Source organism: Pyxicephalus adspersus, chromosome 12 (genome assembly GCF_032062135.1).
Source record: "Pyxicephalus adspersus chromosome 12, UCB_Pads_2.0, whole genome shotgun sequence".
NCBI classification, from domain to species: Eukaryota; Metazoa; Chordata; class Amphibia; order Anura; family Pyxicephalidae; genus Pyxicephalus; species Pyxicephalus adspersus.
In genome coordinates this window covers 12,981,265-13,110,494 of record NC_092869.1, presented here as the reverse complement: position 1 = coordinate 13,110,494, position 129,230 = coordinate 12,981,265, and the positions used below count along the sequence as shown (strand labels likewise).

The window sequence follows — 129,230 nt, the reverse complement described above, 5'->3', positions numbered from 1 at the left end:
CGGAACCGACGCTGGATTAGCACAGCGGGACCAGGTAAGTGGGGATTTTAGTGTAGGCGAAAAAATACGGGCTTAACCAAAAGAGCAAAAATATTTAGTGCGAGAAATTACGGGCTTAGCGGTTAGGGGGTTAATAAACAGGATTTATATAGCGCCAACATATTATGCAGTGCTGTACATTAAATAGGGGTTGCAAATGACAAACAAATACAGACAGTGACACTGGAGAAGAGGACCCTGCCCCGAAGAGCTTACAATCTAGTAGGTGCGTGAATAACACACAATCAGAGGGGAGATATGTAGTGGTGGGAAATAGTGACGGTTTCAAAAGACAGAAGAAGATGGGTAGGCAAGTTTGAAAAAATGGGTTTTGAGTGGTCTTTTAAAAGAGCAGAAAGTAGGAGCAAGCCGAATAGGACAGGAAAGATCATTCCAGAGAGTTGGGCAGCTCTAGAAAAGTCTTGGAGCCGTGCATGTGATGAGGTTATGAATGAGGAAGTCAGTAGTAGGTCATCAGGGGAGCGGAGAGAGCGGCTGGGGGAGTATTTTTTTTACCAAGTCAGAAATGTAAGTGGGACAAGAACTGTGTTGGGATTTGAAGGCAAAGCACAGAGCTTGAATTTGATTTCAAGGTGAAATTGAAGCCAGTGTAGAGAACTGCAAAGAGATGCAGCAGAAGAGGAGAGGTGGGAAGGATGAAATCTAGCTGCAGCATTCATGATAGATTGTAGAAAAGAGAGTCGGGTTAGTGGAATACCAGAGAGGAGGATGTTACAGTAGTCCAGATGAGAGATGATAAGACCATGTACAAGGAGTTTGGTGGTCTCTGGGGACAGGCAGGGGCCGATTTTGGAGATGACCTGGAAATGTTCTGAATATGGGGTGTAAATAGGATGGCAAAATCAAAGGTGACACCAAGACAACGTGCCTGAGGGGAGGGACGAATAACAGTGTTGTTAACAGTTTGAAATATGTCGGGATATTTGGAATTTGAGGGGGGGGGATGATAATGAATTCTGCTTTATCCAGGTTGAGTTTCAGGAATGGGTCAGACATCCATGATGATTAGGCTGACAGGCAGCATGAGACCTTATCCAGGACTGAGGGTGACAAGTCAGGGGTGGACAGATAGATTTGAGTGTCATCAGCATACAGATGGTACTGTAAGCTGAAGTAGGATATGAGACTACCGAGAGAGGAGGTGTAAAAAGAAAAGAGAACCGGTCCTTCTGACCCTTGGGGAACACCAACAGGTAGGAGAGTGGGATTGGAGGAGTTACCATTGAAAAAAACCTGAAAGGAATGGTCAGACAGATAGGAAGCAAACCAAGAGAGAGCAGTGTCACTGATACCAATGGCGCGCATGATTTGTATTAGAAGGGTGATCAACAATGTCACAAGCAGAGGAAACATCAAGGGAAAAGTTGCCAGAGACTTGAGAGGGTCAAGGAAAGAGTTGGTGCTCAGGTAATCAGTAAGTCTTTTGTAGACAAAGCGTTCAAGAAATTTAGAGACATAGGAGAGAAGGGAGATAGGACGGTAGTTAGAGGGCAGGGAGGGGTCCAGTGAGGGTTTCTTAAGGATAGGGAGAATTACGGCATGTTTTAAAGCGCAGGGGTATATACCATTAGAAAGGGAGAGGTTGAATAGTTTGGTTAGGGAGGGGGTCAGGGTGGAGTAATGGGCACAGAGTAGATCAGAGGGAATAGGGTCAAGGGGAAAGGTAGTAGATGGAGATGATAAGAGAAGGGAAGAGACTTCGTCCACAGTAACAGGGCTGAGGGAGGCCAGTGATGATTTACAGGTGGACTGGATGGGTATGGTATGGCACAGACATCTGATTTCGTCTGATTTTGTCAATTTTATCTCCAAAGTAGGTGTCTATGTCTTGGACAGAGAAGGTTGTTGTGGGGGGAGTAGGTGTGGGGTTTAGGAGGGGGTCAATTGTTGAGAAGAGGTTGCGTGGGTTGGAAGCTTAAGAGGAAATTACAGTGGAGAAATAATTTTGCTTGGTGACAGTGAGCTCAGTGCTAAAGCTTTGTAGCTTGGCTTTGTAGTCCATGAAGTCACCGCTGAGGCCAGATTTTCTCCACTTGTACTCAGCTGCACGAACAGTCTTTTGTAGCTGTTTGGTGTGATTGTTTTGCCAGGGTCGGGGGTTGGCAGGGCTGAAGTAGCGAAAGGTGGCAGTGGCAACTTTATCCATAGCCAAGGAAAGAGAGTGGTTTAACATGGTGGCAGCTTCACCTGGGGAAGTGATGTTGGAGGGACTGGGGGTTAGGGAAGCAAGGCAGTTTGAAAATAGGTTGTGGTCAAGGTTATGGATATCTCTCTGCCATTGACCAGGTCTGAGCAAAGGGGGGCAGGAGTTCGCTAGGTTGAAGGTGATAAGGTTGTGATGAGAAAGGGGACAGAGAAAGGGGACATGGTGAGTTATCAAGGAGAGTGAGGTTGTCGAGTTTTGAAAATACTAGGTCTAAAGTGTGTCCGGTTATGTGTATGGGGCCATTGATGTTCTGTGTGAGTCCGAATGAGGAGGTAATGTAGAGCAGTTTGGCTGAAGAAGGATGGTTGGGCACTCAGCTGGAACTTAAGCTACGTACACACTTCCAATTATTATCGTGGGAAAACGAACGACGAACGTTCCTGCACGATATACACGAACGATCGTATAGCACCGATCCTGCACATAGAGGTAACGACACGATCGTTCGTAGATATTGTACACACAATAGATACGATCGTTTAAGCGATAGAGGAACTATGTGCACGACAGGAAAGTAAACGGACGTTCGTTCATCACGCATGCTCTGACCATGGACGATCAACGAACGACCGTACACACGAACGATGTTCAACGATCGTCGTCCAATCCGATCCGCCGGTCCGGTCGTTCGTTTCCAGCGACTTTCCTCGTTCGTCGGCGTCGTTGGTTACTTTTTTACGAACGATTTTTTGCCCAATCGATCGTTCGTCGTTCGATTGGAACGATAAAAATTGGAAGTGTGTACGCACCTTAAGGGATAGTGATCAGATAAATCTATGGGGAGATTAAAGTTGGTGCAATAAATTCATCTACAATGGGAGACGTGCCATATACAATCAGATGAGGGTTGCAGGGGAAAACAATTGTATACACAGGGCTGAGATTTTGCAGAATGGGAGACGTACCTGTAGAAGGAGAGATAAATGCAGATTAGTTGCAGGCAGATGAAGAAGGTGAATTCATCAGTGATGTTAGTAGACTGTGGGCACATTATAATTTCAAGGTAAATGGAAACATTTGACTGTCAAAAATCAACCCATTCATGTAGGCAAAACTTAAAGATTCTTACAGCCGGACTCTAGTTTTACCCTACTTTTTGCCAATCGTAATGAGTATTCTCCTGTGCTAAAATGGGTAGTCATTTTGTCCTGGATATCTGTTTAGTGTTTTATAAGGAACATTAGACATTTCAGTAGCTACTGAGCTTGTATAATTGGGGATGATAGACTATAGCCTCATCAGTCCTCTCCTCCACATCTGGCACTGTCTATTGTCCTCTTTCTACTATTGATGCTTACAATGACAGTCAATTGATTCCAATGCCATTTGAAGAAGTAGGAAAAGGTCTGTTCAGGAATGTCTGCCCTTAAAAAATTTTATGTTTCGATCCTCCAACAGGTCTTTGGTTAAACACCAATCGAGACGAGGATCCAATTGCCTAACAGCACAAATAATAATTTACACACAGGTAAGTATAGTTGCAGTAGTTTTATTTAGGCAAAGACAACTGGGTTGGGAAAGGCAGTGTAATCCTGGAGTTCATCTAAACCCTGGCACAGATTTTCTCTGTTTGCATCAGACTGGTTTTGCAATCCTTTACAGAATATGTTAATGTAAAACTCACTTGAAACAGGTCACGTGCAGCTTGGAAGGAAGTCAACTGTGAGATAATGAGTGAGATCATTTTAAATTATTCCAGAAGAGTCTAAAATTGACATCAAAGTGATGTCATCTACTTAAGCCTAAACTATATCCTTTGGATCCCTTCACCACAGGCCCAAGTAAGTTATTGGTTTCTAACCCTGTCAAAAATATCAATCTACTAAAAAAAGTAAATAAAAGATGTTACCTTTTACCTTTGAGAAGAGACGTTTAAATGGGGATATGATCACCCTGTATAAATATTTAAACGGTCCATATAGAGAACTCTCTTCCCCATTATTCACTTTGGGATCATTACAAAGAACAAGAGGGCACTCCTTGCATCTGGAGGAAACAAAGTTTAAGCTCCGGATAAGAAAGGGATTCTTCACTGTAAGGTCTGTGAAAATGTGGAATTGGCTCCCTCAGGAAGTAGTTTTAGCAACTGCTATAGATTGCTGTAGGAAAAAGCAGGATGTTTTTTTTCTAGAAGCACAGAATATAACTGGGTATTAAGGCTTTAAAGTAAAAATAACAGTGACTGTTGATCCAGGGAACATCTGATTGCCTCATAGAATCAGGAAGGAATTTTTTTTTCCTCTGTTGAAGCAAATTGTCCCAGGGTTTTTTTTTGCCTTCCTCTGGACCAACTATGTCTTATAGGGTTTTATATCTGGGATATGTTTATTTCCCTAGTGGTTGAACTTGATGGACTTATGTCTTTTTTCAACCTACTATGTAACGATGTAACAATTACACGTACCATAAAGAAGAGTGCTTAGAGAATGGACTTCCAAATTCTTCCATTCAATGGGGGGGGGGGGGATTTCAGACAAATACACAAGGTATCATGTCAGGATCCTTGTTGAGTAAAGAAGGTCTACCTTCAAAGTATTTTATGAATCTGAACCCCAAAACTTGCAACCTTATTGTATATTCTCCGTTAGAGCTACCAACAACAATGCATAATCAGCGCCCATCTTGCTGGGTACAAAATTAATGGGTTGTTAAGGTAGGGCTACAACTAAATAGTTCTGGTAGATCTAAATTATAATGTTTAGAGAATGAGCAGTTGGGTTTAATATTAATAAAAAACGGTATTTATAAAGCGCTAACATATTACGCAGCTCTGTACAATAAATAGGGTTTGCAAATGACAGACAGGTACAGACAGTGACATGGGAGGAGGAGAGGACCCTGCCCAGATGAGCTTACATTCTAAGAGTTGGGGGAAGCAGCATGCAATTTGGGTAAGTAGTGAGGGTTTAAGGGACAGAAAACAGATAGGCAAGTTTGAAAAGATGGGTTTTAAGAGCTCTTTATATGTGCAGAAAATATGAGCAAGCCAAATAGTATGTGGAAGTCTATTCCAAAGAAGCAGGGCAAAGAAGTCTTGAAGCAGTGCGCTTGATGAAGTCAGGAGAGAGTAGGTCATTGAAGGAGTGAAGAGAGCAACTAAGGGAGTATTTTTCTATCAGGTCAGAAAGGTAAGTGGGACAAGAACTGTGGAGGGATTTGAATGCAAAGCACAGGAGCTTGAATTTGATTCTGAGGTGAAGGTGAGGTGAGAGTCAGGTTAGTGGAATACTAGAAAGGAGGATGTTACAGTAGTCTAGGCAAGAGATGATAAGAGCGTGTACAAGGAGTTTGGTGGTCTCTGTGGACAGGTACGGGCAGATTTTGAGATTGTTTCGCAGGACCTAAAAAAATGTTCTGAATATGGGGGTAAATGAAGGGGTAGAATCAAAGAGGACGTCAAAACAACATGCCTGAGGGGAGGGACAAAAAACAGTGTTATTACCAGTCAAGAATATGCCGGGTGGATATTTAAAATTTGATGGGGGGGTGGGGGGGGGTGACAGTTCTGTTTTATCCAAGTTGAGTTTCAGCAGTATGAAACCTTATTCATGACCGAGGGAGACAAGTCAGGGGTGGACAGATAGATTTGAGTGTCATCAGCATACAAGTGGGTGCTGATAAGTTCCTGGCTTTGCCCAGAAAGAAGTATATAAAGTTATAAAATTACATATTTATTCAACATATTCCCCCCTGGGACTGATGCACTTGGTACAGCGTAGTTGCAAATAAAAGTCCTTTGGTTTGGCTGCAAACCAGCTCTCAGCAGCATCTTTGACGTCAGAAATGTCCTCAAAACGTTGCCCCTTCGGGTGTTTCTTCAAATTCGGGAACAGATATTAGTCCGAAGGGGCCAGGTCAGGTGAGTAGGGGGGATGGTGGACCAATTGGAAACCCAGGGTGTTCAATTTGGCAGCCACAACCTTGGATGTGTGCACAGGTGCATTGTGCTGAACAAAATGATCCCTTTGGTCAACTTTCCATGGCGTGTCATCTTAATTGCTTCTAGGAGGTTAGCATATTACTGTCCGGTGATACTGGAGCCCTGAGGTAGGCAGTCCATCAACAGAATACCGTCTTTGTCCCAGAAAACAAACGCTGTGACTTTTTTGGCTGATTCTAAACTTCTTCAGCTGCGGGGACCTGCTGTGGCGCCATTTCTTTGACTCTTCCTTCGTTTCAGGATCATAGATGTGGAGCAAGGTTTCATCCTAAGTCACTAACCTAGCCAAATAGTTCTGTGCAGCTTCACAATGGGCCAAAACGGCTTTGGATGCTTCAACTCGTTCCTTCTTCTGATCACTGTTCAAACATTACGGCACCTAATTCTTTGAAAGCTTACGCATGTCTAGGATAGTGATGATAACAAATTCAACACGCTCCCGTGGGATGTCAAGTATCTGGGCTATCTGGGCGGATATTCGCCGGTCCTCAATAATCAGCTCACGGACAGCATTGCATCGATCTTCACCGATGAAATGCCCAGTCTTGAAACAAGATATCCAGGTTTTGACAGTGCTGTAGAAAGGACACTTCTCCCCCAGTGTTTGTGACATCTCAGTGTGAATGTCCTTTGCTGACTTTCCCTAGAGAAACAAAAACTTCATGATGTCCCGTAACTCCAACGATGTGAAACTTGCTTGTGCTTCTGCCATCACAGCTTCTCACTAAAAGAAAAAACAGTTTTAGAATTTGCAAAGACCTAATACTTGCACAGTAACATACTAAGATATTAGGCTGTCAAATGCCCCAAAACTAAATTTTTTATTTCATCTGGAAGGGGCCAAAGCCAGGAACTTCTCAGCACCACCTCGTATAGATGGTACTGTAAACCAAAGAAGGCTATGAGACTACTGAGTGAGGCGGTGTACAGAGAGAAATGAGCGGGTCCAAGACATGACCCTTGGGGAACACCAACAGTGAGAGAGGAAGGAATTACCATTGAAAGAAACTTGAAAGGAGCGGTCAGACAGATAGGAAGCAAATCAAGAGAGAGCAGTGTAACTGATTCCAATAGAGTTCATGGTTTGGATTAGAAAGGGGGTGATCAACAGTGTCAAAACCAGAGGAAAGATCCTGGGGAAAGAGGAGGGAAAAGTTGCCGTGTGATTTAGCTCTGATGAAGCCATCGGTCACTTTAGTAAGGGCTGTTTCGGTGGAATGGTCAACTCAAAAGCAAGACTTAAAGATAATCGGTGAGTCTTTTATAGACAAGGCGCTTGGAAACATATAGGAGAAGGGGGATAGGACGGAGCTAAAAGGTAAGGAGGCATCTAGTGAGGATTTTTTTTTAGGATAGTGAAAATAATGGCATGTTTGAAAGCGGAGGGGTAGATACCAGTGACAAAGGAGAGGTTGAATAGTTCGGTTAGTGCAGGGACCAGAGTATGCACAAATAGAGGGACAATTTTATTGCTAATAGTTCCTACAAAGACCTTGGTATAGAAATGCTAACTTCTGTCTGATAGTCTGTTACTATACCTGCTTTTCTAAACTTCTGTTTTGTTGAACCCGCATTTTGTTTTTGTAATACACCTGTTTTTTTCTGCAGTTATAGCTGTTTACTGGAGTTCTCCACCTTTATACTCCTTTTTCTGCCGTTATACCTGCAGTTCTGGATTATTAGTCACTTTCCTGACATTTTAGATTATTATTTCAGTTTTCCTGTTATTTTGTCCTCATTTTTACGTTATCTTCATTCCTTGTATTTTTGGTTATTATTTTGTCTTTTATACCTGCTTTCCTGGAATTCTCATACCCGCTCACCTGGATTTCTCTGTCAATATATTTACTTTCCCAGGGTTCTCTATTATTCTACCCAGATTCCTGCAGTCCACACAGTTTGCAGCTATCTGTAGTACTCAGTAAAATAGAAACAAACACATTCCACACACTGTTCATTTCTGTTAGTATAATTTTATACATAATCTTTGTCAGCACAGCTGCATGTAGCTGAAGACAATCTACAATGTCACACACACCAGTCCCCTCATTCAGCCCGGAAGAAGAAGCCGCGCATGCGCAGTGGGCCCGGCATGTGTACCAAGCTTCGGTGATCCCTACTTCCGCAACATTCGGCTAGCGGCAGCAGGAGAAGGTATGTCAGTACAGCGGGTAGCGGTAATATGGCACAGGTGACAGGAGATATTGACAGTGTGAAGTCCGCCTCCTCTGCTCTCCTCACACGGTTGTGACTGCGGGGCGCTATGGCCTGCCAGGTGTCAGCAGCATCCTTCACGTGTCTCGGGAATGACCCTGTGGCGTGCCATGGCACATGGAGGTTATTGCTTGGGGATGGAGGTCATGGTTGGGCAATGAAGATCTAAAAACTGCAGTGTCATTGTTCCTCTATGCAGCTGACTTCATCTTGTGTTTCATTTTTATTGCATCAGTGCATTTACCAGAAAATGAAAGTGAATCTAAAAATCTTTAAATGAGCCCAGGCCCCTGGTATGGTAATGGATACAGGAATAGCCTGGGGTCTCTGCCAACTGATCTGTGAAAAGCTGCACTGCTCATGTTTTTTTAATCCCATGGGAGCAGGGTTCGGTAATCAGATTTTAGAGGTAATATAATGTCTCTGTTTTGCTGATCAGAAGCAAGATTCACCTGTACAGGGAAGGATTCACCTGTACAGGGCACCAGGCATCACATTTTCCAACACTTTAAAGTTGTGATCAGGCAAATGGCCACTTTAGAAATAGACTGCACAGCAGTGTGGATGATTGGCTAATGTCTCTACCTTTTATTATGGAGGGCCTATAGAGTAGGGAACGGGTCTGTGATCCCACCGAAGAAATGCATCCCTGTGCTTCCTGTATCAGGTGCATAACAGGTACCTCAGTGTAACAGTGTACCTGGCGTATTATGGGTGGCCTCTGAGCCAGATGCATTGCCAGGGGCCTTCCAGATACAAAAGATGAATAGACTCTGCTCCCGATGCAAGGTTGATTTTTTTTTTTTTTTTTTTTTTAAGTACAGAATATAAATGATTTGAAATGTGCTGGTATGTATGACTGCAACTTTGAAGACATGGGGAAGAATACGATTTTTATATTTTAAATCCCTATCAATATTCTTTAGATCGCTTAATTTTCTAGGTATTTTCACATGACCGTTAGCTAAAGTTAATACCTGTTAGAAGGGTGGACATCAGGGAGTACTAAAAAAAAACCTACTATACGTACATGTGTTGTATTGATCTAAGTGCTTGGTAGTCAGAATCCAAAATTGATGGGCCTGGTATGGGATGGTGGGAAACTTCAGCACCAGAATAGTGCTTTGAGGCAGAAGTTTTATGTTTGACCACTATGGTCTGTTTGCAGTTCGTTATGTAACAATGGACTTTTGAACTTGTGTTGAAACCATGCTATAATATGAACCTTGTGTGCTAAAAAATACAGTGTGTTGCAATGATAGATTTCATGTCTAAACTGGTAGTTACCCGACTGTCAGCTGATAGAAAGTGTGTTGTCCTTCGATGAATGAGGAGTTATTGCATGAGCTTATGCTTATGGGCCAGGTGTATTGTATGTCCACACATCAGACTGATAGGAATCATGATTATAGGGTGACAACAGCTCCTCCAGGTGCTCTTAATGGGCACTGTCTCTCTTTGACAGGAAGCCCTAAAGAATGCTGTTTCTGGCAGGATCAGCATGTGAAAATGATAAAGGACTCAATAGCAAAAAGGTGAACAGTGGGTGTAATAGAAGGGAAGCATCATTATATTATATCTCCTATTTGGGTTTATATGTCTGCAGCACAGTCCGTATTGTAGCATTATATCAGGTTTCCAGCAGAGGTCCCCTGTTGCACTGCAATAAACAATAACTGGTTGTAGCTGAAGAATAACCATCAGTATTTTATTATAGAATAGGATAGGCTTGGTGAACAAGAAATAAAATGTATCCTGCTGTAGTAATGAGGCACCTTCTAGCAAATAATCTTATACTGCAAATACTGCTTTTTTATATATGGTGTTTTGTACTACAATAATGATATGCATTATGTTGTTTTTTAGGAAGTTACTATGTATAAGCTTATTCTTGCATACCGAATCGGATTAGGATTGATTGCTGGTGTTACCACTGGAGTTGTCATTTACATTGTGTACCAGAAACACCGGAAGCAGAAAAAGAAAGTTTTGTCGAAGCAAAATGGATATCGTATGGCACATTCCAAAAATGATAATGTTGCTACGACATCTAATTCTTCTCCAGGTATCTTTAATTTTTATTGTCACGTTGCTTTGCATCACAGTTTAAAAAAATAAAAAAAAAAGTACCTAGATGAATATACTATGTGATCTGTCATTACTATTGTGTTTTGTGCTTCATTTTAGCATTATCAGGAAGGGAAGACGCTGTGGTTGTATCACATGGAGAACAGATAGAGGTGTTGAACCGCCTGGACTATGTTCTTGGCAGCATTGCAGAGGTGAAGCAGGAGATTGAATCTTTGCGGAACAGTCTTCATGGGCTAGTTGAAAATATTGTAGGAGAAGTTCGGTAAGTATTGTCATGATAGCAAGTATTGTCATACATGATAGTGGAGCAATGATATCCTTTGAGTAAGTAAAATAACAAGAGTGTTATGGATGCTCACTTAATTCTGTTCTGGGGTTCAATTCACTAGTATTGAAAAGCAGAACTTTATCTTTACCGTTAGTCTTACCTAGTCTTTTGTAATGAAATTGCTAACTGATTTCACTGAGCATTGTAAGACTATGTGCATTAGAAGTTCTAGCAAGTCTGTTTGTCTATTTCCTAGCTTTGGGGCATCCAGCATCAGCTAGCACTTTCTTCCCTAGCTTGACCGTTTCTGCAGGTTATACCTGGGCATGAGATATATGTGTCTGTATGTTTAAATATACAGTGAGGGAAAGAAGTATTTGATCCCCTGCTGATTTTGTACGTTTGCCCTCTGACAAAGAAATTTCCAGTCTATAATTGTAATAGTAGGTTTATTGTATCTGTGAGAGACAGAATAACACCAAAAGAACCCTCAAAAACGCAGTGCTCAAAAGTCAGCTTGATGTTACATACTTACATAGTTGGTTAGGTTGAAAAAAGACATAAATCCATCAAGTTCAACACTAGGGGAATAAACATGACTCTGTAAGACATAGTTGGTCCAGAGGAAGGCAAAAAAAACCCTGGTACAATTTGCTTCAACAGGGAAAAAAAATTCCTTCCTGATTTCATGAGGCAATTGGATGTTCCCTGGATCAACAGTTTATTTCCTCATAAAAAGAGAGTAAATTTGTTTGACAACTTCTGTCTTTCTTGAAGCCATGCTGACTATCACTTATATTAATATTTTCTAGCAGAAACTACTCTGTGTGGTTCTTTATCAAACTCTCTAGGACCTTTCCAGCTATGGACGATAAACTAACGGGTCTGTAGTTACCTGGTAATGACTTTGCTCCCTTTATGACAATAGGAACCACATTGGCCTTACGCCAATCCATCGGTACCTTGCCAGTGATTCTCTAAAAGTCCAAAAGAATCTCTAAAAATTAGAAATAATGGCTTTGAAATAACTGAGCTCAACTCTTTTAGGACACATGGATGTAATCCATCAGGTCCTGATGCTTTGTCAACCATACTTTTTCCCAGCTGTTTCTCAGTCATATCAATTCTGAGCCATTGTGACTCATTTAGGGCAGTGACATTGCAATTATAAATTTGGACTTAAGCTCTGCCATTTTCTTTTGTGTACAGAAGAGTTAAAAAAAAGTGTTTAAGTTCCCTAAAGAGGCCTACATGCTCACATCGGATCTTTTTGCAATTAATATATTTAAAAGAAAATTTGGGGGTTTGCCTTACTTTACTTTGCAATCTGTCCTTTATTTTGACGTTTTGCACATTTTTATGCATTGTAATGAGTGAAATAAGTATTTGATCCGCTATCAACCAGCAAGATTTCAGGCTCCCTGGTGTCTTCCCTGTATGCAGGTAACAAGATGAGATTAGGAGCACCCTCTGTAAGGGAGTGCTCCTAATCCAAGCTTGTTACAGTACCTGTATAAAAGACACCTGTCCACAGAAGCAATCAATCAGATTCCAAACTAGCCACCATAGCCAAGACCAAAGAGCTGTCCAAGGATGTCAGGGATGAGATTGTAGACCTACACAAGGCTGGACTGGACTACAAGACTGTCGCCAACCTGCTTGGTGAGAAGGTGACAACAGTTGGCTTGATATTTCGCAAGATCTCCCCTCGTGGAGTTGCAATGATCAGGAGAAGGGTGACAAAGCTACCCGGAACTACATAGGATGAACTTGTCATTGATCTCAGGGCAGCTGGGATCATAGTCGCCAATAAAACTATTGGTAACACACTGCGCTGTGAAGGCCTGAAATCTTGCAGTGCCCCCTGCTCAAGATAGCACATGTACAGGCCCGTCTGCAGTTTGGCAATGAACAATGAACTGAATGATCCAGAGGAGAACTGGGTGAAGTGTTGTGGTAGGACGAGACCAAAATTGAGCTCTTTGGCATCAACTCAACTCGCCATGTTTGGAGGAGGAGGAATGCTGCCTATGACCCCAAGAACACCATCCCTACCGTCAAACATGGAGGTGGACACATTACGCTTTGGGTGAGTTTTTCTGCTAAGGGCACAGAACACCTTCATTGCATCGAAGGGACAATGGACAAGGCCATGTACTGTCAAATCTTAAGCGAGCACCTCCTTCCCTCAGCCAGGGCATTTGAAATGGGTTGTGGATGGGTACTCCAGCATGACAATGACCCAAAACACACGGCCAAGGCAACAAACGAGTTGCTTAAGAAGAAGCACATGAAGGTCCTGGAGTGGCCTAGCCAGTCTCCAGACCTATATCTGGAGCACTGGGTTTTTGAGGGTTCTTTTTTTGGCATTCTGTCTCTCACAGCTACAATAAAGAGATATATGAGAGATATATAGATATAACCATGGCACCCTTGCATTTGTGTCAGAAAATGCACCAGTTCTCCAAGGAAATTGTTGCAAATTTTCATGTTTATTTCTTTTTTTGGCACTGGAAGAACACAAAAAAAAAGCAGAAGAAAAAGAACTGAGACATTCCACACAAAACATCAAAAATGACAAAGGCAAAATTTTTGGCACCAGATCAAAATTGTACTAAAAAATTGTATTTCAAACATGTGATGTTCCTTTAATTTGTAATTTAACTCACCTGTAACAATTAACAGGTGCCGGCAATATGGAAATACCCACTTGCAACCACGTAAATTGGAGAAATATTGACTCAATCTTGTTTTTCTTTGACAATTTTGGTTGTCTGTGCGTAACATGCATGGAGAAAACATAGAAGAGTAAAGATTTGTCTGAGGATTTGAGAACCAAAATTCTAGAAAAGCATTGACCGTCCCAAGGCTACAAGTCTTGTCTCAAAATCTTAATGTTCCTGTGTCCACTGTGCGCAACATTGTAAAGAAGTTTAAAGCCCATGACACTGTGGTGGAGAAATAAACCTCAATTAATTTCCAAGCAATGTCAAGTTGACCTGCATGCACAGGCTACAACAGTGTCAGTTCACACTACCCGTTGCCATCTAAATGAAAAGGGACACTATGGCAGGAGACGCAGAAGTACCCCACTGCTGACACAGAAACATAAACAAGACAGATTGGAGTTGGCTAAAACTCACTTCTGGAAGCCACAATCCTTCTGGGAGAATGTCCTCTGAACAGATGAGACAAAAATACAGTTTTTCTGTAACGCACATCATTCGCCTGTTACAGAAAACAAAAAGAAACCTTCAAAGTAAAGAACACAGTCCCTACAGTCAAACATGGAGGAGGACCAGTGATGTTTTGGAGTTGCTTTGCTGTTTCAGGCACCAGCAGTCTTGACTGTTTGCATGATATTAAAAAATCTGAAGACTGCCAAAGAATTCTGGGGTGCAATGTAGGCCTAGTATCAAAACGCTGGGTCATGGGTCTTACAGCAGGTCAGTGACCAAAAGCATACTTAAGCATCTAAAAATGGTTTAAGACAAAAGCGCTGGAGAGTTCTCAAGTGGCCAGAAATGAGTCCAGATCTAAATCCCATAGAGCACCTGCGGAGAGAATAAAAACAGCAGTTGGAAGAAGGAACCCTTCAAATCTTGGAACCCTTCAAATCTTGAGACCTGGAGCAGCTGGTAAAGGAAGAGTGGTCCAAAATTCCAGTAGAGAGTTGTAAAAGACTCATTGTTAGAGAAAGTGATTAACATCAGTTATTTCTTCCAAAAGGTGTGCTACCAAGTATTAAGTTGAGGGTGCCAATCATTTTTTCCTGGCTATTTTTGATGTTTTGTGTGGAGTCTCAGATTTTTGTTTCTTTTTTTGTGTTCTTCCAGTACCAACAAAAGAAAAAAAACATGACAATACCAAAGCATTTGAAATTACAATAATTTTCTAGGAGAAATGGTGCATTTTCTGACATAAGTGCAAGGGTGCCAATATTTTTAGCCATGTTTGTGTATATGAAGGTTTAGTAGGAGATGACTTTTAAGTGCATGACAAACATTAGATCCTAATTAGCTGCAGGTAAGCCTTTTTTTATTGTGTATATGTAAATATATATATATATATATATATATATATATATATATATATATATATATATATATATATATATATATATAGTTATAGTAACAGCTGGCCAACGAAGACCCAGAGTTTAATCCAGGATGATAGGTACATTTGGCCCAGATACAGGTTACATGCAGAGTATTTTTCTGTGTAATGAGACAGTGCTGAAGTACCAGGCTGAATGACCATGAGCTTCTTGGCCAGATGGGGGAGCTAAAGAGGCATGGGGATGTTAAAGTGTAATTGTCTCAGCTGAAACCCATCCTGGAAATTAGACTGTATATATAAACTCCCAGCTTGCTCTTTGCTGTGTCTCTGTTCTTGGCTTGTAAGCTGGGAGGAGGTCCAAGGTGAACTGAGTAAAAACACAGACTTTTTTGGAAAAGCTGTATGGTTGGGCCCTTAGAGTCCTGTGCAGCACTGAATTGGGCAGAATTGTTAGTAAAGGAATCTAACAGTTTGTTAGAGGCCAAGTGGCCAGGCTTTATTTTGCCTGTTTTTTTTTTTTGAAAATTAATATTAGTGAATAAAACCTTTGATGCACTGATAAACTGCTGGCCCTGTTTCCTGTTTGAAACCCCCTGTTGCTATGGGCGATCTCACATATGATGGAGGATGCGGGCAGCTTTATAAGCGGGTGTTTGGAAGGCCAGCATGGAGGAGATACTAAAACAGCTTGTTGTGGCAAATGCCAATCAACAGCAGGCCAATGCCAACCAACAGCAGGCCAATGCGGAGCAAAAACGTACTGACCAACAATTACTTTCCCACACATGAACTATGACACCAGCTGCTACAGGAGTCATCCACATATCTCATGAATATGTTTAAGGCTTCTTTGCAGACTTCTTGTATCATTACATCATCCACTCGGACATCCACAACCCATATTCGGAGGGCTTTGGAAAACTGTTGATGAGAAGCTATTGACACCACACACATCCATTGAAAAGAGAATGCCAGGACCTGAATATATGGGGTTTAAATAAAACATTCTTCCAAGCAGTTTGCGATTAGTGGCACCTAATCTGTAAAACATTTTTCTTATTTATTGTACTTGAAGTGGTAGAAAATATAAGCATGAAGCGTTTTTCCACATGCCACATGTAGTTTTGTTAACTTGGGTATGAAATCATAGTTTCAATTTTTTGTCATTTGTTCAGATAAATCGCCTTTATCAGTAGGTACTGTTTAAATATTCCTCTTCTGCCTTTTAAAAATTTCCACGGGTTATGCTTACTTTTTCATTTGACTCAACATCTGGCTTCTAGTGGTATGAAGCCAGTGAACTAAGCTAACCTGATGATTTGCTCATTCATTCGTCTAATTATTATCAGTTTCAAATGTTTGATAAATGTTAGTTAGTCACATGATGGATGCTTTGGGTGGCATAGTATTATAATTAAAGATAATAATAAACAACACACAGTTGGAAATTTAACTATGTAATGGAGAATGCAACTTTTTAGGGTAATGTACCGTATTTTTCGGACCATTAGACGCTCCGGACTATAAGACGCACCAGGTTTTCCGCACGGGAAAACAAGAAAAAAAAATTCATTTGATTTCCCCTGAGATCCAGCGTGCGGCACTTGTGCCCGCCCATGAAGGCGCGCCGATCGGCATCAGGTAAGTAAAAAAATATGCATTCGGACCATAAGACGCACCCTGATTTTCCCCCCACTTTAGGGGGAAAAAAAGTGCGTCTTATGGTCCGAAAAATACGGTAATTTTTTTTTTTTGATGTGGTACAAACATTGGAGTATTTAGGTAAAAGTATGTTTGTAGCTATGAAAATTATTTTTTTATTATTGTTTTTCTGTTTTGAGTTGTACTGAATTATTTGTAAAATACTTTATTCTTACAAGAATAAAATGTCTTGTAAACATTTGAGAGAAAAAGAAAAACACATCAGTGAAATCCAACTTTGTATTCCTCGTGCAGGTCCCACCTGGAGGAGAACCAGAAAACCGTTCGGCGACGAAGAGTCTTACTCCATAGAGAGAGGACAGATTCTACTGGTTCCAGTTCCATTTATTTTACATCTAGTTCTGGGGCTTTGCATACAGATGTGGAGAGTGAAGGAGGGTAAGTGCTACCCAAAAGCTATGTTAAAATTTATAGAATGGTATGCATGTGAGATGAATGTCAAATAGTGTATATCAGGTAAATTTATTTAATTTTTTTTTTTTTTTTTTTGGAAATAAAAAAGTGGAGAGGAGCTAGACCACCCCTGTTAAGGGTCTAATGCTGTCGGTGTCCCTGCTTAGGAGGTTCACCATTTATTTGTCCTGGTAATTGTCACTGAGACACAAAGTAAGGGAACTATTAAAAATGTCTTGTTACCATAGCAAAAATTGAGTTAAAATGATAGACAGCCAGAGAGTAGAACACTTCTTTAATTACAGGGAACTTTCGTTTGGGCATTTAGTGCCTGACAGAAAAAAAAGTTATGGCATTATTCTGTCCATTTATGTTTAGATAAAGTGGAACTCCAGAGTGGGGAAGGGTTAAGATTTTAGTCCTATTCTTTTTGCCATCTGTATCTTCATTAAGAGAATTTCTTGCTACTTCTTAGGCTAGGTACACATGTGCAATTGTTCTCTGAGCTGAATATTGGGCAAGAATCTTGCATGTGTACAGCGCTCGTCATCACGACCATCCTGCCGGATCTACAGACGATGGAAAGAGAGCGCAGCGCGATGCCGCTCCGTCGTTCTCCCCCTCCCCTCTCCATAGAGCAGAATGGTTCTGTATGTATAGCACTCATTCATGTATCGTGCAGTCGTTAGATCTTTCACAATCCTTTCCAACGACAATTATTGCACGTGTGTACATAGCCTTACTCTTTCATCTTGGAGATACAAAGGGCTTCTATTAGAGCATAGGCAAGACTGAATGGGGACACAAGGAAGTGTTTCTAGTATATTATTACACAGTATTTATATAGGTCCATCATATTACGCATCGCTGTACTCGTGTCACTGTCTCTCAAAGGGGCTCACAATCTAATGTCCCTACCATAGTCATATGTCACTAATGTAGTCTAAGGTCAATTTTGAGGGGAAGCAAATTAACCTTACTGCATGTTTTTGGGATGTGGGAGGAAACCCACGCATACACAGGGAGAACCTGCAAACTCCATACAGATAGTGTCCTGGCTGAGATTCAAACCTGGGACCTAGCGCTGCAAGGCAAGAGTGCTACCTCTGAGCCACTGTGCTGTATAGGCACAGTTCTAAATATTTTAGATACAGCAATGCTGTCTGTACAGATTTTTTTTAGCAATGACAGAATAAATCCCGGCTGTCGTGCCTCTACCCACACATTAGCCCAGAACATCTTGTTCCATAACCAGTCGTTTTGTGCATTTTGGAAATCTGCATGAAAAATCAAATGTGGAGTTGTGCCAGACATTGACCTTTCTCTTTGATCTGATGCCAACCCTGAAATCATGTTATGCAGCATGATATCTAAGTGGTTACAATCCATGTGTTGCCATATGGGTTCCACTACATTTCCTTATAGGACTCTTTGTGCATGAAGTTCTGATTTGTAGTTCACCTTATCTCCTTCCAACCTGCCAATTAGGCAGTGTTACTACAGCAGTACATCGATGAAGTAGTCCTGTTGCCTTGTTTTCCTAGAAGCGTTTTTAGTGTTGAACTGAGACATCGTGCAAGGCAATACAGCTGCAGAGATAGTGTAATTAAAAAGCGGGCACCATCTGGTACCACAGCTTCCAGAGGAGCCCTAAATCCCTGGAGGTTTAAGTGTGCATGCATCAACCTGAGAATAAAAATTCAAAGGCTTGTTGCTTCTCACCTTCTGCAACTTTTTTGTGTATAGTTTGGTCAACAGCTTTGTTGTCTAATGGGATTTTACACCTGAAGCTAGTTACTTAAAATGTTAGTTGCTTAAAGTGAACTTATGCTTTGACATTGCAGAGCAAAATAACCGGTTCTTTTCAGTGTGGACCAGGAGCTGCTTGTATTTGACCTCTGCTCCTCCTTCACTTTGTTACAATGGGGAGAGAATCGAGCCTTGAGTCTAATGTTATCTAAGTTGCAAAGTTGGAGTTTAAACTGGAATTTTTTTTCTGGTACTTTTTAATGATAGGTTGGGGGGAGGGAGAGACGTACCACAGGGTTTGGCATTAAAATGAGCCGGTGCTTTGATATGCATTGTTAAAGTTATAATAAAGAGAGTACAATGCAATTCTAGGGATTTATGTACCAGGACAACAAAAATAATATGATCCCTAGAAAAATCTAAAATTATTTTTAATTCTAACCCTAGGTGTAAAACAACACACAACAGATCCCACTGTCATTATTTACAAAATTAAAGGCAAATGGAGAACCATGTGTGAAAAATGCATGTAACTCCATATTACACATGTGTAAACCCCATGATTCAATAGCTAGTAGAAGCACCTTTAGCAACAATAACTTGACGTATTAAGTGTCTTTATGATCTTATCAGTCTTTCACATTGTTGCGGAATAATTTTGGCCTGCCGTTGTTTACAGCATTGCTTCAGTTCATGAAGGTTTGTGGGCATTCATTTATGCACAACTTTTTTTAAGGTTTCACCACACCACATTTTGATTTACTTGACATTTGGACTTTTCTTTTCCAGCCAGTTTGTTGTAGATTTGCTGGTGTGCTTGGGATCATTGTCCAGTGGCATGACCCAAATTCAGCCAAGCTTAGCTATGACAAAAATGACCTCACATCTGACTATTACCATTACCCCTCCATTGCTGTGCTTAATAGTTGGTATGAGGTGTTTGGGCTGATATGCAGTGCTTAATTTACACCAAATATAGTGTTGTGCATTACAGCCAAATACCACCACTTTGGTCACATCTGTTCAAAGGATATTGTTTCAGAAATCTTGAAATTGCTGCCATGTTCTTTTTGGAGAGGCATTTATTCGTTCTGGCATTCATTTCGGTATGAAGCTGTCTCACATTGGCACTGTGGTCCAATTTTGTTCAGCTATGCCAGCAAGATACTGCCAGGTATACAAGAAGTATTTTTCTTTGGGTGACAATAAATAGCAGGTACTGCCTGCAGTAGTATTCTCAATACAATGCTTAAGTAAATATTTGGCTGCTGAGGACACCCTAATGAATACTGATTGGTCACATCCTTCACTTCATAGCTAAAAAATGTCTGATAAATGATGCAGAGTCCCTGGATGCTTCCATGTGCATTGTCTGTGCTTTCTCCGGTAACATTGCAGATCGTTTGACCAACCACTTTGTGTCAAGCTTTAGGAAATTTCCTTCACATATGGAGGGATGTAGGTTCAAAACTTTGTTCTGTGTACTTTTTAGTTGAAAGAAAAGAAAGAAAGAAAAAGCAACTTTTGTGTAATAAATCGTATGGCACAAAACTTCAAACTTACATGTCAGAAGGACTTTTTGACCCATGTGATAACTGTAGGAATGTAAAAGTCAAAAAAGAGCACTTGACCTGGAGCTGTAAGCTATTTGCCTTTAAACTGAAAAAATCAATTTTCTGAATAGCATGAAAATTGTTATGGGCTGCTGAATGTCAACAAGACTGATGACTTGGAGTGTTTAATATGCAATCCAGGACTACTTTCAGTTTGTTCCTTCCAAATTCCTTTTTGACCTAACGTATTCTATTCCTATATGAGAATAAAATTTGGGACTGATTATGTTATTAAGAGGGACTTGCATATTGTATTTTTTAAGTGTTTATCAAGTCAAAAACATTTTGGCCACAAATCAAAGGATTCGAACATCTGTCAGGTTTTTACTGTTGTTCGAGGTCTGTAACAGAAATGTTCCCTTATTAACAAAACCTCGGCCGAATTTAAAATAAAAAAAAACTTTAAGTGGGCATACTGGTTTCCCCTGTTTCCACCCATCTATCCATCCATTCATCATCTGTGTATAAAAATATACAAGTTTTAGACAGAAGAGAAGATTGTTTAATAGTCATATTTTATAGGTCATTTTTGACATCCTCCTAGTAATGCCATAGATGAAAATTCACAGATAATACACCTTTCATTAAATTTTACATAATGCAGGTTTTGTATTTTTTTAAATTTATTTTGGACATGGTGGTCCTTTAGAGGTCCAACCTAGTGACAATTGTTTAAAAGAGTTTGACCAACTAAAGTTTTAATTATGTGAAGTGTCCCAATATGTTATTTTTTTTTTTTCTTACATCTTTTTTTTCTGTAACCATCCAGGGAATTCATCTAAGTGGTGAGAGGTCTCTCCTTTTTTAGAATATTCCTCCCCCTAGTGGCATTCTGCATGAAGCCTGACTGCAATGCAGCAATTTTCAATTATTCAAAGTTTCATTTAGCCCCTATAGTAATCAGTCAATTATTTCCCTTTTTTTCCCTTTAGTGTAAATGTATATTATTTTCTACCACTGTTTTATAGATTTCTGGTTATTGTTATCACAGAACATCTATAATATTATTCATATATAGAAATAAACTAAGTGAAATTAAATCCTAACCTCTACAAATAGTATTTCTGGGAATATTGCCAAACAAATATAGTTGGAAAGCATACATTGTGGTTTTATGGTCATCTGGGGTTTTTTTGCTGACCTCGCTAAGATTATTTACAGAAAGACAAAGGTGAAAGAAGAGAGAAGAAAAACAGTTAAGATAGTAATGAAGTAGGAAGACTAAAAAATATGTTGGCTCCAGAGAAAACTAGCGCAAACGTTTTCCTTGGCTGATGTTATGGCAGAGAGGTTAATTTTTCTTCTTGCCTGTTTTACAGGATGGTCCTCAAGGATCATTTTGACAGTTTAATTTTTTTTTTTTGAAGTTTAGCAAAAGCCAAAATCCTAAAGCACACATTGTTTTTAATTCCCAAATCCTAACTTGAATATGGTACAAGAAATGCTGCCGTTCAGCATTCTGTAGGCCAAATTGGCTGCTGGACAATGCAGCAAGTAAGCCATTCCAGATTGTGCTTTTTTTTGTCATTGCCTGGCACGCACTGAACTATTCAGACAATAAACTTGGAGACAAAGAGTGTGAGCAAGCATAAAGAATGCTGTGCCTCTATCTTGGTGGCTTTCAGACATTTGGACAAAATACTAATCCGTAAAGCATCTGCCTAGTAAAACATTATCATGAAAACAATCCATTTGAAGGCAATATTTTATATTTATCAATTAAGGTTGAAGCAGAAAAATATTGTTAAACATTAAATGTCTTAGTTTTTATAGAGCAAAAATTTAAAATTAAGGCATTTTTTCACTAGTAACAAACCATTGTTCTTCATGTATTGAGTACTAAGTCCTGATTTTGGTCATAGTCCCTAGTGGTAACAGCACACTAGTGAAAGTCCATCAAGCTGTACCATAACTATCTGGCATAGGTGTCTGGAGAATCAATCCATCAAGTGCTAACTGTATCCAGGGACTAATACCAATATTTTTTAGGAACTAATTTGTCAGTTTGTTTGCAAAAAATGGGTATAGTCCTTTTTTATTTATATACTTTTCAAAATCTTGTAAGCACAGTCTGTAGGAGTTTGTAAAATACATACCAAAGAAATAGATAGTTTCTGCAAATGCTGATCTGTCAGACATTAGAAATAGGGATCAGATATCCTTCGAAGTTGAAAGCTATTGGCACTTTCGTACACACACACGATAAAGAAAAGGGACATGTGTCTGAATAAACACAAATCATTAATTTCACAAATAAATTGAGTTGGGTTGCCTGACTCCAGTCTGAGAGCCAAGATCCACACACATTTTTAGTACTTTTTTTACCAGACCGCAGTAAGTTTAGTAAGGTGTGGTATACAATGAGTCAGAAAATGACTCTCTTTATTTGAAATCCTGGCCTATATGTGAGCCCCCAAGGACTGGATTGGGATAGTCCTAGTCTAGGAGGTGGGGACCAGACTGACAAGATTTTGCAGCCATGCCAGGTCCTAAAGGAATCTTGATATGCATGCATACACAGGGAGAACCTGCAAACTCCATGCAGATAGTGTCCTGGCTGGGATTCGAACCTAAGACCTAGCACTGCAAAGGCAAGAGTGCTAACCCCTGAGCCACCGTGCTGCCTTAAACAACTATAACATTTGTACACCAGCCGATAGTTGAACAAGTGTTTATCATAAATATATTTTCAATAACAATTTTTTTAGACAGCACAAATATTGTAAATCATCAACAAAAAACAGCTATCATTTTGTTCTCCAGGTTCTCTGCTTTGTGAATCAATACATAATATTTGGGGTGTATAGGTTTTTTTAAGCCCACAGTGAGTCACCATTTTACAAGAAAGCTATAGCATATAATTGTAAAGGAATAACTATTCTTATATATCAGGAATAATAGCATTAGTAAATATCTGTAGGCTAATCTCTATGAAGCAAAGGGGTTTAAGGGAAATCTGTCACTTTGACAAGATAAAGTACAGATTTTCCTTTTCATAAAAAGAGGCTCAGCTTTGTCACGCTGCCCTGGTACTTTATTTTATCCCTGGTCCTTCTGGTTATAAAAGAGCATGTGGCCTTTTCCAAGGAAGGAATGGGTGAGCACTTGCCATTTTAAAACCCTATTACACGAGGAACAAGGTAACCCTCTGTAAGCTTTAAAAAAATTCAACATGAAGCTTACACAAGTTTGCCATCGGGACTTGAATGAATGTATTGAACCACTTGGATGGATCCCTTAAACTCACATCCAAATTCCTGTCATGAAAATTTGGATGTATATTGCTTCCTCTTTTGTGAGTTTCCAAAGAAAATCAGCAAGCAGAAAGATTGTGGAAAATGGCATTGCAACGGCAAGATAAAAATCCTATAGATGTGTTCAAAAAATGCCAGTGTTTGTAAAGAAAAGCAGGCCTGCGGCGTAAATGATACAAAATCACTTTGCATATTCATACACAATTTTGGATGTTTTTGTATCTGCTGTTCCCAGTTTGAGTATTGTGCCAGTTATAATCCTGATGCCATAATGCAATTAGTTGCTGTTGTGTGATACTGAGTGTTTGTTTTAAATGTTCTCATACTTGGCAAGGAAATTGCATTCTGTTCAGTTTTGATTTATGCTGACTTTTTATGCATGTCTCCTGTTTGTATCTATCACAGAGATGTAGTAATCACTATGGCCTGCATCTTGTTATCTGGACTCCAGAGGGTTTTTTATGTGTCCAAAAATGTTTTCTTTTTCCTGCTTTTATAGTTACACTACAGCAAATGCCGAATCTGATTACGACCGTGAAAGCAGCAGAGCGAGTGAGGAAGAGGAGGAAGATGAAGTGAGCTGTGTAACTGTGAGAACAATGCGGAGAGATTCAGTGGACCTTGTAACAGATGATGAAGCAACAGTATTGGCCACTGACCTTGTAGATGGAGAGTTAATGTTGTTGCTGCAGAGAGCTGACCAGTTGCATAGTGGTGATGCTGAGCAGAAGCGGGAAGGATTCCAATTGCTTTGCAGTAATAAATTACTGGTATATATCTTGTTTTTCTCACATTTGTACAGTCATAATAAAGCTGTTAAGTTCAGCCCTGAAAAAACAAACCTAAAGTCATGTTTATGTTAAAGACTTTTGTTACTTATCACCCTGATAATGCGTCTATATTTATAAATGCATGCTGTTTTCTTAATTTTCAAACAAATCAATTTACACTTCAGTGTTCTCTCCAGAATCTTTTTAGCTGGGTGGTCAAAAGTGGGTGTGACAAATTTAGTGTTCCCTATTGTTTGAGCCATAGTTATCCAGCAATCGCCATAACTGTGCCCACTTTTTACCACCCCCTATACTTTGTTCAAACTTTGTAATGCTCACCCCCTTAATATGTCCAATTTTTCAATCCTAATAGTAATATGCCAAAAGTGTCCAGTGCCTCTATATTATGACCCAAATTTTCTGTAACCACCCAAAAACAGAGAGTGGTGTGCCTAGCTAAAAAGGACCGGGGAGGACACTGCACTCATAAGAAGAAAAGTCATGGAGTATAAGAGTAAACTGAGAGTGAAAGGGTTATGACCATTTTATTCTGCAGAAATCAGAAGGATAACTGATTGGAACCATGACAACCTTGTTTGCAACAATTAAGACAAGGATTGGTCTTAAATCTATGTTCTAGAAGATTTGACAGATGTTATAAAAATATTTACCATTTACCATTAGAAAGGTTTATCAGTATGGTAACTTGACCAACAACAACCTCTTATAAGGTTCGATGTTTCAGTGTTTTTACTCAACTTTCAAGATTCAAGCAACTTTTAACCAAAGTTTACACAATTTGATATCTGATTCTTATATAAAAATGTGTGAACCTTGGGTAAAGTAGGTGTGGATCTTGAGTGAAAAAATTAATAAATAGACCCAATGTATTCCTCCAAACTTTTTTTTTTGCAACTCCTAGCTACAGATTGTGTTATGTTTAATAGTTTGCTTAGGAACTTTTAACAATATGTTTGTTCGTCTTTATATCCAACAGTATGGAGAACATCAAGATTTTCTCTGGAGACTAGCACGGTCCTGCAGTGATATGAATGAGCTTACTGATGATTTAACAGAGAAGAAATCATATGCCTTAGAAGGTGGGTTACAGATTTTGGCAGGTTTGTGTTTGGCAGGTCTGGACCTCCTGACAAAGATTTTATTATTTTCTACTGAACTAAACTCCTTTTAATGGTATGCTCTTTTATAGCAGACCTTGCTCAATATATATAAACTGACCCTCTGTCTATGCCTAGTGTCAGTGATCCTGTCTCCTTTGCAAAAAAAAAAAAAAACACATCTTTTAAACTAAATATGTAGATGTCAGATGGTATGTTTACTATCAAGTGCTGTAGCTCTCCCTACCATCTCCTGGTTTTTTTTTTTTTTTTAGATTCTTTTTCTTGCACTTTTTTTTTTAAGGTGAAGGGTTACTTTGAAGTCTAAAGCAGTCTGTCAGCAGCAGCCCAGTATGCCCCCCACTGAGTTACAGCTACAGGTCGTCAATCGCCAAAGCTTATGGTCCTTTGCTCAGATTAAAAGGAAAGAGTCAAGCCATGCTTTGTTTTAATGTTAAGTCTTTTCTGTAATTAAATAGCATAGTGTAATGCTTGGATTATTTCCCTAACCTAATACTTTTGTGAGAGGAAATAACCCGTTTTATAGATGAAATACGTTTCCATACACACTGTGTCAGTTTCTAATAGATAGATATCTGGCTCTGTCTGCAGGAAAAGAAGAAGCTGAAGCTGCACTTCAGAAAGAAGGCCAAAGTGCTGAGTGCCACAAATGGTAAGTGTGTTATTGTGGGGGAGAACATTAATTGTCCTGTTCATCCTTCAGCTCTTCACAGACATAACACAGCACTGCAAACAGGAATAGCAAAGTTCTGCCCACACAGATTTTTATTTTCCTTTTTCCTAAAATCTTTAAGATAGGGGTTTTTACTTTAAGTCATATTCTTTGTAGTGTGTCTTAAAGATCATATGTCTTTGTCACTACACAAATCCTATGCTTCCACTTAGTTGTTGGCACAGGTGCCTAAAAATGAATTTAAGAAAGGTTTTCTGTGATGCATGTGGTAGTGACATGACAAGGAACTTGATATGTGTCTATTCATTCTTTATTCTATATGGATAATAATGGATGCTTGGTGAGCTTTAATAAGTCAGGCCCAATGTACTATGTACAACCTTGTCTATGCTATGTATATCTGTGTGGGCCCTGAAAAAGCTACACATTTTCTGACCGGTGATGGTAGTACACCTTCAATCTTCAGAAGGTTGCCTACCTTAGGATACAAAGCCTTTATTACGACAGTTGCAGCATTTGAAATTGAGGGAGTTTATCAGTGTGCATACAAAAACTGTGCCCATCTCTGGAAAGTCTGTCCTCATAGATAAAAAATACTTACATCATTGTTATACATAATATCCCAAATCTAATTTCATTATCTAGTTTTTACAATGAAAATGTTCTTTTCCAGAGCATCAGATAATTTGTTTGATCTGTTCTGCTCATACAGAAATTGGTATACTTCACTTTTATGCATTTACAGATTGATATGTATCACTTTTATACATACATATACTTTGCTTTAAGTAAATGTGATATAGGACTAAATTAATATTGCCATTAAAAGCATTCCAGAACCACTATAGAGAACCTTTGCAGAAGGGTTCAGATGTACTCACACAGATCTGTTGTTCCAGGAAGAACTCACAGCTGCAATGTTTTCATTCTTGTAATAGAGCCACAAAACAGAAGACTGCTAATGTAGAGCAGATGTGATCACCCAACTACTGAATGCAGACTGAGCTTGTATCAGATAAGAGCCAAATGTGTACAATGCCTTTGAGAAGTGGCATATATTTTGGCTTCTGGTTTTAAGGTTGAACTTTTTAAGTATTTTTGGAGAACATTACTAACTCATGTAACTGATAGCTTCCTTGGTATTTAGGGTTACTAAAGCCGACATATCATGTACAATGTACACTTTTAAATGTAAACCTAATATTTATAATTTTTAGGCAGGATTTACACTTTGTGGTATTCTGCATTTTTAGTGATGTTTAAGTGCATAATCCTGATAGAATTTTGTTGAGCACAACACACAGTAACAGGCTGCATTACAATATATAGTACATTCTTTTTTTTTTTCTACCTTAGGTGGCCCTATTTTTAAACACACCTCGGGTTAGATAGTTTATAGTCATAACATTGAATAATCATTACAAGTGAATACTCCAATCCTTTAGATAAGCAGTTGGATTCACACTAACCCGGCGTTATCCAGCTTCCCAAAACTCAGGATTACTTTGATTGTCACTCCTCTCACCTATACATGTCTGTGTCATCTAATAAAATGCCACTGATTTGGTTAGATGAGTAAGCATTAAATCAGTAAACATTAAAAAAAATCAGAAACCCTCTTACATGGAATATACAAGGACTCTTCTGGTTAAGAGTTTTTTTTATTTATTTAATTTACAAACCTATGTTTTGGATTAATTCTAGTGCCAGTCTTAAGAGAATTTCCACAAAAATGATATCTGCCAGTGACAGAATAGTTCATATTAAATGTTAACACTGTGACAGCGGTTCAGTTGCACAAATTATATGAAGATCAATCACATTGTATTTCTCCATATTAAGTCCCCCTGGGCTTCTGAATGTTTTGCAAAATTCCCAAAATACAACACTTGTGTAGTGATGTGTTTGTAACTATAAGCAAAGTATGAGTGGGATCTGTATATTTCCTCTTCTAGATTGTTGCTATACTCTAGAAGATGTAAATGTTGTTGTGGATGCAGCCCAGTAATTCTGGTAAAAAAAAAAGGGTGCAGCACCACCCCCTTAATGAATTGAAGTGCAGAGCCTCCCGGGATATCTACGTCATGCATTCTGGGAGGCTCTTGGCTGCTCCTTCCGCGCATGCCTCAGCATTTCGTGCATGCGCAAAAAGAGCCCTTTCATCAAAAGGGAAAAAAATGCAGATATCACACATGCGCAGTGAGATCAGCAAGTTTTTTCCCAATCTACATCACCCGAACTCGCTCCTGCATTGGGTGACATAGGAAGAAGAACCTGTAAGAACAGGAGAAGATGGTGGCACCTGGCGCGCCAGGACAACGCGGGACCCTATGGAAGAAACCTCCTGATGGATCGACTAGCCTGCAGGGTTGAAAGTAGGTTGGATTTTTTTTTTTTTTCTTTTGGGTTAATTTCCTCTGTAAGAACAAAGCTACGGTCCCTATCTCGTATGTAACCTGGGGACTACCTTAATATTTAACTGTAGCCTAATGCACAATACCTAATATTTTTCCTCTCTTTTTATAGCCTTGCTAAAAAACATCTTTTTTGAAATTAAAGTGTATGTTCAGCTAAAGTTCCCTCCTTACTTTTTGTCCAGGTGACAATGATTTTACCAGACAAAAGTCTGATAACTCTCAAGCAACACCACAGAAGTAGAAAAAGGGCAAGAACCATAGCTTTTTATTAATGTCTTTATATGTTAATTTATTTTGCAGATATGAAGATTAGGCTGTAGAAAGACTGGGGCAGCTTTAAAGCTCTTCATTGTTGACACATTTCTTGCTCTCAGGTTTCGCTTTTATTGAATCATTCAGGACTCGGCCATTAGTGTTTGGGAGCCTGCTGCTAAGCAGAAATGTCTAATTTTCCCCTTAGTCTTTGCTAATTTTACCATACTAGTGAATGACAAATTCATGCTTGTTAGCTAGTATTTTAATGTTCTTCAGCATATGTTATCATTGTTAGTGACAAAGAGTAAGTTTCTTCATCTTATTAACTTGGCTCCTAAATATTATTGTGAAAAGATTCATTAGGTATGCAGACACATCTTGGTTTGTAGCATATGTAATTTTAATCTGTGGGATGTTCCAAACTATAATGTATATAAAATGAGGAGTTTTATGCGTTGTTTGGTTGTTGCATTCAGTTACACTAGCCTGAAGTTCTAATGATTGAGAGGAGTCTGCTGTAAATATAGTTTTACCAAACAGCATCTCATGAAGGTTACATCAGTGTTCTTAGAGATTGTTCCTTGGGCTGTTATTAGATTATCTCCAACATTCAAATAGGCATGCCTGCATCATTCTTACAGCAGCAAGTTAAACAAAGGCCTCCTGTGTCCTAGTTAAAGTGTCGGTGATCCATCACCTGTCACCTCTAAACAGATGTTGAGAGTTTTTGGGATCCCATATAAATTCAGTTAATACCACCTGCCCAACAGCACACACTTTATTACTAGCTTCTCAGCGGTGTTTTATGGTTACAAGGTCTGCATCTTATGTTAATATAAAGTAATGCAGAGAGCCCTGTAACTTTACAATGTAAGAAATGGTAGTCACCTTCCATCAGGCCGATGTTGTAGAAGCCAGCGCAAAGCGCTGATAAAGAGAAAAATAAATGTGCCAGTCTTGTTGTAAATGCACATATATTTATTTTTTTACATTTTAGGCAAGCACATGAGGAGTCCATTAATAGTTTGTATTCCTCTAAGCTTTTAGTTCGGCTTTGACTCTACCACACCACCATTTTGACTGCTTGCTCAGACTTTCTTCTTCATCTTATAGCTATTTCTTTTACAGCAATGACACAATGCCATACTGTGGGGCAGGGAATAGTGGTTATTGCCACAATAGGGGCTGGAGTTGCATGCTGCTGCCAACTCAGAAATGATTTGCTGAATGCAAACTGCGTGTATGGCCAACTTTAACGCAGGGAATACAGACCTCCAGCTTTGTCTGTGCATTGTACATATGTTAAGCAGAACTTCATGGAAATAGTTTGATCATCATAGATTCCCTTAAGATTGCTTCCTTAGTTTTTATTTATGCATAGCTTTTTCATTAGTTTGTGCACTGCTGACAGCATCATTGCGTGCGCACTTTATAGATAGTGTATGTTTGCATGTCGGCAGAAGACCGGATACTCTCAGGAGTTCTGTGCAGGTTAAAGGTAGAATACTTGTTCGGTTGGGCAGTTTAAATTATTTCCTATCTGTGTCAAACCTTCCAGAGGCTTGTTTGTATAATGACTGTGACACCATCACATGGAAATCAACGGAGGGGAATGCATTACTTCAAGATCGTTATGCACTTAGATGTTGCAATGAAATGTTTTTACAGTTGGAATAATTTAAAGTAACAGTATTGTCTGTGCTGCTTGGAAATAAACACCAGTAAAAGAAACCACACACAGTTCAAAGAGCATATTTTTCATTTTGCTATTAGGTTGCCTCACGTGCAGAGTGTCTTGGCTTGTTTAATAACATTTGCATTAATACTAAAATGTTCACTAGGGATTCATTCAAGTAAAGTATTGCACAAAACAGTTAAAGCTGAAGTTTATTTTGCTTATGTCCCCCCCCCCCCTTTTGTTTGCCAGGCTTCCCCCCTCCCGTCCACCACCCACCCAAGTGCGCGCACACACACACCCCACCAACACGTTAATGATTATACTTCTTAAATCTAATTACATCATCACTTGGACTTTGGGCTTCTCCATGCAATGTAGGTAGAATATGGCTGGTAGGAAAGGCTGGTTGGGTGTAATACATAGCTTCCTGGAAACAAAAAGCTTTTGTAATGTCTGAATATGATGTTGATTAGTGAGAACTGAAATCTAGTGAATGAAAAAGGGGACTGGGCAGTTATGCTGGAGAGGAAAGGCCTCGATGTTGCTGCACTACTCCATCTAGGAAATCAGGGCAGACTCTGCCTGACTTGCCTCAACTTCCAATGTATATTGTGGTAATTGAACAATTACATTAGGCAATTTCTGGGAGCCCAAAGTGTATAGGATAGGGGGAGACTGGACTTCATCTTTAAAGAACAGTTCTACCACTGAATAAAGTGTATCTAACCTAACCAACTTTCATAGATTCCTACTTACTGACACCTAAGGGGTCCCCATGTTGGAAGTTGTTTATATCTGCCCATAAAGTAATTTTGCATGCCTTGTACAGCCATATAGCAGTCTATATTGCAATATATTTAAGTGGGAAATAAAGAGTTCTAGGTGCGTTGTCAACCATTTAAAATAAATGGATAATTTTAATGCAACACACGCAAAATGGCAAAACGCACAGGTGTGAAACTTGGAGCAGTTTAGATTAGTGAACACAGAACTGCATTAATGTAATCCTCCTATGCCTGCCTATAGCCCTGGTGCCTAATCAGAAGGCCAAGGGGTAAAAGCATGGATTTGTAAAGGGGCTATAATAGCATTGATCTCTAGTAGTCTGCTAGCTTCCAGTCTATAACTGTCTCCAGAAGCCTATCTCAATCGTCGAATAATTCTTTTGGCATGTTCACAGTGTCTGACCACTTCCTGTACAATGTCTACAGTCTGACCACCTCCTGTACCATGTCTACAACTTTTCGTAGCATTACTTTTATAAACTGTGCGTGTAGTGAGCTCAGTACTAGACCAAAGTTCCAGCTTTTCCCCTTAGGAAAAGTATTTGTCTGTGCTGATGTTGTGGAGTTTCCCCTCGCATTTTGTTTCATAAATCAATGTTAGCAAAGCAGGAAGTGAAGGTAAATCTCTAGTGGACTTTTGGGTAGAAGTAAAAATCCATTGTAGTTCTAACTATTGTATATGTATGGCCATAGACTTTAGGGCTTCTTGACACCACCTGCCTTGAGTTGTGCAACACAAATGTACAAAAGAAGTATTTTCTGCATGCCTTCTTTATGCCAAAGCACGCATCAAGGAAAAAACGTAAAATCATTTACTTAGAATGTCATCAGTGCAGTGCATCTGTCCATGTTTTTCTACAGGAAAAGGATGTAAAGCAGAACTAAAATATTTGTAAACGTTCCTGTCTGATCACCATTTTTTATTTTTTTTTTTTTTTTTTAATTTACTAGTCCTCTCTCTGTCGCAGGCACCACCATCTTCACCTGGTCCTCTTCCTGGTTCTGTATCTTCCAGCACCTTGATTGGCCTGTCAGAATGATGTAACTCCTGTGCATGTGCTCTGCAGTAAATTCTATTTTGACAGCCAGGGAAATGCTGGGGTACCCAGCATCGTATGCTGACCTGTCCCTGCAATAAAAAAAACCCTGCCTGCTCTCCATTTTTAAAAAATTAATTCCACTTAAGGTGACAACAGTCTGACAAAAATATACTAGAAATTGCATGGAAAACACTGGACAATGCAGTGCAGAGCAGGAAAAACCACATGTCAACACACGTTTTCTATGCATTTTGTTGAGAAAGCATCCTTAGGTTTAACATTCCCTTTGTTGTTTGCCTGCTTATTAATGGATCAATTTGTTATTGCATCTTGAGATAATCTTGATTTTCTAGGGTGTGCAGTTCCTGGTTTATACTAAACTACCTAAGTATTCTAAACCATGCTAAACAAAATTAGAACTTAAGCCTTTTCTTTAAAATATTGTAGAATTTCAGCAGCCATTTTCCCTATAGTCTTTCATCAGATATGAAAGTAATATGTTCAGGATTTTAGGCAGGCAATATAAAGATAAGATCAGAAATCTATATGAGGCATATGATTGCCATTCTGGAGATTTGGTTGTTTAGTTTTGTTGGGTTGTTTAAGGGTTTAGATCTGAACCAGTAAATCTAATGTATGGATATAGCAAACCTTGCTGAAGTCCATAGGTGTTTCGCGCATCGTTTTTTCCCCCATCACATAAGGTGCTAATTCAGTATATTACGTTTGTTTTATGCAACTTATCTGGTGATCATTTGAGCAGTGCAAATCTGTTAGAATATTGTGCCTTTTTGACAGGTAGCACATTTTCAAATATAATTAAAACGGCATGTTTTTTTTTGTTTTACTATGTGTTGGAGCTGAAAATTTTAGTATTGGTTTGCAAATTTCTTTTCTTGTGTATCCTCATGCCCCATGGAGAGAGGAAATATATATTGTATGTTATCTGTTTTTGCATTTTTGTTTCTCTCCCATCATGGTGAAACCAGTCTATTTTTTCAGCTGCCTGGGAAGGCCGTGGGAAATGTATGTATTATCTTTACTTGTGGGCTCTGTGCATCCTTCCAATGTCTGCAGAAAAACCACATTCAGAACACAGGGGGAGGCACAGCAGTCCCGACACAGCAGGTTTTCAGTGTCAAAAAAAGAAAGACAAATAGTATAAGCCGTACTGAAATATGGGGCTCATCAAGAAAAATACATCTTTATTTAGCTAAATGGGTGGTTGTATTAGGTTTCCTTTCTCTAGCCCCCTTCCTATCCCCAGCGTTTGGCAATCCCCAGTGGACTGTACAGAGTACACACATCTGCAGATCTTGGCACTTTCATATGGACCTCTCTATGGGGAAAGCAATGCAGTGTTTATTGCATTGAATTTCTTATACTATATATTTGAACTTTTTACTATTTTAATATCAACAATTTGGTATTGATTTCAAATAATATATACATGTACATATAATATATATACATGTTTATTTACTTAAAATATATAAATATTCTTGGAAATTATGTGCAATGTAAGTTTAATACTGATGTTAAAACAATTTTCATATATATATATATATATATATATATATATATATATATATATATATATATATATATATATTGAGAATTTGTGTAATGAAAGTAGATACTGTTTGCCCTTATAGGATAACCTCACATGTAAATAATTGCAGTTGTCAATAACATTGGAATTCTAAGCAAGCAGCTAAATTCACATTTGAGAAAAATGTGTGTGAATTTTTACTTGCCAAAGAATTTGTGATTCTGTTCAGCATGTCTTTTTATTTACATCTGCAACCCAGCTTTATCAGGAAGATGTTGAAATATTGTCGTATTTTGGTTGGTGGAAGTTTTGTGATTATGGAAGTTTGTTTTTATAGTTGTATATTTACATTAAGTATTTTTTTTTCTTTTCAAGGTTTGCCATCCTTTGTGGGCAACTATCAGAGCATGAAGGCATTCAGAAGCGCATTCAAATTGGATATATTTTTAAGGTATTGGAAACAAGCTGATATAAACTTTGTGGTGAGGATTGCTTGATGTTGAAAGAAAACATTATACTGGGCACTGCTAAATCCATTATATTGGACAAGTATTTCTGTAATAACAAGTATGATTGGCTGAATAATGTTTTAGCAATTTTACTTTTTATGTCAAGAGCAATGTTTCAATAATCTAATTTGATCATGCTTATCTTTTTCAGGAGCACATTGAAAAAGCAATCTCTCTGCAGCCTAATGACTCACAATGCTATTATCTCCTTGGCCGTTGGTGCTATCAGGTATATGTATAACTCTATGGATTAACAAAAGTGTTATTTTAAAAGTTACAGTTCAGAGGAAATGCAGCCACACAATCTAAGTATCATCATAGTTTACCACGGAAAGTAAGGAAGAATATTACCTGCTTACAGGGTTTTTAAATTTTTATATAAAAATTAACATCTTTATGTAAAATATATTTATTCCTGTTTTACATGAAGTACTTATTGCATAATATGTCACGGCTATAAAAGCAATTCACATCGCTGTTTGCCCCAGAGCTTACATTTTCCCATACCTATAGACACTGTAAGGCCATTAACATCAGGATGAGATATGCTGCTAGGATGTGCTGGATGGTTCCTGAAAACTAAAGACTAATCCTTGCAAACACAAGATGCACCTTAATAATGTTCTAGTAGAAATTGATCCCAGAAGCCTATGGCTACTAATGGGCATTCAACATCACCTCAATAAAACTTGCACCTCACTACTTTTGTAACTTGTTTGTTTTTTCATCTCTGGGATTATGTTAAATTGCAATAGATTTTCCAATTTATATTCCTATTGCAGTCACATTTTTTCCAGCTATTCTTCACTCGAGAATAGCTATTGTATCTCGATAAACTTCCATAATATTCAGGATTCTTCAGCAGTCCCTATTACACAAATAAACTGTTTGCATAGCTTTGAATCAGCCAAAAGTTAAGTCTATTCTCAGATGCATTTTTACTTTTATATTATCTAAATGATTTTGTTTGTCTTTGTGTTTTTTATTTTATTTTTCCAATTTCTATATTAGGAAGACCTTGTTGTTTTTCTATTTTATTGTTCTGTATGGTTGCCAGTGTACACATGTTCGCAATGTACCCTATTTATAACCATTTTTGTACACTATAAAAATGAATGTTTTACTGGCTAAAAATGGCCCACCTTTCACTTGATACTGGTAAAACATTTAAAAGCACTTTGTGTAGAAAGTTAGACATTATTTGAACCAGCTACAGAATGTTTCTGCTTTTGCCTAGATTTCCATAATCAGCATACTATATTTTATAAAATCTCTATTAAAAATGTGCAATGGTTTTTCTGCTTTTTATCACATTGTCTGCCCCAAGCCATGCTACTGATACCTTGTTATTGTTACTATAGACAAGCCCTATAATCACATATGATGCCCTGGTTTGGAGCATTACCAATGATCATTGGTCTGTGTCAGAACTCTTTTTATGATTACATGTGCCCCTGGCAGTTGGAGTTGATTTTATCATGCAGGAACATTTTCAACTTTGGAGAAAGCAAGCTGACTTAGTCTTTTTTGCTTCTTTGTAAATATGAAAGAGTTTTGTTTTCTGCTGTCAGCCCCAGGAATTTGGTATTTAAAGTCTAAAGCCAAATGTTGTCCTTCTTTGGTTTAATTAGAATACTGTGACCTTGTGTACATAGGCTTATGTTGCTAGAAGATCTCTTCTTCACACATGTATTGCCTACTTTGCCTTGAAGTAAATGTGACCACACCTATGTGGTTCTAAATGCAAATGGGCATATTTTGGATTTCAATCAGTTTTGTTTATTAACTATGGTACCCAGCAAAAATGTAGAAAAAATGGACTGCATTCTGCATCTTTTTACATTTTGATCAGAAGGATAACCACCCCACCCCAACTGATGCCACAGCACTTTTCTCTCTCCCTAAGGCTAACTAATGTGCCTAACCCCAAACTGGTTGTAGGAGTTTGGCTATCTGAGGTTTGTCAATGGCATCTGACCCAGTTGGCATCATATTTACCTAATTATTGCAATGTTAAATGTTAAACAAATGGACAGTGCCAAATCCTAAACAAATGGGCAGTGCTGGTGGTCCACATCATGACGGGGCAATGGAAGTGGTTGGAAAAGTTGAATACTCAAGCCTGCTTAGCTCTTCCTTCTCTGGAAGTTCTCTTAAAGATTGGATGCCTATTTGCAGAAAATATCAAAATAACTGTTCTGTAATAGATTATCTACTTATTTATAGAAACCTAAGTTTGCTGGATCATTTTTTTTGCTATTATGTTTTAAGTTTAAGCTACATAGGCAGTGGGGATAATATCCGTTATCAGTTGTACTCATGGTTAGTAATATTATTGTTTTTATTAATAATAGCAAAAGCAAATTGATTAATTTTTTGGATTTTACATACTTTGTCGTCGTCTTGCTGATGCTCATTTATTATGCAGTCTACTCAGCATACAGACTTGTGAAAAATGATCCTGTCAGGTTGCATATGCCTGTTTCTGTTAAATATTCTGCTTTTTTAATGTGTGTCTCATTGCTTTGGTCCTCTGATATTTTGGAAAAGAAATCTGGGATATCTTTTTTTTTTTTTTTTTTTTTGTATTGTGAGTTACTATGAATTTCTTTCCCAGTTACGGTGAATCCCAACATTCATTGTTCTGAAAAAATATATATTTTGTTAGTTATACTTGAATGTTTCAACCTTGTCTGGTTTATATAGGTCTCTAATCTTGGATGGTTGGAGAGGAAAACTGCTTCTGCCTTGTATGAAACACCACCAAGTGCTACCATTGATGAAGCTCTTCAAAATTTCTTGAAGGTGAGAGAGGATGCTTTACTATGTACAGTTACAGCACATACCATCTTTTTATCTTCAAAGAGGATTTGTATGCAAATGTTACTTAAAGCTGAACTCTGGTCAAATCTAAAAATCCTTCATAGTAAAAGAAACCCCTAGCCTTAGCGAAACCTGTAAAGATTCTTTCAGACAGTGCAACTTTTAAAGCATAAATTTCTAGTAAGGTGTGCTGCACAAGTATTTTCTTGCTACATAATGAAAGTTATAAGAGCAGTTGCTGGTAAACTTTCTCCTTGAGCTGAGAGATCAGCCTCGTCACCAAGTGGTGGTGGAGGTGGTGTTCCTTGGGCAGGAAAACTTTTACGTGTATCTTGAAGTTGGTACTAAATTCAACAAACAAGGTAAAAACAGCAACCACTAATTGGAGTGTTCATATAGCTTAGTATAATGGACCCCAGGTGGCAGAGGTGCCTTGACATGGCAGTGCTGCTTTGCTAATGTTTTGAAAGAGAAAAAAGCAAATTGTTAAAACCGTTTAGAGTCCATTTGCAGACTAGCTAGTAACCATGCTGTATAATTCTGTGTAAAACCAAAATCACTTACCACTACTGCACTACTACAAATCTTTTTACATGAACAGGAGATGGCAGCCTCTAAAGCTATACAGGCACCTGGGGTTAATTAAAAAAAAAAAGTACAGGCTATTTATTTACTTGGCAAAAGGAATATTCAATGACCTTGGTAAATAACACAATGCTTTGTCCACTTCATTCAACCAAGTATGTCTAAGCAAAAATCCTGTACCCCCTCTCCTCCGTCTAAACTTGGATAGGGAAAGCAAGATGTAAATTAAGATAATGGGGAAGCTAAGAACATAAAGGCCATAATAAGGAAATCAATCAATCTGGATGTAAGAGGCATATTTGTGTAATGAATAAAAAAAAACTCCCAAAGCACATATGCACCAAAGGAGGGAGGGAGGTGAGTGAAGTCTGACAGCTACCCCATTTCCCAAACTTTTGTGTAGGTCCCACAGTTGTATTTCCTTTCTGTGAAATACTAAAACTAATTACTTTAAATACAGGCTGATTGCACTAAAGGTGTAAATGTGAGAAATTGAATTATGTACAACCTTTTAAGGAAGGAGAAGGGTGGGGAGCATGACTGAAACCTTTAATTATATTAAGGGAGGGAGTGCAGTTCAGAAGGGCAGAATTTTCAGTATTAAACTTTGGGGAATATAATCTTAAACTAGCAGTAGGAAACTTTGAAACTAGCTTTAAGATGTACATTTTTACATCAAAAGTATTAGTTGCTTCCAGCAGAGGTGTAGTGGTCAGTGAATGGTAAATGTAAACATGCTTGGAATAAACACGTCTGTACTTAAATTAGTATTAACAAAGCCACATTAAAAGTAAACTACTTAGAGAGAGAAAAAAAAGATTAGGCTTTTTTTGTTGTTGTTGATGTAGCACTATCAATGTAAAAAAGCATATATTTTGAAAGAAAGTACATTAATCACGGACCAAAATGTAATCTGACAGGATAGAATCGTTCTAAATAAAAAGATTTTAAGGGTAGAATAAGTGGAAAAAAGCATCTGAATCTCGGCTTATTTTAAAATAAAATAAAAAATCTTGTAATAATTATTTTTTATAATTTGCATTGCCATTGTTTCTTTACATTTTCCTTTTTTTTATACAGGCTGAGGAGCTGTCCCCGGGATTTTCCAAAGCTTTAAGGGTCTATATTGCAAAGGTAATTGTTATACAGAATGTCACTGTACTCTTGCTATGCGTTATATACACTTTCTAATGCAGCCTTCTTCATATAAAATATGAGCATAGAATAAATGTATAAACACAGAATTCTTAACTGTAAGGTTTTACCCCTTCTGTACGATTTAGAAATGGGAGCATCTTGCATGTCTGTAGCCAGTTTCTTTGTAAAACTTGTATGAATACTCATTAATATTTATATTTGAATTGTATCCTAGCTTATTCATTCAATGTAAATGTAACATTCCTTAGACCCCTAAACTTTTTCATATGCATACTACTGGGACTTGTTTTAGAAGATCAGGATGTTTCCCATTCAAGGAATGGGCAAATATTTTCTAATTCTTCTTTAAATTAGAGGTATGTTTAACATGGACCAGAGTATTAGCCTGCTGTTTCCAGATGGAATTCATTACCCTTTTTTAACTGGTTGAAGATTCTTTTAAATATTTTAAACAAGTTTGTAGAGCATAACCGGGAAGTGATTGAGGAATGGGCTGTGTGCCAGGGAAAGGTGCATTAGGGGTGAGTAACTTATATTAACAAGTGCTATATCAGCCTGACACAATGACTCTAGTGTGCTGTTTTGCTAAATGAGCTTTTAACAATTCTCACTTCACTCCTCTGGTATAATGAGGTGAAATATGGCTTTGAAACTAGATACCAGTCACATCTGCAGTGCTACCTCTTACCAGGTTTGTTGTTAAAATACACATACTTGCATGATTGCATGTACAATGAGAAATACTGGGTCATTTTTAATATGAATTATTCTAATAATAATATTAAATACACACTATGAATAGTGTTACTGGTTAAACACAGAAGAATCATGTTTTAATTCAACAGACCTTTATTATAAACTTGACTATTCTGGATTTTTTTTTCTTAAAGTGTGTTTCCAATTTTTTACAAACTTTGACCTAGCATTAGCTGACAATCTTTTTTTTTTTTTTTTTTTTTTTTCTTCTTCTAACAAATCCCTTAACGGTCTCTACTCAATTTAAGGGCAGGCCTTAAGGACTAACAGGAGGTATCCAAATATTTATTACACCTAGATAAATCAAAAACCTTTAATATAAATCCCCAGCACCTTCCCCCTATTATTGACATCTTTGCCCTTTAAATCTGTCAGAATCCATCGGGTATTTGGGATTCGCCTAGCTGCAGATCCAGACAAATTGTGCACTTTAAGTTGCTTACCATTCCTGACACAAGAGCTAGAGCTGATTTAAAGCAAAGGAGTTCAGGAAATTTCTTCTGGTTTGTAAAGTGTAGCATACTGAAAATAATTATAATGTTCCATCTGTTATATCTGATTCAGACGCTTCCGATTGCAATTCCTACTGAAATTAAGAGCCGTGTTAACATCCTTCAGATGGCTGGGTTCCCCAGCAGGACTATGGTTTACATTGCTCTCGAAACCTAAAAATTAAGAAGGGATTGCTATCCCAGACCCTCTGTTGTCTCATGCATCACTTGATTTCACACGCTTAGTAGATTGATGTAGATGTACTAGATATTAACAGTGGGCTGCCATGGAAAATGCCATTACGACATTCCCTCTATCAGGGCATCCATGGACACAAAGGGACATCATCAGCCTTTATTTAGTCATCCAACGATAGACCCAACACTGAAAATACTCCAGTTATCCACAGAAATACTCACTTTCACCGCAAGCTCTTTCAATAACCTTGATTATTGGTAATAAAACCCTTCACCCTTGCCTTTGCAGCACTAGGTCCCAGGTTCGAATCTCGGCCAGGACACTATCTGCATGGAGTTTGCAGGTTCTCTATGTCTGCGTGGGTTTCCTCCGGGTACTCCGGTTTCCTCCCACATCCCAAAACCATGCAGTAAGGTTAATTGGCTTCCCCTCAAAAAAAATTGACCTTAGACTACATTAATGACATATGACTATGGTAGGGACATTAGATTGTTAGCCCCTTTGAGGGACAGTTAGTGACACGACTATCGGCTTTGTACAGCGCTGTGTAATATGTTGGCGCTAGATAAATACTGTGTAATAATAATAATGCCAGGTCAGATAGATTGCACTGTAATTTTTTTCTCATACAATTTCTATAAGATCAAAAAAAAATGTCTTACTAGATGGTAAAGGACATTGTTGCTCTTGCAGAAATTTGTAAGGAGGAAGAGGGCTCCTTAATACATATTTTTTGGTCATGTAATAAGCTGAGGGAATTTTGGACCCAGGTTTGTCATTTTATTCACAAACTGACACTGACTTAGTGGACTTGAAGTCCATGTGGTGTTTTTTTTTTTTTTTTTTTTTTTTTTTTTAATAATTTTTATTGAAGAATTTTTTAGACATTACAGAAAAAAGAAGACAAAATAGAAAAAGTACAAAGACAAATTAGGTAAATATAGCAATACAATATATCCAATATCTTATGAATAACACAGAGACATTACAGTTAAGAAAGGGAAAGGAAGCTAACTAAACACAATGGGCAATAAAATTGTAATATACAGCATTGCAGAATACATAGATCTAAATAAATTTTGGACTATTTTGATGAATGGTGGGTAGAAATTTTTCCCATACATTCCAATTTGAATGAAACCTGTGGGCTTGGAAATTACTATATGCTAAGGCACGTTCATAATAATAATTTGAGTGTATTTTCAGTACTACCTCAGAAACATTAGGAGTTGTTGAGTGATTCCATTTTGTAACTACTGCACTTCTAGCAGCGATAAGAACGTGAGTAACTATGGTACGATAACAGAGTGGGAATTTCTCCAGTCCCAAGTTCAAGAGAGCTAATGCCACGTTTGGCTTTGTGAAAAATCCTGTGACTCTCGAAATTAGGACAAAGATAGAATTCCAAAAACTACGGATATTCCTACATTCCCAAAACATATGTAAATAAGTACCTAAGTCCCCACATTGCCTCCAACACAATGGAGAATAGTCTGGTACAAATTTTGCTAATCTAAATGGTGTTCTGTACCATCTATATAAAATTTTCTGGTAGTTATCCCAGTGTGATGTACATTTAGAGGCTTTATAGCTATAACTAATTGCAGTTTTCCATTGAGAAAGAGTAAACGTAATCTTTAAGTCCTGTTCCCAGGTGGTAAAAGTATGGGTTTTACTCCAAGTGTTTTTATTTTGGAAAAAATTATAATACACTGAAATACCTCCTTTGGTGCGTGTAAGCCTCTGCGCTCTATGCCACAATATCGCAGGGACCAGAAACTCTTCTTCCGGAAGAGAACTCAGGAAATGATTTATTTGATACATCTTAAAAATATCTAGGAAGGAATGAAACCGTGGTAGATCGGATATATAATGAAATCCTAACTTATGCCAAGATTGGGTATTGAGATTTGGAATTAGGAGTTCAAAATAGTGTATAGGCACTGGAATTTTAATGCTATGTATATTATCACACTTTTTATTTTTGAGTTTCTTCCAGATAAATATCATAGCCTCTATTGGTGGTAAACACAGCTTAATCTCCACCTGGGAGGGTGAGTTAGCTAGTAGAAAGGCCAGAAAGTTACCAGTTGGTATCAACCTTCTTTCTATGTCTAACCATCTTTTATTTATACCGGGCCTTAAAGATTCTTCCAGATGGTCCATTAAAGAAGCCAAGTAATAATCCATCATATTGGGAACCCCCATGCCTCCCACTCTCTTTGCTCTAAACATAGGTAATTGCGGTATCCGTGGTCTTTTATCACACCATATAAATTGCCTTAATGCCTTTTGTAGTGACAATATTATTGAGTTAGGTAGAACCACTGGGATGGTTCTAAAAAAATATAGAATTTTAGGTAGTACTGTCATCTTAAATGCCGCTATTCGTCCTGACCAAGATAATTCGACTTTAGATAGGTTGATTATATCTTTCTTTACTATTTCTATCAAATATGAAAAGTTCGCCTTAATTAAAGAGGACAGTGGTGAAGTTAGTTGGATCCCCAAATATTCAACACTAGATGTTGCCCATTTAAACGGGAATTGCTTCTGTAATCGTTTTTGTAAGCAAGGGGAGATATTCACTGGTAAAACAGTACATTTTGCATCATTAATTTTATAATAGCTCACTGAACCAAAGTCTACAATTGTTTGCAACACAGCCGAAAGCGAACCCTGTGGGTTTGTTAATGAAAGTATTACGTCATCCGCAAATATTCCTATAACATGTGAGGAGTCACCAACCTGTATTCCATGTATATTGCCATTATCTCTTATAGATTGCGCAAATGGTTCCATAATTAGATCAAATAATGTTGGTGATAAAGGGCAACCCTGGCGTGTTCCATTGGATATATTAAAAGGATCAGACATCATATTGGAAAGAAATACTTGAGCTGAGGGGTGCCTATATAATGCCATAATTGCAGAGAGGATAGGTCCCTCCAATCCAAATTTTTGTAATACTGCACGTAAAAAGCTCCATTGCACTCTATCGAACGCTTTCTCAGCGTCCAATGTGAGAAATATTGCGGGTTTCCCAAATTTTTCTGCAATGGTTAGCAGATTAATCATGCGTCGAGTTGCTTCTGACGCCTGCCTACCCGATACAAATCCTACTTGATCACTATGTACCAATAGGGGAAGAAATTCCTGAATTCTCACTGCAATTAATTTGGCAAAGATTTTAAGATCTGTGTTTAGTAATGAGATAGGCCTAAAATTTTGTGGAAGAGTAGGAGTTTTCCCCTCTTTTGGGATTGTAATTATAATGGCTTTAAGCATTTCCTCAGGAAGGTAGCCATCGGAAATAGCCTGATTAAAGAGCAAAACTAGGCGAGAAACAAGAATCTCTTTAAAGGATTTGTAATACTCGGCTGTAAAGCCATCAATCCCCGGAGACTTATGACCGGGAAGCCCCTTAATAATTCTTTCAATTTCTAGTGGAGAAATCGGCTTATTCAAAATATCCCTTTGTTCATCCGAAAGCTTAGGTAATTTAACTGATTGCAAGAACTTGTCTATCAAACTCTGCGAAGGATGGGTCAACTGATTGTCATCCTTAAGATTGTAAAGTTCTTGGTAATAATCTTTGAATGCGTTAGCCATATCTAATGGATTGAACAGTTGCGCATTCGATTTATGATGGTATAAAAAGGGTAGTGAATATTTTGTACGTTTACCTTTAATTTTAGAGGCTAATAGTTTACTAGCTCTGTTACCTTGAGCGTAGTAAGTAGTTTTAACACTTCTAAAGATTTTTTCCTGTCTCTCAATTAGTAACAAACAAAGATTTTGCCTATAAGTGAACAATTGTCGGGATACTTGGTCGCTAACTTTGGATTTATGAATTGTTTCTAATTCACTAATTTTCCCAAGTAGCTCATCTATAGCCTGTCTTCTCTTTCTCCTTACGAGGGCAGAGAGATGTATTAAAATTCCTCTCATATAGGCCTTATGGGCACACCACAATGTAGATGGCGTAATCTCTGGGGAATCATTCAGATCAAAATATTCCCGTAAGTTTTTAGAAATCTTAGATCTAATAGAATCACGTGCAAACAATGATGCATCGTTTCTCCAAAGATATGAAAACGAGGAAGCATTGTTCGCAGTCAAACCCATAGACACAGGTGCATGATCTGACCATGTTATATTATGAATTGAAGAAAATGATACTTGCTGCAATGTCCATTTGTCCACAAGAAACAAATCTATTCTTGAGTACGATTGATGAGGAGCTGAAAAAAAAGTAAAGTCCTTCTCTGCTGAATGGAGACATCGCCAAACATCAAAGAGCTCTTCCTTTTTCAACAAGGCCTTCAACGTCGGTCTTGTATATTTCTTGGTATTAGAGGTATCCAAAGAACTATCTGGTACGCAATTAAAGTCTCCACAAATAATAAGTGATCCTTTTCGAACTTTCTTCACCTTTTTGAGGACATGAGTTAAAAAATTAACTGAGCGAACATTTGGAGCATATAGAGCAACCAAAGTTCTAATAATATTATCAAATTTAGCCACCAAAATGATGTATCTTCCTTCTGTATCGATGACTTTCTGAATCAAGGAGAAGGGTAACTCCGCTTTTATTGCAATTGTAACACCTTTTTTTTTGCTCAGGGGAGATGTAGCGTGGAACATATGTGGAAATTCCTTGTGAGAGAAGTTAGGCATATTCTCTCTTTTAAAATGAGTTTCCTGTATACAAAGAATATTGGATCCTTGCTTTTTAACTTCATCCCAGACAGCTCTTCTTTTATAAGGACTGTTAAGACCTTTAACGTTGATAGAGAGGATATTGAGTCCCATCATCCAGATCTATTGTCTCCCAAGAGACAGATTTTACCTATTGTTGGCCGCATGCTGCATTGAAAAAAATTACTCATCATGTCCACGCAATACAGGACATACATAATATCGCCATTGTGACAAATAGAGAAGTGAACAAAACCAGAAACAGTTCCAAAGAAAAGAACTTGAACTAGGAAGTAAAAAAGAAGGGCCTTGAATGGCCCATAAGGCAGTAACACACAGCCCATCTAAAAGGCACTTGGGGAGCATGAGACGTGGCTTCTTGCACTGGATTACTTTTGGTCATGCTGTTTTCCTGTATTGAGAAAGTAGATTAAGCTGATTTCCATTCAGGAGATATGCGACCCGGGTTTGGGCTTGGTTTAGATTTATGCGATTGAGCAGATGGATGGAGGCCCCAGCTATCCAGTAAGTCACATCCTTGCTGGGGGTTCTTCACTGTAAAGGAGGATCCATTACGAAAAATAATGAGTTTGACTGGAAAGCCCCATTTATATTGAATTCGGTTATCCCTTAATATCTGGGTAACTGACAAAAATGTCTTTCTCGCTAATACTGTGGCTTGGGAAATATCCGAGAAAAGGGATATATTAGAATAGGGATCTGGAAGTTTAGGCTCTTGTCTTGCTTTGGCCATGATTTGTTCTTTGATGTGGAAGAAATGAATTCTCGCCAACACATCTCTAGCTACTTTCTCAGGTAGGTGCGGAGGTTTCGGAAGTCTATGAGCTCTATCTATCAGGATCTCAAAAGGAGCTGCTCCTGGTATCAGCACTGAGATAAGTTGAGAGAGGTAGTTGCTTAATTCCGCTGGAAGTATAGATTCTGGAATGCCTCTAAACTTAATATTATTTCTCCTTGAGTGGTCTTCCATATTAGCAAGCTTCAGTTGTACTTGTTGCAATATATCCTGTGTGTCGGTAAGTGAGTCCACTAGATCGTTATGAGCTCCAGCGTATTCTCCCATCTTATGTTCAATATGGTCCACTCTGTCACCTATCTTATGTACATCCGTTTTAACTTGGTGCACTAGAGTAATAAAATCTTGGTGTAATGAGCTTCGGAGCGATATCAGCATCTCCTTAAGTGTAGTGTCTGAGACTGGGCCATCAGATGTAGGGAAAGTCCCTATAGGGTCAGGAATTTCAGTTTCTTCTGAAATAGGAAATATAGTAGGGCTTACCCCATTCACTCCGTCCTCTAGATGTGTCAGCTTCAGTCTAGATTTGGCTGGGCTTGCTTGTGAAGATGAAGATTGAGAGGTGTTCTCTGAGTCCCCCTCGATTCTTTTTGTTGCATCTCCTGAGGCCTGAGTTCCTAATCCGTTTGCCTTTTTACTGTGTCTCGAGGCCCGCCTACCCGCGCCATCTTGGACATGCTGGTCAGATGCAGTGAAGAACTCCGTTAATTTCCGCGGAGTATAGCCAGTTTTCCTCTTACCCATCGTTGTGTGGTAATCCCTGGGTCGCTCAACAGGAAGGAGGAGAGGAGAAAACAGCCGGTAATAGTCGCAATTTATTCCGGTGCTTAGCCACGCTACAGAGCCTCAGGCTAAAGCGACCATCCGCTTCCGCTTCCGGCCACGCCCCCCCATGTGGTGTTTTAAAAAAAAAAAAAAAAAAAAATTAAGAAGAAAATTTTCTACTTTGGATTGTTCACTCTGATTCACTATAGCGTGGTATCTATGTTCAGTTGCCTTACTTTTCATTTGTGTTGTGGATGGAGAACATTTTAAAATGTGTGTAAATGATTGTTTATGGTTAATTTTACTTGTTTTTCTCTCTAAATAAGGATTTAAAAACAACAACTTGATATTGTAAAACCTTATGCTAGACCTTGAAAAAAGTGTAAAACCGTATACAAGGCGGTGAACAAAGGTGGAAAACAGTATGCAATGTGGTTAACGAGGTGAAAAAGTCCCTGGGCTTTTGGGCTTTCATGGGAAGCTAAGTATTTCTGAAGGCATAGACTTGCATGATGAAACAGTAATACATTTGGTTTTTACCATGCTATTTCCACAGTATATTAATGTAAACCAAGCATGACAGAAAAATGGCAATTAGCAGTTCTGCCTTTAAGGAATATGCTTCACGCCTCCTTTTAGACAGTTAGATTCACCTCTCTGTCCTGTTGACCACAGTCATTGAACCAGAAAATAAACGGAAATCAAATACTGAACAATTGTTCCAGTGATTACTTTCTAAGATGAAAAGTACTCTCATTTAGAAAGATTTCATTTCGATTCTTAAGATGAATCTCCCCAGCACTACACAGTCAGCAAAACAAAGAGGTTTCAACCCTTCCCATCTTTATTCTGTAAGTTATTTAAAAGTATTTAGTTGGTTGGGATAATAGCTTGGCAATTTATTTTAAATTCTACTAAAGCATCTGAAATTTAATTTAGTTGGCTCACATAATTTTAAATAGACTGTTAACTCACCTTTGAATTTTTAGTGTTACATGGATTTGGGTGATCTCAGCATGGCCAACCACTGGACAAAGCTGGCAGCAGAACTTCAAAACGTAACAAAAGAAGTATGTATATTTCGTTTTTTGCATTTTTGTGGACTGCTAAATTTGTGTGTTACTGTGACTTACTAGTCAGTATACATTCAACAGAATGTATGCGTTTAACAAACCTGAAAAAGGCATGTGGGTTTTTTAATATTGTTTTGTTACCAAGATAATTCTACAAGGTGCATAAATGGTTGCTACTGTCTATATGTCACAATGATGCAATCTTTTTGTCATGGAAAACCTAGCATGGCTGGAAGGGTGGGGGGTGTATGAGAGCTGAGTGGAAATGTGGCCATGGTTCATTTAATTTGTCCATGGCTCAGTGGTTAAATAAATATGATGTAATCATAGTGAATATGGACTGGGGTGGCGTAGAGGTTCCCAACTACCAGAAGACCTCCCAATGTGCAAGCCAGATATTTATTAACAATATATTGATCAAATTTGATATTGATCAGCAATTCTTTTCATTTAAGAAAAGGCACTACATTTATGTTTATGGTATCGAGTTACTTAAAAAAAGTACACTATAACAGTGAACAACAATATTGAAAAATAGGTTTACATACGGATAGTAAGCACACATAAATGCAGAGAAATTAAGGAATTATAAGTAATGTATGGTTTTAAGCACAGGAATATACTTGTGTGTCTAAAAGACTGAACATCCAAACACAAGTGAAATAACTTGGGGCTATCTATGTCAAATTGGAACAACCTTCTCTGAACAGGGCTACACTATCTGTCTTCCACCTATATTACCCTATTAAAATCTCTACTCTGGTATTGTGACAACAATTCACAACCTCAACCATGTAATTGGAAGTTTTAACACCTAGCCAAACTTCCTGACACCAATGATGTGATTGTGCTAATAGAATAGGGTGGTTCAGAAAATCTCACACCTCTCAATCTTTGATACTACTATGCTACTACAACTGATGAAGCAGCTTGGATAGGCTATCAAAAGTATTCAACGTTACTTATTCACATTAGAATGGACGTATTTTGTATGACTAGATAGAAATAAAAAATATTTCCGGATTGATTTGCTTAAAAGTATTTTTTTTCATCTTGTCATCATGTGGGAATTTTTACATAAATTGGTATTTATTTTTTGTTTTATATCAGGATAAAGAAAGTGCATCCATCCTGGAGGATCTGACGACGTCACTCAATACAGAATACAATTCTTTTACTACCTCAACATAATCATGTATACCTCTTTCTTATTTACATTGTTTGGGTCCATTTGTCATGTGCTGGTTATTCTTAGGGCTAATAGTACACCAGTATGAAATAGAATTTTAGATTTGAAATCGTATGCTCTTCTTTAGGAGATTGACTTTTCACTAAGAGATTACTTTTTGTTATTCAAGATGCAGGGATGCATCACAAGTTCTCAGCAGAAATTTTGGTGGTGTATGCTATCCTTAATTATTTAATTCCCCTTAGCTACATGTGAGAGATCTTTTCCTTAAAGGGTAATGAAATCATGTATACCTAAAAAAAAAAAGTGTGAGTGTATTTGAGGAACTGAGATGATTTAGATATATCCATTTGCCTTGAAGCCCAACTCCAGAATTTATTTTTCTTTTTTGAAGAGACTGTGAAGAACTTATAAGATCCCTATAAGTTGTTTTTCTGTACCCATTTGCCCTAATAAGGGCATGGTGACAAGGGAAAGGAAAGGTAGCTATTGGAAATCTCTTCTATTAAAATACAACCGCAAAAACACTACAAAAAGTTCTATCCGTCCTCTTTCTAGGTAAAACAAACTGTGGTTATGCTTTAAAGCATACCTAAACCCTGAATTCAGGTTCAGCTGCCCAACCCTCACCCAGTACTTTTTTTCCACTTTAACAACAACAACATTCCTGATGTGCATACCTTTTGGCGAGATCATGATCCAAAACGTAATGCAGGCCAGCCAATGTTTTTGGTCCCTTCCTGATCACAGCTGTGGTGGTGAAATGAAATCCATGTGAGGCAGAAGCATTGATCTGCAAGGGATGAGGGGACTGTGAACATAGGGTTTAGACCCATTTTAAATGTTTGTAATGGGACTTATTGTACTGCTATTGGCTTGTGATTTGACCAGCTGCATGCATCAGTGTTGTTCTAAATGTGAAAAATAAGCTACCATATTTACACGTCTGTTTTAACATGTTTTAATTATTGAACACATACAAACTTTATAATTTTAATAACCAGTCCTTGACACATTTTCTGAAAGTATTTTTGTTTTGTAAATAAAAATCGTTTTAGAGAATATATATATTTAAATTGATGGATTATTTTTGCATGACATATGATGTGTTTTTTGTTGCCTGAAGATCTTTTAACATCTTTTGATTTTTAACTACCCAATAGTAATACTAATCATAGTAACAAATACTTAAGAACTAGTTATTTAAATGTACATTTATTTTTCATGATTTGTTGTCAAAATCTCTTTTTTGAATAACAGAGCAACAGTAAATATATATATTCTTTTTTCAAGAAAGCTGGTATTTAACTTGCCCAGAAGTTTGGAATATCCCAGTAAACTGAAATGTGCTTAAGTCTTAACACACTGGCTGACAGGAAGTCTAAATTTACTTGTGCATTGGGGTCCCCCTCTGCATTGCATGAATTAATTACTCATTCTGCTAGCAGAGCAGGAATAGATACAAATACATACATTATTATTTGCTCAAGTTCTCCCTACACTACTTCAAGGGCAGTCACAACTTTCTGCAGCACCAGCAGTCCTGCATTGTATAGGAGGATGGCAAGGGCCCAGTTACAACCTGGAATGCTAAAAAAGACGTAGAATGCCATCTGCCAGGGGTGTAAGGATTTAGGTATTTGTACTTACTTTTTTTAGCCACTATAACAAGCATTTATCCCTGCAGTGTGGTACTTTTAAAAGCAAACTGGAGTTGGAATTTAAATAAAATGATCTTCCCTCGAGGTTGTGCTTAATTTAGTTGTGACAGAGTCAGTGTAAAGGGATTTTGTCCTGACAGAATAAAATGAGCTGCCTTTTTCCTATTAAGGGTGCTAGTTTAGTTGTCATTCTAATGCTTTAGCTTTAATATTACCGGAGTGCCTCAACTGGCACAAAATATGAGGATAGTAATTCTGACAATTTCCGATATTTATTTACAGGATTACATCAGCTACAGCCGGGCATCTAGTATTTGCAGTTGGAGGCCAGTATTGGTTATCCCCAAGAAATAACACTATAATGCAGAAGTGTAATAAAAATGTAAAAATCTAGTGCCTTAAACTGTGCCTGTAAAGCATATCCATGGAGTATACATGGGGGGCTTTATGCCACTTTTCCTAGTCACTTTGGCCTAATAAGTAAAATTGTTTAAAAGGTTGGCATAGTGGCAGATGGTTTTAACTATTGTACCCTTACTGGGAAGGAGTATCAGAAGCTGACAACCACATGGTAAAAAAGTACAGGTACCAGCATGCAAAGTTTTCACCTTTTCATGTAGGACACTTAAAGTGGAACTAAACTGGTTGGTGGGTAGTGATCTTCTGCCATAAATCAGTAAGTATGCACAGCATATTTGCTGATTAGGGCCCATACTTACCTGTGTGGTCAGTCTCCCTGCAGCGATGACAGGTCCTAGTATGCATTAGTGCTTCCTAGGAACGTGCCACCCTCACCTCCGGCTCCACAATGGACTTCCATGAAGACGGTGATCCTCTTCAGTCATTGGATGATGTAACCCCTGCATATGTGCAGGAGTTACATTATCGCCAGTGGCTGGCTTTGTGTGCGAGACAAACTTCTAAATGTGCATTTACAGCTTAAACAAAAAGCCCCTAGAAGCCAGGGAGTTGGAACCACTATAAATATAGAATCTAATGTAATTCTGTTAGAGCAATCCCAACTGATGTTTGATGTATCAATCAATTGATTAGCAGTTGCTATTTTTGCCTGGTCACGGCCACTCCATCTACTTCCTATTACTGTTCAGATCCGTGTATAGCCAGGATTACAGTGGAAAAGTGTACTGCAAATGTCAACAGCCCATTGGGAGTTCACTAATTGTTCTGAGATAGAGAAATATAGGCAAATATCTCTCCAAGAGTAACGATGGGGATGTCATAAGAGGAGAATGATATACCACACATAGGCTTTGCAACCATTAACCAATAGAAACAAGATTTTGCTTGGTTCTCTAGCTACTAATTCTCTTTGTCTGTTTCTGGCTATTGTAAGATTCTCTATGAGGCCTTTTTTTAAAAAGCTGCTGCTGAATTATTAATATTATTTTGTGTTTCTATAGCGCCAACATGTTACACAGTGCTTTACAAAGTCCATAGTGATATCACACTAATAAGAATTAAACTTTAAAACACAATTGTAGTTAGTGGATCCTAATCCAAAACTGCTTTAGAACTTTGGCTTATAACCATTTAATCAAACAGATAGGTATAGTACTCCCATATACTTTCTAGCTGTTTTGCAATTTAAACATCTATTTGTGAAAAAAGAAAATTCTCTGTTTTCATCATGGTATTGTACAGAATATGATTGCAGCTCTGTTTCCTAAACATAAGCCAAGCTTACAGGTCTGGATTCTTGTTCATTTGCACCCTATTTGTGTAAATCACTGCATTCATTCAGTTTAGTATTTAAGTCCTATTCATCATAGCTTATTGTTAACTTAATAAATTGCAAAGAGTAATATTTTGCAAAATGCAGTAACCTGCCGCGTTCAGTCACACATTGCACTGATCTGTCAAATCATATACAGAAATCTGAATGATCCAGGTTTTTGCAAATTATTACTCTTTTTATCAGCCATAGCATAATCCATGCATATGATTTGACCAGGAACAAGCAGAGTTTTAACCTAAATAAATACAAAATTGTAATTTATTTTTTTAATTGTGTTACTAATATATTCTAGCAAAGGTGCAGAAAACGAACATACTGTGATTATTTTCTGTATTTAAACGTGAGTAATAAAATATTTTAAGTCTTGTGATTTCTTTGTTCACTGTACTAAGTTTGAAATTTTTTTAAAAAAACATAACATGACTTTCTATAGAAAACAAGATTTTGAATTGTGCATATAAAAATGTAATGTACAAACTAGATAAATATGTAGGCTGCAACAATCACATGTTCAAACTCTTGCCTTCTATTTTCAGGATAAAGGTACTAGCTTTTAGTACTATTTTAAATTGAAACTTCCTATTGCCACCTAATTTAAATTTAGAAATACTATCAATTACTATGTGCTTCACATGAAAGACTTTGTGACCACTGGTAGGAAAGGAATGAATTTCTGATCTAATTTTTAGCTTTCTGTGTAGTCCATACCTAATATATATAAATATTGATATAATAATCTGTGTTTGTGGTTTCACACTTGTACTGAACTGTAAAGAATTCCCAAATAATTTGTATTTATGTCAAGTATAGTGTTAAGATAGTAACAAATATTAGGTGCTGTCCACACTTGCCCCTAAGCTAATGGTCAAAATAATAAGTAGATAATTCCCATTGTGGAATCTGGTCTCAGACGTACACAACTAAATGTAAATAAAAGAAGCATATTTTGATTTTGAGGAATGTAAATTGGTAATGAACTTTGGTATGACTAATGCCCCACAGGTGAATAAATATTATCAGAACATAATTTACCTCCTGTCTGTTAAATTTACAACCACTTACATTGTTGTAGGTTTAAGCATTTATACATGCACGCCAAATACACATTAATAAGGAAAATTCACTGTGTGTTAGCCATGTCATAATTTAAAACATATTTTAAAACCTTCTAGACACTGGCTGAAAAAATATGTTTTAGGCACCTGGCATAGCTTAGACTAGTAAAAATTAAACACACGCATTAAAGGGATTTCTCTACGGTGATTTGTAAGAACAAAGAACATAGAGGTAGGCTCGGTATGAGGTGTTGAACATTATTCAATATTGGATTGTTCTACCTTTTGTAAACAGCATCAACATAAATGGAACATTTGGGTTAATTTACTAAATAGGTTTACAATCTTAACTCAAAAAATTATGTACATATTTACAAGAATAATCCAATCATGTTAGAGGCATTTGAAGTACTCAGTGAACAAGAATTTGCTTTTCATATGATTGGATTATTGTAGTGAATATTTACACAATTGTTGAATGAAGTCAATTTCTTTAGTAAACCAGTCTCAGTGTAATTCAATTTTATTCATCCTCTTCTGAATAAGATAAGGGAATGCTATATACTGTTATAAAAAAAAAGTACAGCCATTAAAATTGTTACTTTTTAAACTAAAACTTTAGATTTTAGTTTAAACAGTGCCTAGGGATTAGGGTGACATACTTAACTGAAATACAAGGAAAACTGGCCGTTCAATTGTGTACAGAAACAACAGATGAATTGGTTAATTGTAGAGAAAGTACACCCAGTGCCTCCATTGCTTCCTTAAACAACTAAAGCTACGTACACACGTCAGATTTTTATCGCCCGATAATCGGCATCGGCCAATTATCGGGCGAAAATCTGCCGTGTGTACAGTCGGTGTCGTCCATCGTCCGGACGACCGACCTGCCGGATCCACGGACGATGGACGACAGCCGATCCTAATGAAAGGGAAGGGGAGAGCGCGCAGCAGGGTGCCGCTCCGTCGCTCTCCCCCTCCCCTCTCCATAGAGCATGAACGGTGCTGTATGTACAGCACCGTTCATGCATCGTGCACTCCCTTGTCGTTGGAAAGGATCGTGAAAGATCCTTTCCAACGACAAAAATTGGAAGTGTGTACGCAGCTTTACTACAGTTTTAGTAACTGGCATAACTGCTCACCACTCTCTGATATTGACTTTGATATTTACATTTTTGACCACTCCTTAATGCACAATTCCATTAATTGTAAGATGTTTAGGAGTTTCTTTTATGTCCTGCCTATCTCAAATTGCTCTTCAAAATTATTTATTGGGATTCAAATGGGCTCTTTAAATGGGCCAGTCTGTATCCTCTTTCTTGATTGTGAGCCATTTTTTTTTGGGTGGATTTACTAGTGTGTTTATGATTATAATTGTCTTTTTGTCTTAAGATTTATTTCTGCTTCAACTTTTGGACATATGGCTTTATCTTCAGTTAGTTCTGTGCAAAACTCTTAGTTGAATCTGTGACTGAAAGTTGCGATTGACATTATTCCAGAAGGTCTGGTCTTGCTTATTTGTTGAATAGCAAAATTTATTTTTGCTATAATGCTCTTCCTTGGAATACCTCCCATACAAATTGAAATAGTGCAATCTCATTCTGAATAGAGATGCACATACTTATTCACAAACTATTGCAAGAGTAATTTTTTGGGTTCTTGGAAACTTCTCTCAACATGGAGTAGTCGTTTAATTTGGCTAAATTTACTTGACCAGTCAAACCTGGGCAAATTAGCTTTTTTTTATTATTTATTTATTTTTATTTTTTTATATTAGCAACCAATAAAAACAGACATTTACAGAATTCAAACTGGTAAATACAAAAAACATGAGGGAGCTTACAGTTTTGTAGAAATATTCATATCCAATAACTTTTATATGCACACAATAAAACTCCCATTGGAACCGTAAGTGATCTTCTATCAAGTTTCATTGATTACTGATTTTATATTCAGAAATAGAGAAAAAGAGAGGGCAAAAAGGGAGAAAGAGAAGAATAAAAAAAAGGGGAGTGGAGGGGCTGGTAAGGGACAGAAAAGGAAAAGGGGGCGGGGGGGGCTTGATGAGCAGTGGAGGTGCCATAGTGTCACGGTAGAGGGCGGAGCAGCCGCAAATAATCTGCAGTGGCCTTGAATTCATCCCAATAATACCAGGTACGTATTGGTCTGCTTGTGGAGTCACCTGTACTCAAGCTCCTCCATATATTGAATAGCAAATTAGCTTTAATTTAATTTGTATACTAGATTTCGATTTCCTTTACAAAGAACTGGTTAGTTTAAAATATTTTGGCTTTTTTTTTTTCAAACTCCTTGCCAGACTTCCACAACCTTTTTTCTAAGGGCATAAGAGAGCTCCTGTAATCTTTTCATTAAAACTAGCAAACCAAACACCATACCCTATATATCTGAGGTTTAAATAAGACAGGCTGCACCTGCATCCTTGTTATTGAGGTTCTAATCATTGGCACCTACTCTGAAACATCTTGTTCTAATGTTATGCTTTGTGGCGAATAGGTGTGCCTACTTTTTGTACTTGACCAATCTGCATTAGTCAATTTGCTTGAGGATAACATGTCTTTTGTGTGTCATTTCTGTGTCATTTGTTCAAGTATATTATCTTTATCAGGAGGTATCACCTGCGTGTAACACAGCTAAAGGCACAGATGTGGACACCAGCATTTGGAGACACAAGCAAAATGTAGGGATGTGAGAGCTTGAAAACTAAATATGCTGAATTGAAACACCATGTAAAAACCAACTTAAAGTAGGGTGCAATCCAAAGACCATTTAAATACGAAAAAATAAAACATAAAAGGGGTCAGAAAACAGTATTATGTAATAAGTTTTATTTTTATAATTAACCTGAAAGTTTTTCTGAATCTCCTAAATGAAATTATTAGTTACAAATAAATGTCTTGTCTTTTACTAAAAGTGTCTTAATTCACTAAAAGGTAAAGTACAAAAGTTTGAAAGTGAAAAATATCTCAACTTCACATTTATCTGCCAATATAAAATTTTTATGCTAACTAGGCTGTGTTCACTTGCATGCTCATGTGCCAGAAAGCATGTAAAATCAATAAGAAAATGTTGAAAGATAGTGGCTCTTTATGGCAGAAAATAAGTCTAGCATGACATAAAACCTTTTATTTCAATTACTAAAACATATACTTCTTAGAAACATAATTGGTAAAAAAAGCCATGGCAATGTTTAACCATGACTTTAAAAAATACTCTCACTAAAAATTCCAAGATGTTGGTCAGTACTGTACTTATGGTCTCTCCCGACGCGTTTTGCCCTAAACAGGCTTCCTCAGGATTGCTGAGACCCTAGAAATTACATTATTGATAATATAGTATAGAATTTCCACAGTATTCTTACAATTTTGACAATTTTAAAATAAGCAGATTCGTCTAAATAGTCTTGACTTACTTGGTATATTGACCTCACGTGAAGAAGGTGGAAGAGTACATTAAATAGGGGGAACTGACTCGATTGGAGATTCTACAATTTCTACAATTTAAATAATCCAGTTTTAGTAGATGGAGGTATCTAGAAATATATTAAAAAAAACGTGAGGTTCTTTTATATATATTTTTTTGTAGCATCACAGAATATATCTTATTTATGTAATATACATTTAATCCACAAAATGGCGTACCTATGATTTAAATATGTACACCGGCTGTATAATGTACTTATATTTATTTATTGGAAAACAGAAATCATTTACTACCCATCCAGAAGTTGTTCTTCCTACATTTTCTTAAATTGCTTTATGGATTTTTATTGTTACTAAACAGGATTTATATAGCACCAACATATTATGCAGAGCTGTACATTAAATAGGGGTTTGCAAATGACAGATATGTACAGACAGTAAAAAACAATCTTATTGTTGAACTGAAAAGCTCTCTGTAAACGGAACATTCTTGCTGTAATAGGACAAGAGACATTCAATGTTGCTTTTGTCAAAAAAAAGATTTCATAATGTGGTTATCAATTTTCTACTAGTATCATAGCTATTGTGACTTAACACAGCTTTTCATGTTTTAGAGTCTGATTAGTTTTATTTAGTTTTTGACAGCTTGGAGAATGATTAGAATTAGTTTTTTTCGCTATCTGGGGCTCTTATAAACAGATTTTCTTTTACTTCCTGTCTTACTGACATTTTACCAGAAAGGAAGTGAAGCTAAAACTGCAACTGGGACATGGACAGAAAAAAATGTTCTAGGGGTTCTAGCTTTCCTCTACTGCTATTTAAAGCTATTTTTATATCTGTGTTGCAGTTGGAGTGTTTCCCTTATTTCCTGTCTGTAAAAAGGGTTAGTTTAACAAGAAGTGAAGGAAATATATTTAATACAACCCCGGATAGCAATAAAAACCTCACAGCTCTAATTCTTCGGCACTCTATCCAAAATTAGAAAAAAATTTGACTTAACATACTCTGGATATTAGTCTGGGATATTGTTCACATATAACACTTATTTTTAATGTTGTTTTTCTATTTTGCCATCTCTTTCATGTCTTCAAAAGGAAATGTTTTTTAAAAAAGTCACATGAATAAACATACATGTACATTTAATTTTCCTTTTATTGATCTAGGCCAGGGGTCGGCAACCTGCGGCTCTTTGGATGTGAAGCTGCGGCTCTTTAGTTCAGTCCGTCCGAAGCTATTCTATCTCTCAGCCACTATCTATCTCTCAGCCTGGCTTTTCACCGAACCCCTCCCCCGTGACACGCGTCCTCACTGTCTTCAGTCCGTCAGAAGCTCTCGAGTGTCACGGGGGAGGGGTGCAGTGAAAAGCCAGGCTGAGAGATAGATAGTGGCTGAGAGATAGAATAGGTGCCTAAAGCTACGTACACACTTCCAATTATTATCGTTGGAAAACGAACGACGAACGATCCTGCACGATATCTACGAACGATCGTATAGCACCGATCCTGCACATAGAGATAACGACACGATCGTTCGTAGATATTGTACACACAATAGATACGATCGTTTGAGCGATAGAGGAACTATGTGCACAACAGGAAAGTGAACGAGCGTTCGTTCATTACGCATGCTCAGCCCATGGACGATCAACGAACGACCGTACACACGAACGATGTTCAACGATCGTCGCCCAATCCGATCCGCCGGTCCGGTCGTTCGTTTCCAACAACTTTCGTCGGTGTCGTTGGTTACTTTTTTACGAACGATTTTTTGCCCAATCGATCGTTCGTCGTTCGATTGGAACGATAAAAATTGGAAGTGTGTACGCACCTTAAAGGTATCTATATTTCTACAATAAAATACAAAAGTGGGCAGTTTAGCAACAATGCATGGAAAATCAAAATGTTTGTACCTGTTTCACATTACAGAATTCTGAGGAAAATGAAATGTCATCTAATGTTATCCAAACTTTCTAAAACCATGCAAAGCCATCGCTCCCATTGAATTTGTTTGCTCAATTGTTTGTTATTGAAGTACAAGTTAGTGTTGTAAGTAAATGTTTAATTGTTTTAATTTTTTACTTAAATAATAAGTAATTATCTAATAATGCCATATATATTTTCTAATTTGTTGTGAAAAACACTACTTATATATGAATAAATAGATATTTTTTCTTATGAATAAATAGATTAGTTTTTTTTTATCAAAAAACTTTATTTATGCGAGTACTATTTATTGTTGGCAAGAAAAAATTTTGTGGCTCTTTAAAAACTTTTAAATTTTGTAAATTGTAATTTTTGACTCTTCCGACTCAAAAGGTTGCAGACCCCTGATCTAGGCCAAATGACTTTCTATAATGTCTGCATACAGTACAAGAAACAAAATCTGAGTATCTCTGAACAAGTCCATTCCAGTATAGATGCATTATAGACTTTGTTTAACTGTGTGAATTGTGCAACATCCATATAGCAATAAGTTTCTTTCTCCATTAAAAAATAAGTGTTCTGGTAGTCCTCCAGAAGTGGAATATCGAGAAATCACTAAGTTGAACTTGTATGACACAAATGTATGAACACTAAGACTGCAGGAATGGAGACATAATCCTGCCCCTGTACAAAGCATTGGTCAGACCACATCTGGAATACGCACTCCAGTTTTGGGCACCAGTTCACAAAAAGGACATTGTGGAATTGGAGAGAGTGTAGAGAAGGGCAACTAAACTAATAAAAGGAAAAGAGGAGCTCAGCTATGAGGAGAGATTATCTAACTGAATCTATTCTCCCTTGAGAATATTCACCTCACCTTAAATATTCATCAGGTAAACGCTCTCCATACATCCCCTGAAGAATCCTATCAGCAAAACGTGTTGAGACACAAGATTTTTTTTTATTATTACCTGGTTAGGGATTAATATGTTTAGCTGACTGTTCCAATATCCCATGACAATTTAATGGGAAAGATCACACATATATTATATACGCATATAAATTGTTATTTTCTATCAAACTTGCTTACAATATAATTTTTAGTTGCCGGAAAAAAAAACATTTCCTCTAAATTTGATTTAACAGTATATGCTTAAAAAAGGGGGGATGGCAGTACCTAACAACTACGAGACAAAGGATTAGAACTATCCCTTAATCACATACACATGTATCACATTACATTTAGTTTATATTTACAAAAATCATCCCACTACTCAAAAAAGTCAAACATTTCTTACAAAAGCAACATTTCCCAAGGATATAATAAGTAGTTTAGGGAAAGAAGAAAATAAATCACTAATAGTTATGTGAAAGCATTAATAAAATACAAACATTTTATTTCTATTGTCAAACATATATGTAGCAAAACAAATTTAAGATACAATCATCCACTTAAGTATACAACTGTTCCCCAGTGGACTATATTTATCTCAACATATCTGGTGTATATCATCTTTTAACTATTTTATAACGCATTTCGTGGAACATAGTGCTTCATACCATAGGTTCAAACCAGATATGCTACATACTGCATACAAAAATAAAATATTGTCAAAAAATCTTGATACTTATGTAACAGTCCATCTTTAACTTACTAGTGTAATTCACTGTATATTGTAGCATGACTTACCAAACAACAATAAAATGCTACATACTGCAGCTACTCATTTGTCCGCTAATACTTTCATCATTATCAGTTTTACAAAACTGTATTTAAAAGTTGTGTTGGATCAAATGACGATCTAAAGTGATGTTGACATCTTAAACATAGTGAAATTGGCAATCGGGTATTAAAGATTTACTGCTTTATTGAATTTTGGATATATTAGCCGAGTCTTGTATGGGAATATGTCTTTTGATTAGTGATTTGATTAATGGCATTACAAAAAGCCAATGCATTTCAGGGGTACAGCACTGGATTCCCTTCCTGAGGGCCATTTAATAGTAAACTATTGTAATCTGGAGTGCACAAACTCTTGCAGAAGCATAGATACCCTTTTAGTTGCTGGTTTGTCATCCTAGCTGTTTTATTTGCTGTGTCTCTATCGGCTTAGAGCTGCTAAAAATGTTTCTATTGCTCTGCATGTCTTTCTTTCCTGATGACAACCTCCCCTCCAATATCTTTTAACTTTGTGTCACAGGTAAGGGAAAATCTCCCCAGTGGTGTCCTGAAAATATGTGTTTTGCACTCTTGCACCCGAAATTGAAAAAAAATTATATTTTGGCTAGTCAGACTGTAACATCAAAAAGGGGAAGAGGGAATTTCCTCTTTCATGAATCAAGTTGTGATATCACATGTAATAACAGTAATTCACATGACTCATTTCACATATGGGATGTATCACCACAGTATGAAGATTCGGGGCCAATACGGATAAAACAGCACTTGTCTTTTTTAAGTCTGCCTGAAACAACAGTTACCATTGATAAACCCCAATTGCTCCAGCTTACATTTATGTCCACCTTCTTTCATCTTCATAGTACAAATACGTCTCACATTTAGTGCTAGTCAACGTCTTTCATCTTAACCTTAAGCTAAAAGTGCAGACAAAATTTTTTTCTTTTATTTTGGGTAAAAAGATGGCATCTCAATGCACCATGTATCATGGAAGCAAGCAAAAGACTGCCACATTACAGAACACATACCATGCATGGTAGCTTATTAATAATATTACATATATTACTGTTACTAAATAACAATAATCATAATCAAATTAATGTGTATCCCACTTTTCTGGCTCTATTACATATGTCATATCCTAAAACAGTGGTTCCCAACCTTTTGGAGCTTGCAGACCAGTAAATGCAGGGACACCGGACTGTGCATGCACGGAGAGCTGTAGGTCACTCAGGGAAAGAAACTTCCCCCGGAGTGACGTCATGACACAACTGTCCAGAGACAACACTCGCCCACTGTCCTGAGTACAGGAGACATGGTCCGTGGTTCCGACCAGTGCACCCCCCCCCCCCCCAAGCAGGGTCCTTCTCCTACCCCTGCTGGGGGGTGCACCGGCCTTCTCCAAATTCTTGGTACAAATAAGTGGTAAGGGAGTGTTTACCACCAACATGTAATCTGCTGTACATAGTAATGTTTATTCTCTACATACATGACCATGATAAGTTCTCTGCTGAAAGTGTAGGAATCCTATGTTTTGGGGATGAAATATATATGTATTTCATCTAGGAATAATAATTAGGGGAATGTGCATATATTGCAGAGATATGCTGCATATATATTCTTTATTATTTTACCCTGAGATAGAAAGGTCAGATGTCACTCCCTAGGCACTATGAGCCATAATAAATGGTGGAAGAACTAAGTCATTTGAAGTTGTCCATGCCAATGCTGTATTGATCAGGCCAAGCACAGTAGTACTGGCTATGTACCCCCTGATGGTGGTCTTGCCTCTAAAATTCATTTACTGCTATACAGGGCTCCAAAAGACAGACTTTATACTATAATATACCATAATATACTATAATAGTAATAATGACTTCATCAGACAGAAAGTGATGGAAATATGCTTGCAGGGTATGTATGCCTAGGATTGTATTGCTTATCTCTATCAGCGCTTAAGGCAGTTAAGATGGGATTGCACTATAGCCCCATTGGCTTGTAATCTTGGATCATTAACATTAATTGGCTTGTAATCTTGGATCATTAACAATAATGATTGTTTGACTCCTAAACCATTGGTGTGGCACATCTACTTCTTGGACACCTCCGTGACTCTTCTGAAGGAAGCTATTGAAGGCCTATGTATGTTATCAGAGCTCTGCATTATGGAGCCTACACCACACAACACTTTGTAATTGCCTTTGGATTCAGTACTGTTTACTTGATCATTAGGTGTACCATCTCTTGTCTTCTCCTCTCCAATCAATTTTCTTTGCTTTCACTCTCAGATGTTTCCCCTCCATTTCCGAGAGAGAACTGATAACTCTCCAAATGTTTAAACATAACTTTATAAGTTTAGGCAAGCATATCATCTGACTTGAAATATTCTCACCAATCATTTATGCAGCCCTGTTTTTTCATTTATGCCATCATATTTTGCTTATCTTATCTTGTATGGAGTTTGCATATTCTCCCTGTGTTTACATGGGTTTCCTCCAGGTATTCTGGTTTTCCCCTCCAATTGGCCTTAGACTGTATTAAAGACATATGACTATGGTAGGGACATTAGATTGGAGCTCGTATGAGGGACAGCCAATCACACAACTATGGTGCTGCATAATATTTTGGATCTATATAAATTCAAGATAATGATAATAATAAAACACCTTTCTTGAGATAGGCTGGTGGTTGTCACTCAATTGGCTATTAGGTTGACCACCTGATCTGACCCACAACATGTATGCAGATCAAGAGGGATAAAAAAAATTAGAAGCCATTATTTGCATGCCTATTAATATTATTGGCTCAAAGTAGTAACAAAAGATAGCAAGCACAACTTCCAGGCAACTGGCATTTGTAGAATGAAAAGTCAACAAAAGCAGCTCCAATTTTTTCCCATGAAAGGTTTCCATTAGCCTCTAAATTGTTTGAATAAATATTTTGTGTTGCTGTGGCAGTTGATGGACTGAACAATCTTCATGACTTGCTATAAAATAAAAGTAAAAAAGCACATTAAGTTCTGTAAAAACTAGAACCAAACAACTGGGATTATGCATAAAAAATGCACTAGGAGCGAACTGATGTGTACACAGGACTGTCCTGCAACTAAATGACAGAATTTTACCTATGGTACATGAAATTTGGTTAATGATCTCACCTGAAAATCATGGAGAATTTAGTGGCAGAAGAGTGTCGTACAGAACAGTACAATACAGATCACCATGACTGATGTGGATTACATCACTGGACGTTGTAACTGATGCCAGAATTACTCCTGGGGACATTAGTATGTAGTGATGTGAATAATAAGTATGTGTTTTATTTAATTCAAGAACTTTTAATTTTGAGCTGTTTCTTTACTTTTAACTTGTTGCGTAAAAAAAAGGTACAAATGGACCTCGTTACCCTGGGAAGGGAAACATATCTGCTCATCCAAATTCCACTATAGGTGTTTGTTATTCTGGTATTACCCTCACTTTCATTTGATATTGATGGGGAAAAGACACTTTTCCCTCAACAATGGGTAAGTGTACAGCACAAAGTGTCCCCTAATACTGAAAGATGGTCTGGTACAGGAAGGAGGTCAAATGATTGGTGGTCCGTGAGAAAATTTTGGTGGTCTGTGACCAGGAGAAGGACCCTGTTGGGTGGGAGGGGCGCACTGGCTAGCGCTGCGGACCATGTACCCTGTACGGGTTGTTTCTCTGGATACAACCCGCCCAATCTCCCATCCCAGGCTCAGGGCCCTGGGCTGCCTGTGTTTATTAGGCTCAGACTTGCGATGGGAAAGTGAGTGGGTTCTGGCATCATGACATCACTCTGGGGGAAATTTCTCCCCCTTTGAGTGACACGCGGCTCCCCACGCATGCAGGGTCCAAGCCCGTAAGTTTGGTGGTGTGTAGGTCCAAAAGGTTGGCCACTACTGATCTATACATCATACAGTATACTTAGCAATTCCCAGATAGATCATTCTGATAAAATGTTTTGCAGTGTTGGGCTTGTGGTACCTATTTCACACAAAGAATTTCCAATCAATGCTTCTTACAAAGTAAAACAAAAAAAAAAATCTGCTGGCTGACAATTATAGACTGTATTGGGTCATTTTATCTGATCAACTGTAGTAAATTTATTTAGTTGCATGAAAAAATGCAGTTTCCTGGATTTCTCTGTGAATAGTTCTGAAAAGAGATCTGATATTCAATTTAATCACAATTCTAGACAAACATATTAGATAATCTGTCGAAATGATAACACACACACACAACTGTACTCATTCTTGCCTTTGCTAAACACAATGTTTAAATATTTCAGGATACAGAATGGATGTACAGCTTTGTATTTATTCATTGTTAAACTATAGCAATAACTTCCACCAAATGATTCCTATAGTCACTAATGAAACACACTTTGTTTTTTGTTTTTTTTTTGAAAATCTCAAACCTAAACGTTAAATAAAATATTTGATCTTACATGCATTAACAGTTCTTTTGCCACAGTATTTCAACTAGATTAGGGTCTAAGCTCTTTAAGATGATTCATTTTGCCATGTTTGCCAAAATGTCTCTTAAATATTGATAAACTATAATTATACCTAGTCACTTGCCTTACTGCTTTTTTGCACCTATGTAACACCCAAATTAGATAATGTGAAGAAAGTTGTTGTTTTGTTGAACAGCTGGCATTGTACAAGATACAAATACAGGTTAACAGTTTTGGTGGGTGATTTGTTAATCAAGGTACTGATGGTATTCTATACACAATAAAAAGAATGTAATTAACAGACACAATTCAAAACTCCCCTGGAACATCTGGGTAGACAGATGCAAATGAACAACTTCAAAATGGTGCTCTTGTATTATTCAACAGTGCTCATAACTATTAGGCAATGGTAGAGTTGTAGGTTTTACGTTCAACCTATTACATGAATTAATAACAATATACAGATTTATATTTTTCCCACTAAAAAGTTACCCTTCTTTATGAGGCTGGTTGGCTTTTTTATTGACTCATAAGAGGCATGGCCAGAAAATCTAAATCTATCATCAGTATTTGTCAAAATATTAGGTTTCCATTGATATATATCTGATAACTATGGATAGATACTCCTACAATATATTTCATCAGATCATACTACTAAAGCTGCGTACACACATCAGATTTTTATCGGCCAGATATCGGGCGAAAATCTGGCGTGTGTACAGTCGGCGGCGTCCATCGTCCGAACGACCATCCTGGCGGATCCACGGACGATGAACGACGACCGATCCTAATGAAAGGGAAGGGGGAGAGCGCGCAGCAGGGTGCCGCTCCGTCGCTCCCCCCCTCCCCTCTCCATAGAGCAGAACGGTGCTGTATGTACAGCACTCGTTCATGCATCGTGTAGTCCTTTGTCGTTGGAAAGGATCTTGAAAAATCCTTTCCAACGACAAAAATTGCACGTGTGTACGCAGCTTAAGACTGGATTTAATAAAAAGCAATACTTTTTTTCTATACCAATCAAGTTGTGTTTTCTATACCCATTTTGTAAAGGTAAATGTAAACTATATATCCTCATACATATAGCCAGAGGTTAAATATGAATGAAACTTTGGTCAACACAACTTAAAAAAATAAATATTTTGGTGTTAATGCAGAACTGCTGTTTAGCTGTTTTGGGAGGACATATCCTAATAAAATATAACATATTTTAAAGATTTTTTTGGAGATAGGCGAAGTCCAAATACTAGTTATTAATTCTCTTAATATAATATAACTTCTCTTCACATAATAAATTGTATAAATAATAGACCAAATGAAAACAATTAGAAGAAGCTTTATTAGGATTTATATACATTTTAACAATTTGCTGACAGTCACCTTATTCAGTTTATTTCTTTGTAGTTCAATATAATTATTCCATGTAAATAAAATGTATGTTTGTTATTTGTTTGTAAATAAATGTACATTTACAATTTATTTGTAGAATTTGAATGTATGTAAATTACACTTGAATCCTGCAATATCATAAAGATGTGTACATATTGCCTAAAAATCAGTCATATTTCTTTTGTACATAATGAATTGATTTATTTTAAATATAGTCAACCAAAATGTTAATGCTACACATTCTCCACCACCTATAAGTGATAAATCAAACAGAAAATCTGACATTCACCAAAACATTTGCTGCAGATTTATGTTTGTGGTACATGTGTTTTTAATGACAGCGAATAGTTCACTACTAGTGATGTTTGGTGAAAGTCACATCCACTTCTTGAAATTAGTTGGAATGAGTGTATATTAATAACAGTTTGCCTGTGAACAACCAGGTATTAGGAAATGTGCAAAAGACAATATATATATATATATATATTTAAAATGTAATTGATAAAGCAGATCTAATGGTTAACAACTTTTGAATCCCCCATTATTATAGCCAGACCCGACAATGTAATTCAACTTCATTAACTTCATTTATCAACCATCTTTCACCCTACTTGTTTAAATTCCCCCTAATTTACAAATGTCATTATCAATCAAAAGGTGAACACAAGAACCAATCTAAGTATTAGAAGTAGAACAATGAAGATACAACTATATGGTCCAGATTCTACAAGAGTCGGGTGATGTGTTACTGCTATAATGAAGCCAAACATGGCTTATACTAACTTTTCCTGAATTTATTTCCAATAAATATATAGCCAAAGTATGTATACCAGAAGTTAGTGTATGGAGCTAACTCGCAATCATAAATTGTGTTTGATGGGGAGAGAAATAAAGATTCTTCAATCTCCTATAAGAATGCACAAAGACAGCGAATCTTACAAAAACTTACATTGCAAGAATGTAATATTATCATTATTGTATCCTTTCCTGGTAAATGATACATAATAATAATTTTAATGCAAATTATACTTTAAGTAAATATATCAATTAAACTGATATTCAGAAGCAATATATAACAATGTGCATAACCTCTGTAAATCCAATTACCAAGTTTTCTTGCAGTATCTGCTAAAACCGATTATTATTATTATCAGTTTTCAAATACATGTTATCAGAAAAATGACCATATGAAAGGTAAATACATGATGCTTGATGCCTGGCATAATACGATTTATAATTACACTAATTTACTGTTATCACTCTTAGACTTACCCTAACACATGCATAAATAGTGATATAAAGGGTTAATAAATTATGCAGAGATCCTGGTTTGGCAGAAGGATAAATGTCTAGGCAGATGGATTGGCAGTATTATAGATGGGCTATGATATATGAGAAGAGACATGTAGCTATAGTGCAGGAATATGACATACAAGTGATACATAATGCAGTGAACTTCCAGGGATTTATATAACAATGTAAAATACTTCTGTAAATATTGCTACAATGGAGAACATTTGCTAAATGTATCTTTTAACGCTGATTACTGTTTTTACTCTTAGAAATCAAGGTACTGTAAATGGCAGTATATGAATATTAAATGCATTGCTTATTGCTTCTTATAACACTGAATTAGTTAATTACTTTTAGACTTTATCCTAATACATATGTAATCTGGGTGGGTGGTAGTATAAAGGGTTAATGGATTATTGTATGATCCTGATTTGTGGAAGGATACATTTCTTTCCTAGGCAGGTGAATTGGCATATATGAATATACTGGATGCAGATATATATATATATATATATATATATATGTATGTATATGCTATAGCAGGGCATGTGCAGCTATGAATGGGTAGCGCTGCCTGCAGGTAATGAGGCGGCTCATTGACTCCCAGGGCTCCGCCTGCTGCTCACACTGAAGCGCCTCCATAAGCAGAGCAGTGCTGGCTGAGTGCACAAGGAATTTCAAAGTCCCTACAAACATCAGTAAGTGCTCTTAATCTCTAATCACTCAATTTTAAATACAAGGAACCTGGGTCATTCTCATGGAAATACAGGTCTAAGAGTGCCATGCCAGCTATTTCTGCAGAAGGAGAAGCTGCCAGTCAGTAAGGACTTGTGTTCTAGTAGGGATGTGAGTCTTGGGTCACAATTCTGGTCATATTGCATTAGTTTAATACAAAGTGCAAGCTCTGACTTTACCTAGCTACATACACCACAATCATTAGCATGGCTTTGGAGACTGTGGAGAAGCTGGCAGAGACACTTTCCTAGAAGCTGATGAAAAAGAAGAAAGTGCAGAGTAACTACAAAACTTCACACTGCAGAGACTTCTCTTGTTTTATTCCCACGGGGTCTCACATTCACTGTAAATGGAAGAGGCTTCAGAGACAAGCCATTGATACAGTCCATGGTCAGTTGTTCTTTGGGGTTTGATTGGAAGGAGCACTGATGCAGCATGATAGTGGTGAAAAGAAACATCTGCAGCATGGAAAGTTGATCTCCAATACATCTCCTCCTCCCCACTGAGAAGATCATCACCCCAGAGGTAAGGTCTTTGTCCACCTGTCCATGTTCATCTAAGAATCTCTCAGGGTCAAAAATGTGGGGATTGTTCCATGTGGTCTTATCATGGTTTACTGACCATTGGTTGACAAACACCACTGTGTTTTTGGGGATGTAGAAGCCATCAATGGTGACATTGCTGGTGGTGGAGTGTGGGATGGTAATTGGCACGAAGCTACTGAAGCGCAAAGTTTCATAGATGAAGGCTTGGACATAAGGCAGTTGGGTTTTGTCCCCTGAAGTAGGGAGCCTGTCTTGATCCACCACTCTGTCAATCTCATCTTGTAGCTTCTGCTGGATGTGGGGGTATTTGATGAGGAGGAGTATAATCCATGTCAGAGCAGTAGAATTGGTGTCCTGACCTGCACCCAGAAGATCTGTCACAGTCCCTTCTACATAGTCTTTGCTGAGACCAGCTCCTGGGCTATGATCTATGAGACCTATAAAGGCATCACTCATGTCCCTGGTGATCTCAGGGTTGTAAGTTTCCCTATGCTGCGAAACCTTACTTTTGACAAAGTCAAAGAACTCTCTGTTTAAATCTTTGAAGCTCTGGTAGAGGCTCCGCACAGGGTTTGGGAAAGCTTGTAGCCAGGGCATGATGTCTACCAGACTACCAGCACCAACCGTTTGCCCAAATTTGTCATTTCTTCCAACCAAGGCTTTGAACTCTTGGTCATCATGACTATACCGTTTCCCAAAGCACAAAGCACATATAATATTGGCAATAGCTACAGTGCATTCATGGTATGGATAAAAATACTGACCTCCAGAACTAAGACGCAAGAACACCTGAATAAGGTCTTGTACTTCTGAGATCACATGTTGTTCAAATTGCTTAGTGGTTTCTGTATTGATGGTGGAGAAAGCTCTCAGGGTTGAATGAGCAATTCTTTTGTGAGCCTTCCATATGTCACTGTAGCCACCAAAAGCCATGCTCTTTCCTCCAGATATAATTTTAAAAGATGTGAAATTGGGTCTCCCTGCAAATGCAGAACTGTGCTTCACCAGGGCTTCTCTGATGGTGGAGTCTCCATTAAGGACCACAATGTCAAGACTCCCCAGTCTAATCTTAAATACATTTCCATATTTTTGAGCCATTTTACAGAAAGTAAGGTGAGGCAATTGTCCCAACTGCATGGCATTTCCCACAAAAGGCCAAGGGAATGGTCCAGGAGGGCCCTTTTTCTGCCTGTGGCTTTTTACCCACATACAGGCTTCTACACAGACTAGAAAGACAAATGAAAACATCAGGGCAGGTTGCACACTGCTCTTCCATCCTTCCCACGGTCCTTCTCTTCCTAAGGCGTCCATTGGAGCTATCTGGAAGATTTCCGTTTCAAATACAATCAGTAATAGAAGTATTAATGTTTCCTTTAGCTCAAATCTTGTAGCTGTTGTGATGCTTGGCTAATTAGTTCAGTGGCTGTTTTTCTTGGAATTTAGCTGCTCCTTGTAGACTACCAACTTTTTCAACTACTCATTACATTTTAACCCTGTATCTAGCTGCTGCTTGTTAAAGTGCAGGGTGTCTGTCTTTTACTTATAGTAAATAGCTGTGAAGGGGGCAGAGCTTCTCCCTCCCATTCTAGAGGTCCCAACATCTTATCCCAGCCTCAGACAACACTTGTCACGTGCTTTCATTCTGCAGGAACCCCCAGTCAATTCATCATAGAACAGTGGTCAATGAAAAATGTCCCAGCTCAAAAAAATCAACATTCTATAATTTCACCTACAGTAATGAACCTGAAACATATAAACCATTCCGTGTGTTCCAGTTTGTAGACACCAACATGTTAAGTATTTACAATATGTAATTTAGTTTTCATTATAATTAATATACACAAGCAATACATTTTCTTTAATTAAAAATACATTAACAAGGATTTACATCAAGAATGTTTGTAAACAGATACTACTACTTCCTCCTATAATAATTATTAAATTACTTGATGATGAAATGGTGCAAAGAGCATTAATGTGGTGTACTTTAATACATCACAGCAATCAATATGAGGAAGACCACATGAGAAAGGATGAATGTTGATTTGCTGGATGTTGTGTAGTTGTGTTGTTGCTTTACTGCAAGCTGTACTTTCCTGTCTTATTGAATGTCATTTTTATTTATTAACATTAAAAAAAATTATTTATGAACTTTTTTTATTTATGAACTTGCTGTTTTTATATTGATGATCAGAAGAATCAAATGGCATATCTTACATTTAGCAGTGCCCAGTGCTGAAATAACACAATTACAGCCAATTCAAAAGGCTCTATTTATCAAACTTTTTCTCAAACTTTCCCTGATGTGATTTTTTTTCAGATCCATGTGTTTTAATAGCAGTAATTGATTTCCACCAGAAAATGTTGAGGGAATGTTAGATCCCCTGTTTTATAATTAGATCCCAAAGTGTGAGTGAATCTGTCAAAATTACAGTTAAATTGGAGATGTTGCCCAAAGCCACCACTGAGAATTCCAGTACAAACTTGGTTGGTTGCTGTGAGCAACAGCTCCACTTATGCTTCCATTTGCATACATGCCTAATCTCTCTTTTCATGGTAATTCTGTGAACAAAAGTAATCATGCAAAAAAGAGCTGAGAATGACAGAACACTCCATGCTCAATGATGATGATGACCTGGCACAAAGTAATACAAAATCACCACCAGCTCGGGTACATCTGTGACCTCTATGATACAACAGCTGGGGCTGAGATATAATAGCAGTTTTCATGTACTGATACATGCCAGTATGTAAAATATATTAGGATGGTACAGCAATTATAGAATATGGATGGAACCTGATGAGACTGTCTCAGGATTTGCGAGCATTCTGGCACCCTTACAGTGCTACTAGAAAATAGAGAAAACTACCCAATAGCATAATAAACATAACAACCTACTTTATCTGTACTCATTTATAACCACTTGTGTGAAGAAGTTAAATTACACCAGGCGTGCCCACACTTTCTTGGCTTGTGAGCTACTTTTAAAACGACCAAGTCAAAATGATCTACTAACTAAAAAAAGTTGGACCTAATAACTCCTGTGCGCGGTAGAGTTTATTTTAAAAGACAGGGCGCCGCGATCTACTTGCGTTGCCTTTGTGATCTACCGGTAGATCGCGATCCACCTGTTGGGCACCCCTGAATTACACCATTGCATTACTGTATAAAACTAAACAATTAAACAAAACCTGTGTATAATGGTATATCAATGTGATTAGCATGTGAAACAATAACATCTTCAAGATGCATAATGCTCACTAATATATGATTAATCTCATCTGTTCGAATACATTGTTACTGTTAAAGATTTGAAATAGATTTGCAGGGGCATTTTTTTATTCCAATACAAGTAGTGGTATGTAATTTTGTGATTTCCGCCTATTGCAAACTTTTTAATAAACCATCACAGCAGCCCATTTGTTGGTTTTACCTTTTCACCTTACTATTTGTGCTTGTTCCTGCAGTGGCAAGGAAGAGTCTGTGGGTACAAATGAGGCTTTTGTATGAAATGCCTTGAAAAAGAAAACAAGGAAGAAAAAGCCCAGAGACCTCAAAAAAGCCACTAATTAGCACAACGAGCTCTGCGTGCCTTCTGATAATACCAGACCTGTTCAGGGTAAGTTCTCCAGTTAGAATAACAAAGCTGCAGATTTCCGTTTGCTTCTAACACCAGACTTCTCACTCTTGCTTTGTGTGCCAGGGAGCTGCTAATTAGCAGAAAGACATCTTCCTGATTGAGAAACATAATCACTGTGTTGGGGATGGGGCTCACAATGGAAGTGCTTCTGAAGGAATTAAACATGATTAATCTTTTCCTGCAGAACTGAATGCTTGATCTCATCTGTCTGTACAGCTGGACTCCACTTGCTTTTAATTTACAGAACTACTTAGAAAAAGGTATATTGGTAGTGGGAAGTGCAGGTTTGCATGTGTATAGAGAAAGTCTTCCTGCATACACACGTGCAATTATTGTCGTTGGAGAGTATCTTTCACAATCCTTTCCAACGACTAAGGATTGCACGATGCATGAACGAGTGTTGTACATACAGCACCATTCTGCTCTATGGAGAGGGGGAGAACGACAGCGGCACTTTGCTGCACACTCTCCCCCTTCACTTAGGATCATTCGTCGTCCATTGTCCGTGGATCTGCCAGGACGGCCGTACGGATGATGGACGATGAGCCCTGTACACACGTCAGATTCTCGTACGATATCAGCCCTGAGCAGATTATCGGTGAGAACCATTGGACGTGTGTACGTAGCTTTATACTAAGCCTGTGACAATGCACTTGTGACCTTCAATGCTTCCTTGTTAAAAGTTAATTTCTGTTTCCTTATCACAATATCACTATTCAGTGAAAGAATTGGATTTCATTGTACTGTGTGCAGCACATGTAAACCTGTGGAATTCTTACCACCAAAAGGGGTGTCAGTATGTCAGATGCTACTATTCAGTGAACAACCCGCGCTATAACTCTCTGTGAATTACAGAACATATCCTCCTCCCTTCTCAGCACCATCCTAGTAGGCACTCGACTCTTCTCTGCAAGGTAAAGGGAGGTTACATTTTCATTTATTTCATCTAATTGCTTTTGTATTTTTGTATTTTAGTATTAAGCAGTGTTTATATTATTTTATACAGCCCAATCAATGTATAATATGCCAATAACAACAGGTTTTTTTTTAATGGGAACGGATTAATCATTTTCCCTTTATTTCTTATGGGGAAATTTGTTTGGTATAAGTCCTGTTTGGTTCAAGTCCAAGGATCTGGAACGAATTAAGGACTTATACCTAGGTACCACTGTACTTCTCTTTGAAAAGGCTGTAGAGTCAAAAGTAATTATTGTGTACCTGGCATACTAATCGACAGCCCTTCAGTGCATTGTGGAAACATGTCCAATAACTCAAAGCATGACAATATACATGACATGTGTTGGTACACTGAGTTTCCATTCATTCCTAATAGAATCCAAATGCACCTTACCAGTGTTATGCTGTGCAACCCTCTGGTATGCATTGTGTGAACTTTCAATAGCACATTATGCATTCAATTTCTGAGATGCCCTTTTTATAACCAATGCATCTCACCACAAGACACAGGCGGTCGTGCATGCACTTTACTGCACAGTGTATTTCAATAAATGGCATTTGTTGCCATTTGTGCATATGTGTTGCCTTACATGTTGTAAGATCATGTTAATCGGCATGTTTTCGGCACTTTGCCACAATACCAAAAATGTAAATGAGCCCATATACACTCACCAGCAACGTTATTAGGTATATCTTCCAATATCCAGTTTGGACCCATTTTTATTGGCATAACTGTCATAATTGGCATCTTGGCATAATTCTTAAGGCAGAGATTCAACATGATCCTGGAAACAATTCTAAGGGACCACATCCATGATACAAATGCTTTCATGTTGTTGATACCAGATTCTGACCCTACCATCTGAATGTTTTGCAGAAATCAAGGCTCTTCAGACCAAGCAACATTTTTCCGGTTTTCTCTTGTCCAAATTTTGGAGAGCCCTTGTGATTTGAAGCCTCAGGTACATGTTCCTAGCTGAAAAGAGTGGCACTTCGTGTTGTCTCCAGCTGTTGTAGTCCATCAATTCAATGTGCTGTGTTTTCACAGACAATCTAATCTAATCTAATCTAAATCTAATCTAAATACTTTGGTTGTAATTTGAGTTACTGTTGCTTTTCTATCATCACAGACCATTCTCTTCTGATCTCAACAAGGTATTTTCACCCAGAAAAATTATGTTCACCAGGTGTTTTTCCTTTTTGGACAATTCTCTGTAAACCATAGAGGTGAGCAGTTTCTGAAACACCCAGACCACCCTACCGGACATCAGCAACCATGCCATGTTCAAATTCACCTAAATCACCTTTAATCCCTATTCTGATTCTCGGTTTAAACTTCAACAGGTAATCTTGGCAACATCTACACTGAGTTTCTGATTTGCGTAAACAAGCAGTTGAAAGATGTAACCAATAAGGTGGCCGGTAAGTATAGTTGGACCTTTATATCTGTAACTGTGGGCTGTCAAAAGCATAGACCTACAGAGTGTTCAACACAGTGAAATCGGGTGGATCACACACAATACAGAACAGGAAAATCATTTATTACTCTCACTGTGAAAATGTGGAAGTAGTTTCAGCAACTACTATAGATTGCTTTAAGAAAAAGCTGGATGCTTTTCTAGAAGCACAGAATATAACTGGTTATTAAGGTAAAGATAGCAGTGACCATTGATTCAGGGAACATCCGAGTGCCTCATGGAATCAGGAAGGAATTTTTTTTCCCCTGTTGAAGCAAATTGTACCCGGGTTTTTTTTGCCTTTCTCTGTTCCAACTACAGAGGGTACATAGGGTTTTATATCTGGGATATGTTTATTTCCCTAGTGTTTGAACTTGAAGGACTTGTGTCTTTTTTCAACCTGACCTACTATGTAACTATGTAATTTACCTCCCTAGCTATAATCCTGAGTGTGGCTCTTCTTCCCCTGGGCGTATCTGAATCCTCGGCGTGTGAACATTGGGGACGCGAGGCCAGGGGAAACAAATGCCAGCCTGGCATCTGCGTGCGAGCATGTGGCTGGGGGTGGGACTTGTCAGCTGGGAGGCGGGACCAGGCTGGAAATTTAAAATACTAAGTATTTTTAAATGTACCGCTTTTACATTTAAAAATACCTAATATTCATACAACCAGGGAGGTTAAAAAAAACAAATAAAAGCACAGATATTGTCCTATCATAACATATCCTCACATATCCTACAACTATCTCTTTTCATATTGGGTATGGAGAATAGCCGGTGGGATATTTGGGCTGAGCTTTGTTTTTGCTTTTTAACCTTGTGATTGTAATAGCTTGCTTTGGAATTTGTGCTGTCTACACCCTAATATCATGTTGAACAATCTACAGGTCAATGCTTCTGAGAGGCCTTATAGGTAGGAGAAGCATTGATGTCAGGACCCACTGTCTAGACATGTTACTGAACTAATAGAGGACAGGACAGAAGATCAGTGGGTAAGGAAATTTCAGGAAGACAGTGAAAGACATGGCGCGGAGAGAGCATACACCTGGGTGGTTACTGGGGTCACTGCAAAATAAGGCTTTGTAGTTACCTTACATCTATTGCTGACGGAGGTTGGTATAACTTTTTCTTGCTTTGTGGATTACCCTTGCAGTTCAGCACATTCTCATGTTTCCTGTATTTAGGAAGCTTGATGTGGTACAGAGGTACCTTGATGGCGTAAGTGTATGGGTTAATTACTTTTCAATACATGCAGTAGATCACACTAGTGGCAGTGGTTATTATATGTATTTTTAAGGATAACACTTTTTTAAAATTATTATTGGATTTGAATGCAAGAAACTACTTATTATATAAATTATATATGAGTGTGCATGAATCCAATTTTCTGTTGCAGTATCTAGTGCTCAACAAGCACTGGCTCATTTTTCTTCACAATTTTCTTATTATTTTTTTTATTTGTTTTTATTAGTGGCCATTTTCATTATCACTAACTGTCCCTCAAAGGGGCTCACAATTTATTGGCCCGCACGATCTAAGGAGATTTAACCTAGCTGCCTATTGTTGGCTTCTTGAAATTATTATGTTTTTTTTATTGAAAATATACATTCATTTTTTCACTTTGCTCTTAAAACTGATGCTATAAAATCAAATCTCAAACACTGAAATAAAAATAGCTAAAAAGGGAGGGTATAAAGGAATTATTAAAAACAAGAGCATTTGGGATACCTAAGGGTTAAAGGGCTATTATATATATTTTTATATTTATGCAACATGATATTTAAAAATAGATGTGATGTCAGTACATCATGGAGAGAGTTGCCCTTTTCTATGTATTCTATGTGCTGGTTTCTATCACAATGACTGTGGAGCCCTGTTAATTACTCAAAAAGACCCACACAATTTGGGTGTGATCTGCAAGAATGAATTGTTAGTTTAAGAGCTTGATTCTCTACAATGCAGGAAAAGCACAGTGTGATGACTGTCATCCCAACCAAGTCTGCAATTTATCTGCAGTATATATAACAGTACTTGTAACTAACTTTTGCACATTTTTTGCATAGGAGTCATTTTGATATCATTCTTGCTATTGGGTTGCTTGGACTTCTAATTTTAGGTACAATATATTATTATGTTATTATTGTTTTTTCGTATGTTCTATTATTATCATTCTATTATTTTAGGGAATTGTTTCTCAACCAGGGTTCCTCCAGAGGATGCTAGGGGTTTCTTGAGCAATTTGCACCTTTCAGGTAAGTTTAGGTGACACCAATGATATTTTTGGTTATCTATAAGGGTGACCTTCCTCTCAATCGGCTAGCAATATAAGAGGCATTTTTTCTACTGACCAACTGACTCTAATGTACTGTAAATTGTAGATTAAGTAAGAAGACCCAAAGACCAGAAAGGTGTAATGCGCCTGGGCACACAAACCACTACCGACTCCAGATATCCTTGAATAAGGTTTATTCAGAATGGTACAGCACAGCAAGGGTTAAGTCCAATCAAGCAAGGTACAGAAGGATAAGGCAAAGCAGGTCAGTAACAATCCGAGGTCAGGGCAGGCAGCAGACAGAATGGTCAATAACAATCCGAGGTCAGGGCTGGCAGAGTTCAATCAGAGTTAGGTTCAGACCGGGTCACTGAGGAGATGACAAGCAGAAGTTTTAAACACACAAAGACACACCCAAGCACACTGTGGTAACAGAGGCTATAGCGGGCAATGGGGTGATGGACAGGCTCTCCTTAAATAGCCAGGATGACCAATCACCTTGCGCCACCTGGCACTGTCTGATGGGAGACTGAGTAAATCCCCTGCAGCTGATTGGCCGCAGGGAATTCAAACTAACTATGTCCCGCCCTGGGGTGAAGCAGCCGAGTGCCACGCCCTCGGGGGGTACAAGAGGGACGCATGGTAACACGCGCACCTCTTCCCACAGTACCCCTAGGACGTGCACTACTTTGCACTTGCACAGTGCTGGGAGCAGGAACCACATTCAAAGGGATGCAAGGGCTGCTGCCTGGCTGATCAGTAATTAGTCCAGGGCGGATCCCTCCGCCTGCAGAGACAGACAAGCTGTGAGCAGAGGAGCAGCCTTGGTTATGCTGCTTGCTACTGAGGGGTCTCCCTCTGTGGCTGGGAACCCCAGGGACACCGCAGGCTCGCAGGGCGGTTAAGTTCCTTACAAAAGGTATTTAAAGGGTTTCCCCATGTTAAACATGCAGGGAAAGGTTGTTCTAGGGTATATAGTATTATTCTCTTTGCGCTGAAACAGTTATGTATTCGAAATTGTAATTCACTGTGGTAAAGTCCTGTGTTGGGCGATTTTTTGCAACTCAAAAATATTCATTTCATGTGAAGTAAAAAGAATTTTTATTTTGTTTCAAGGGTACAAACCATTAAATACACAATGGAAATACATACCTACATACATAATTTTACCTATGTTTACTGACAAAATCATTATGCTTGCCCTTTTTTGTGGCCTTTTTATCAAACAACACAGCCAAGTTGTCTCTTTTACTTCCCCTGAGTGTTGCTTGGCAGGTAGATACAGGAAGCTTATAAGAAGTGAGATTCAGGTATCCATATTAGTTTTATTTAAAAACATACATATTATTGGTTTATTATATAAGCAACAGTATTACCGTGACATGTTTATATATATATATATATATATATATATATATATATATATATATATATATAAATATGCTTAGATTTTAGTTTCTTTATACAGTGGTGAAACTGCAATTTTGTTTACTAACCCCTGGTTTCCAAGAAAATACTAAATACATACAAATACAAAACCACCACCAGATACCTCAAATTGTCATTAAAAGAAGAATATTAGTTTATACTCGGGTACAACCTAGTGCCATGCCCTGGAACTGCATTTGTCTCTGGATTGACAGATCCGAGCTGTCAAAGACAAGCTGTTAAAGCCGTAACGCGTTTTAACATGACAGGACACAGCACCATCTACTGGTTGCCCACACACATGCAAAAAGGATAATTCAAGGGCAAGAGACTTATTATTACCAACTCAAAAGAACAAATTATTTTAACCTGTTAAAAAAGGGGTGCCCCAGGGATTTCATTCTTTTTTTAATCCTAAATTGTAAGCTCTTTAGCAGGGTCCCCTCCTCCTGTGTCACTGCCTTAAAGATTAACATAATTTCTGATGCTCAACACTGAATAAACTTGGACTTTAATTATTGATTCATTTTTTTTATTTTCATTTATATCTGAGTGTTTTGTAGAGATGCTTAGAACAGTAAAATTTTGATTTGGATCCAGTCTAGTCGCATTGGTTGTGAAATCTGACTAGATTCAGAATTATAATTTTTTTTGTAATGAGCTGTGCTATACTTGTCAATGTGCTTATTGAGTACCATAAAAATAGGTGTTAGATAGACTGTTTGGAATTCAATAACATTTTCAAAACTATACTACCATGTGTATATATCAGTTCATAGAGCAACACGCAGTTTGTGACTCTCAGGTCAGTTTAACTCACACCAATGATCTTTTTAGCTATCTGTAAGCTTTCCCACTGGTCAACAATGTAAGAGACATTCTTTCTACTGACTACCACACTAATGTACTGTGAGTTGTGGATATAGTGAATATAGCAGGGGTTCCCCAAGACCTGAAACTTATTTAAAGGGTTCCCCTATGTTAAAAAGTAACTGGTGGTTGCTGTGCTAGCTGGGTGGTGAAGGCTAAGTAACTGTGGATGGTTGGGCACACATGGGATTTGTAGGGGGTAACTGTATGTTTGTTTTTATTCAACATTTTAACTTCATTACAGATGTTTTCTAAAGAAGCAGACAGTGATTTGTGAATTCATTCAAAACAAAAAATCCTTCCCTACCCCAATTTTTAGAAAACACTGAAAACTGCTAAAAAAGATGTAATTAAAATTGGTTTAACCACATGTACGTATCATGTATACTATCATATTATCCAAGGCTTTTATGATGTGTTTTAAACTCTGAGAATTCAAAGTAACATGCTGAGTTGCAATAAATCTTACATGCAGATGCATGAGAATATAGTCAATCTCCCTGTCACACTTACCACTTCCTCACTAAAGCGCAGACGCCGGTCTCCTGCGCATGCTGGTACTTCTGATGCTGGGCGTGCCTCTGTTTCCAAGCTTTATCAATTCCGTCCAATCTGCTGGCCAATCAGAAAATAGTCTCTTGACCAGCCCTGGCTATTTAGCTAGCTCACACACTGCACTCAGTGTTCGTGCAACGTGCCTCCATTGTACCGAGCCTCTAGTTCTGTGAGCTAGTTCCTGTTTACCTGTGGCTTAATTCAGTATTTCTTATGTCCAGCTCCTGCGTAAACCCCTCGTTGTTTGTTGTTTCCCAGCAATTTCCCCAGTGCTATTCCAGTGTTCCTGTCTGTCTGTGAATATTCCGGTGTCACCTGTACCTCCTGTTGCCCTGTTGCTTCCAGTGTCTCCTGTGTTCTCTGCCCACAGTGGCCTTTGTGTCACTGGTGTCTGTCTCCTGGATGCCTGGCAATGGACCCCTGGCTTCTGACCTGACCTCTCTTGTTTGCTGCCTTCCTCGATCCTGGCCTTTCTCGAATATCCTTCTGCTTTGTGATTTGATATCATGTTTTGCCCACCTTGGTGTGCCCAAGGACCACAACCTGGCGGTAACGCAACACCCTCACCATCAGAGGCTCTGAAGAAAACCTGGGGATTGCTTAGACTTTGCACCTTGGCCCTTCTCAGGGCTCACACCACCTCTGTGCAAGCCATGGCACCCCCTAGTGGTCATGTCTCTATGAGCATGACAGTCCCTATTCATTTGTACAGCACTGTGTATTATGTTGGCGCTATATAAATACTGTTTAATAAAAAATATTAATATTAGTGAAGAAAATTTAAAGTGTGCCTTAACAGCCCCAAAATTTGATGATACCTAGATAGAATACACCTTTGTAAGTGTCCACATACATTTTTCCTATGTCTAACATAGACAGAAAGATGGGCTATAATGAAACAATAATTTTAGTAGGGAGTGCTTTCATATTTTTTTTTGTTTGCGTTTTAGTCCTCAACCTTCAAGATGTAAGAGCTAGGTGAAGAGACAAGCGCAAAAAAACATGAATTATTTATGTTTTTTTTGGGATTGCAGCAGCACCAGAACACGGCAGAATCAGAAATGATATCAACTTTTGAGTTAAGGCCATACCTTAATTTAGAAGTTGATATCATTCTGCATGTTTTTTTTGCACTTGTCTTTCAGGCAGCTAAAATTTAAAATAGTATAAAATAGATTGATTTATTATAATTTTTTGTGTGTTTCAGGTGTCCTGAATACCCACACCTACTATGTGGAAATGGAGAAGCAGAAGATCTGTTTCATCCCCAGGCTGGAGCCCTAAAAAGAGGCCACATTCTCCCATACCATCCTCATGACTCACAAACCTTTTCAGAAAAGTTTTCTTCTATTTTTTGTCTCATAGTGTCTGTTTCAATGCACATTCCCAACCAAGTCTGCCATGACATCAGTCAAAGATTAAAAAAAAGTCCAACATGACAATCACATCATATTACAACTTTTTAATATAGGTGACTCTAAGCAGTAAATACAATGGCCTTTTGGACTAACTACAATATTACATTGTTACCTTGTGTTAGCCACCCTACACATACAGTACATAGTGTATTTTTTTTTATGATTGCCATGGTTTAGCACGACTTATTTTGTTGTCATGTATAGACACTGTTAGGCATTTTTTTAATTTTCATAAACATACATTCTGACACTACTGTGACAATGAGTGAAAAGCCATACATATATAAAATGACATATTTTGTATATCTTTTTAATACAAGCAGTTGAAATGAAAACATGTGCTGTTTGCCTCCGCTGACTGTTATCAGATAGCATTGTTCCTAGCAAACTATGTGGACTACTAAACACTTTATAATAAATAGAGATAAGCATGAGAAGAGTTCCATACTTATTGTTGTGTCGCTAGAACAAAAATGGGGGACAGTCTCCACACAAACCTCATTTAAAACCTGGCAGAGGACCTCAATCTTCACTGTTTTAGACATGACAGTTTGAACCGAAGAGTTTTTTTTTTAAATCACCTAAACCAGGGGTGTCCAAACTTTTTGCAAAGAGGGCCAGATTTGGTGAAGTGAAAATGTGTGGGGGCCGACCATTCAGCCTGACATTCTAAATTATCAACATTAAAAGCAAATGAACTATTTTATGAAATTTTTGTTGCAAATGGCATACTTTTCATTTCTACTCACAGAACACAAATAATTATCTATAAAAGTTTTTTGTCAAAATTGCTCTGCCAAAATAGATGTATAGGTTCTCTTATTGCAGCCTGACATTTCTTATGGGGTCTGGTCAAATGTGCACTGGCAAGCTTGGCCACTCTTCTCATGCCAAACACCATAATAGTTTCCTTGTGTTTTACTATATATATATATATGATTATGTTGCTAAGTAACTAACAGCTGTAAAATTCAACAATACCAGTAACATTTTTTTAAATACATTTTTTTTAATAAATATTAAAAACAAGCAATAATACAGCAAGACGTGCAAACCACATGTCCACACGTTTTGTGGATCTGGTCCACTTCTTCAGGAGGGGAAATTTCTCATGATTTTGAATGTAAGTAATAAAATTGTATATGTTTTATTTTTTGGGATTTTGTTATTATGTGATTGAATGTTTATTCATTGTATGCTATATTGAAATTATATATATATGTTTTTACCCATTGAAATAAATATCCTCCTGATGAAGTGGACCAGATCCACGAAACGCATGGAGGATGATTCACACACATGTGGTTTGCATGTTTTGCTGTATTATCACTTGTTTTTATTATTTATATTAAAACATTTCAATGTTACTGATATTGTTGAATTGTACAACTGTTAGTTACTCTGCAACATAATCTTGTGTATATATATATATATATATATATATATATACTGCCTTTAAAGTCCCTCATTTTTCCTTTTTCTACTTTTTCTTTATTTTGGGATGTGGCAGGTGTAATTTTAGTCAGACATAATTTTACACTTCTACCTGATCTGCAGCAGATCCCTTTGTACAACTATAAATGAACATGGGGGGGGCGTGGTCGTACGGAGCCCAGTGTCAATGCAGGCTCCGTACAGAGCATGTACTCAGGGTTAGGGTAGGTGTGGTCTACGCAGGTCCCGCACAGCACACAGCCACTACAACATAAGGATTCCCTGTGTGCACACACATGGCCGAATATTATTGATTGGATGACAGAGGCTGCGGGCCAGTGAAAACCTGAACACGGGCCGCTATTGGCCCGCAGGCCAGACTTTGGACATGCCTGACCTAAACCATTTAAATTATAGAGCTTATTAATCAATTGTGTCTCATAGATGTTCCTCATTTGACTTACCCACTAAACACAATGTCATAGCCAACATCTTTACTGGGATCTGGAGATTAACAAATAATTAATAAACTACAAACAGTTTATTTTTTTCTGAATTTCATTATGCAATCATAACCAATATTGAGCATTCAATTCAGAATATTTATAATTGAAAAGTTGCAAAATGGTGGCAGTGAGATAATTAATGTCCATGCAAACTCCGCTTTACCCATTAGAGTTACATACACCATTCATTGGCAAAGTGTATTTTTTCCTATATAGAAGTGAACCTCCTCTTAGAGCTTCAACATTACATTACATAAAATCACACTTTTATGATATCCTTTTAGCTAAAGTGTTAAATTATGTAAAACTTGCAAGGGAGTTTTTCATGTATACAGGAATCTGTATTTTACCATCAGCACACAAAGTACAAGTGGTAAAACTCTTAAAAGCTTTAGAGAGATTATATTTTGCACAAGAACTTGTAAAATACTGAACAATGTATATTTAAAACTTTTTTACTGTGTTAGGAATTATGTAATTACTTAATTGTATTTTTACTTTTAAAATACTTTTTGAATAAACATAGCTCAGGTATCAAAGTTAAATAGTAGGTAAGGTTGAAAAAAGACATAAATTGCTGAGTTATATATCGGAGTTGTTTGTTATAGAACTTCAATAAAAATTAAATGTTTAAAAAAAAGATATAAGACATAAGTCCATCAAGTTCAACCACTAGGGAAATAAAGATATCCCAGATATAAAACCCTATAGACATAATTGGTTCAGAGGAAGGCAAAAAAAAAAAAACCCTGGTACAATTTGCTTTAAAAGGTGGAAAAAATTCCTTCCGGATTCCATGAGGCAATTAGATGTACCCTGGATCAACAGTCACTGTTATTTTTACTTTAAAGTCTTAATACCCAGAGTATATTCTGTGCTTCTAGAAAAACATCCAGCTTTTCTTAAAGAAATCTATAGTAGATGCTGAAACTAGTTCCTGAGGGAGCTGAAATGGTACTTTTATTCCCAAACTCTATATAATTTATAAAGATGTTAAACAGTAAAGGTCCCAACACTGAACCCTCATTAGAATAGATTTGCGGGCATATGCAAAATCTTTTTTGTAGAAAATAGAGAGTTAATTTTCTTTGGTTTGGTATGGAAATATTTTTGTGAATCTTCATGGAAATTTGGCCAACATTTGTGAACTCCAGCCTTTCTCAACCTTTTTTAACATGGGGGAACCCTTGAAATAACTCTCATGCCTTCAGGGAACTCCTGCTATAATTACTACATTCACAGCTTGTAATATATTAGAATGATAGTCAGTAGGAAGATTGTCTCCTACATTGCTGGACAGTGAAAAGAATGTCACCCTTACAGATAACTAAAAGGATAGTTGGTGTCAGTTAAATTGACCTTAGAGGCATAAACTGCTCATTGCAGTCCTAACAACCTCTGGAGGAACCCTAGTTGTGAAACACGGGTCTACAAAGGAGTGGATGTTAATTTTCAATTCAGGCCATATGAAGCACTAATAAGCAAGTATAAGATATGAGAATACATACAGTGTCTAAAACACTGCTAAAAAACAACAAAAATGAAAAAACACTATTGCTTCCTATATAAAATTGTCAAATCTCTCTAATACATTAAAAATGTGGCTTGTTTTTATAGGATGATTGCTTATAAAACAGGCCCTGCATTATAAAAGGGACCTGTGATACAAATTATGTATTTCTGATGGTGAATCTGTAGACTTTTAGGCCATATGTTTACAATTCACAGGAGAAATGGTGGAGAAATGCAGGCCAACATCAGCGCATGCTATATATAATCAAAAATTCTAACAAAACGAATTCAACTATTCTAAACTAAAAGTAAATAAGAAAAGAAGTAAACTCCAGATAAAATGTGTGTGCACACAAATTGTTTTTTCTTCCTTACTATCTACAGCATTTCTATTTTTACCCCATTTCAATATATTATTTGCTTGTTTATGAGCTGTGTCTGCAGTTTATTTCTGAGGTCTTTTTATTGAAGCTTGTTACAAGTATGCTATAAATCCTCAACATGCAAAAGAGCAGTGGTCAGCCTTATAAAAAGTTGCTACATTTTTTTATTAAAAATATGTGATCTATCAACACTGATACCATAGATAGAACCTAACTGTATGCCAATGGGCACTATGCCACTATTACAGACACCAATTTATTTTTCAGAGAAGAGTCAGTTGTCAGGCTTTTCTGGCAAAATTGCAGTTGTGTTTCCAATGTTACCCTCATACAATACATCTCCTATTTCAGAACCTTTTTTAATAATGATAATAATGATAAATTTAATAAACCTTGTAAACTGTTAAAAACTATTCTGTCTGTTCCTTCTAGGCTCTCCACCATTGTCCCAGTGACAATGGTGGAGACCCCTTCAGCAGATGAGGGTGTCACCCACTTCCGCAGATGCAGCTGATGCCAGGCTCTGTGAATGACCCTGGGCTCCCTGTGAGGCTGGTAATTATTTATTGTGGTGATGATACTTGGTTGTGAGGAAGAGACGGATGGTGATGATACTGGGTTGTGAGAGGTTGATAATGGAGATACAGAGGAGGGAGTGGATGGAGATAATGCTGGGCTTTGAAGATGATAATGATGATGGTACTGGGCTGTGATGATACTATGCAGGAGTCTGATATGGCAGTTGGATGTGGTGTCCTGGTTAGTATTTTGTGATGCTGGCTTAATCTGTAGTTACCATCTATGACATCAGCACCAACCAATCACAGAAGACAACACACTGACTTTTTGATTGGATAGAAAGCCTTGGTGGGGAGCTTGAGTAGTGAGGGAGGACTGCTTCTATATATGTATTGAATGTTTTCTTTTTCACGGATACAAGATGTAACAGTGCCAGCGGCATTGGTGGGACTGACATTCCAGTGCAGGTAAGAGAGAATAGATACTATATAATATTAGTTCTGATGTTAGATTTTAGGTCCACTTTGTTATTTTATCTCCTTGAGCCCTTAATAATCCACCATATAAATCTGGTGTGTTTTACGAACCCCAGAAGGAAGGGCTATGTAATGAGTTTGATCAATAGGTGTATTGAGTAATAGCAGTTTTCCAGAATATTTAACTCTATCTCAAATCCTTAAAGGCTGGGAAACAATTTGGTTGATAATATCTCTGTAGAACCAGGGGTGTGGGGGTCTAGAAAATGTTGTCTGTTGCTGCATTGGCAATTTATTTAAACTAAATCACAGTAGGGTTTAGCTTGACATGCATAGGCTCAAAGAGGACTTTTTTTGAATGTCTAGGTCTGGGGCTGCCTCAGATGTACTGTAATTGTACTGTACTGTAAAAAGTGTATTATGTGGAGGGGTACATGAACTGGGAGGGATGTAAATAGTAACAACAGTTTGAGGGGTGGTATCAGCTTAGGGCCAGTGATTCTTACAATAAAATTTAATTTTTACCAGCTTTTCAAAATACTTAAAAACCAATATAATTTATAGCAATATAAACTACATGCTCCTCATATTTTGCTACATTTTGATTATAAAGTGTTCATATTTGCTAGAAAGTTTTCCTGGTCCTTGGAGATGTGCTTCCAAAATAGTTAGAAACCTAATTTAGCCAAGAAAGAGGGAGTCCTCCAAAAGACTCCTCAGATTAGGATTAAGATCTCTGAAATGGTTACTGGAGAGTTAATTGCATACACAATGCTGGAAGAAGAGCTGGACAAAGTGGACTAGAACATGCAACACTTCCAAAGTGGACAGATACATTGCTGTGAAATATGGGAATAAAATCATGCTTTTGGATCATTGAAGACTGAAGATGTAGAAAACCATGGGTGGATGCATCCTATGCACCTTTAAAAAAATAAATATTGTTTTTGACGGAACCCCTTTTTATTAGACTGTACATTTTTAATTTCATTATGTGTGAGATTTTTTTTTTTGCTGGCTGGCTTAAAACCATTGCCCTGCCATTGCATCATTCTCTGTTGTTAGTGTGTAACATATTAGCCCTGATTTATTAAAGTTCTCCAAGGCTGGAGAGAATACATTTTCAACAGTGAAGCTGGGTGATCCAGCAAATCTGGAACGGATCTGGTTCAGGATTGAAAACATTTGCTAAGAAAAGCTTGAATTTTAGGAAATCCCTTACAGGTTTGATGGATTACCCAACTTCACTGACGAAAGTGTATTCTCTCCAGCCTTGGAGAACTTTAATAAATCAGGGCCATTGGATCAGCTAGCTATTTGCTTTTTTGGAAGCAACTGGAATTCTTCCACTTTCCCTCAAAGGTGATGACTGGGATTCTGCTTTGTTGCTATATCTATAAAAGGAGGAGAAAGGATAAATAGTTGCCTCCAGGTGAGCATATATTTCATAGCTGGGAACTAGTAGTATGGTATCCATATGTATTTCCAAATGTATACAACAAACTAAATAAATTAATTGTTAATTGTCCCTAAATGATTGATGAACCTCCACTAATGCAGAGACTAGTGTGATTATTACTACAGCAAAAAAAAACATGTAGTGGTGTATAAGTTTCAAGTGCAAACTACAATAACAGCATAAAACATAGTGCTTGCCATTTCTATAGTTCTTATCTCCTTCACAGCTATTCTGGTGTCATGGATATTGGAGAAATCAAATTTAGGATTTTAAGTGTGGGTAATATTAAAACAAATTGTTTTTTTAATACCAACTGGGTTGCTAAACTTATGTAGCTGTTGGGCCATTCCAAGACACCAATATAGCACTGCTTTGGACTCCTATTGTGTGCTGCTTCCCCACCTTTTAGATTGTAAGCTCTTCTGGTTCTCTCCTCCTCCTGTGTCAGTATCTGTGTCTGTCTGTTATTTGGACCCCTATTTATTGTACAGCGCTGCGTAATATGTTGGCGCTATATAAATACTGTTTATTCATAATAATAATAATAAAAATCATAAGGTATCAAAAAGTCCAATGGCACATGGGGACTATAACATGAAACAATTTTTACCACCTGAAAGCAGTTTAGAGTCACAGTTCAACAGGTTTATTTTGTCACACAAGTCAGCAACTACCGGTAAGAGTACTTTATGAATCAAGCTGCAATATTATAATAAATCCCATAATTGACCATGGAATAGCTGAAAGACATAAAAACAGAAGATAAAAGAAAATAATTGTTCCACAGTGTACTTGTTTTTAAGAAAAATGGCTACAATACTTTAATGAAACATGCTTCATACATTCTTTAAAAAATGTATTTAACATATAACATTTGTTTTTAATGATTACTGACCTATTTCCTACTATAATTCTATTCTATTTTATGTTCTTGACAATGTAACATTAGAGCGATTTTACTTTCCAAAGCAGGAATGTTTAAATGCATTTACAGTATACTGTGGTGCTTTAGTCCAGTTGTTGGTCAAAAACACAGGGGTATCCAAATTTGGTATTGCTGTGATTGCCATATGTATTGCACTACATTAAAATAATAAACCCATTATAATAATATAGAAGCAGAACTTATCTGACAGTGAGCCAATTTCCACTAGAGTGTTGTGATACTGCACACATTTACATACAAAATCATGTTCATTATTTCAGAGCGCAGCAACGCATATAACATGTGCCAGCGTACTGGGTTACATTCATCTTTCAGTGCACTGCACTTCTTAAAATCCAGCAGCACATTTTATATGATATCCCGTTATTTGGAACCACATAATATATACTGTATAGTCTCACCAGCTACTTTTTAGGAACACCTTACTAATACTTGTTTTTTTACTTCAAAACTGCTGTGATTCTTTGTTCTGGAAACTTTCCTCAGGGATTTAGTCCATATTGACATGATAGAATCACTGCTGCAGATTTGTTGGCTGCATATCCACAATGCATATCTCTCATTCCACAACATCACAAAGATGCATTATTGGATTGAGATCTGATGAATGCAGTGAACTCATTGTCATGTTCAATGACAAGGATGGGCATAGTTGAGGGGAGGGTTTTAGATAAGTATAAGGAGTTTCCAGTGTTACACACAAACATTGGATTGGGCAGTACTACTTGTAATGAAAAAAAATAATAATTTGATACAAAAGAAAAAAACAAAACAAAAAAAACCCACAGGCGGTTAATATGCAAGTTAGGGTCGATAGGTTTAGAAAGGTCAGTCTGTAAATGGATAGAGAACTGGCCTAAAGATCGCATCCAGAGAGTAGTGATTAATGATTCATACTCTGAATGGTCTAAGGTTATTAGTGGTGTACCCCAGGGTTCAGTGTTGGGACCTTTACAGTTTAACATATTTATAAATTATATAGAGTTTGGGATTAAAAGTACCATTTCTGTGTTTGCAGATGACACCAAACTATGTAATGGAATTAGGTCCATACAGGATGAATATAATCTACAAGCAGACCTGAATGTACTGTTTGATTGGACAGCCAAGTGGCAAATGACATTTAATATGGATAAATGTAAAGTTATGCGTTTGGGGGCAAATAACATGCATGCTTCATACTGTCTAGGGGGAATACATTTGGGGGAGTAGAAAAGGATCTGGGGGTTCTGGTAGATCATGGACTTAATAACAGCATGCAATGCCAAGCAACAATAACTAAAGCTAGTTCTTTCTTGTATTAAGAGTAATATACTGCAAAGATGGAGACATAATCCTGCCAATGTACAAAGCATTGGTCAGACCACATGGGGATATGATCACCCTGTATAAATATATAAATGGTCCATATAGAGAACTCTCTTCCCCATTATTCACTTTGAGATCATTACAAAGAACAAGAGGGCACTCTTTGCGTCTGGAGGAAAATAAGTTTAAGCTCCGGATAAGGAAGGGATTCTTCACTGTAAGGTCTGTGAAAATGTAGATTTGGCTCCCTCAGGAAGTAGTTTTAGCAAGTTCTATAGGTTGCTTTAGGAAAAAGCTGAATGCTTTTCTAGAAGCACAGAGTATAACTGGGTATTAAAGCTTTAAATTAAAGATAACAGTGACTGGTAATCCAGGGAACATCCGATTGCCTCAGGAAATCAAGAAGGAATTTTTTTCCTCAGTAGAAGCAAATTGTACCAGGGTTTTTTTTTGCTTTCTACTAGATCAACTATGTAAATAGGGTTTTATATCTGGGATTTGATTATTTCCGTAGTGGTTGAACTTGATGGACTTATGTCTTCTTTCAACATGACTAACTATGTAACTATAAGCATGTATTTATGTTGTTGACATCAAAATCTGACCGTACCTTCTAAATGTTGTAGCAAAAACAAGACTCATTAGATCAGACTTTTTTTTTCTAATCATGACTTTTGGCATTAACAAAACTTTTTCATCGAAAGAACTGCTGCTCACTGGATGTTTTCCTTTTATTTTGCACCATTGTTCATAAACCTCAGAGATGGTTGTGTGTAAAAATCCCAGCAGATCATCAGTTTGTGAAATACACAAATCAGCCTGCCTGGTAACAGCAACCATGCATATTTTAAAGCGGAACTGTACTAAAAATAAAAAAAAAACTCAACTTTACTTCTGCAGATCCCCTGATCCCTCCATACTTGGCCTCAATTAGGTCCTATGCTGTCCTGGAGTCTTCCTTCGTTCTGGCCTGGAGGAAGCACTGGGTGTCGCCATCTGCTCTCGTCTTCCTTGTTTTGGCTACGTCACACGATCTCGCACTGCTCAGGTGCGAGATTGGGTGGCGTAGATTGCTGTAACCAAATTAAAAAAAAAAGTGCCAATCTCACTGCATGTGGTGTGCTGATATTGGGCATAAGCAGAAGAAGCAGCCTGAAGCCTCCGGAGATACATGATGTAGGTATCCCAAGAGGCTTTGCGCGTCCATTTAGTCTTTACTGCCACGGCGGTAAAGACAGAATGGGAGGGGCTTCCCTATTTTTTAAAAAAAAAAAAAAAAACAGGGAGTAAAAAAAAGCATTTTCTTGCCTATGAAAGGTTTTTTTTTACATTTTATATACAGTAAATGTTTTACTGATAGGTCACTTCATCTCCTCTCTTCCCCATATTTATGCTCAGTTTATATTTTAGCAGGCTGTCCTCACAATGTCTACATGCCTAAATACACTAAGTTTCATACCAAGTGATTGACTGATTAGATATTTACATTAACAAGAAGTTGATTGGGTGTACCTTGCAAAGTGTATACACATATATTATTCTGTGCCAGAAATAGGCATTTAGTTGAATATTTTACCATCTACCAAAGTATTTTAAGATTGGGACCAAAAGTTTTCAATCTGCCATCAAATTCTGTGTTTATATATGTAAGTTTAAGCACAGTTTTCCCAGAGATGTTTCCGTAGATATCTGCCTTCAAAGTGGGACAGCAGGTTGGGATTCTTGTTTCACACTCTGTATAATGTTCCTTTATATTTAGAAGCTGTGTGATATATTATGAAATACTATTGATGGTCAGAAGAGTAAAATAACATTGTATTTCCAAATTTTTGTGCATGTTTAGATTTAGCGAAAGGGATTGGTTCAGCTTAGTGAAGTGTTACGATGTCTTGTATTTGTAATACAAAATCAAAAAATCTATTGTGTCTATCTATATTTACATTGTTATATATTATATATGTTATATATGTATAGTTCTAGCAACTCCAGAAAAAAATTGAGATCTTAGTGCTTTTTAACTCTTTGTGATTTTAATGTTTTTATAATAAATATTATGTGTTAAATTAATTATCTGGTTGATGATATCTTCCTTAAATGTCCCCTCTTTTGTATGATCGTAGTTTAGCAACTAAAAATAAAAATGGTGGAGTGTGATGTCATCTTATGAGTAACACAAAGAGCCAATACTATGGAACAGCCTTTCAAATTTTTTAGTACCCTATTAACAGCATTTTTAATATACTGGGACAAAAATGTCAGCAAAGCTATAAAAAACACACAGAACAATGGTCAAATATTAAATACATTTATTAGACATTCTAATTTGTTTTTAATTTGTAATGCAGTGAAATGAAAAATATTGTTAAGAAAAGTGTAATTTCAAAGAGAGTAGGGAAAGAATTATGCATCAGATGAGCTGCAACAAAAGTTGCGAGTGACTACAAGGTGCTGACAGTGGGTGAGGCTTAAAACATTCCTTGTACCTACAAAATACAACAAAAACATGCATTGACTAATGTTTCACAGACACATTTAAACCTCAGCACAATACTTTTTTACTTTCCTTTTCTTTTGTCCTTTTGTATTATGTGTATATTTGTATTGCATAAATTACTAAAAAAAAATCAATAAAAATTACCTGAAAAAAAAAGCACAGCACAATCCTTTTTATAAACTAAAACCTATCTATTGTAATGCTCTTTTGCATAAAATATTTAAATAAAAGTGACTTTTTGAGCCAACCCTAAAGAAGCTCATTTTTACCTCCATCACACTCCACCACCACCCTTCTTTTAACACTGATCATCTTTGCACTTTGCATTCTTCCTCCACCACTAATTATTTCTCCACCACTATCTACCACTTATCACCTCCGTACCTCCCCAAAACACCTTCCCTGTAGATCTGCACCAACCAAACTGATCCTGAAAAACAAGGTCCATCTACATGAAATATGCATCTGGTGCTCTCATATATGTAGGAAAACAAAACCTTCTTATGTCTAAGATGTTGGGCATTGCTTCCTTTGGCACTGGGATCTCATCTTAACAAAAAAAATTTTTGGATCATTAAATATTTTCTGTTGATTATATTTTTATAATTATTGACTAGATATGTAAGGCACGTCATATAAAGGTCTTAAAGCAAGTTTACAAAGTCAGAAAAATATACAAAATAAAGTTATGTTTCCATTAGTATGGAAATTCTGTTTGGTAAATGTCATACAAAATGAATATAAACATCATAATAAAATATAATGCTTATCTCTGGGCTTTGTAAAGCACTGAGTGATATGTCAGCTCAGTATAAATACAAACTACTAATTATATTACCTCTGAGGAGCAGTAATGTTCAGTAACATATATTCACTCAATTAAAACATCCAAAAATAGTAACAAACAAGACAACAAACAGGCTTTTACTTTTTTCCCCTGAACAGTATACATGTAAATATAATATCATACCACAATTTTTCAACCTATCCACAAATTTAAATCCATTGAAGCTTTTTTTTTGATTTGTTGAACTCCTTAGGCTATGTTCACACGGGCTTGCAGTGTGGATGCCACTTCCTCACACCACTTAACTACTGGTTTTGGGAAGATGCTAGATGTCTCTTTTGGGCTGCCAGAAGTGGGCAGTTCTGTAGCGCTCATTGTTGCCCGCTGTCAAATCCGTTCTTTGTTTTTTTTTATTAGAAAGAACCAGCAATGCGGGTGGATGAGTGGCTAGCAGCTGAAAACATTTTTCTTTAGTAAGAAAAACAATGCTGTCTAGAATGCTGCATAACATGACCCTTGCTTTCTATGTGGAAACCATGGTCTCTTCTCAGAGGTCCAAGTCCATTGTTCATGACATCTGCAATGAGCAAAACTCATCAATATGGAAGAAAACAGGCACCCATATGTAAGAGTGAGATCCAATATTTATTACATTAGTGCACAACTTCTTGGTGTTAAAACAGATTTTACTATTATCCCCGGTACTCAGTGGAGTGATGCTGCATCACTAGTTAAATCAGTGTTTTAAAAGTTGTATAAAAAATATTTTCACAAAACAATTCTGCATTAGTTTTCAAGTGTCACAAGTGGGTGCCTCTGTGCAAAGGCAATAGTTTTGTTTCTAACACTTTTCCTTCTTGAAACCCCCTGCGCTAGAAACTTTCGAACATTGAAAGCAACCATCATCTACCTGTATGCATGTGGAGAAAGCTGTATTTTTTACAAGCTTTATTTTAAGGATGTAACAAAGATACAAAGCATATGTGACCTATGCAGGTGAGTGCGCCATTGGAACCTTGTCATCAGTCTGTACATAGCCTAAGACTTCAAACATTTGTTTTAATGACCTAGACTGTATTTAGCTAGTTTGTTTGTTTAATATTTTAATAATGCATCTGTGAAGAATACAAAATGTACAAAAAGAAACAAGACAAAATTATTCTTTAAAGAACAATAACAGTAAAGAAAAAGCTTTTGCCTTTATTGTCCAACATACTCTGTAAACTTTAGGTCTCCAAGAAGGGACCTCTCAGTGTGTTTAGGCATTCTTGGGCTAAATGTAATCTCCATTTTGTGCTCAACAGTATAAATGTGCTATCATAGTGCTATCCTTTTCCTAGTAGGTAGGGTATCTATGAATAGCTCCTATACTGGAAAAAAAATTCTCATCTAATTAAAGTACAGTTAGGGTTTAATCTTCATTCTTTTTCTTCACATGCTGCAAGGTCACCTATGTCTTACACATAATTTATCCTTACAGTAAAAGGTTTCATAGTACTAGCATTAGGTAGGGTGGCCCTATTAATAATATTATTACTTATTAGTTTTATATCAGTAAAGCCATTCATTTATGTGATGGATTTACATTTCTTTCCTTTTCTGTTGTAGGCTGCAAATACAATGAATGCTTTGCATAACAATTTGTACTATTAGAAGGTTTTACTTTAGATTTAACTTAGATTTTTATTTCTTTAATTATGAAAGAGGATTAACAATCACCGGTTCAACAAGTACATCACCGATACAGGGTGACAATCCAACAATCATAATATACCAGTGCACATAATACAATGTCTGTATAAAGCAAGATACCCGTTTATGATTAGGGCAAAAAAAGAACCAGGGGAGGGGTATTAAAGGAGGAGAGGGCAATATGGGGGAATAGAGAAAATGAAGTCCACGTCAGGTCATCTTTAAAAGGTTTTACTACTTATTTTGGTATATATTAAAAAAGTCTCTGCAGGTCAGCCATGAGCAACAGTGTCCCTTTCTCTGCATAAAAGGAATGCTTCTTTCAAATAACTAACACACAAACCTTTTAGGACTGTAAAGTACTGAGATATGTTCAGCAAGATCAGCAGTAGTTGCTGTGAAATGAGAGCTGGTTATGATCCAAAACGTACAGGCTACATACCTTCCAATGCAATATGTAGTGTTTCAGACTTATTAACAGCTTTCATAAATATATTTTCATAGGTGTATAATTACTAGCTATACTAGCTACGTCTTGGTATTTGCACCATAAAAATACTACTACACCAAAAATTTCAGATGTCAGCTGTCTTGTTCTTCTAAAAAAAAATTTTCTTATAATCTTGGACAAAACCATGGGTAATCATGGAGGGGGGGCTGGGTGTTCTGCCTAATAAATAGGACACAAATAGATATATTTTATCTGCGTGTTCTACTCTATCAAACATATTAATGAATAAATGCCACATCCCATAAATTCATTATGTTGAATAATAAAAAGAACAATACAAAACAACTGCTACCTTTCCTTATTCACCAAGAACAAAGTTGTTGTACAGACAACATGGATGAAAAAAATGAACACTCTTTTTTCTACTTTCTTATTTCTTCATACTTCTGTAATATAATATGTAGGCCTGTGGTATATATCATTTCTGTAAGTTTTATGAATAATTAACCTGATATAGGAAAAGACAAAAAGAACAGAAAAGTAAAAAACATAACACTGGGGAACACATTTTTTGTTGAGTTAGATCTTACACTTATTTTTTACTAATTTTTGGGTGGTGAATTCAGAAATGACCCGTTTTTATGTTTTTACGTTTTTACGATACAGGGTACCCTCCATTTTTGTAAAAAAAAAATACAATGAAACAATAATGAAATAATAACTTGAATGTATTGTTTATTTAAATTTCTTTTGTTCATACAAAGGATTTATTGTTACTCTATGACATTTTTTTTTACAGTAAAACATTTGAAAATTATTCGGGTAAGGGGTTAAGGTAAACATTTACACTAATATGTACATCCCATCTACCTTGATACCGTCCTTCCATGACCTTCTAATCTTGGTAGAATCATTCACCTTGCTCATCACTGACTGCACCAAGGTTTTCTGGGAAGTTAGAAAGATGGCTATGCAGAAAATGCGCCTTGATGCTCATATTGTAACCAAGCATTTTGTAGCTCCCCAAGAGTTTCTGGACAATTTCTGTGTAATTATTTGCTTGTGTGTTTCCAAGAAAGTCATTGACAATGGCTTTGAATGATAACCAAGCATTCTTTTCGACTTCTGACATTGTCCTGATGAAATGTTCATCTTTGATGAGCTGCTGAATCTGTGGACCATCAAACACACCGGCCTTTATTTTTTCAAATGACAGGCTAGGATTGCCAAAATGAGGTACGCGAATCAGTCTCCTTCAGTTGGCAAAGCTTTAACGGACTGCTTCATCAGACCCAGTTTCATGTGTAGAGACCGGAATACAATATTCTTTCTATCAACAAGTGGCTCATGTAGAATGTTTGGATCACCTGGTTTTAGAGCAAATCTTGGAGGCCAATTCCTTTCCACCCAATGCCTCTCACGAGGTCTGCTGTCCCACATGCACAGATAATAGGGATACTTGGTGTATCTGCGTTGCTAACCAAGAAGGAAGCATACCATTTTAAGGTCAACACAGATGACCCAATTTTGTTAGTGATACTTCAACATCTCAATGACTCTCTTTATGTCTGCATTTTCTTCACAAAGAGAAACTGAATGGCCAAGGATTGACCCAAATATATTGCCATTGTGAAGGAAGACACACTTTAAGCTCCGCTTTGAGCTATTGATGAATAGTTGCCATTCAGTTGAGTTATAGATTGGAATTCCCAATTCCTTCAATAAACCAGGTATGTTATGGCAATACACAAAGCCACTGTCAGTTCTAAAGTGCTGCAGAAATGCAATTTCTTTGGTTGGAAAGTACGATACCTTTGTTCCTTTTTCAAGTTTTTCTCACGCAGTCTTGATGCTAGGAGTTCTGAAGCCTTCTTCGATGGACCCAAATCACTCAACTCATGTTGATCAAATCCCCTATGAACTTGAAGTCCTCTTCAATTTCAAACTCTTGATCATTGTTGTCACGTAGTTCATGACCATAATCATGTTCATTAAGAGAGGGTAGTGTAACGTAAACCAGCACTGGGATTTCATCTGAATGAGCCAGTTGGTGTAAAGCCAATGGTAGACTAGGATACATACATTTATTTTTCTTGTTAAATCCTGAAGTTTTCACTATACAAAAGTAACAGTCACTGAAATGATCTCCTGGCTCTCGCCAAACCATAGGTATACCAAATGGCATCTTATCACGTGTTCACTTTGTCCACATCTGTAAACCCTCGACACACTGCACACCTCATGAGGAGCCCACGACTTATCTTGATCACCAAGTTTACCTTTGAAATATGCCAAATAGGCTTGCTCTACAAATGTGCTCATGTTTGCCCTTTGACTGACAATGGTGAAACTGCCACAGATATAACAAAATTAATCAGGGTTGTTTAGGCACTTACGACGAGAAACAGCAGAGCCATACGTGATCTGAAAGAAAGAAAATATGTGTGTAAGTAGAAAAATAAATTTTGCTTATTCACTACGTAGAGCAGCACACAACCTCTGACCACACTGTCTTGTGTGTAAAAGAATAGCCTATACAAATCTACGCTACAGTAATCGCAATAATATAAGTGGTAGAGAAAAAAAACTGACGTGATAGAAGAAAACTAACTGCACCTTTTGAATCAGCATACCTATTTTAGTGTAAATAGGCTTAAAAATTGAAGTCAACAAAAAATGTGTAATATTTCTTTAGTTGGATTGCTGGTGTGTTTGATAATACTAGTTTACTGGATTTTAATGTTAGAACAGACTTGTTTTTGTCATTACATGTTTAGTCCGTTGTGTAAGCTTTTAGAGAAAGCGAATGTATAATTTTATAAAGTTGCTGTGTCTTTCAGTTCAGTAAATACACAAGGACCCCCTTCTAAAGACCATCATATGCTGCTAGTAAAAGAGGCAGTTGTTGTGAATCAGCATCAGATCCTCTCAGCAGAATAACTTCTTGTAACTTAATCCTAAACGTTCAACTAAAGCGTTCCCATTCATAATTACTCCCAGCTCACTTATGTGTGTTTGCGATTATACTTTTTTTTTTTTTAATATAGCAGAGAGTGCTCCCCCTCCTCGTTCTTGTATTACTGGTGTATTTTGGGAATTACCAGCCGGCAGAGACAATTTAACACCCCCCACTTTCTTCCTCCCCGCTCTTGACCCCCTCTTGTAATAAGCAGAGCAGGCCAGGATTTTACTTGAAATTTGCGTGTTAGGATATTGGCAGTTTAAGAGAAGGGGGTCTCTCAGTCACGAAGAGCGAGCCTGTGCACTCTGGAACTGATCACTGTTTATAGCACTCACTTCCCCTTATTTTCAGCTGCTGTCACGCACTGCTAGGGTGAGCAGGACATGGGGGCTTATTCTGGGGGACTGCAGGATGGCATTGTCTTGGTGTTTTCAGAAGGAAATTTTACTACCAACAATCTTCTAATTCTGTCCATTATATATACTTTCTTAGCTTTGGCTTTAAATCACTGCAACTGGAATGTCAGGACTGCCAGAGAAACTGTAAATGTTGTTACCTGACTTGTGTAACTGGATGTGAATTCACTTATTAAATTATTATAATTTATAATTTTTAAGGACCAGTAGATTCATAGAATTGCATTTTGAAGGCTTAGCTAATATTTCAGTTTTATAAACTTTTCAATGTCTTTCTTCAGTTACAACATTGCTCTAAACAGCATGTGTGTATACTTTAAATATTACTAGATGAATGTGGTATCATTCCTGTTTCCAGAAAATAAATGTTTTTTCTTTGAGCTTGGTATTTTTTTTTGTCACCCCTGACAATGCTTTCATTTACTTTACTTTCCTCTAGGACCATGCCATGGGACACAGGTTCATGCCTAAAAATGAAGATCCTGGGGCATGTGCATTTGTTCACTGAGTTTACTAATATTTGACACAGATAACTCAATGTTGAAGCCTTCAACCTTGCAACACTGGATAAACACTGGGGGAGAGGAGACTAAAGCTACGTACATGCGTCCAATGGCTTTCACTTGATAATCAGCTCAGGGCCGATATACAGTCCGTCATCCATCGTCCGAACGACCGTTCTGGCGGATCCACGTACGATGGATGATGAACCATACTAATGCAAGGGAAGGGGGAGAGCGCGCAGCAGGGTGCCGTTCCGTCGTTCTTCCCCTCCCCTCTCCAAAGGGGAGAACAGTGCTGTATGTACAGCATCATTCATGCATCAGGCAGTCCTTTTGTCATTGGAATGGATTGTGAAAGATCCTTTCCAACGGCAATAATTGCACGTGTGTATGCAGCTTTAGGAAAGGCTGATGGCATCATCTCAACCTAAGCAATGTATCTGACTGGGGATGAACAGTGGCTTTTTATTATGTTTGAGGGCAGGTAGATGATCCCACGTGGCTCCTGGTGGCTGGCTGCTCATTGCTGGCCCTATTCATTTTTTATGGGGCTGCTGCTGGGAGAAGCTACTTGCAGTGTCCCTGCTGAGGCAGTGGTTCTATGAGTAAGCGGTAACCACATTGCAAACTCATTATCACTGTGAACATAACCTAAAGAACATACCTTCTTTTTAGTTTTACTCTTTATGTTGTGATATCATAATTAGTTTATTAGGATTTGAAAATGAAAAACTTCTACTATAATAAATCTTAAAGGGAACTGTACTGTACTAAAGAACTTCAAGTGGACAACTAAATAAATATTTTTTAAAAAACATACAATATATAAATGTTTTGCTGACCAAGATTTGCAATTCTGCACAGCCAGGCTTGTGATTTACTAGTGTCCACTACTTTACACAAACTGCAAAAGGAGGCGTAAAATAAATTGTTATCCTCTTGGTTGCAGATGGACATTGCTTGTTTTCCCATTTATTTCTAGCACCTATGGTATGGTTCCTTCATCCACTACCAACCAACAGTTTTTTCCAACCAGTTGCCTACATTGTTTACATTTTGATGGATTTGCATGATGGACTACAGCCCTGCAGCAGTAATTTGAGGTCCTTTTGGAGTTCCAGATCTTCCAGAAATTCCCGTGCACAATTATCTAGGGAGGGAAGACCGCCGGACACTCGTTTTCCCCCATTGATGAATTCCAGGGCTCCGAGAAATTGACTTCCTCCTTATTTTTTAGCCTACATTTTTCATTTGACAGTTGTTGAGTGTCTATTATCAGAACTAAACTTAGGGGATAGGTATAACAGAAATTATGATAAATCAAGCAAACTCTGAAAAGTAAGACTACACCAACAGACATTATTTTAACAAATCAAACATAAAAATAAGGTAATCAAATAATTATAAATAAAATTGATGTCCGGTTTACGTAAACTAAGGTTGTTGATCCAATGCTTTCTAATACCTTCATGGGACTCTGACTCTCTACCAAGCCCAATATGAGGAGTTCTAATTTATTTTACTGACAATTTTGAAATAGAAATGCTATCATGATGTCCCCAGGTAGTGTAGAAATCCAGTCAATGATATTGCCTATCAGCATCCAAAGTTTAACATTAGTTTTCTTGTTCTGGCTCTTATATTCTGCTCCTCGCATCCACCTCTGCATCCAATTAGCAACACTGGAAAGATTCCAGAGTTTAAACTGCAGTTGTATTTTATATTTCACAGTTCAAATTGAGTCAGCAGCATGTCAGATTTATGGTTCTCCAGGAATATGTAAATGATCTGTTTCTAGAGATTTAGTACCTACTTGCCAACTGACTAATAATGTTTCTCAGCACAATGACACAAGCTTAGGAAAATGTAGCTTGGGCATCTAGGCATCAGTTACTTAAAAAAAAAAAGTAAAGATATGGCCAGCAAAATAAAAAAATCACATGAATTTGTAACTGCTCGAGATTTAAACTTTTTCCTTTAGAGTGTTTTGAATACTCTAATGAATGAAAAGCTTGTAAATTGAGAGCCTACACAGATCTGCCTGGGCTTAGCACACTGAAGGTTCAATGAACCCTATTTAAAATTGAATGAATCTAAACTAAGAAGCAAATCCCATTGAAGACAAGGGAAGTTTGACACTGACATGGCAGACATGTACCAACACTGCCCAGTGGAGAGAGAGTCATGTCATGCGGTTTTGAAGGTGACATTGAAAATACAGACACCTTTTAAATTTGTTACTGAACAGAAAGATTTTCGCATACAGTCTCATCAACAGGTTACACTGGCAGGGATTATTTGGCTGGCCAATAGTAAAGTGATTCTTATAGGATTGAAGGTTGTTTTAACAGTAACACATGCTTTTTCATCAATACAGTACAAATACTTTTTTTTTTTTTACATCAGATACAAATTGTCCAACAGTAGTTTACAAAGAATGTCCTAGCTCTTGCTGGTGCAAAACTTCCCTGCTGTGGCCATTTTCTATCATATTTTTTGGAAAATTAGAAGACTGCATGATACAGCAGTATAAAAATTGACAAATGGCAGTACATATTAATAAAGTAGAAATGGCAAACATATAGTAGAAAGAGTACAGGCAGGTGTTTTAAAAAAGAGTAAAGACATCACAGAAGATTCAAAAGTGAACATTTTTCCAGTAGCAGAACAATTCTGAAAAGCATTACTGGGCTCACATTTACTAGAGGCTAAGATCACAGGTAGGTGTTTCAGGACAGGAATTGATATTCTGCAGAGGAAGACATTCACCTTTCCTATCAGTATCCTATTCTGCAGAGAATATAGTAGTGTAAAAATGGCAAGCAGCAGAATGGTTTTATTCAAAGATATTAGGCCTAAATAGTGTATGTAAAGATTCTTCCTGTTTTGTTTTTTCTTTTTGTTGCAATCCTTTTTTTTTTGTGTAATAACAACATAACAAGGCTCATACATAAAATGGCACATACAGAAACACAGGGCCACATGGCCTGCAATCACAAAGTCCCATGGTACAAAAAGTGCCATTTTATAATAACATTGCAATACTAGAAATAACAATACTGAAAATAAAATGGGGTCACCTGTATGGAAAAACAAGATGGGGTAAAGTAGGTAGAGAGAATAACACAGGAGGTGAACATCCAATAGCCAACATTTGTATTACCTAAAATCGAACCAAATCTAACATTAGGACATCAATAATGTAATAACTCTTGAGAGCAGCGCAGCTGCTCTCCAACCCAACTCCGGTGACCACCGGGAATGTCAGCATGTGTTCCTAACCATAAACTGAAATAAAACAGTTAGCCCAGGGACAGACAGGGGATGGGGGGGGGGGGGGGGGGGGGGGGAAGTAACCGACTGGCCTCTCACCTAAACAAACCCTTATACTATTAAAAAACCAAACATATCAAGGGTTTCAACTCCCAAACATTCCGCTATATTTTATTGCCAAAATGATCTGGACTGAGGCGATTCTTTGAACCAATCCCAAGCCGACCACGTCAGCTTATATTGCTCTGACTTATTCTCATCCTCAGCTATTAATCTCTCCATATGTTGTATTTTTTTCCAGTTCCACCAACCAGTCCCTCATGGGTTTCCACTTACGAGGAATAGTCGCTCTGGCCGCAGTAAGAAAATGGCGAAGCACATCGCTCTTACAAGCTTTGAGGGACCCAGGAAGGATGGACAACAGAGATATTTGAGGGGTTAGCTTCAAAGTAGATCCCGTCACCTCATTATAAATATCAGCTATTTGATCCCATAATTTGCGGATGCTCGGGCACTCCCACCAAATATGTAACAAGGTGCCCTGTTGGGAAGCACATCTCCAGCAGCTATCAGAGACCGTAGAAGAAATATGATGGATATCAGTGGGACATAAATACCACCTGGAGAGGATTTTATAGTTGGTCTCTTGAGCCTTACAAGGGAGAGCCATTCTATGGGTCAGTACAAACGCCTTTTCCCAATCCAGTGGGGATATAACCATCCCCAGATCTGTCTCCCAACATCTCATGTAGAGAGGGGCCTTGTGTGCATAAATTCCAAGCAATATCTCGTAGACCTGAGATACAACATGTAACAGTCTATTTTCAGAGCAGAGTAAGGATTCAAGTGCCGTTAAGCTCCTTTGCGTGGTATAGGAATGTAAAAATTGCGCTATAAAAGAGGACAATTGAAAGTGTAAGAACCATGCGTTCGGCAACTGCTGCACCCTGGCATCCAAAGAGGAGAGGGGCGGAACCCTCCCGTTCTGAAGTATACTACAGATCTGCCTATGATCCTCAGCCGTCCAGGATAGAAACTGGTCCACGTTCATTGCCGGGGCAAACGAGGGGTTGTCAAACAGGGGGGTCATGGGTCCGATTTTAGAGGACACTGTTGCACCCAACATTTGTTTAGTTTATGAATATGTAAATAGATGTGTGTGTGTGTATATATATATATATATATATATATATATATATAGATATATATATATAGTATAAAGTATAGGTATGTGTGCGGGGATATTATTGTTACAATACACTGTAGGAGATATCCTAGTAATTAGACTGTATTTAATGAGCAGGAAGGCAATGCAGGAAAGTGGTGTTTGGACAGGAAACCTATTTCACTCCTGGGGGGTCCATGGCCCTCCTAGGGGGTCTCCAAGTACAGGACTTCACAGAGTAACACAACAATGTAGGAAACAGGAGATGGAGGTGTAATTGAACACATGGACTGGGGTGATGACCCAGCTGGACATTTATAGACCCCTAAACATAGATTCCAGCTGGAGATTTTTTATATCAAATTTAGTTGGGAGGTCCATCAAATTACATTAACCAATCCCAATCTAGTGGGGTGTGGGCCAACTGATGATCATTGCACCTAACACACCCACTAACCAATCAAAGAGCCCCAATGTTACCTAATGAGACTTAAATATATAAAAGGGGAACTAGAATGATGGGAGTTAGTCTTCTTAGGGAATCTAGCACCTGGGGTACCCCACAACATCTTAGCAGGTAGCTATACACATTCCTGAATTGCTTCTTGTATTGTTTGGTATATGTCTTTGTATATGTTGATGCTATTATTTCTATATTGTTTTGATGTATTTTGTACTAAGTAGTTACTGGGTTATTGTAGGGGTTACTACTAACAACTTGATGTTCATGTAATATATATATATGTGACATTGACTGAAGTTCCTATGTGTTTAAATATCTGATAATAATGCTGTGTACTTTGTCTTACCTTGTTTTCTTAATTAAACTGTTTGAATGACTATTATTTGTGCATGAACCTTCTTCTTTAATTGAATATCTATATGCATTGATAGGAATATAATTTCCCTATTTATGCAGATAAATAGATAAAATATACCTAAATAACAGACACTAGTCCCCCCTAGCCAGGATATCCCACTCCTTTAAAACATCAAGTGTAACCCTTGGGAGCAATTGAGGAACATGGAGCCGGGTCCTGTCTATCCACAAAAAGGAGGAAGATCAACTGGGGATAAAATATTTTCCAATGCAACCCAGATCTTTCGGTCTCTGGTATGAAACCAGTCAACCACCCGAGTCAGCATCGTCGCCCTGTAATAGCTTCTAAAATCAGGGACTCCCACCCCGCCCCGCCCCGCCCATTGTTTTAGGTCTGATAAGATACCTAGGAGCTATTCTGGGGCGCCTCGAGGACCACAGAAACTGTCTACACAACCGTTGTTGTTTGCCTAAATAGGTCTGCGATAAATAAATTGGGATCGTCTGGAAGACATATAATAATTTAGGCAAGATATCCATTTTAAGAGGATTAATCCTAGCGAACCAAAAGAGAGGGAGGAGAGTATATCTCCCTAGTTCTACCTTCAATTTATCAAGCAATGGTTCGTAATTACAACTAAACAATTTGTCCGGATCCGCCGTTATAAAGACCCCCAAGTATTTGAGCTTTTCAGTACAAAGCCGAAACTGCGTATGGGATTTAATGTATTGAATTTGGGAAGGTGAGAGGGAAATATTTAGTATCTCAGATTTGTCAAAATTCACTTTAAAATTACTCAACATCCCAAATCTCTCGAACTCCTGTAAAATCGCTGGGATAGATAGCTGTGGAGATGATATATACATTAAAAGATCATCAGCAAACAGGGACAACTTAAAGTGAAGTTTATCTATCTTTATCCCCTGAACATGCTCATTTAGCCTCAGTGCCACTGCCAAATGATCCATCACTATGGCGTATAAGAGGGGTGATAGTGGGCAACCCTGTCTAGTACCATTACCAATAGGAAACGGAGCCGACAGGCTTCCATTAACCCTCACCCGGGCTGTAGGAGCTGAGTAAAGTGCAGCTATTCTGGCCATCATCAATGGGCCCAGGCCAATCTGGCGTAACGCCTGATACATAAAAGCCCAGTTTACCCTATCAAACGCCTTTTCAGCATCTACCGATAACAAACATATCGGAGTCCCAGACATTTTGGCCGCATGAGTAAGTAATAGGGTTTTGAGTGTATTATCTCTGGCCTCTCTTCCATAAATAAAACCCACCTGATCTGTATGAATCAGGTCTGGCAAATAAAGGGACAGACGGTTAGCTATTAATTTGGAAAAAAATTTGGCGTCTACATTGATTAAGGAAATTGGTCTATAATTAGAACATACGGAATGGTCCTTGCCTGGCTTAGGGAGAACAGTAATGTGCGCTTCCAGACTTTGAGTAGGGAAGGGATTATCCCCTGATATAGAGGAAAACACCCTAGTCATGAACGAGGCCAGGGCTTCAACATGTAATTTATAAAATTTGGGTGTGAACCCGTCTGGTCCTGGGCTCTTGCCCGCTGGAGTGTTTTTAATAACTGCAGTCACTTCTGCCTCCATGAACGTAGATTCCAGGCTAGCCGTTATCTCCAGGGCTAATTCCGGTAATGCTGTAGAAGCTATATAGTCCTGGAGGGAAGGAGGGGGATGTGGTGAGGGTTGAATATTATATAATTCAGCATAATAATTATGGAATACTGTTAATATCTCCTGAGGAATGGAGGTATTATCTCCCGAAGCCCTCCGTATAGATGGGATATAGGTAGCCGCAGGCCTGGGATGTAGGCCCCTCGCCAAAAGACGGACACATTTCTCCCCATATTGATAAAAGGATTTGCGGTATTTATCCCTAAACTTTAGGTGAGCCAAATCATAGAGTTCAAGTAAACGTCTCCTGGCAGAGGTTAATTCAATAAACACATCCGAGGACATATTATTTTTGTGCAACCTTTCCAACTTCTTTATGTTATCAAGTGTGAGGGTAATCTCTTGTAATCTGATTTTCTTAAGCCTAGAACCTTGCTGAATTAAAACCCCACGAAGCACGGCTTTAAGAGCTTCCCATTGGAAAGGGAGAGAAGTTTCGTCAGACTCATGATCTTTTAAGAAATTTTTAATAGTGTCTAATACAGCCCCTGCACAGACCGAGTCTCTAAAAAGGGAGTCATTACATTTCCAGGTCCACTCCCTGAACTCTCCTATAGGAATCTGAAAAATAGGGGAAACCGAGGCATAGTCTGACCAAGGGCAGCTTTCAATATAGGCTGCAGGCTGCAAGTCCAGTAATTTATGGCTAATGAAGATATAGTCAATGCGAGAGTAAGTATGGTGGGGGTTAGAATAGAAAGTATAATCCTTGTCGCCAGGGTGCAGGATCCGCCAAACATCAATCAAGTGTAACTCATTCAGTTTGGCCTTAAACAAATTCAATTTGGAATAGGAAACAGAAGATTTTCCTGACGATGTATCCACCCTAGGGTCTAGAGGGAAGTTAAAATCCCCCCCAATTATCAAAGCACCTTCCGTGAACGAGTTAAGCTTAGTCAGAAACTGGACCGCTGCTTGAGTCGGCTGTTGATTAGAAGAGTAGAATGTGGCTACTGTATAAATCTTATCCCATAAGGAGACCTTTGCAAACACAAATCGTCCTTGCCGGTCAACACAGGTGTCGGGATAGATTTGTGAAAAGCTATGGATACACCTTTCGTTTTACCCTCAGGTTTCCTGGAGCAGTAAAATATGAACTTTGGCTTTGTGTTGGCTTTGTGTTGGCAACTGGGAGCGTTTATTAGGGCTATTAAGGCCTTTAACATTAAGGGTACGAACTTTCAACCCTCGTGAATTGTGCGAACGAGTGGTGGACATAGTGACAGGCCAGTCGGATCCAAAAAATTATTGAAATTCAGGTAAGGGGGGGAAAGGGGGTAACAGGCGGCTGGGAGGGTCTGGGTCCCAGACGTCAAAGGGGTACACTAAATGAAGGAAAACGCCTTCAACTCCGCCTAAACCAGCGGTTTTCCTATGTGGGTGAAGGTGGCCGGTCAACTGGGGAACAAAATATAATTTCCAAAACCATATCCACCCGGGGGAAAAACCAACATCGTTGTAAGCCCTCCGAGCTCTACTCAAATCTTGCATATATGAAAAGCATAATAAGCAGCGACAGTTTCAACAGGAAAATACGAGCCAAAAGATAAATAAAAGGTAGAAAGACATATACATACCAAAGCATATAAACCACAACATGACTTACAAGCCAGGAGACCCCCGCCACCACCCATGTTGGACACTCGATCTAAGCCAAAAAACATGGCCATAGCAGATAACTTGTAACCCTTCTCGAGTGGAGATTCTCTACTCAGTGCCCTAAGAAAATATTTGTCCCACCAATTACTAATACAGGCTACTATTGTAAGGGAACAGAAGAGAGAGTGGATTAGCATATACTATGAATTACACATAACTCCATACATTACCAACAAGCCGATCCGCCCGTGGGTGTTCCCGAGAAGAACATAATAGAAAACATGAGCAACCGCAAATAAGAACAGAATACACATGTGTCCAAATCTGGGTGCAACTGTTCAAGAGGTTAAGTCACATTAAAAAGGGAAACAATCACCGATCTTCCGGGACCATCCTAGATGGGCAGTGGAGCTTGCCTCCAGGCTGAAGACAAAATAAAGAAGACAATCAAGGGTTTGAAAGTGTTGACATAAGAGTAGATGAATCCGTCTCCGGGCCAGTGCCTTGCTGCCTTCCAGGCGAAGAGGAAGTAGAGGGTGCGATTGGCCGGTGGTCTGGGCGGTTGGAGGGTCCAGAGGGAAAAGACAAGGGAACATCAGGCCACGCCAGAAGCCACACATCCGGGAGCTGTAAATTTCTCAAGAATCGTGGTAAATCCTCGGGGCCTCTAAAGATATAATTCTTGCCGCCTGATCTAGCAATGAGGTGGAATAGATACACCCAACGATAAGGAATATTCCGGTCACGGAGCACATCCAATAAAGGTCTAACAGCCCTCCGAAGATCCAGTGTATGTTTGGACAGGTCCAGCATCAGTTGTATTTGGGCCCCAGCATATTCGATGGCATTAGTAGTTCTAGCTTTCCTCATAATGTCCTCCTTGGTTCTATAAAAATGAACCCGGCATATCACATCCCTGGGGCATTGGGGATCCTTTCCCTTTGGGCCCAGAGTCCTATGCACTCTATCAATTTCGATGTCCACTTCTGGGGGGATCGCCAATAACTGAGCAAAGATAGTATATGCAGCACTGTACAACTCAGAATTAGGCACAGTTTCTGGCAACCCACGTATACGGATATTATTACGCCTGTTGCGGTTCTCCGCGTCATCTTGCATTAAGTACAGCATCTTAATTTGAGCCGCCTGACGTTCCAGAACAGCCTCGTGAGACAACAGTTGAGAAGAAAGTTACGCACATGTGTTCTGAAGCGTATTAGTAGTACTGGAAACCTGTTGTAAGGTCTGCTGAATATGTAAGAATTCAACTTTGCAACTTGCCTCAAGCCTCCCGATACTATGATCTAAATCCGAGCGTGTTGGAAGTGCCCTAAGATGAGCTTTCCAGTCCCAGGCATCCTCCTCTGCCCCCTGTGAAAATGAGGCCCTCGGAGAGTCTCCCATAGAGGATGGGGCACTAGAAGGAAACAGTGTGCGATCAGGAGAACCAGTTACCTGGCCAGATGGTGGTGTCTCCATGTCCAGGGCAGCCCCTGGTTCCCTTTCTGGAGAGGTCACTATGGATGCGGGGTTGCTCCGGGCCGCATCCGTCCGCGGCTTGGCCTCCTTCACTAATTGAAGCCGCGGCCTTGAGGCCTGTAGAAAACAGGCCTGGAATGCCTCTAGGAGCTGGCGGCTCGCCTCCGGCGCGGCTCCTCTGCCCCCCCCTTCACTTTGGGACCCATCGGGTGTGAGGTGTAGGCGCTCGTGCGCTGAAATATGGGTTTTTCCCCCCGGTGGAATACGGAGCAGAGCGGATGTGCTTAATATGTTAACTCTTCAAGCAACAATCATAGCCAATGCTAAAATCATATTGACTAATCACAGAATTAAAACAGGAGTTTTCATTGTGTAATTAAAGTATATCTTAAGTGAAAATGTTTTGGTTATTTTTGTATATAGGATGTGAGAGCTCAAACCAATGTCTTTTTTCTTTTGTTTTATATTTAAAATGTATTATTTTTTTACTTTTTGTCCTGTAGACAGTATTGGAGAATTTAATAAAACTCTCAAATACTGGAGAAGATAGACAAACATGAGGGAAAATGAGTGATCCAACAAACCCGGAATGGATCTGGCCAGGGCTAAGAACATTTTGCCAACTAATAGGGAATTATTTTATGAAATCCATTTCAGATTTGAAGAACCACCAGGTTCATCCATTACAGTCTATCTTCTCCATTCTTGGAGAGCTTTATTAAATCAGGCCCTTTATTTTGTACTCAGAAGAAATTTTCCAAAAAGCTACCAATCTGTCTACAGCCCACTGAAGAATATGAGCTGGTGGTTTTATTGCTAAGTTATTAAATAAATTGTAAAATAACAAAATTTATTAAGATTTGGTTTATTATCCAGTCATGTGAAAAGCAAATATTTGTTTACTTATTTAATTTGCAATGTTTGATAATGTTTAATTCCTTTTTTTGCAAATTTGCTTTGATTTAAAAAAATGGAGCTGCCAATAAAATTAATGACATGTCTTCACAGAAATGTTTGGATTACTCCCCAGGATAGGGTGAAGAGCATAGCACTCGGGGAATACTTTGGAGTATAGCCACTACACCCTGGAACTGAAACCTGGCAGCTGAGTTGGTTTGACATCTCATATGACAATATATTTATCTTGGAAGAAGACCCAAAGCATTATGGTGGGATTATATGTCCCAGATTTCCTAGCAACACCTTGGAAGCATTCAAAGATGTGGAAAGAAAGTTAGAACTAACTCAGATTTTTCCCTGGAGCCTTCTTCAGAATTATGCATTTTAAAAGCAAACATTAACAAATGCATAAATAACAGTATATGACAGAAACTGTTGGATTTCCCATCACTTTCTATTTTGATTGCAGTGGTTATCGGGACAAAGTTCCTAGCAAGAAGAGTTCCAATTAAAAAAAAAGGTTATACATATCCTTTAAATCTGTATAATCTATTATGTAATTCAATTATGAAATTGCCTTCACTAATGTAGGAGCCATAATAGAGCTTGGTAGAATGAACATATGGGATACAGAACCATATGTTTGCAATAGTAATATGTTAGCAACAATTTGCCTAAACCTACCTATCTAACCTATGATCGGCGGGAAATTCAAATAATTTTGTATTGGATTGTATTGGATGGAATAGCTGTATTGAGTTCAATATAAATAATATAATATGTTCATATAAGATATATATATTTATAATATATATATATATATATATATATTGATATATATTATATATGCTGCTGTACACTTACAATAACTATTTAACTGTTTTTAAATAGATTTTTTATTTTTTTTATTTAAAGTTCATTATTAAATTTAATAAATATTGGACATATTTCGGTGAGTTATGCCTAAGAATTATAGCCTACAATGTAAAATAAATTTCCATGCAAAAAAAAATATAATGCTTTTTGCATGGAAATTTGGACAGAATTGGAACGCTAGGGAGGTTAAGGAAAATCATTCTGGAGAGGGTTTGTTACAAAATTATCTGCACTGGTTGCCAAGTACATGAGGTACATGGATTTACTTGCTCTATTTTTGAAAACTTTCTTTGTTCTCTTGGTCACACTAATGGGCCATGAGCTATAGGTAAAATCCTTTTTAGATGGGGTTCCTGAAAAACCTCAAAAAGATCCATCAAGGGTGAATAGGTTGAGAAAGATCACTATCATTGATATCTAACTAGTGAGAATTTCCAACCAAGGGGGTGTTTTTTTCTGTAGGTCAGGAATAGGACCACTGACTATCTTGTATTGCTGTCTGTGTTGCAGCTGAAAAGGTTCACCCTTGTGAACAAACAAGAAAGTTATGGGAAATCCTAAATTTTATTGTCAACAGTACGTAAAGTAGGGGGAAATTTTGTTGCCACTCAATTATAGTGACTACTATCTAATTACCTTACTATTTGCATTACATTATTGGAACATGAAGTCAAGAACGATCACCGTTATGAGTTAGAGACTGAAAAACACAAACTAATAAGGGGTTAACCATTTCATACACTATTTAACACTTAAAACAAAAGTTTTGGCAATGCATACACTTTAAATTTTCATAGTTTTTTTTAATTTTATTTGCCTTAGCGCTAAACTGAAGCTGTGTAGTTTTAATACAAGTAAGCATTATTCATCTGCAAGTACTGCGTCATACCTTTCTTCCATTACTGACATATCAGGGGTCATTGATAATGATGATGGCATAATCCATTATGTCACACACTGTAATAAATAGACTTGTTACATGACAGTCCTTTCCTTTTCTACTTGTAGCCCTCCAAACAGGGAAAATTTTTCTTTTTTTTAAGCTACGTGCATATGGTTCTGGGTTGCAAATAGATCTGTTTAACAACATGGATTTCCCCAGATAGCTGTATGTGGCTGGTTATTGTTAGTCGTTGTTCAAATGCCAACCACAGACATATCCAGAACATCTGCTGTAGATGGCATTGGAGAAAAGGCGAGTATTGCAATCACCCAGGGGACCTCCTTAAAATATATATATATATATATATATATATATATATATATATATATATATATATATATATAATTTATAAGAAACTGTGCTATCTGTGATCAAGCTGATATGAAGGCAAAACTTTTTACTTGAAAAAGGGTGAATTGGCACTGTTCTGGCCCTCAAAAAAAGAAATATGGCACAATCAATAGAGGCCCTTATATTACCAACAGAACATTCATTATTTGCTTACCTCTTAGTGACTTGTAAAGTACAAGGACAAACACATCCCTGCTTGAAGGATTGCTGGTTATCACTAGAGTAGCATGTGCACCTTAAACTGTGTGCTTAACACTTCGTTCCTCTGTTCCTGTCCTTAAGTTCCTTCACTGCACAATCTTACCACCAACTACACAAAGTTGTCTTTTGTCTGCTAGTATGGATTACCCATTAGTTCCTAACATAACCACATTCCTGGAGAGACTTTGCTAACACCTTTTGACAGTAAAGTACATTATTATCTCTAAACCTATTCTTCTTGTTTTTATGTTCAGCTAAGATTCAGTCAAAATCTCAAATTGTATCCAGTCTTTTTAAATAAGTAGTGTAAAATTGTGAGAATTGTAGGGCCAGTTTTGCAGGTGATTTCACGGTGTCTCTTTCAATTTCACCTTGAAAAAAAGGATAAAAAGCCTGGATGAGGTTCTTAGTAATTGTGTTGCTGCAAGATTGCAGTTTTTATTTGGGATCCAGGACCGGAATGTGCTGGAAGAAATGGGTGACCCAGGCACTCCTCCCTTTTTTTTAGGCCAGGAGATTCTAGAGCACCTGCCCATGAATGAAAGTGCAGCTGTCTTTGAAACAGGGAGAGGTGGTAGCCTGGGACTAGGTAGTGAGACTGTGTGCAGCCTGTGTGTTAGTAGAGCCTAGGAGGACTCCCAAAGCTTAGGTCTTTGGGACCAATACCCCGAGGTGTCAGTCTGAGTCTGAGAGTGAACCTGAAAGCCGCAGTATGAAGCCGCCCCCTGGTTCTGGAGGACAAGCTACAGGTACCAAAAACACTGTCAACCTGTGAGTACCAGGCATGGCTGCTTGTGGAAGCAGGACTTTATTCCCGAACCTTTATTTTTGCTGAAACAAGCTGTTTGTTTTGATTTGCTAAGCTTTGTACACACGTCAGATGATTTTTGTCCAAACGTAATGCAGGTGAAGGGGAGGGAGTGCAGCAGGGTGGTGCTCGCTAGCTCGTTTTCCTCCCCCCCTCTCCATAAAGCAGAACGGCTCCATTTGTACAGAGCTCGTTCATGTATCTTTCAGTCTTCTGTCGTTGGAAAAGATCATGGAAAGATCCTTTCCAACGACAATAATCTACTGTGTGCAGCCTGAGTCCTTTTCAGTTTTGTTTTTGCTGAAGAGAAACAGTGTTTAATTTGTGCCTGAACCAAAATACTTGAATTTTCCTGAGGTTTACAGTGTCTTGTGGTGAGCTGATCCCCCTAACCTCACAGTAATAAAACAATACCTTGTGATCAGGCCATGAATTTCCTTGTTCAAACATTTTATAAGATGATAACTCATATAAGTCCCCAGTGTTTACCATGGCATATCTATGCACACTTGCTGACACAATTGTGCAGTCATGGTACACCTTGTTCACTATTAGCCAGTAATCCTGTCCTAAGCACTGAAATAATTGAAATGAGTGCTTGCAGAAAGAAGGTGATAGAAACAAACTGTAGGGGATTAGCAGTATTGAAAAATCAAAATACGTAAAATAAAGAATGCAAATTGTAATTAATTTATAATACACAGTGCTCAGTAAGATAAATGTCATCCAGTGATATTTGCCATATACTTTTCCACTCTACAGGTTAAAAGATTTGTGCAGAAAATTATGAGTTCATTAGGCCTTACAACAGCTGGAGAGCAGACATGTGAAACCACCCTTCTCTGTAACAGTAAGGTCCTTTCATTTAGCAGAAAAAATTATCTATGCTAAATAGCAATAGTGATGAACCTGGAAGCCTTCTCTGCCAAGGAACAGCGCATACTGTGGAAAAAAAACATTAAATAATAAGAGAGAAACTTCCAACTTGTCCAGCTAACACCTCATGCTACTCTTCTGCTAGACCAGAGATCATCATTTCCAACACAGATGTCCCGAAATACAGTAATGAGTCTTTGTGATTTCTTTGTGTATACCTGGGTTTAAAGTGAACCTGTACCAAGATTTAATGTATAACACCAGGGGCTCTATTTATAATACAGGGAATATGTATTCCCTGATGGAAATCTTCCATGTCCGTGTGCTTCAATGGCAGTAATTGATTCCCACCTGAGGGAATGTCAGGTTGTTGTTTAATGTTTTATTGATAGAGTTCCAAGGGGTTATTCTCTGTGATAAATGTAAGATAAACAAAATATGTTTTATAACATAACTGCTTTCCATATTATTTATTTCTTTGCATGTACGGACAAGCATTGCCTGTAAAAATTACTGTTTGTCATTTGGGTTTTTAGTTTTATTTTTTAATGAATGGCAAACAAGTTTTCTCAGCCACATTTTAATGTGATCCTTTTCCTCCACAATAGTATTAAGCAACTTGTCTCTAATTCATTTGGTAGGGCATAATACCATTTTCAAATTAAAATCAGATATTGAGTGTGAGAAGGGATAACTGCATAGAATGTTGGTTTGTTATGTGTAGTCAAGAACTAAAATCTTAGCTAAATGACTATTCAGGGTAAAAAGGTGAAGGGAGGCACGTCAACCTCTCTCTGAACCCTTCCTTGCACAACTCACTTTGCAACATGTCAACAGCAATATGCTTTTCAGTGAAATGGAACACTTCCTGAGTGCAGGGGAGTCATGGGAGAAGCTATGCACTCTATTACACAGGAATGATCCTCTGAATTCATTCACTTGACAGCTGGGAGAAACATGTAAAGCAAAAGATGAGGAATATTTATAATGTTATACGTATTAGCTGATGCCATGACACCTGTTATGACAAGTGGCAAAAATTCAGTATGTGATCTTAAAAAAAAGATAACTAATAATTCAAATAAGAAATATTATGAGCAAAATCTTTTTTAAGAACATGTTTAAATATATTTACATATATATTTATATATAAACATTGCAGTGATAGTTTTTTTCACAAAGTACGAAATAAACTATCCCTGCAATGAGGAATAAAAACAGGAAGCCTTTGCAGATTTGGCATATCTCTCTTCTTCTGATGAAAGGGAAGAGGCAAATGGTTAAACCAACAAGTCTTTTCCCTGCCACTTAATATTATTTTGCAGAATAGCACATTTAATAATTTAGAGGATAAATAGGCTAAATAAAAGCTGTAAAAGAACACTTTTTGGCCCTATTTCATTCCTCTCTCCTCTTATTTTTCCTTTTATCTTATCTTCCCTTTTATTAATTGTATATATTCAGCATGTTTGTCTACCCAGTGCAATGGACTCAGGTTTTCTGTGTTGGTTTGCTTTTTTGATATGATACTACTTAGTGTAAGTTATGGGTAACAAAAGGGCATCTAAGGTCTTTTGACTTTGCAATATAAGGTGACATTTATTTTCATTGTATAGACTATGTGGTATAAATAGGTTCTTTTTTGTGGACCTCTCTGATATTGTGAGTCAAGTGCACTTAATTTTTTTTACCTTTGTAAATTCCTGTTAATGTATTGTTACCCTTCCTTTTTTGCATTGTATTTTTATTTTTCTTCTTAAAACACTAAAAAAATTTATTCCACGAAAAACAATACTTTTTAATAGTTAAAAAATGAATTTGTTCTTAAGGAGAAAAGGGAGACAAAATGAATGTTTTGTAGATTTCATAATTGTATTGTATCTAGGAACTGAATCTGATAAACTTCAGACATGAATTCACAGTGTGCATTTCTGGCTGACCGGCTCTATACAGTTTTGGTAACTACCTACTATACCTATAGGGATTTATTTTTTACTTGAAGTTGTACAATTTTTTTAATATGGTATTAAAGGCTGAATTGCTTTTGGGCTGTGAGCAGTTCATAATATACTGGTATTATTATTATTATTATTATTATTAATAAGAACCACTCATAAAAGTCATAGAGCATAAACTGACAAGGTAGAGGGATGCATAGTAGACTGCATATTATTTCATCAATCATTACATTACAATACATTAACACGTCACTCCCATTCCCTGAGGGAACACAAACCAGGGAACGTGAACAAAGGGGGCAATAGACAATCAAGGGGTAAAAAAATTGGCTTTAAAAAACCATTTTCCATGCAAACTTTTTTTTTACTTGTATTTCTTATAGGTTCTCCTGACCCCCATAAAAATTGGGGACAGTACCAGGTTCACAGGCCTTTCAATTAACTAAAACAATTGTTTGGGGCTTTAACTTTTTATACTTTCATTTAGAGAAAAAACATGCTTTAAAAAAATAACTTGGGATGTGTTCCGAAATGTCCCCGTATCAAATGGTAACAAATAATATGTTCAGGAGTTTTCCAATTTAATTACAAAGTCGACAAGTAAAGTAAACTCACAAAATAGGCGATGTAGGTTTGATCTAAAAACATATTTTTAAGCAAACTCTTGCTCCCCTACAACACAGAGTTCTGAAACAGAAATGGTTGGGAGTCAAATTAAATGTTTAAAATATACTGATTTAGGATTTCAACTTCCAGCCTATCCACATTTTTTGTCAAATATAATAAGAAAATAACAATAAGTAAAAAAAAAATCAAGCTTTCTCTTTGTATAAACCAGCAAAGGCTGCAGGAACTGGCCAACCTAAAGCTGAACAGTAGCACATTATATATATATATATATATATATACAAATAAATTACCAAATTAACAGTGTAAATGAAAATTATGAACACAGCAAATATTACATTGGTACTGTTTGTGCATTTGCATATGCAACCCCTATGTAGTGGATCCTAGGCTCACCACATATGCTACAATCTGACTATACAATCTCAGTCTGTAAAATAAATGTTAGATCTACAAGAGCTATGTTATTTGAAGACTTAACAAAATTATTTAATCAATTTGTATACAGTTAAGCAGACCCCTGTAGATACTCTTCCGTTGAGGGCTCAAAGACAGGGTGGAAAGGCATTACATTTATGGTGTATCTGACATATGCTTTATAAATGTGCACTTTGTTTTTAATCATTGAAGTCAAAAGCTTTTTAAACAAACCCATATGTGTTTAATTTTCTTTGTACTGTGCTGTCTGTTTTAAATGGCTATTATTGATGGAGGCTACTTATTGGTAGCCTAAAATGCCTGGCACTGATTGTTCACATAGGAAGTACCAGTGCCCTTCATTTCCAATAGAAGGTCACTTCCAGTAATTGTTCACCACAATCAAAAGGAGCAGGCGGATATAGGATGATGCCACAGTGACAGTATGTCACTGCTTTGCACGAACATACAAAACAATTCTGTGTATATTACTTGTCATATTTATATTTTACGTTCTTATGCAACACCAGGCTTTCGGAATATTTCTACTAATCATGATTTCCACTTAATTGCAGAACTTGTTTGTGTTTTCTTGCACAAGACACGTTATTTATTTTACTGATACCTGTCAGAAGTTTTGATCTCAATCACATGTGTGACTTGTTAGTCTAAAGGGCACTTTGAACATTTTTGTATCATTTAAACCAGCAAAAATGTGCTCATATATAGGTCAGGGGAATTATGAAAGCGTTAAAAATCCTTTGCATTGTGAGGATTTAGCTGTATAAAGACCCAGTTTTGGATAGAATAGGGAAAGATTAAAACCTCTTAAAACCAGTTTATTATTTCCTTTTTGTGTTATATTGGGGACATTTCTAATTATCACTGTCGTAAAAATAATGAGATCAAAGGAAGCAAGCGCAAATCCCTACACTAAGGGACTAAAGGGACCCTTTATCTTGGGCAGCTGTCCCCAGAACAGCTGATACTGGAAAATACCCTGAGAACAGGAATACCAACTGTACAATTTTAGATTTTCTATTTCAATGTTAATAACCAACAGGACAAATAGAAAGGGTGAATCAGAAGACAAAAATAATTCCATATAAAAACATGACAATTCTTCCCCAATTTGCCCAAAACAAAAGCAAAACAGATTTTTTTTATTTCTATGCTGTTAAATATAATGGTATATAGTTTAGCTTACAGCAATATATGAAGTACAGCCTACATAATACACAGAGTGTAGGAGTCTGGAGGATGTTTCTATTTAACTCATTGGTAATCTTGTGTTTACCTTATCAAACCCTACTTAACAGCTGCCTTTTTTGTTATTTTAATTTTTGTAACCAATAATATTTTAACTATTTTTATTCTTGTTCATGTTATTGTTTCAGTGATGAATTAAAAAGTCTAAACTTAAAAAAACAAACGTAAATAACGTTGGAATGTGTTGTACAAAAATCATATTTTTAGTGTAATTTTAAACTGGACAAGTTATAACATTAAATGTGTATGTTTTATCTACAGTAACACTAATTTTGTTGGGCAATATCACCAAAAACCTGGCTTGTCCTTAGAAATTATTATATGTCTTGTTTTATTACACAAAATAATGACTCAATAAAATATAAAAAATTACAGGTGTAAAGGTGTAACGGGGTGTATTGGTTGGAAAGCGGATGAAAGTTGTTAAAAAGTGAAATAAAGCTTTTCTGCAAGTTCTTCAATATTACAAAAAAAAAAGCATAAAAAGAAATGTGTCTTTCATTGTTCTAGTGTCAAATATGTTGTGGGGGCCCACACAGAATCTGGGTTATATTGGTTCAAAAACCAGAGAACAGCAGCCAGAGTGGGTTGTAGAAGAAGAAAATATCTGCCTACGTTCAATGCTGCCGACAGATTTGTATTCAGTCGTCCTACACACCATGAATGTGCTCCACAGACACACACAGCCACAGACTCCATAACTCTGAGAAAACTCAGCGTGAACCAAATAAACGAGTGCATTTGGATGACCATGTCTGCTTCTAATTAATCCTTGCTTGTTTTGCCAGCTGTAAACATAACTTTTCCTTTTTACTAGGAAAAGCCACACTCTTCTTACCAATGATCCTAACCCCATAAACTAATTTATATTTTATTGGTAATGTTCTAGCAAGGTGACAGCTACACACTTGAATGACCATATAGAGGTTATGCTGTAGGTGACCTACAAATAATAAAATGACATGCAAAGTTTGACAAACTTTTAGTATTAGAGGGTTTTAAATAAAAAGGGGGTCGCTGAAGTAATCAAAAAATCACCTACTAGTTTTGTACAAGCTTGTATATTTATGTGAATAGCATGCCTTCACAGGAAACCATAATCTATATGGAGCAATAACCTACAGGACACAACATTCTAGTATTTGAAAGATGTATGTTTGGAATGTGAATATTGCTATTTATGTAGTTGAAGGTGGTCACAAATTTAAAATGATCAGTTCACATAATGAATGCACTAGATCTGGACAATAGTAAAAATAACAAATAGTTATATTATTATTAGTTGTGGGTATATTGCAGTTTTGTTTTTATATATATATATATATATATATATATATATATGTATAAAATAAAGGTTGACCTAAACAGGTCACACAGATTGTCCAATGTACCAACAAATGGAATAACCCCTCCAGTTGGGTAAATTGTATGTAGAACGGATGGTTTGGGTAGGCTCCCACAAACCTTGTATTTGTAATGGAATTATACATTTGGATTCTATTATGTGTAACTATCTTTAGGGTAGGGATATCACTGCTAACTGCCTGCTGGCAATAGCCTCAGAACTTAATAAAAATTAGCAAGTAGTCAAATTCCTCATTATCTAAGAGCTTTAATTGTTTGTATAGCCCCAGGTTGATGCTGAACAGAACATGAAACCTGAAGTGTTATAAGCATAGCTTGATTAAACCCCATGGCCCAAGGCTAGGTTTATTGGTAGATAGAATAAGTGGCTACCTTGGTCACTTCAACATGGAAAAGGACTGGATCCGTAACCCATATTTCTTTGAGGCCACAGTTTCTAGCTAATGGTGCCCTCATGTTGATAGTGTATTGAAAATTCACCAATATTTTAGCAATCTAAAGCCCCAAAATGTTTTAAAAATGTACTCTATTACAAATTGTTCATAGAGTTGTATCCAGCATTTTAATTATGTAGCCTATGCTACCTGCAATGTGTTGGGTGTATTGGGTGTCCATTCTACTGTTCTACTGCCCACCTTTTTTGAGCTGATGACTTCCCATCTGAATTATGGCTTCCTAGACTCCTGACCATGTTTTTGATACAACTGTGATGTGCTGCCTGGGCTGCGGTCATTGTTGACAGAAGAACCTGGAAAGAAGATACACTCAGCTTCAAGACCTGCTTGGTGCCTGTGTTGGATGCTAAAGTCCAAAGAAAGGTACATACAAGCGGAGCTGATCTGATCCAGTTAATGGCAATGGAAGTCCCAAAACTTTGCACACACATGTATGATATTCTGCCTTGCTTATCATATTACCCTGAGCGTTTTAAAACATAACTGTAAACTTGCATTCAGTATTTACTAGCACATCTAATCTACCCATGTCCAATCAGAAAAAAATGCACAAAATATCAGTTTAATTGTTGTTTTATCACTTTTGCAAATAGAAAAATCAGATCAGAAGAGAGCATGAGCTTGTGTGCATAAAAGCCTAACACTTTTACATAGTAATATTACTATTAAATTACTATCCTTGTGAAAATTTTACCATATAATCTCTGCACAATCCACTTTAGGCCTGATAAATCTATGTCATACAAAGACCTACCCAAACTAAATTTATTAAAGCTAAACTATCCCATTAATTTGTATCCAATCAGGTAGTCCCTGGCTCTATATACTTTTCTTTGATCTTCTTTAGATCTAACATCCGATTATAACATACGGTGAGCTTTAGGCTGGCAATATTTAGGCAGATTTGTCCTAAGGAAGATAAATTGAAGACATTTCTGACTGTGCACCCATGGCTTACTGTAATATGCACCTTATGAAGCCCCATTGTTCTACATTAAGCAGAGAAATATCAAGTCTGATCTTTGGGCAATAACAAATGCCTCCTGCTTCTTGCCCTCCTACCTGATTACTGTAGCATAATTCAAAATAAGAACATCTCCCTGCTGAGGATTAAAATTTGTGTTTTAGGTAAGGTATAGTAAAGTCCCAGTATGCCAGTCCAGTTGGGTAAAGGTGAGATAAGTAACCTGGCATTATGTGCCACACATTCCATTAAGGGGTCCCTGTTGAAAAAACCAATAGGACATATACTCACCCTTACAATTTCAACACCTATACCCATCCATGATAGTTTATTTTTTTTACTAATAGTTTGTTAAATTACAATGTTATATGAAGAGAGCATGCACAAACTAGTTTTGGTGGCAACACCATGTCAAATTCCTTTGAAACCAAGGTTTTCCTAAACTGATTGTCACCCTCTCAATTCCATTACAAAATTTGTGTTTTTGCATTTGCATGATTGCTTCAGATGACCTTATTTGTGAAAATTTACAATTTACATTACAACTATAATATAGTGATGCACATCTTCTGGAAAAAGAAGTGGAACATTATCATTCTTCCCAATGCAGACTATATTCCCATATATATATATATATATATATATATTAAAGCATTATAAGCCATTAAATAATTTGTGTAATGTCAGCAGAAGTAGTAGTGTCCTAGGACCGTACATCATCAAACGCAGTCCTGACAATTTGTGCAATCATATCAGTAAGTAAATAGGCATGTACTAGACATGCAGGGGTCTTTCTAATATGGCCAGCATTTTCTTAGGCACAATGCTAATAAGTTGTCAATTTAAATAGGGAATCCCCATTAACTATTAAAGAAAGGATTTACAATACATTAACATGCATCTGTAAGCAAATGGCTAGGTCAAAAATGAATATAATATCTATTTTACCTGCAACTCTGTTCTGATTTTTTGTGATTCACACATCTTTTTTTGTATCTTATCTTTGCAGCTTCTTGTGTCACAGATCTACTCACTGGACAATAAATGGGAATCCTCACAGTGATAATGAAAAGTTTATTTGATTTTTACATATACAAAACTAAGCTAAGCTGCAAGAAAAAGGCTCAAAACGTTCAATAGATCAATTATTGACACTACACTCCCATTTGTATTTTTGCTCTGCTTAAGATATCAAATGCCCAGGGATTATACTTCCATAAATATCTATTTTTTTCCCTTATCAACTATTTTAATTACTCTGAGGCCTTAATATTAACCCCTATGTTTCCTCTTAGAAAGTTTGTAGCACTGTTATTTTAGGGGGGTTAGGTTAATTTCATGTCACGGTGGATTAACGCTGACAGCAGAAGGAGAGGGGTGGGGGTAAGGGCCAGGCCTTGACATGACAGATGACAGAACTACATGCCAATGCGTGAGAATCCTGCCCCTGCTCTGTTTTTCTTGCGTGACTGTTGCTTCCTTTTTTCCAACAGACAATTCTTATCTCCCGAAGGACAGTCTTAACTATTTTCCTACCAGGAGCCTCTGGCCAGTACTAAAGTGAAACTTAAAAAAAGTATTTTAAGGTGTCATTTAATCACATCATGCCATTAGTACTTATATGCAGTAACCTACAGCAATCAGTCAAAGAACAGCATGTGGTATTAAAACAATGCTAAACCGTTAAACTATAACTATGACTGTTATACTGCCTTTTATACAGAAGTATTATACTGTAAATGCACCTGACAGTAACTCCAATATGTATTTCTTACACATTGCTGAAGTCAGTATATCTTTTTTTTTTTTTAATAGAGTCCTGTAGAGTTGACCTACATATACAGAAAGATAGGGCGTACAACTCTTTATACAACTTTTTTCAGCTAAGAAAAAAAATACAAAATGTAAGAGGGGCAAAAGAAGAACTAAATGCACCATATAACTAATTTGCTGATATATAATTATATATATATATATATATATATATATATTTACATAAATACATTCATACATACACATATGCACTCAAACAGAATACCAAACAGATTTAGTTTGATAAAGTTATAGTTGCAAAAATGAATTTTTACACTCACTCCTGCTCTATACAACAAAATTCTTTTCACTAAATTGAAATAATAACAAGACTCTGGTTGAAAAAGGCTGTCTATGAAGTATGCTGATTTTCCTGGCACATGATAAAATTTGTACCAGTCAAGCTCTGACCACAAGGGACCCCATGACATAAAATAAACAAGAAACTTTTCTGATTCATTAGGCCTTGTACTTTGTATAACCTCTCACCTTACCAGCAGCAAAGCAGCCCCCAAAATATTACAATTTATTAACAATACCTGACACAAAGCTCTGATTATTCCTCCAACATCCTTTCATTTGTTTAAATTCTCACAAATGAATTACTTAAAGATCTTAACACTTTAAATGTAGACTCATCGGCCTTATATCACGTCACATTCTAAAATATTTTAAAGTTAATATTACTATCCAAAAAAACCCTGAATAACCAGCAATGCAGATTTATCTCTACTAAGCATTGCCTAGAAGGTATATATGTAAACTATATAATGTAAATGGATAACATTTTTTGTTGACCGTGACTGTCAAAATGACTGTCAAATGTCCACAACAGCAACAACACAACTACAACAACTTTAGTTCTCAAACATACAAGGTTGTACAATTTCTCAGAACAAGTTACTAAAGGCCCAAGATATCCTACTAAAATCATTCCAGATAAAGTAGTATGCAGGACGATTTAGTTTGTTGATCTCTCAAAAACTAAAGCAAATGGTCCTCAACCTTGTGCCTTAAACAAGTTAGATTTTCTAATAAACCAGCCAGGCACCAGCATGGCCTAGGGCGGCATTGAGGGCATACCTACCAACTGGACTGTTTTGACAGATACAGTACAGATAATCTCTGTATCATCTGGAGAACTATTATACCTGCTAGAACTGTGCAGCTGGAAGCTCTGTGATACAGGGAGCCTTCTTATTTAATGTGAGTCCAGCCATTGGCCAAGCAGGAGTCCCTGCTCTAGACAGCCAGAAGAGTTAGGATTTTCTGCACTGGCTGAATATGTGTCTCTCTGTCTGTGGAAGATAATAGATAGTAGGCTCTTCTATCTTGTACATTCTAAATTATTTTGTAATGTTCTGGTATTTGGACAATTTATTTTAAAAAATCAGACCTGGCTTGTAGACTGTGCAGCAATTCTGTGTGACTCCAGTCACAGTCACTGGCACCACATCTGCAATCTGTGCGTTTGACAATGGGGTTTCAGTCTGCTGTACTGAACCACTCACTGCCGCGCTCATTTATTCTCTATGGAGTTGCTGTCAGGAGAAGCTACATGTAGCGTCTCTTCCCTCACTGGCATGTGGCTTTGTAAGATTAAAAAACAGAGACATTTTATGTTAAAACAATTAGTAATACCAACCACCAAGGCTGCCGATGCATGCCTGCAAACCGCAGGTTACCTGGTTTTATGTCCTTGAAAAGTGCACAGGCTAAGTTTATGCCTAAAGCTGCAATTGCCACTGAGTTGTTCAATAGGATTTCAGAGACCAGCATATGTTGATCCATTAGAATCTCTCAGTTTTTTTGTGGGCTGTGCCAGAATTTACTACATGATCTGTGTTGCTTAAAGCAGAACAATTTAAGTAGGTGGCCGCTAAGTATCTCTTTCATATTAAAGGAAAATTGTGGCTACGCTGTAGTCACTCATCACATTTCATGACACTTTTTAACTTTAGTTAGTTATTGACTTATATTTAACTAATATATATTGTTAAATTTAACTATTCACTGGTTTACAAACCATCCAAGTTTCTCAGATTTAAAAGAAGGGGTTGTTTTAGGAGAAACTATGCAGGTGAAGAAGACACCCTTACATAAATCAGACTTAAAAGATGGTCAACCATGATTGAGATTAAGATTTTTGATCTGTTGTGTTGTGTGTGTACTCACTTTTATTAGGATGCCTAAATGCATGCCTACACATTTGTGTGTTAATGCACTACAAAGGATAGTAAAGAAATAGAATTCAGATTAATTCCAAAACATTATATTGTGGAATTTATGTAATATAAAGTCATCTTATAAATATTTGAAAAACAAACACACAATTAAACAGCCCTGGCATCACTGAAGATATATGTGGGTAGGCAGTAACCAGATACTTATTTTTAAAATTGACCAGAGATCCTCTTTAACATCTGGTAAAAAGATAAATGACTGTGAAAGCCAATTCTTATCTGCTGTACAATTCAATACTATCTAACAATTTAAACAATCACCACATGGTCCCATGAATCACAGTGATTTATGACATGCTAGTATTGTTAGCAGATTTAAAGGTTGGTGTATCTAGCAGGAGATACAAAACCACAAACATTCGCTGAGTATGAACTGAGAACCGCTTGCGTGACAATCTGCCTGTGCCTTCCCGGTGTAGAACAGATCTTACAGGAAAATGACTGATTGGCAAAGCATTATGTATTGCAAGACAGAAGATTATTTCTTTCTGGAGTAACTTCTCTGTATTTTGCTTTGTTGCAAGACTGGATAAGGGAATTTGGAGAAAAAAGCAGACAAAACACTGCACGCTCATTCAGCTTACTTATATTTTTTGATTCATGGCAGCCTGTGGCTTACTCATTTATTAACAAATGGAAAAACAATAAGGATTTCTTAGGGTGTTTATTTAAAACCATAATTGGCCTCTCTGCATCTCCGGGTTTAAGCTTAGAATACCCAGACAATAAATCTAGTACATACAGTCAAACAATGTATACAAAAATAATGCATAATTTACTAGTTTTTGTTTAAAATAAGCATTTTCCATACATATAGAGATAATTATTATATATATATATATATATATATATATATATATATATATATATATATATATATATATATATATGCTAGTACCCGGACTGATTTGTAGCAATGTCCCTCCTGAAATCTTTGTCTATTAAACTGAATTCCAGACAAACTGATAAATATACACATTTACCTGCCAAAGGATTTTTGTCCATCCAACCCTGATATTTTCAAAGCACAGCCCATTTTTTCGGCCGTACATAACACAAATCTTCCCTTCCCTAGCCTATTATTGAACAGTGAAAAGACAAGTGTCATACTTATCCCTGTGCCATTTCCTCCTAACAGGTTCTTCCTTGTTAGCACATGAGCATTGTAGCACAACAGACTGTGGCACAACAGATTCTTGCTCCCTCTCAGTTTGAGCTGCGTTGTTCACGGGGTCACAAGAAGCTGATGCCAAGCAGAATTTGGCTAGTTACACTGCCTGAAGAAAGAAAATAATTATGTTATATTAGCACATATCTCCCATAGGTTGGCTTCATTTGTTGCAAGCGCTCAAGCCTAGCTTTGCAGCTTCCCTTACATTTGTCTGGTCATTTTCAGGCACCCATGCTCTACATTGAAATCCAAGGAGTTTCTAAAGGTAAGCTGTTGCATCTAAAAGGAGCTAAACAACTGCCAAGGGCAAAAAAACCTTGGGTTCATCCTAGGACATACCAATCAGAAGTTAAGTACAGGTGTACAGAATTTTACTCAATGTTTAAAACTGTGTTCTGGTGAAGTTGAAAAACCACTGATATCCTAAAAATACACGGTATTGTGTAAGTATGCATCCCGGATGTCAGGTGAAAAAATTCCATAGGTCGAACAGAATGTATTCCAGAGTCACCGGATGATATCATTTTGAACTTTTGGGGCAACAAAACCTTTATAGGTCCAAAATGGGCTGAATACCTGATGTATGGAAGGTAGAAAAGAAATGGAATGCAATCCTTGGAATCTTTATTGGTTGGGGTTGAAACTGGGATGGTAACACCATGGGCCTATACCCTATAAACATCCTAGTGAAGGAGAAAGAGGCTGATAGATATCTTTGGATAACAAATAGTAAGTTTAGCAAGGTATGTTTACCTTGCCTGCTACGACTTTCACAGGTGTTAAAATTATAAAAATTTTAGGTATCTAAGTTCAAGCAACAATATTACCTGCAAGTACAGGGCACTACATGTCCAAATGCAAACCTTTTTGTTGGCCTAGGTTTACATCTGGTATTAGAGCCCCTTTTTTCATACAGGCATAGGTGTGTTTTATTTTATATATATATATATATATATATATATATATATATATATAAAATAAAACACACCTAAGTGTTGTGTATGTTTTAGCCTTTGTGACTATGCTGCCTTTGCTTTTCAACATGTTCTGACAGTGCTTTTGACAGTAAGTCCTGTATTTTGGAGTGGCAGTTACTATGTATTCGGTTTCCATTCCAGTTCTAAGAGGCACTATCCATGGTTGTCATTTCAAGCACCATTCCTCTATTACAAGGTCTGTTTTTTGTAAGGAATGCATGCTTATCACAGATACTGCTTAACATCCGGCACGTGCAATCCAATCTAGTCCAATAAAATCAAGGCCTCTCCTATTGTTACTTCCCCCACCTTCTAGATTGTAAGCTCTTCGGGGCAGGGTCATCTCCTCCTCCTTTGCAACCCCTATTTAATGAACAGCACTGTGTAATATGTTGGTGCTATATAAATCCTGTTTATTATTATTATTAATAAGGCAGCCAACATGGATACCAGACCCAAGCTATACATGGAGCTTCAACTAATGCCCGAATAAGATCAAGTTCTCTTTCTAGAGGTAGGTCTGTAAACTTCAGACCCTCAACAACTCACTAAATATCTGGCATTTGACAATTGATACATATATGTTGACACAAACTCGGTTTGAGCACAATTTAATATCCCATGCATTACCTGTGCCTTGGATAAAGGAGGACAAAAAGGAATCATATAAAGACCTACATTGGTACCTGTGAGTACATTAAGGTCTCTGCACAATAGCATTGCTAATTTAGAAACTTTAAGTCAGGTCAGGTTTACTTTACCACTATATAATCATTCCCTGCTTCACGCCCTGATACAGCATTTTTTCAGCAAGGGTTCCTCCAAAGGTTGCTGGGGTTTTCTTGAGCAATTTGTGCCTCTCGGGTTAACTGACACTAATGAACCATTTGGCTAACAGTAAGAGTGACGATCTTCCCAAAGGCCAGCAATGTACCAAGCATCCATTCCACAAACCACCACACTAATATACTGTGAGCTGTGGATATAGTAGTGTTGGGGAAGGGGTTCTCTGAAGACCTTAACATTATTTCAAGGGTTCCCTCATGTTAAAGTCGTGAGAGGCTTCTCTAATACAAGAAATTTTAACTACAGTTTACCTAAAACCCAACCTGGAAATATGAAAGCACCAATGATTATAAAACTGAGGTGCGCCTACACAAACACTTTAATGGTTGTGACAGAGCTTAACAGGATCTTCACAGTGTCTTCTAACAATCCTTAAGGTTGGCTTATTGTGCACTTGTACTTATTAATTACGTTATTACAGATCCAGCACTTCACTTTATATGACTTCTACATTTTAAGACTTTATATACAGATTCTACAGTACATTTGCGCTAGGACACCATTGCATCAAGATGGGAAATACCCGTTTCTCTCTTAATAGTGTACAGCACCACCTAGTGGTAAAACCGATGTACTGTCAATAAAAATGAATGCAAAAGTGTGAAATTATTAATTAGTTTATTTTATCCATATATACATGTATACACAATAACTCTAAAACAAAACCTAAATTGCAAAATAAACCTTTTTACAACATTTCAAACAGGATTTTGCCGAAAATAAAAATTCTGCTCTACAGAGAGATTCAAAGAAACATTTACAGAAACTAAAGGAAAGAAAAAGGAACAT

At 37.5% G+C, this 129,230-nt stretch overlaps 3 protein-coding genes and 1 long non-coding RNA gene across 7 annotated transcripts in view; 2 read left to right on the top strand and 2 right to left on the bottom strand.

Moving 5' to 3' along the window:
- The first annotated feature begins 8,248 nt into the window (after window positions 1-8,248).
- Window positions 8,249-52,731, top strand: RMDN3 (regulator of microtubule dynamics 3). Of its 4 annotated transcripts, none has more exons than XM_072428870.1 (13): window positions 8,249-8,360; window positions 10,287-10,485; window positions 10,608-10,773; window positions 16,795-16,938; window positions 24,069-24,339; window positions 25,337-25,439; window positions 26,070-26,130; window positions 34,254-34,329; window positions 34,539-34,616; window positions 37,094-37,192; window positions 38,876-38,929; window positions 47,672-47,752; window positions 48,866-52,731. In XM_072428870.1, the coding sequence occupies exons 2-13, from the start codon at window positions 10,296-10,298 to the stop codon at window positions 48,944-48,946; spliced, it is 1,404 nt and encodes a 467-aa protein (XP_072284971.1). In that variant the 5' UTR covers window positions 8,249-8,360; window positions 10,287-10,295; the 3' UTR covers window positions 48,947-52,731. The 4 variants fall into 4 exon arrangements, with proteins under 4 accessions (XP_072284971.1, XP_072284970.1, XP_072284969.1 ...); XM_072428869.1 differs by lacking the exon at window positions 8,249-8,360 and adding an exon at window positions 8,520-8,543; XM_072428868.1 differs by lacking the exon at window positions 8,249-8,360 and adding an exon at window positions 9,168-9,209.
- Window positions 52,732-66,252: 13,521 nt separating this feature from the next.
- Window positions 66,253-70,387, bottom strand: CYP1B1 (cytochrome P450 family 1 subfamily B member 1). Its single transcript, XM_072427509.1, has one exon. It carries the CDS (start codon window positions 70,203-70,205, stop codon window positions 68,643-68,645), a length of 1,563 nt encoding a protein of 520 aa, XP_072283610.1. The 5' UTR covers window positions 70,206-70,387; the 3' UTR covers window positions 66,253-68,642.
- A 6,823-nt stretch (window positions 70,388-77,210) lies between these two features.
- On the top strand, window positions 77,211-83,469 carry LOC140341668 (uncharacterized). The gene is made up of 2 exons (XR_011922928.1): window positions 77,211-77,485; window positions 81,281-83,469. It is a non-coding gene; the product is annotated as an uncharacterized lncRNA (long non-coding RNA).
- Window positions 83,470-129,042: 45,573 nt separating this feature from the next.
- RAD51 (RAD51 recombinase) overlaps window positions 129,043-129,230 on the bottom strand; it is an 8,039-nt gene continuing 7,851 nt past the window's right edge. The window contains exon 10 of the mRNA XM_072428335.1: window positions 129,043-129,230. This exon is cut by the window's right edge and continues 803 nt beyond it. The gene's annotated coding sequence lies outside the window, so the exon portion shown is untranslated.

Bases quoted from the DNA above. Each gene is read 5' to 3' on its own strand.
- RMDN3 (XM_072428867.1), top strand. From the start codon at position 9,899: ATGCTGTTTCTGGCAGGATCAGCATGTGAAAATGATAAAGGACTCAAT. The intron at 24,340-25,336 runs GTATATATCTTG...TATATCCAACAG, and splicing joins TTTGCAGTAATAAATTACTG to TATGGAGAACATCAAGATTT. The intron at 26,131-34,253 runs GTAAGTGTGTTA...TTTCTTTTCAAG, and splicing joins AGTGCTGAGTGCCACAAATG to GTTTGCCATCCTTTGTGGGC.
- CYP1B1 (XM_072427509.1), bottom strand. From the start codon at position 70,205: ATGGACGCCTTAGGAAGAGAAGGACCGTGGGAAGGATGGAAGAGCAGT.